Source organism: Zeugodacus cucurbitae, chromosome 2 (assembly GCF_028554725.1).
Source record: "Zeugodacus cucurbitae isolate PBARC_wt_2022May chromosome 2, idZeuCucr1.2, whole genome shotgun sequence".
Classification (NCBI taxonomy): Eukaryota; Metazoa; Arthropoda; class Insecta; order Diptera; family Tephritidae; genus Zeugodacus; species Zeugodacus cucurbitae.
In genome coordinates this window covers 45,764,501-45,908,679 of record NC_071667.1, presented here as the reverse complement: position 1 = coordinate 45,908,679, position 144,179 = coordinate 45,764,501, and the positions used below count along the sequence as shown (strand labels likewise).

At 35.9% G+C, this 144,179-nt stretch overlaps 7 protein-coding genes across 12 annotated transcripts; all 7 read left to right on the top strand.

The window, feature by feature from the left end:
* The first annotated feature begins 5,219 nt into the window (after positions 1 to 5,219).
* Positions 5,220 to 11,552, top strand: LOC105212398 (uncharacterized). The gene is made up of 2 exons (XM_011184340.3): positions 5,220 to 6,177; positions 9,837 to 11,552. The coding sequence occupies exons 1-2, from the start codon at positions 5,556 to 5,558 to the stop codon at positions 10,310 to 10,312; spliced, it is 1,098 nt and encodes a 365-aa protein (XP_011182642.1). The 5' UTR covers positions 5,220 to 5,555; the 3' UTR covers positions 10,313 to 11,552.
* Positions 11,553 to 17,496: 5,944 nt separating this feature from the next.
* On the top strand, positions 17,497 to 28,016 carry LOC105212399 (uncharacterized). The gene is made up of 3 exons (XM_011184341.3): positions 17,497 to 17,588; positions 20,871 to 22,174; positions 26,772 to 28,016. The coding sequence occupies exons 2-3, from the start codon at positions 21,199 to 21,201 to the stop codon at positions 27,359 to 27,361; spliced, it is 1,566 nt and encodes a 521-aa protein (XP_011182643.1). The 5' UTR covers positions 17,497 to 17,588; positions 20,871 to 21,198; the 3' UTR covers positions 27,362 to 28,016.
* Positions 28,017 to 33,071: 5,055 nt separating this feature from the next.
* Positions 33,072 to 35,285, top strand: LOC105212401 (uncharacterized). Its single transcript, XM_011184343.3, has 2 exons — positions 33,072 to 33,168; positions 34,482 to 35,285. The coding sequence occupies exons 1-2, from the start codon at positions 33,072 to 33,074 to the stop codon at positions 35,006 to 35,008; spliced, it is 624 nt and encodes a 207-aa protein (XP_011182645.2). The 3' UTR covers positions 35,009 to 35,285.
* A 17,562-nt stretch (positions 35,286 to 52,847) lies between these two features.
* On the top strand, positions 52,848 to 55,054 carry LOC105212402 (uncharacterized). The gene is made up of 3 exons (XM_011184344.3): positions 52,848 to 53,240; positions 54,053 to 54,258; positions 54,399 to 55,054. Exons 1-3 carry the CDS (start codon positions 52,990 to 52,992, stop codon positions 54,770 to 54,772), a joined length of 831 nt encoding a protein of 276 aa, XP_011182646.1. The 5' UTR covers positions 52,848 to 52,989; the 3' UTR covers positions 54,773 to 55,054.
* Positions 55,055 to 62,782: 7,728 nt separating this feature from the next.
* Positions 62,783 to 67,468, top strand: LOC105212403 (uncharacterized). Its single transcript, XM_011184345.3, has 3 exons — positions 62,783 to 63,187; positions 66,668 to 66,820; positions 66,903 to 67,468. Exons 1-3 carry the CDS (start codon positions 62,860 to 62,862, stop codon positions 67,073 to 67,075), a joined length of 654 nt encoding a protein of 217 aa, XP_011182647.1. The 5' UTR covers positions 62,783 to 62,859; the 3' UTR covers positions 67,076 to 67,468.
* Positions 67,469 to 71,389: 3,921 nt separating this feature from the next.
* LOC105212404 (uncharacterized) lies at positions 71,390 to 72,586 on the top strand. The gene is made up of 4 exons (XM_054230489.1): positions 71,390 to 71,521; positions 71,579 to 71,765; positions 72,009 to 72,227; positions 72,288 to 72,586. Exons 1-4 carry the CDS (start codon positions 71,390 to 71,392, stop codon positions 72,584 to 72,586), a joined length of 837 nt encoding a protein of 278 aa, XP_054086464.1.
* A 2,490-nt stretch (positions 72,587 to 75,076) lies between these two features.
* LOC105212406 (uncharacterized) lies at positions 75,077 to 134,162 on the top strand. 6 transcript variants are annotated; one of them, XM_011184349.3, is made up of 10 exons: positions 75,077 to 75,315; positions 96,414 to 97,686; positions 104,765 to 105,004; positions 107,110 to 107,363; positions 109,597 to 109,778; positions 111,099 to 111,476; positions 112,129 to 112,378; positions 130,175 to 130,285; positions 130,346 to 130,524; positions 133,579 to 134,162. In XM_011184349.3, the coding sequence occupies exons 2-10, from the start codon at positions 96,612 to 96,614 to the stop codon at positions 133,718 to 133,720; spliced, it is 2,811 nt and encodes a 936-aa protein (XP_011182651.2). In that variant the 5' UTR covers positions 75,077 to 75,315; positions 96,414 to 96,611; the 3' UTR covers positions 133,721 to 134,162. The 6 variants fall into 6 exon arrangements, with proteins under 6 accessions (XP_011182651.2, XP_054090185.1, XP_011182652.2 ...); XM_054234210.1 differs by lacking the exon at positions 75,077 to 75,315 and adding an exon at positions 94,251 to 94,655; XM_011184350.3 differs by lacking the exon at positions 75,077 to 75,315 and adding an exon at positions 94,251 to 94,798.
* The last annotated feature ends 10,017 nt before the right edge of the window (positions 134,163 to 144,179 follow it).

Here is a 144,179-nt window from a genome sequence, read left to right as displayed (position 1 = left end):
TGCCTGTAAAAGTAATTGCAATCGCTTACGGATTGGCTGGTGGCAATTTTTGCTTTATTACCTTTGCTTACTCTTCTTTCAGTGTCACTTTACTCTCAACAGAAGAAACACATGCACGGCGGACTCGAATTCGCCCGTTTACCTAGCTTACATTTTTCACACATTCAAACTTTTCATGTGTACACGTACATACTTACATCGATATATGAATTCATTGATGTCCGTTGTATGCACTCACACCCGTTACTATAAATCTTTCACGCCACCGCTGTAATATGTAGTAAAAGAATTTGAACAATATTTTCAAGCCAAGTCAACGGCGTTGTATCCAGCTTATTCATAGGACTTAGCTTAGTGAGAAATCAGGTCCGGAGAATTATGTTCTGGCAGTTGTTTTAAAATAAATTCTAATCAAATAAAAGTGTATTCAAAAAATTACAAGAATCTTCAAATTTCAAATTGTATTTTATTATGTTAATATATGTACATATCCCTGATAAAAGGCTATCGCAAAATCAAGTTTGAAAAGTGTTTCGATGGTTGGAAGAAGCCCTGTCTTAAGTACATATGTAGTATCAAATGGGCACTACTCTGAAGGCGATGTAAACAATGATACTCAAAAATTCATTAAAAATATTTCGGCAAAAAATCAAACATTTTTGGAATCGGATACTTCTGGTATCACAAAAGTTTAGTATTCTAAATATTTATTTTGGTATATTTTATAATGGCAATGGACGTGGAGAAATTTCCCACTATGATCTATCCCATATCGAATTCTCTAATTTTCAAAAAATCTGCGAATTTGTTTTGTTCTATGAACATAATTCATATAGCATTTGAAATCCAAAGGTTTATCACTTTTTCCTATTTATATTTTATCAATTGTTTGACTTGTTCCCCACAATATCTGCCTATGGTAGTTGAGAAGTAACGATTAAATCATTTTTGGACACATGCGGCCATATATAAAGCTGGTTGACAGAGAAAGTAAAATTAAAACATTTCGCTGCGGCAATCATAAGGGCCCGGCCACAATCTTTATTACCCTTCTTAGCGTGAAAATTAATTTGTGTTTGTGTTTTTATGGGCACATTCTCAACAACTCCAACTATAATAAAAGGTAATAAAAACTCTTGAAATTACCTGACTTTCTGTATTTCCCGCCATTTCCATTGTTAAGTCTCACATTGTCACCAAAATTTGCTCTAGAATATGGCAATTATTAAGGTATGCGTTTGTTAACATTTCAACTTATACGTGTAATGACGTTCGGCATATGCATATTTGTGAAGAGATGTGCGCGCATATGCAAAATGAACACATTTAAGTATGCTTTTCTGCTGAGAATATGCAGAGGGTTACGCGTATTCTTCGTACATTGAGGCTACTTTCTTTTGCTGTTAACATGCTCACGATTCTTGAGTTGTACATTTTATTTGCATTTTATATACAGTTTTTTCTGTTTTTTGGATGGGCACGACACACTACTTAAGCGTGACCGTATGACAGGTCAGCGGAGAACAACGATGATTAAATACATTTCAGTTATTAGCATATTACTTTTATTACTGTAGAAATTTAGTGAAGACTTAATATTTGAGAAAAACGGTGCTATTTTTGACTAGTGAGGTCTAACTTATTTATTTGCTATTATACATACTAGATTGGAATGTAAAATGATATTGATGATTGCTTCTCAATTCATATATTGTACTTACCATGCATACATTCATTATTTAATACATGGGAATGTGAACTAAACAAGTGTCCTAAGAAGCATGGTCTGAATAAAACTGAAATGATTGTGGTTAAGATAGCCTTGGTAAACTTTTAACATTTCATCTAATATACTAAATATAAATGTATACCGATACAATTATCCATTAATCATTCATGGTTTTAGCCTTTTAAAAACTGCAAATTTGTCTAATTTGAAATAAAATAAAGACGAGTTGGGGGTAGGCCATTTCATTGTTCTAGAGCACTGACTGTTTAGAGGACCGTTTAGTATTTAGAAAATGTTTGATTTTATATCAATTAAATACTGAAAAAATTCGAAAAATAATCTTAATTTTTGTGTATTTTGGATTGTCTTATTCAAAAAAATATGTACCTCATTAGGTTATCAAATATAAAAATTACTCTCTGTCTTCAAGTTGTTCAGTAATTACATATTATTAAGATAAATACGATTTTTACTTGTTCCATGATGTCGAACATACTAATTTTTAAAAGAAAAAAACACAGAAAGTTCAAATTTAATGGGGAATGTTTATTATCATTCGAAAGAACTGTCTTTGGCATTTATGTTTTAAAGATTATCTCGTGATGTTTTGCTCCAAGGTCTGAATCAAAGCGGGATTATAGACTTTAGACTTTTCTTATCACCATAGAAAAAAGTTTAACGATCTTGGTGGCCAATCGGCCGACTCAAAACGTGAAATCATCTGCTCACCGATGTGTTCTCTCAATAAATCCATTGATTGGTGCGATGTGTGGGAAGTGGCGCCGTCTTGTTGAAACCAAGATTAAATTTCAAGCATCAAATCAGTTTTCATGGCGCGATAACGGTCGCCATTGACGGTTACTTTCTCACCGGCATCATTTTTGAAGAAATATGGACCGATGATTCCACCGGCTCACAAACCACATCAAACCGGTTTTTTTCTGGATAAAATGGCAGCTCTTGAATATCTTTAGATTGCTCTTCGTCCCAAATGGGGCTATTTTGCTTATTTACATACCCACTGAGACAGAAATCATAGTACAGTAAACAACATATCAGTTTTGAAAGTTGTTTTAAAAGTTTCGGTAAAATCTAATTACTAATTACTCTTACCAAATAAAATACATATGTATATCATTGCTTCAGCATTGCGTGCCAATTAATATAAACTAGAAATCTGCAAATGAAGGCAATGAACTCAACTTTACTACGTACAAAAGTTTCAGAGCAAATGCGTGTATTGCTAAGTAAGCCCTCGGCTTTAATAAGTGCACCACACGCTCAGCTTGTTGTCAGTGTTATGGGTGCAGAGAGCTTTCCGCTTCAGTAAGTAATCAACATAACGTGAATCTGATTACACTCGTCTCTATGCATGTATTTTTTAATATTTAAGTATGTAAGCATATCATCTGTGATAACAATGATTTACTTTATAAAATAAAAGCATCATGAGAAAGAGCCACAATAAAGTAGCAAAGGACCACGACAAAAAGTGAAAATGAAAAACTAAAAATAAAAACAAAGCAAGTGGCAGTTGCCCAAATCTGAGACTGCACAAACACCTGTCGTACTTTAATACAAATCTCACCGTACTTAAGCGAACTTAACTTGGCTAACTGTAGGGGGAAAGTACGGGTAATCATTGTTCCACCAGTTTCTGGCTTGTACGCTGTTGGATTTTCAACGTTGTTGAACGTTTTGACCTTTGTCGAGCCCTAATGGACGCCACCATACAATCGAAAGGAACGGAAAATTGCTGTGAAAGTGAAAATAGTTATAAAGCCACTCCATACATGTATATATAAATATGTTTACATACTTATATTACAAACTTAAGCACACGTAAAATACATGTGAATTTTCAAAACTATTATATGAGTTTGTCTTTTCTTGATCTTCATAGCGTTTGGGGGTGTTGAAACGTTAACTTTGCTTCCTGTCACAATATTAAGCGTAATAATAAATAGAATGGTTAATGTTAGCATTATTTCATCTAATGAAAAATTATTGACGATGATATGACATCTTTTCATAAGAGCGTGGCGTGATATGGTATGATCTCTCACATACCGCTATGATAAATCGTATTTACTTATCTGCCGTAACTACCGCAATACGAATTTCACTACCACAATTTATCTAACAGTCTAGCAACATTATCTGTCTGTCCGTCCACCTTACGGTGCAAGTGATAATTCAAGGATACATTTAGATATATTGATTAACGTGGGCGAAGTATTGCTTGGTAACTTAAGGGGTCGAAACGAAGGGGTCTCTCAGAAAAAATGTTATAATGTATGAGGGAACGTATGGATCGATGATAATTGTATAATATTTCACATGTTAACCGATATATTAGGCACAATGTCAAAAAGGAAAGTACTGAACAGATTTTATTTCATTTCCAATGCCAACACACATTATATTATAATATCTCAAATTGTTCGAAATTTTAGGTATGAAGTCAGCAATATGTTCTGAGGTAATCATATCCGGAATATGTTGGCTAGGTATAGTAGTAGTATAGTAGAATCGGTCAAAAAATTTGCAATCATATACCATTTCACATCTTCTTTAGCATCCAATGATCGAACTTATTTATTTTTATACATAACATTTTCTAAACTAAAATATTGCTGTTTATAGAAATTACAAGAGTATCTAGAGTTTGGAAAACTGCAGTTTCGAGAAACTAAGTTGAATTACTGCACAAGTACTTGCACTTTTCATCAATGTCAACTCTGTCGCTGTCAACATGCAAACAAAGTCAATGCTGATCAAATCAAGTTGCTGCAGATTTGCCTTAAATCAAAAAGAAACCTGGCGTAGACAGCGAAACTAAAAGCAAACGCAAACAAATAAACAAATATTGTAAACAAAGCTACGACCACAATCTTAAATGGATTTTGTGGAGTACCAGCAACATTGTTGTCGCCTGTATATGATGACAACTATGGCATCAATGTCAGCGATTGCCAACTGGGTTAGACCGTCAGCACAACTGTCCCTACAGTGGGAGTGTGGGAGTATACTACATAGTAGACAAAAATGGGAATAAGTTTGGAAAATTGTTGCATGAAAAATGCAAATTCAGAAAATTGTATGCACAAGCAGAACAGCATAGATAGAGGGAATAACAAAACTAATGAAAGCAGCGGGAGTAGAAATTTGCCCAATACCCCAATAAACGAATATATTTGCACAAAGTCAAGCAAATCTCGATTTGTTTGCCAAATCTGTGTTTTATCAGTTGCTTAGCAACATTGTTGCAGACAGAAGTTGCTTAGCACAGGGCGCAACAATGTTGCTGGCGACTAAGAAGTAGCTGTGCAACCAAAACAGCAGCACAAGCAGCAACAAAGCGGCAAGCCAATGGTGGCCGTGGCCGCAATGAAAATGCAAAGAAATGTAAAAATCGAAAGAAAAGCAGCAAACAATTTCTTTGCTGGCTTTTAATGCGAATAAAAGAGGTGTCTATAAAAGAATAAAGCGCGCCTTACGGTGGCATCAGTGTGTTTTGAAGACTGTCAGAAGCCGCTTCAGCCGGTTAATCAGTTACGAAAGATATAAACAAAAGTAACTAACGTTACACGAAGTGTACTCAAACGCGACCAAAAGCCAATAGCCGTTTTAGTTGAATTGCTGTCGGTGCGATTGTGCGTGTGTGTGTGCATAATAAACAAGGATACTAAGGAAAAGTGCATTGAAGAGTGCTGAAATAGTACAAAATAGTGACGATAAACTGAAAACAGTGTGCAAATAAATAAATCTAAAAGTACAAAAATTGAAATACATAATTAAGCAACTCATAAGAACAGTGCCCAAAATGTTAGCCAAAAAGACATTTATGCATGCGAAACTAAAAAATCGCGCCATCTGCTGGAATTACCTGTTCGCGCTTTGTATTTGCCTGCTTGGTCACAGCTGCAATGCCGGCACAGAGAATCTCACCAATTTTCCTTATACGCAGCAAGGACTAGCAGCAGCATTATCAGCCGTATCTTCGAGTAAATCACCAGCAGCAGCAACATCATCATCCTTATCATCAACTTCTGGCGCGTCCGCAAACACAGCAAATGCCGGCACTCGCACCGTTCTACGCATCTACGATGAGTGCAGTCACTCGGTTGGCGGTTTTGTGCCATGCCTGAAAAAGAAGGCGATCTCCTTTATCGATCGTATATCGCATATTGACGCGATCACCGTAGCGGATGGCATTAAATTGGTGCGTCTGCCGAATAGTGCTGTAGCCGCAGCCCCGCTGCCACTCCAACCGCTCTATAGTGAGAACGAGTTGGAACCGTCTTTATCGCGCTCCAGCGATGATCGTGACACCAAGTTGACGAATATGCTTATTGAAAGGTTGAGCTATTTCTTCAACGGTCATACACTGCAAGTGAATTTTCCCAAATTGACAGCTGAAGAAATAGGACGGGGTCTTGAAGAAGGTGAGTGCAATAGCCACAGGTTTGAGCGCTTTTTCTAATTGATTGTAGGCATCTGATAAATAATATATATTAGCTTTTTCAAAGAGAAGCTATAAAAAATATTACCAGTAATTCGGGTTTTTTAGAGAGTCAGTGCTTACAAAAAAAAATAATTTTACTGAATTTCTCCGACCATTTCATTTGTGACTCAGTAATACATACTTCCCAGTTTTCCACAACAGCAAATGACATGTGGTTAGAACAGTTATCTTTCGAATAAGTAATAAAAGATTTCGTCTGTGTTCACGTAACATATTTTAGGCGTTCCTTTCCACTCATGATTATTCATTATAAGTGTATATAAATAAGTATTATTCTTTAAATGTGCTCCTTATAGGTAGTTAGTAATTTAATAGCATCAGCCACAAAAATAACCACAAGAAAATGGGCAATAATAAGAATCTCACAAGATCTTCCATAGATACACTGAAATCAATGTGTTGCGCCATTTATGTACATGAATTAAATTATAATGTTTTCTTTATTTATATCAGATACTGCTCATAGATTAACTAAACATAAGTGTTTATTATGCCTTTTAAAGCTAAACAAATATTATATGTATGGTATATCATACATTTTCATTCAAATTTTTGGAGAAACGTATACTATTTTAAGGCCTTATTTTCTCTAATTACTGTTTCTTCTTTGTGGTCTGAGAATGTTCTGATCAAGACACCAAGTCGAACTACTGAAAATCAATATCAACTTCTCTACACAGCAACAGTTCAGAGTAGGGATGGTGGAAGAATTTAATTCTAGGGTGGAGTTCACCATAATCGACAGATTTATATATTTATATTTTCAATAGTTCCTAGATGGAGCGTAGGGACTCAGAAGTTAAGTTGAGCAGAATAAAACTGTAAAGCGTTCATGGTGTTCGTTTCTTTTTTTCGAAGTAAACTTCAGCCCAACATATAAAAGATAGGAGAGACCTGGCATGCTCGTTGCTAAAAAATATGGTCACAATATTCAAATGTTTAATAAGGCGACAGCTTGAATCTCATGGTGAATATATTTCTGCAATTTGAATGGACTTATAACACAAATTAACGAGTAGGTTGAGGTTGTTACAGCCCGACTTTCCCATTCACTTCCTCACGCACTATTTTTTAATCTTTTGTGTCATCATAAAATATATTTAATAATTGTCCTCATAGTAGTATACTAAATAATTCAGCTGAATTAGTGTTCAGTGGAGTACTCTTCCAACGCAATTCAACGTAGAGATAATTTAATGTTTTTTACCATGTATCGCATGCCTACTTAACATTTTTACCTTACTAGTTGGAAAATGTGCCAATTTCACAATGTGCTACGAAAAATCAGTGCACTACATATTATGAGATGCTTGCACATAATTATCGAATCGCACAGATGGGTGAGCAAAAATGGAAAAGATGACGCGACTCAGCGCCATAACCTCTTTTCTTATTCCAACCAACTAATGTACTTGTGTATTTGAGACATATATTTAATAACTCTAAACAATGGTGTGTAAAATTAGTTTTTTCAGTTCTATGTGTGTATGAATATAAATCTGCTTCATTTATGCTTTGTTACAATTTTAAGGTCAACAGTGTACTTTGCGAATAACTTTCACATTAAGTGTGGGTGAAATCTAAGAATTTCAAACATATTCATTTTAAGTAAGCATAAGGGGACATCAAAACTCGTTTTCGTGTTGAACAGAAATTTTGCAAAATCCAATTAATGGAATTACAGAGGCATATACATACATATACTGCATATGAAAATCCATGGCCGTAAGAAATACCGATCAAGCTCGAATTTGAGAGAATTATACCGCAAATAATGACTTATTTAATTAGCAAACCAAATAAAAATGTTTTGTGATTGACTAGAAAGAGCTTATTTCCTTATGTTTTAATCTTTCCATTTCGATCCAAAAAGTTATTTCAAGGTAATATTGATTATCTCAAAATCAAATGAAGTTTCAGTCTCAATATAGCTTTTTAAAGATAATCACAATAATTGCTTGGCTCACTTAAATTAATTTAAAGAATTTTACTACAGAGGTAATAAAGGAGGAAAAATTTGTTCACCAAAGCAATTTGTATGGTAAAACAATATGTTTTTTTTTTTTGGTTAAAAGGATTTAAAAATAATAGCATAACAAATAAAATATCAATAAACAGGAGATAACGTACACTCTTTTAAAATGCACCTTAGCAATGAGGTATTCTTCCGACAGTTTGGTCGGCTTTCTGGAGACCGAAAGCATTCCAATATTATTTTTATGTGTAAACAAAGGGAGTATTAGTAAAAAGTACTTGTGTTATAAGTCCAATATATTTCGAATATTGTTAAAACTCAAAAAAGTTGATACAATAATCCCTTTTTTCATCTTCTTTGCAGTTTGTTTCACGAATATGTTTAAAAAGTGTTTCATACTCTGTATCATGGTACCATCTTAGACATCACAGTATTGTCTTTTTCTCTTTACTGGATAAACATCCTTAATAATATTTTTTCGCGCTTTTAAATTCTCCGCCATAAACAACAAAGCTGTTGAGTACGGTATAGCTTTGATGAGCTTATGTTATTTTTCCAAAGTCTGCTGGAAAGTTTTTCTGAAGCAAACTCTTTTAATAAAAACAAAAAAAAAATTCTGAAACTCGCATGCTCGCATTTGACTCTTATAGAGATCATTTTATAGGGATTTAAATGGAACGGAGAATTACAATTTGTAGGAAATAAATTAAAAATCTGTAAGAACATACTACAAAAGTTCCACTGATTAAAGATTAAATTGCTTGTCATATAGTAATTGAAATGAGATACTAACACCACTGACATTTACGGCAATACCTACTGTATTATGAATACTTTACGTTTCCGCACACAGTACATTAAGCACATGATTTAATAATACTTTTTTATAATTGGCTACACAACTTTTAATAAATATTTAAAATTTATAAAAAATTGAACTTCGACTTTGCGCATTCATAGTAAAACTTGTTTTAGTGGCCTTAATTGCCATACTATTCCATTGCTATGTCATATATCAGAAAATATTAGAAACTTTATGGCCTTTGACAAATGAAGATAAATGCAAGTGAAATCCTGTGCATGCCGGTATGTCTGCAAATGAGTCCCATTCATAGTCGCATCTCCTAATAGGAAAAGTCGTCAGTGTTGGAAAGTGAAATAAAAAATGAGCGTGAATGTGAATTGATTACTTCAATTATCCATTTAAATGTTATGATAACACATTCGTATTATTTTTGTTATTTTTAAATTTCCTTAAAAAGTAGTTAGTTGCACGTTGTTGGATAAACGAGTCGCCAGTTGACCGATGAGGTGTGTGCATGTCCCTGGGCGGTGTGATGAGCTGTCTGCTCGTAGTAGCTTATGTCAAAAGCAATTAATCAATGAAATCCAATAGTATTTCATTGAAAAGTAAAAGACAAGCTATTGAATAGTTTGTTTGTTATATTTTTTTTTGCAATTTGTATATTCAATCATAGCAAACCTAACACTGGGATAGCGACTGCCAAATTTAGACAAGCTTTCACTTTCTGAATACAATAATTCCCACAAGATTTTCTAAAATGTTTCTTTTATTTTTCTTCTTTTTTTTCTCCCGCATACAGGACGTGGCAAAATGAAGAAAATGATGAGCATGATGATGATGGGCGTGGCCATGAAAATGATCGGCATGCTGCCGGTTGCAATGGGTATGCTTTACATGATGGCTGGCAAGGCGCTGATTGTCTCCAAGATTGCCCTCTTGTTGGCGGGCATGATGGGTCTGAAGAAGTTGATGAACGGCCGGGGCGGCGGATCGGGTGGCAGTGCGGGATGGTCATCCGGCGGCGGCGGTGGTGGCGGCTGGTCTTCGGGTGGCGGTGGTGGTTACGATCGACGCTCTCTAAATGAAGCGCATGAACTGGCTTATCGAGGTTATAGTAATCGGCAACCAACTGGTGTCTACTCCAAGCAGAAGCAAGCACAACAACCAAATTTCCAACAACAACCACAACAGCAAGAGCAACACCAGCATCAACAGAAGCAACAACAACAACCGTTATCGCTGCAACAGCAGCAGCAACAAGTGCAAAAGTCATAAACAGTAGCCAGCAGCGAAGTAATTGTAATGGGGTAGAGGTGAGCTTAGCGACACCAATAAGACAACAACAACCAATAACTGTACAATCGACGTGCAATATTTTAATGCTAGCAGATACGTGCATGCACACACACACACAATAACACGAAAATTAATGCACTCAATCAGCATGCATTATCTCATAGATGATGTGCAGCTTCTAAACGCAAATCAACAGGCGTCATCATAAGAATCGCTAAATTGGCAACAAAAATTGCTACATATTTGTTGTGCAGCATTTGTAATTAGAGTTTCTGCTATTCTCTCTCACACATGGGACACACACGTCTTCAAATTTTCTTCTCTTTCGATATTCCTACTTTCAAGTACTCTTCTATCCCCCCCATTAGCCTCTTCGATAAGCTATTGGCGCCTTTACACGTTTCACGCTAGCTCCATAAATTCGCCAACATGCATGGCCAAGTCTGCAATTTTTTTCTGTTAAATATTTTCTATACTAATTCTTGTTGCTTCTTTCTATAATTCAAATTACAGTTATTAGTCTGAATACATTGCCGCGAACAGCAATCAAAATCGCGCTTTTTTTTCATGCTAGAAATTTTCTTCTTCCTTTTCTTCTTCGTCTAATTCTATTAGATGTGAACTATGGTGAACTCGTTATTGTACCATTCCATCTTCTTCAGCGTTTCTTACAACTCAAGAACACTAACTCTATGTTACAGTTATTTTTCAATTACCGGTAGTGTTTCAATTTCCTATTATTCAAGGCGTACTTCCGCATGTACAGACACATAGAAGTAAACACATGTGCGTATATATGTATGACAGTGCGTGTTCCCTCTAACACCTTCATTCCCTAGCTCTTTGACAGGCCATCAATTTCATAAAATTGTATAAACAGTATGGGACACAAATCGAATCCTTTAATGAAAATTCAGTGCAAATCAAACTAAATTAATTTTATTAATTATTTATTTAATTATTTATTTTCTCAATATATATCTTTATCTAACTTATTTATTAAACAATACTTTTTAGTTATTAGCCCTAAATATTTATTTAAGTTTTTCTAGTGCTATGCATTTAGAAAATAAAATTACAAAAACATAGAAAACATAGAAAACAAAAGAAGACAATTAAATGAATAATATTTTTATATTTAATATCGTATGTAAAAACAAATTGTTTACTGCATTTCTTATACATAGTTATATTAAATAAATTGCAATTTTAAATAAAATATTCCAGCCTTTTCTTCAAACCATTGATTGATTCCAGCAACAACTCTCCCTTTTTTAATAAAGATTGTTTTATAACACGCTGCTGGGTTTCGATCCTTGATATATGCGTATGTCCTCTTATCGAATTAGGAATTAATAAATAAATAAGTAAAACTCTGTGAATTAATATTTCACAGATAAAGTTTACATTGCGCCATCAGATGATAAAATAGGAACTATACAAGCGCATCGTGGCAATAATTGTTCCAGTCACTGATAATAATTGTACGCAGTCATCTGCACTGCGACTAAGGCGGAGCGTAGGCACACAAATAAATCACATTTGGCTCTATATATGTACATATGACAGATCAAGTGCGACAGCTATCGGTATTGGAAAGTGTCAATGATATTATTGCTCAATATTGGTAATAAATTAGTTTGCAATTGGTTTTTATGTATAAACAAGTAAGGAAGGACAAAGTCCGACCGAAATTACATCTTCCCAGAATGAAATCGGCTTTGTGACATTGCCTTAAGCAAATTTAAGTCGACTTTATATGTTGTTTTTTTTTTCGTCGACGCACGGTTTCGGTGCAACATACTTTCCCCAATTTGTTCTCAATCTCCATCATCAATTTTGGTGCCGTTATTTTCAGATTTTCCTTAATTTTACGAACTGTTTTCCTCTTGTCAACATGTGTGACAATTTTATTTGGTGCATTTCTGCCCTTATCCACCTCTCACACTCAAAACGCTGTATGATGTATTCAACTGCACTGATACTCAGTCCTCCCATCTCAGTTATTTTTTTTTGGCTTTTAGTGGCTTTACTGTTTTTTAAAAATAATCCAACTTTGAACAAGTAAGGAAAGGCTAATTTCGGGAGCGACCGAACATTTTATACTCTCGCAATTTATTGCTGTAATTTTATTAATATAATTATGCATACAATTTGACCCATATATTCGGTCCAATAGAATAACGAAAATCATGGGCTGATGTATTTTCTAAACCGATTTCACTATTTTTCCCTACCAAGCCACACTATATACAAGACTATATGCTTAATTTTGCTAAGATATCTCACAAATTAACCGATATATGCGGAATAAAACCCGCACATAATTTGGTATATGGGAGCTAGGGGAAGTTTATAAAAATTTTTGGAACAGAGACACACAATTAGGAGAAAAAAATTTCCTCTGAATTAAATTAAAATATCTTAAAGATTTGCCGATATTTTCGGTGAAAAATTACCCTTAGGCACTGAGTTATCCGTGGCCTTGAATTGTCATAGTCCGATTTTGAAAATTTTTACATAAGTGAAGCCACAAATGATATACAAGATTTGTGTAAAGTTTTATTCCGCTATCTTCATCGGTTCCTTATGTATATATTATAAAGTGAACGGATCAGATGGAATTTAAAATTGAGTTATATGGGAAGTTGACCTGCTTGTGAACTGATTTCGACCATTCCGTGTTGTCGGGATGTCAAGAAAATATTATATACCAAATTTCATTGAAATACTCGACCAGTAGTTCCTGAGATATGGTTTTTGACCCATAAGTGGGCGACGCCACGCCCATTTCCCATTTTGTAAAAAAAATATGAGTGCAGCTGCCATCTGCCATTTATTATGTAAAATTTAGTGTTTCTGACGTTTTCCGTTGGTGAGTTAACTCACTTTAGGCAGTTTTCAACATAACCTTTGTATGGGAGATGGGCGTTCAGTTTTAGACTGCAGAAAGTTTAGTTTATATAGCTTTATTGGTTATGCTCCTCTCTAATGCGATCCTTTGTACCAAATTTTACTTTCATAGCTTTATTTATGGCTTCGTTATGGCACTTTATGTATATTAATATAATATAATAATAATAATAATAATAATAATAATAATATAATATTTAACCTCCTCAGGGTGCCAAGGAAGATGTGTTTCAAGTTTCATTAAGATATCTCTATTTTTACTCAAGTTATCGCTTGCACGGACAAACGGACGGACAGACATATTAGTATGACTCAGTAGAAACTTCGGAAGCTTGTTTGGGAGGTTCTTTTCCATGCACCTTATTATAGTCCAGGCCAGCACCATGTGATTATTACGTGACCCTGTCTATGGCAAACTTTAAAAAATAAATTAACCTAGTTACGAATGCTTCTATAATAGTGACTTTATGACATTATCTTCAAAATCTCAACAACTTTAAACAAAACTGTACATATTTGACATAAATCGAATGTTTCTAGCAGTGCTAAAAAAAACCTTTCATTATACTTAGACTTAAATTATCACCATGATGAATTGTTAGTTCAGGAATTCAAATTTTATGCTCTAAAGAAATCAAAAAAGAAAAAAAATGTATTTTAGTATAATCCGAAAGAAGTAGAAAGAATCGGCTAAGAATCGGCCAAATATGGCCGATGCCGATGCTTAATTTTGTGGCCGATACTGGCCGATGCCGATACCAAGGTCGGTCTCTACCACGCCCACCTCCCATACAAAGGTTATGTTGAAAACTACTAAAAATGTTTTAATTCAGTAAGGAAAACCATCAGAAGCCTTAAATTACATTATAAAGATGGTACCGAAGTGCTGCACTCACAATGGTATACAAAATTTTAAATGGGCGTGGTTCCGCGCACTTATGGGTCAAAAACCATATCTCCGAAACTACTCGACCAATTTCAATGAAATTCGCTTCATAATATCTTCCTAGCTTCCAAATGATATGTTGTAAAAATAGTTCAAATCGGTTCATAACCACGCCTACTTCCCACGTACCAGAACTTAGAAGTCGGTCTGAATAGTTTACTTTACAATATATAAAGTTAGTACTAGTGAAGAACAGAACTTTGCTTAAACACTACATTTATAGTGTGGCACCGCACTTCTCAGAATCGTCCAAATCGGCCCATAAGTTTTCAAGACCCTATATGTCGAATATGAGGACCTCAGTACTTCTAACAAATTTTTTACCGAAAATATAGGTAAGTCTCTCAGATATTTTGAAGAAATTCAGAGGGAATATGTTTTTTCTAATAATATGTCTAAGTGCCTTCAATGAGTGAAATCGGGTCATAACTTCATCTATCTCCCATATACTTAATATAAGGATTTTCAAACTTTCAATGGACTTTATACCATATATGTATATGTGAGTCAAATTATTTGTTATATTAATAAAATTAAATTAATAAATTGCGAGAGTATAAAATGTTCGGTGACACCGGAACTTTGCCTTTCCTTTCTTGTTTTTTATAATATTTTGTGATTCTGGCTTTTGAATTAATGATTTAACGCATTTTTAGTATACTTGAACATAATATTTGTGTTATTATTATCCTCTATCAAACCGCATTTATACCCGAATTCGAATGTCTAAATCGCCAATTCGAAAAATTCGAAAGTGAAATGAATTTCTATCTATTACCTTATCAAGTTATAAAACTTAAGTATGATGTGAATTGTTTTTTGAACTAGAATTAAATACGCATATACGGTGAGTGTAAAGTAAAACAAAGTGAACGCCTGAATTTATGCTATGAAATTTTAACCACATGGGTTTTTTGGTACTTTTGGATATGCGGGTGTATTGAAACGCCTGTAACTAGACAATACTTGCGAAGGAAATGCTACTTTTTGTGGAACGTATTATTTTATTAAAAAACTCGAATTTTGATCAGAATATTCAAGTATGATCCAATATTTCAATGCAATGATTTATGAATAAGCTTCACATGTCGTACCCGACTGCAAATTATAGATTTTAATAATTAATGAAATGTACAACCGTTATTTCCGTCACTCTTGTATCCCTTCTACGAAATAAATTTCACTTCACGGACGATGTTTCTTGATTGTTATGTATATGTTGTGAGTTCATAAACATATGTACATAAATAACTGAGAAATCAGTTCCTAATAATATATAATTTCTAGTGCTCTCACTCAATCATACTTTACCAATTTATGCTATCAATAATTTATGTTTATAAAATCTGGTAATTATATTGTTTCTTCAAAGATGCAATCGGAATTAAAGACATAATACATATAAAGAGGATCCAGCAAATATCAGTGATGAGAAAAGAATGACATGTAGATCTGTGTAGCCAAACATTCGTTTTGACATCAGACGTCCAGCGATTTTTTGTTGTAAAAAATTTATAGTATAACTTGCATGATTATGAAATGGCGCTTAGTCTTGTTGAAACCAGTTTCCGTCAAGATCATCGAGATCGAGTATTTGAGGAAAGAATAATGAGCCAATATTAGTCGATTTGGAGTACCATTGAGTGATTCGCTTTATTTTCTTTTTTTGGCACAGTCTTGGTTTTGGACCAAAAGTTAGTCAATTTTTTGTCATAATTTACTGTATCAGAGTACGACAATTTAACGGTAACTGTTTATGTTGCCCGACAACTGGTTTTGTTCGTAAAAAACTATTTCAATTACAAAACTTCACTGACGCTTAAATAATTAATTTATTATACAACAACAACAACAACTGGTACTTAATTACTCACACCCAAACATTAATATTATATAATTCCAGCAAACCGTTAATGGTATTCACCAACGGAACTTAACAGCTACTTGTAATGAACATTAAATGCGTTGAATCGACCCAATTCGTCAAACTTCTTGAATTGACAGTACGAACCGGAAATCTGTAGTTGTGTGTGCGTAAATATTCATCTATTGAAATAGAAATTAAGTATGTGTATGTGTTCAGCTTTTGTTGTGTGCGGCAGGGCAAGTGCCTCTGCTAAGTGGGAAAGTGGAGATGGAAGCGTAAAAGTGAAAAATGCAAGTAAGCGTGAATACCGTTAGCACGAGCCAATCGTGAATGGTGTAAAATATCAGAGAACTGATTTCGATTTTCATGGTTACGTTGCGCTTCTAGTGTGTCTTTGATATTTGAAGCAATGTATTGCGAACTATTTATGCAAATCACTTCCCATTTTGTCATTTAAACATTTCAAAAGTGAATACCAATGTATCTGGAAAATTGTTTTTCACACTTTGTTAACTAAATTACTTTCTGGTATAATTTTTTTTAATTTAATTTCTTCTTATTTTCCACGTTCGATTCAGGCTATAAGAAATTTTCGCAATTTTCTACAAAATTGTGGCGATTTGAGAGTGGCAACAGCTCACAGGGTGCGTTCCAAAGCGAGCCAACACAGTTTTGCAAAAGTTGTGAGAGCACAGTGGGTGCTTAGAAAACACTTGTTTTCCGTGGAGATTTAATTCGTACAAGTGCACCCAAATAGTTGATTAAATGGGATTATACATATGTCATAGTCTAGACCTTGGCATACCTTAATATACGAACCATACGAATATTAGTATGTCTACCACTTTGCCCACAGCTCGATCCAGTAGAGAAAGTTCGTTCCTTAATTTAGCTGTAGGCTATAATCACTAAAAAATGTAAAACTCTTAAGGTTTAAGGCTAAGTAGCTAAATTATCGTTTATTCAAAGAATGCTATGTAGTTAAGCACAGTACAGTTTATCCGAAATATTACTACTGATCCAAGCATTTTTCCTCAATTAATGAATTCCATCCAACTTGCCTTGGAACTAACCTTTATTGGTTCCTGGAAATAACCAAATCGCAATTTGCATAGGTAACAAACCGCCACTTGCTTTCATTCGAGCCCACTGGGCAGCCAATTATTTGTGTAAATAAATAGGCGACACTTGCTGTGCGCCATGTTAAACAAGCTGTCAGCAGCAACAGCACTCAAGTGATAATAGGCACTTGCATTAGCAATCTTGTGGTCCAGCCTTGCGCCTTTGCATTTTGTTCAGCTTAATTATGCCAAATTGTTCCATAAACTAACCGTATACCTACCTGCCTACAAGCATGTACTTTTTTAACATTTTTCCACGCTTTTACTTTCATCTGGCAAATTGCATTTCCACATATAAAATGCAACAAAATATTCAAGTTCAAGTTAGTTGGGTATTAGACGTCACAAGGCAGTTAGTTGTGCGCTGAATTTACATCTAGTGAAATCCGATGTTCCTAATGGCAGCAAGTATTGAAATGGATTTGTTGATTTTGAAATCAAATTACTATTTTTAATATGTGCGAGTAAACTGTGTAGTGAATTGTGACAATTTTTGTTCGTGAAAACTAAAGAAATAACATTATACAAGACAACATTGTAGGAGATATGTGTCAAGTGAAATTTTAATTTTTACACATGGTTGAATCCGTTGATTTCTTTCTTTTCTGGAAAAGTTTTCACTTTGTTATAAACAAAGTTTATGTAAATGTGTTAAAGTGGAAATACATTTTAAATAACCCACTCGTATCGCATAAAGAAAACACATTATTGTACTGTCAATCTAAAATATTAATAACCATATTATATTGAGATTCCACTTAATTTTCAACCAACCACCAAGACAAAGTAGTGATAAAGTTAGTCGTGTTTATTTAAGAGCATATTTAAAGTCTTTGCACTTCCTGTATGATAGGGTATAGGGTGTGTAACTAACTGGGGTAAAAGAACAAAAAGAATTGAGTTATTGAATCAAATAATGTTCCTATTTCTAAATAATACCATCCTTCACCAAAGTTGTTGCCTTCCTTACATTAAGATATCCCAAAGGATAACATATATTTTAATGTGAAAAGATAACTGAAAGAACGCAATTATTATATATAGAGCATATATATAGTACTAGCAGACTGCTCCGGCTTCGCACCGGTTTAAACAAACATTTCAAAAGTTATAAGTTTTTACACACTTATACATACTCTCCCATACACATATATGTATGCACTTTCCCGTTTCTTGAGTGGGTCCATTTTAAAAAAGGAAAATGAAGAAAATTCGAACATGAAATTATACTTTCTTTACAATTAACTAAAACTGGATTACGACCTCTAGTATTTTGTATCCGTTGTCTTTCCCTCTGAATATAAGGGTTTGTTCTTCAACCCGTGCACATTCAATTGAAATTTAAATTTTGTTCAGCAAACAGCTTCGAGTGCTCGTTACTCGACTCTCTGGCACGCGATTGCGATGCGAAGAGAATGACTTACGAGACGATTTTCAGTTCAGATTAAGATTCTTCATCACGGAGTCTTTTTGATCACCTGATGGTCGGAAGAGAAGATCACAAAGAAAATAAATCTTTGTTCACTTGTCAGATGCAAAATTTCTAAAAGGTTGGTTTTAATAAATTCTTTACTGTTTGATTTATCAATTGAAAATTAAAATAATCTGAGGAAAGCTAATTATATTGTAAGGGAAATGAGATGCTTGTTATCCAATTTCGATAATTCTCACACTGTAGCATATAATGTTGTTATGACATGATAGATATGGAATTAATGTAGATTCCGAAAGTGAATCCACAATAAAATTGTGTCGAAAGTATTATAGTAACTTGAGTTCCATATACCTAATTTTCGTCAATTAATTGTCACCTTTTTTCTCATATATTAAACATGAGATCGATTCATAATTACCCGCATCGAAAACTGAATATAGTAATTTCTCTTAACTTGCTAGTTAAACATTAAACACTTTATTATGTTTTACTCACATTTACAATTCTGGCAACGACATGCAATATTTTGTCCCTTATATTCCGTATTTTGTTCTGAGCTCATTTTGTGGAAGCTACGGCATATCTCATGAACTTTTAAAGGAGATGCTTTTATCTGCTAATTCAGTAATCGCTACAATTATCTCCAATTCACCACAATCAGTCCACAAATAACCTATACATCTACGTATTTGTGTTACCACTGCCATAGAAAATTAGTGCGGTTTACCTGAAATTCACCCAACAACATCAACTTCAACGTCAGGCCAAATCATTATTAATTCATGTTTAATTTTCAAATGACCCAAGAGGCAATGAACCGTGCCCAAATAGAAATTTAAGGTTTTAGTACCAAAAAACGAGCTATTAGGGTCAGACGCTGAAATAAAAAGAATGAGGAAGAAACTAATAAACATTAAACCATCAAAATGAGAACAGTTATAATAAAAGTGATAAAGTAGAACAAAAAAGTAATGAAGAATCAAAAGGTGCATTCACGTATGCTCACTTTTTCAAAAAGATTTTAAATTTAGATTTTGATGAATCGATGTACATATATATAAAGTTTAAGACTCTGAAAATATAATTATATGCGGATAAAGTTGGGTTTAATGATTTCAGCGTTCATTGTTGAAATCTAGCACTGTTTGACGGAAACAGACCGGCAAAGTATTGAGAGTTTTAGCCAAATCAAACAAACAACTTTAGTATTCGTTTTAGCACGCATATACAGTTAGGGATAAAGTGGAGACAGACTCTGTAAAGACATGTATTTCTATATTTTGTTTTTTTTTTTTTTTGGAATATTGAAAAGAGTTGGTTATATAATTTATTGAAATAATTATAAGAATAGAGTCAAACAATCAAATCTCTAATGAATCTCGGAAAGAGTGTTAAAGGTTTAAGAAGAGGAATTTTCAACTAGGACCGTTGAAATACGTTACAGAGATAAGTTACTGTTCTGGACAGAAAACCTAAGTGAAAACCAATACAATTAAGATTACGTGACTCCAACCATTGTCAACGATATTTCCAATCTCACAGTATCAAAATCTCAACTTCTTAACCAAAATTTTGTAATCGGAAAAATAAATCGAAATACATCTATGGTGGCCCGGTCAAGAATAGCACTGGTAATAAACCTTGTCTGATCTTCCAATATCGTGCTACATTGTAATCAAACATAGAGAGCAATACAAATACATATCATAACTGTCTTTAAGACAATTCAATTGAAGTGTCTTCACTGTACTAACTAATACCACTAAATTTTCGTGAATGCCCTGCATCAAATATGCGCTACCAAAATAATTCTAGAAAAAATATATTCCGAACAATCAGCAACTGAAGTGTGTCTGATCTCAATTAATATCCATATGCATGTGTTTGTTTGAACTGGTGGCAATGATTGCGTGAGCGCGGCAACGAACAATAAATAAATAAAATGGTGACAACTGATCGTTCGATAATATGGATACTCTAAGACGTATAGATTGTTTATCATTTCTTCTTTATGGCCCTTTCAATTTACTCGTATTTGGTTTGTGCGCAGTGATGCATTGCGTATGAATTAATTGTGGCTATATTTACTTCGTTACCAATTTCCAGTGCGCTCGAAGCTAGGGCCTTTCTCTTCGACAAGCCAAAGTGTTGATGTTATTACTTAAGAAGCTTTGAGTTAAAAGTGAATTTCCTTTCTTTAAACTGTAATTTTCTGCTTTTCTATTTTTGTTTTGATTTCTCATTGTATTACACAGACGATGATGAGCAAGTGGTTGAATCAGCAAATGAATAGAAATCAACACCGACACGACAACAACACAATGTAATTATAAGTGTAATAAAAATAATAGAATCTTCGGGGCATGCGGTTGCAAGTTGATAAAATATCGAACTCGTCGCCAGTTAAGGTTATTTGTGAGTCAACTCTGAACGAATGATGAACTGCGTCGGTGGGCTGTTGCCAAAAGACTGTGACGGTTAGTGAAACGTCCATGGTGTAGAAATAATTAAAGCGAATTAAAGTCTGGAAAAGTGTCTGCCACAAAGAGTGAATAGTTTCGAAGTAAGAAAAAATAGTGAAAGATGTTGCTGCTCGTATTAATCTCGTTGGCACCACTTTTCACATTGCAAACTGAAGTGTTTTTAAACTACAACGGATTTAATCCGATCGCCACCGTGCCATCTGCATCAGCAGCTTACAACTCTGCCTCCTCCGGTTTAACGCCAACCACAAGGCGTTTATCAACAGCAGCAACAACAACAACATATGCACAGCAACAGTTGCAATGGCCACCGGCGATAGTGCACAACGATTGGTATATTCTGCAAGCAGCCGCAAACGCTGCGGTCGCAGCCGTGACCACCCAAGCAGATGCCACGCCCGGTAATAGACTGCAAAAGCCACACGAAGCAATCACGCAGGATAAACAGCCGTACAGCACACCACACAACAACTATGATACACCACATGCGGTACAGCAACAGCTGCTGCAACAAAATCAGCTAAATTATTATACTTACAACAGCAGCAACAGCGGAAATTACCGTTCGCCGGCACAGGATACGCGCTTCGTTGCGCCATATGTATTGACGGTAAGTAATCAACGACGCCCATCGATGCCTTCGGGCGAAATGAGTAGGCGGCGCGAGCACAGCAACAACACCGCTGACAATGCTGTCAATAACCTCAACAACCGAAGGTATATCAACAATTACTACAACAAAAGCGCAAGTCAACACAATAAGTATGGCGACAATGAGCAAACTGCAACAAATAAAGTCAACAATGCCGCCACCATTATTGCGCAACCACAGCATTCAGCGGTGCTTGGTTGGCAGGATATTGAAAGCAGAAACGTTGGAGAGGACAACAGCGATGGCAATGGCGACAGGAATGTCGTCGACATTGAAGAAAGCATGGAGGTTGGAAGTGTGGAAAATGATATAAATAGTCTTGAGGGAGCGCAGTTCGATGAAGTTTTTGTGCCACTAGGAAATGCCTTGGACAAAATACGAAACTTTTGCGAGGTTTTCAGACGTATCATAAGCGATGACGAAGGTAAATGAGAAAATTATTTAATACACAAATTTCGCTGATCTGAATGCAAAATTGTTTCAAAATGGACCATCTGCTTATAAAAATGCTAGATCGGCTTTATTTACCCTATAGGTTAGTTGTTTACATATATAGGTTCTTGCGTCATATTTGACACAAAATTTGTCAGCTAATTCTCATTTTGATAAATGCTCCAAAGTGCCAACATATTTCAAATGATTAATGGTTACAACCTAAAGCAATGAACCGTTGCAGCGGAATAAACCTTAAGGTATGGAAAAGTTTGTTTCGACACCCAAAACCACAGTTTGTAATTTATAAAACTTTCGGAAGGGGATATGCCTACAACGAAAGAAGGACCAATATGTGTAATTAGTAAGCAGGCATGTGCTAATAATTAGTAATGAAATGTGCTGCAAAATTAAGTGGTGTAAGGATGAAAAACAGGTTACATTATATACTGTAAAGTAAACGATTCAGATCATAGGAAGTAGGCGTGGTTGTGAAGCGATTTGGCCAATTTTATTTATTATTGGGATTTAAGGAAACTATTACAAACCAAGTTTCATTAAAATCGGTCGAGTAGTTCCTGAGATATGGTTTTTGACCCATAAGTGGGCGACGCCACGCCCATTTTCCATTTTGTAAAAAAATCTGAGAGCAGCTTCCATCTGTAATTTCTTATGTGAAATTTAGTGTTTCTGACGTTTTTCGTTAGTGAGTTAACCCACTTTTAGTAATTTTCAAGCTAACCTTTGTATGGGAGGTGGGCGTGTTTATTATCCTATTTCAACTATTTTTATGGTTTGTGGTGGGGTACGTAAGAAAATCGACTGCAGAAAGTTTGGTTTCTGCTTCACTGGTTTGCGAGATATATATGTACAAATAACCGATTGGGGGGCGGGGCCACGCCCACTTCCCCAAAAAAATTACATCCTAATATGCCTGTTCCTAGTGCGATCCTTTATTCCAAATTTTACTGTTATAACTTTATTTAAGGCTTAGTTATGACACTTTATTTGTTTTTGGTTTTCGCCATTTTGTGGGCGTGGCAGTGGACCGATTTTGCCCATTTTCGAAAGCAACCCTCTCACGGTCCCAAGGAATATGTGTTCCAAGTTTCATTACGATATCTCAATTTTTACTCAAGTTATCGCTTGCACGGCCGGGCGGACAGACGGACAGACGGAGGGATAGACATCCTAATTTCAACTCCACTCGTCATTCCGATCATTTATATATATATAACCCAATATCTAACTCTTATATTTCTTGGTGACACAAACAACCGTTATGTGAACAAAACTATAATACTCTGTGCAACAGGTTGCGAGAGTATAAAAACTAAGAGCTAATCTTAAGAATTACTTCGATTACACAATTAACAATATTTTTCTACTGCCTGAAGAATATGTTAAATTACTAGTTTTAGAACTTCTTAAATTCGTTAAAAAAAAATTCCATGAATTTCGGCATGTAACAAACTGAATTATCTTCCATTTATTTTCTCTCGCAACATGTTGCACAGAGTATAATAGTTTTGTTCACATAACGGTTGTATGTAACATCCAAAACTAAAAGAGTAAGATAGAAAGTATATACCAAAGTGATCAGGGCTGTCGACCATAACTTTTCGGTGCTTTTAATAAATTTTTAACCGAAAATATAGGTAAGTCTCTAAGATATTTTGAAGAAATTCTGAGGGAATATTATTCTTCTAAAATTATATCTCTGTGCCAAAAATAAGTGACATCGGGTCATAACTTCCCCTAGCTCCCATATATCTAATATTATGGTTCTCAAACCTTCAATAGACTTTGTAACATATATGTATGTATATGCCGAATATGTTAGTCAAATTGTGTGTTATATTAATAGAATTAAATAAATAAACTGCGAGAGCATAAAATGTTCGTTTGAACTCGAACAAAGCCCTTCCTTACTTGTTTCATTTGTGAAATTTCGTTATAATAGTTTCGTCCACCTAACTGTTGCTGGTAACACCTAAGAGTAAAACTAAGCGAGATAGATATAGAGAAGATATAGAGATATAGAAGAATTGCAATTGCGTTTCTACAAGATGTTTGTACATAACGCCCAGCAATATCCATTTAAAACTTCGGTGGTTTTGAAGACGATGAAACCATACGTTGAAGAAGAGACGTCAATAAAATGGGAGTTTATGTAGGACAAGGGCCACAAGCACTCTGCGAATCTCGTCAAGAATTGGTTATATTACGAATGCATTTCTGTTCTGGAGTACCTCTCTCATTCTTCTGTTTTTAAAACCAATGAGAACCTTTGGAGTGTTCTATAGCGATCTTTAGGAGCTTGCAAGTCTTCAAATGAGAACGAAATGTGGGAAAATATACAAGAATGGTATCCATACCCCAATGACGTCAGGTAGAGCTAAAATTGAAAGTATCTAACACAAAATATTAAAATTTAATTCATTAGCTGTATATATTGAATATCATAATCCTCGTCCCTATTTTGCTCGTAGCCGCTGTCTTTTCATTCGCTGAACTATGACAATGTCGTCGTATAACCCATACAGCTCAACGTTCCATCGAAAACCTTTAGAGTCGTCTCATCGGATGTTGACATCGTTCACGCTTCTGTACCATAAAGCAGGACGGGATAATAAGCGACTTGTAGAGTCTAGTTTTGGTGGTTAATGATATTTGGTATACTTGCGATTGTTAGTATTGCAGATAAATGAAATTGGAAATCGACCATTGCCACGACAACGAAAAACGACAAAAGCACTAAAAATGGTATGGAAGGCCTCCACTCGAATTTCATTGAAATTTGTTAAGTATTTTCGGAGACATTGTGTTTGACCCACCCCGAAATCACGCCCATTTAAAAATTCGTATAGCATTTTGAGTGAAGCTCTTCTGTACCTTCTTTATAATGAAATTTAACGTTTCTGGTGGTTTTCCTTACTGAGTTAAGGCATTTTTAGTAGTTTTCAACATAACCTATGTATGGGAGGTGGACGTGGTTATAATCCGATTTCCTCTATTTTTGGACTGTATGAGGAATAACGTAGAGAGTTTCCTTGATGTAGCTTTAGCAGTTTACGATATATGTACACAAAACTTAGTAGGGGCGGGGCCACGCCCACTTCGCCAAAAAAATTACATCCACATATGTCCCTTCATAGTGCGATCCTTCATACCAAATTTTACTTCCATAGCTTAATTTATGGCTTAGTTATAACTCTTTATATGTTTTCGGTTATTGCCATTTTGTCGGCGTGGCAGTGGTCCGATTACGCCCATCTATTAACGAAATTAACCTTCTTATGGTGCCAAGAAATACGTCTACCAAGTTTCATCAAGATATCTCAATTCTTACTCAAGTTACAGCTTGTACTGACGGACAGACGGACAGATGGACAGACGGACGGAAAGACATACATCCGAATTTGAACTTTACTCGTCACCCTGATCATTTTGATATATATAACCCTATATCTAACTACTTTAGTTTTAGGACTTACAACCAACCGTTATGTGAACAAAACTATAATACTCTCTTAGCAACTGTTGCGAGAGTATAAATATGGATACAAATGTATTATAATACCAATTCGTCATTCGTTAGTAAAAAACTAGAGCTATATGTACATGTGTCCCTTATCAAAAATATAATAAATTGTCCCAGATAGATTGGGTTTGAAATGAATAACGAACGTGAAGCATAATGTAGTAGTAATGAAGCTTACTCAATCTATGGCTAATTGTGAAAGTTAATATGATGCAAAATATTGTTTGCAAATTTTTTTATAATATAAATTACCAAACCATACAACTTGTCTAAGGTATAAGCATTTTGGTCTGTTCAGCATTCCAACAACCCCAAATAAGTTTGTATCTCTCTGAATTGAAAATGAGAAATTCATTCAAAATCTATGTAATATCTTTGCAACAAATCGCTAGTTAAAGCAAAAACGCCTTAAATTAAACCCAGAATATCCGCCCGAAAGCCAGAGTAGTAGGCAATTAGTATGTATAAAAAATTAAAAAATAATAATTTTTAATCAATTGCATCAACAAATGAATGATAAATTTACCAAACTAAGTTTTCCTGTAAAGTTAATCTAACTTGAGAGGGTGCTATATAATTATTGTTGAATATTTTTTTAATTTTCATACATTAGGCATAACTTTATTCTGTTATGTTTATAGATGGTCAATAGAGGTCTAATAAGCTATGAGTATAGGCGGCTCAACTCTACCAATATATTGTAATAGTAGTGTTTATACCCTATATAACTCTTTTATTTTTTCATTCAAATGATGATTTGGACAAACGTTATTTGTTATAATCCAATCTTTCGGTAATTATCAAATATATGTTAACTCAAGCTCAATCAGACGGTATATATAGAAATCTGTCATTTTAGAAACAATTTCACATTGATTTAATCCAAGTTGCAGCCGTTTACAACGGTTAACCAGATTAACTAATTAACTTCTGAATTAATAACATCTACATTGCATATTTCATGAATATAATTTTGCACAACCCTATGCCATGAAAATGTATAACTAATTTAAAACTTTTTCGCATGTTTCAACTTTATTTGCAGACTTTGAAAGCGACGACCTCGTTACATTGGGGAGCAGCGCTGAGGCATTCGCAAGCACAGCATCCGTCACGACAGCACAGTCAGCCGCTGTAGACACAGTCATTTCTGCTGGTGACAACGCACAGCTGTTGTTGGAAGTTCAAGGTCAACGAAGCCCTCCCACCGCTACCGCGACTACCGCTGCACATTTAAGCACGCAACAGTCCCAACCGACGGCTGCGGCGGCATTGGTGTGGCCAACAATGACGGCACCAGCTACGCCGCGGTCAACTGCGGTTACAGCATCTGCCTGGGCAACAACAAACGCAAGTTCAAACATACTGAACTCAGCTAAATCATTAACGTCCACGGCGCTGGCCATTGGTCGAGGGAAAAAGTTGAAAAAGAAATTGAAAAAACTGATGTTGCCATTGTTGTTGGCATACAAGCTGAAATTCATAGCATTAGTGCCGCTGCTAATTGGTGGCCTAACACTGTTGGTGGGCAGCACCGGCCTGGCCGGCTTCTTTTTTGCACTCTTCTTAACGGTGATGAGTCTGAAAGGTGGCGGCAGTGTTAACAAATCGATTGTAATTAAGAAAGTTTGGTAAATGCTCAACAGCCAGAGCAATTTTCGGCTACGTAATCAGAGCAGGGGCACGGCACATTATTAGCTAATCTTTTTTATCGGTCAACACGAATTGTCATGAATTACCGTTGCTCTTTGCACCTTGTAAGTGACATAGAAAATGGGCGAAGTGAATTGCACAATCGCTCACTTGAAATTGGGCGCTGTTATTGTTGTTGACCAAAAGCAAAGTCAAAGCCATTTTTATGTTGTAGTTATAAAACAATAGACAAACTGTATAACAGCTCGCATTATTTTTTTCTGTTTCTGTACAACTCTCGTGAGCATAAGTTTACATATAATTTTCCTCAATTCCCACTCGTGCCGCTGTTTATGCATGCAGTTGTTGCAGTGCGCGGCACGCAAAACCGGATACAACAACTACTCCCATTAACACCGCTAATTTAAGTCAATTACTTCAAAAAAAAAGAAATATATTTGCAATGAATAAATATATAGGCAAGCAGATTTGTTATTCAACCGTTTGAGTCCGTGTCGAGCTAGTTGGAATGCAAGCTACGTGGAAAGCTGGTCAACATTTTAGAGGTCACGCCGGTAACGGTTCAAATTTTGAATTTGAAACAACAATTTTTTTTGCAAATTTAAGCCCATTTATAAACATATTTTAATTAATTATATGCCTAATTTTTTATATTAAAAATATATTGCTAATAATATTTCTTTATTATTTATGGAAATAAATCGATAATTATTGAGTTTTTTTAATTATTCCGTCAACTTTTGTCACAAATGTATGACTTTGGGTTCCAATTTTCAAAATATACTGATCAAAAATGTCAAAAACATGTGTTTATACAACGATTTGACAGCAATATCTTCAGAAATATCTATATCTCTGGAAGAGACACCCTATATATATTATAAATAACCGTTGAGTACATACAAAATAAATTGAGACGCCAGTTTGTGTAATAAATTATACCTTTACAAGGATGGCTTGAAGATGCTCACACTAATGTGCCTGATCATATATCATATATCATATACTTTTCATTTACATATCTATGTATGTATTTGTATTGATACCATATAAACTTAAATCAGCAATAATTTACATCAATGGAAACCAATCAATTCCCTTTGTGTTGCTGCCTCCAAAACTGCAATCGAAGTGAAATGCAAATTACTGAACTTACAGGTGAAAAAATAAAATATTCAAAATAAAACTACAGTTTTGTGTGCCAAAACTACCAAACATTGTTGACATGATTTTGGCAGAAGCCATTTGCTAAACGGAGCAAACAAGCACGCATGAATGTAATGGGTGGCCTGAGTTCAACGCACAAACAAATATTCAAAAAAAAGATTTGCAAGTGTTGTCGAAACCCCAAATTACCATCACAAGTGATATAAACATATGCATTGAAATGTTTATTTCAAATAGACTAATTTAAGATGAGTTCAACTTCCTCTTTTGAGAAAAAACATAAACATCTGGTGGATAAAATGAAATAAATAATAAATATATGTACGAAAAACTAAGTAGGGGGCGGGGCCACGCCCACTTCCCCAAAAAAATTACATCCACATATGCCCCTTCATAGTGCTTCTTCTTTTATACCAAATTTTACTTCCATAGCTTTATTTATATCTTAGTTATGGCACTTTAAGTGTTTTCGGTTTTCGACGTTTTGTGGGCGTGGCAGTGGTCCGATTACGCTCATTTTCGAACTTAACCTTCTTATGGTGCCAAGAAATACGTCTTCCAAGTTTCATCAAGATATCTCAATTTTTACTCAAGTTACAGCTTCACGGACGGACGGACAGACTGACATCCGGAATTTAACTTTTCTCGTCACCCTGATCATTTTGATATATATAACCCTATATCTAACTCGATTAGTTTTAGGACTTACAACCAAACGTTATGTGGACAAATGGAGATGTGTATATATGGAGATGTTATGACCCGATTTTATTAAATTTTTGGAACAGAGACACACTATTAGAAGAAAACATTTTCCTCTGAATTACATTAAATTATCTGAGAGATTTACCCATATTTTCGGTTAAAATTTATCCTTAGGCGCTGAGTTCAACATATTCGATATCCGGGGCCTTGAAAGGTTATGGTCCGTTTTCGACAATTTTTTCACAAGTGAAGCCAGAGATGATATGCACTATTTGTGTAAAGTTTTATTCCGCTATCTTCATTGTTTCCTTATGTTTACATTATAAAGTGAAGGAATAAGACGGAATTCAAAATTGAGTTATAAGGAAAGTAGTCGTGGTTGTGAACCTATTTCGCCCATTTTTTATCCGTGTTACCAGGGTGTCAAGAAAATATTATAAACCGAATTTCATTCGAATCGGTCGAGTAGTTCCTGAGATATGGTTTTTGACCCACAAGTAGGCGATGCCACGCCCATTTTCCATTTTGTAAAAAAATCTGAGTACAGCTCCCTTCTGCTATTTCTTCTGTAAAATTTAGTGTTTCTGACGTTTTTCGTTAGTAGTTAACCCACTTTTACTAATTTTCAAACTAACCTTTGTATGGGAGGTGGGCGTGGTTATTATCCGATTTCAACTATTTTCATGGCGTGTGGTGGGGTACGTAAGAGAACCGACTGCAGAAAGTTTGGTTTATATAGCTTTATTGGTTTGCGAGTTAAATATAAATAACCGATTTGTGGGCCCACGCCCACTTCCCCAAAAAAATTACATCCAAATATGCCCCCTCCTAGTGCGATCCTTTATTCCAAATTTTACTTTTATAACTTCATTTATGGCGTACTTATGACACTATATGTGTTTTTGGTTTTCGCCATTTTGTGTGTGTGGCAATGGTCCGATTCCGCCCATTTTCGAACTTAACCTTCTTATGGTGCCAAGGAATATTTGTGCCAAGTTTCGTCAAGATATCTTAATTTTTACTCAAGTTACAACTTACACAGACGGACGGACGAACAGACATCCGGATTTCAAATCTACTCATCACCCTGATCACTTTGGTATATATGACTCTATATCTAACTCTTTTCACCACCAAGGTTAATGGGAATGGGGGCAACTTCGAGTAATCAATATCGTCGCGGAAGCCAAGATTGGACCAACTTAAGTTAATGTATACCTTAGCCACAACAACGTGAGGCCGGGTCTGCTAGTATACTATATAAAGAATGTTTCGCCAATCTAGTGAAATTCATGCTCACAAATGGGTGAAGTTGTGAGTTATTTGACTAAACTTTATTTCGTTTCATTCAACATTTCGAGCATAAAGTTAACAACAGCCGCTACATGGATCAGTAAGCGCTTCAGAAACGGCACACTAGCCAAGAAAATCATTTCGTGTATATGAAGTTAGAAGTACTTACATTCTGACATTAAACGCTTTTGAAAAGCAATTTTCATTCAAGCAAATTTTCAAACTGCCTAACTTGACATTTTGCTTGATTGATTGAGTAAGTGTTTGAGTGAGTGAGTAAATGACATTAATGACATCCTTAAGTGTGCAAGTGAATAACCGTGTGAGAGTGACGCATCGCAGCCAAGTGTTGAGCGACTGAATTCAATTTCACTTGCCTTTCTAACTTCACGACAAACAGTCAAAAATGTCCACAGTGTCCCACATAACTCAATTGTGGCGTAATTACCTAATTTCTTTAAGAAATAGTATATTTTTCGTTTGTTAAAGTGGTTATTGAAGGAAATCAGCGCAGTCACAGAGATAAAAGCTTAATAAATGAAATTATAAATCTTGCGAGCACTTTTCAGCACCAACAAAAGCCTTTTCTATTTCTTGTTTTTGAACGTTTTGAGGCAATTGTTCAAATGTATTTTTATGTTCGCCGTTATGTGTAGCTAAGAATGAAGGAATATATAAACAGGGTGCTCTTTACGCTTCACTTAGAATTTCTTTTTCAAACACATCAAAGCAGTTTCGTCTGAGGAAATTTCATTACTTTCTTAGGTAATATCTTAAGAATTTGTATTATTATCATCAATATATTCGTAAATATTATTCGATTACAACATCCAACTCTCCAAAGGTTGAAAAAACGAAGCAAACGTTGCTAACGACAAATCATCTTCGAGCTCGAATTCAGGTGTTAGATTGCTATTTTTGTCAAACCCAGGCCTTTTATAAAATGCATGACCTATAAAATAGCCAGTCTCTATTCCTACCAAGATATCTTTAACTTGAAAATTTTGATAATAAACTTAGACATTTTTATTAATTTTTTGATCTAAAGACCTAATAAAATTATCTTCACGGTTTTTAAACTTACCTCGCGAGAAGAAGTTCTCGACCGCTCAGTGAAGGTTTTTTGTCCAATGTTATAATAAATAATTGTCCGCTTCTGTCCAAGAGTTAAGATAGACGTATCCCTAAATTAATATATATCATAACAAGTAAGGAAAGGCTAAGTTCGTGTGCAACTGAACATTTTATACTCTCGCAATTTATTGAAGAAATTTTATTAAGATAACAAACAAATTTACCCATAAATTCGGCATAAAGTTTAATAGAATAACGAAAATCGTCATATATAGTATATGAGGGCTGAGGTAATTACTGAACCGATTTCATTCATTTGCACCTGCATGGTACACTATATCCAAGACTATACGCTCACTTAATTTTGCTAAGATATCTCACATATCAACCAATTCATATATGCGGAATAAAGCCCACCATATTTTGGAAAAACCTATAATTAGGTATCAATATGCGGGGCCTTGAAAAGTTATAGTCCGATTTCGACAAATTCTCCACAAGTGAAGTCATAGATGATATATAGTATTTGTGTAAAGTTTTATTCCACTATCTTCATCGGTTCCTTATGTTTACATTATAAAGTGAAGGAATAAGATGGAATTAAAAATTGAGTTATATGGGAAGTCACAACAAAACTATAATAGGCGGAAATTTATAAATGAAGTCCTCTCTTGACAAACTACTTGAGCTAGCTTTCTATTTCGCATAAAAAAATTAAATATATTGTTACAAAGAAGAGACTCATTGGAAAACTAACCCTGTATAGGTACGCTAGTACTCCATTTAACATTCATATACATATTTTCACGGTTATCTTAACAGCAAAAAATACAAAGAAGTTAATTTAATGGATATAAATATACATTCCACTTTAGTAGCAGCCATAGCTGTGGTGCAAATAAGCCAACAACAATCGCCTATCTCCAGACCGGCTATAGCAGTCCCCACATGCTAACAACCAGGCTGAAAACAGAATTTTCAACAATTTGCGGTACTTATGTTGCACGCAGCCAAGCGTTTGCTCGTACAAAAGCGCATTGATTACACGCGCCCTCCGCATCAGTGGCCTCCGTAAATTGGAGTGCAGCTGCCACACTGCAGCCGCAACACCTACGGCCAATGCTACTGCATATTCAGTTAAAATTGTGCCGATGTTCGCAACGGTTTGCAAATTTTAGTTCGAATATTTCGATTGAAGATTGCTGTACGCCTACAATTTGTATTTCAAAACAATTGGATCTAAATTGGTTCCGTTGCAATGCGCAGTTACGTTTTATTGGTTTACGGTTTATCCTGCGGGTTTGGATTGTTGCGACCCACAGCGACCGCAACTGCGAAATTTCCAGCCACAGAGTTAGATGGTTCGGCAGCGAACGCATTTGTGGTGGCGGGAAGAGCAGAGAAAGTGAATAAGGTGAATCTTCTGGGAAACGGTTCATTGCTGCAGGCAAATATGCTAACTTCCCAACATGGCATTGAAAAACGCAGCGATATTCAAAAAGATACGGATATCGCTGCATTGAAGAACTTTACAAATGAATTAAATGAAGGTGAATTTACATGGAAAACTTTGAGTGTAGTAAATATTTATTTGCCTGTGCTTGTGTGATTTATGATTCACTGTGGATCGGATATACATAATTGTAGTTGGTATATATTCCCTTAGCAAGTTCTTTTAGCATTATCTTCTGCAATATTCAAGTTCGTTAAAATGTTTTATGCACAATTAAAAACATGTGAAAACATTTAATTATCATTACATTTGACAAAATTATTAACCGATTGCCTTAATTTTTGTTCTGGTATCAATTTAAGCTTCAGGTATTGTGCTCACTTTATTCCGTTATAAAGTTTTTCGAGATATCTCTTTTCAAATAAGCTACGGATCAACGTCAATAATTTTTGAGATTTTAAAAATACTATGTTAAGCGAAATGTCCTTTTATCTTTCTCACAAACCTTTCAACGATGTAAAACAAACCAAGGAATGCCGAAAAGGTGTGGGCTAGGGAAAGATCTGGACTGTTTCCATTTATTATGGGCATTAAAGTAAATTATGCTCAAGAAAACTTTCTACCTCCAATTTAAATATCAATATATATCCAATAGATATAAATTATATAAATTTCGATGTATAGAATTAACTTTTAGAGTGGTCAACCCCGGCTTTAACACCGAGAGACGGATAATTTCGATCCCATTATATTTCACCGTTGCTTTCTGTAAATTTGTCAAATATTCCCACCATAAATAATGAATGCAGAAGATATTCAATCGTCGAGAACTCCTCCAAATTACTTCCCATGTGCTGGCTAATATGGTTGGCTACTCAGCGTATGATCGTGAAAGTAAAAGTGATCTCCCCTCTGTCTTTCCGGGGATATCAACATATTCTAAAACGTGATAAAAAATAATTTCAGCAAATTAATTTTGAAAAATTACTGCAAACTTTTTTCACGCTTTTTTTTATAAATACATGTATGTATGTATGTACACTTGTTATAGTCCATGAGATTGAACTCATCGATTTATTGTTTCCTCTTTCTGTGCATCGCGTAAATTATAATTTACGTCGAAATGTCCTTTTGTCACACCAGTGTCATCCCCACTTGTCCACAGGATATTTAAATTTCCTTTTAAATTATTCATGAAACCGGCGATATGGTCAAAGCTGTCATTCAGTCTTCGTGTATTTAAGTGGAAAAAGATTCGCGTGCGGAAAGTAATCTGAATTTTAATTTCCATGTGTGGCGTTTCGTAATTGTTCAATATTTTTACTTCATGCAATTTATAACGTTAACTATTTAATCAAGTAAACGCTTACTTACACTTAGCGCTTACTCTCCACCTCTCTCTCAATCCAGAACGTGGCAGACGTAAACGCAGGAAAATGCTCAAGTACTTACAGCCGCTGCTGATTGGTTTTTTAATTGTGAAGTTCATCATTTTCCCGCTCGTTTTAAAAACACTAACGGCACTCTCGACATCCTCATTTGTAATGAGTAAAATTGCGTTGGCACTCGCCGGACTTCTTGTGCTTAAATGGCTGCTCTCAGGTTCCGGGGATGGGGGCGGCTACGATGGTGGCACCAAAGAGCGAACACATTTGGAAATCGTCCATTTACCAATCCCATTAACGAAAGCATATCAAAGGGGCAATATAGTCGTGGGTGGTGTTGGCAACGGAGGATGGGATGATTTATCTTTAAGTGGCAGCAGCAGTGTGTTCGCTATAAAGCATCCGAACAAACCGCACAAGTATATACCGGTGGGCAATATGAAGGAAATTGCGCATGTTGTGGCAGCAGCAGCGGCGGCAGATGCAGCGGATATTGGTAGCGGTGGCTATCGAAATACACGTCCAGTGTTTGACGCCAAGCCGTTCTTGTAATAAGCGAAATAAACAACAACTGTGGCACAACAGGAATTTCCCAACGAGTATACTGGTCCACGCACAACTTACAAACATACGCATTATTGCCACTGCACAAATAATTTATGCTTACATAACGATGTTTATTTGTATAAGCCGCGAGTTTATTTAATTATTAACTGTAATTCCGAATGGGTGGAAATGTTCTCGCACTCAATATTTTTTTTATCAGTAATGATGGCGATTTAATGCAAATATTTAATCAATCGTAAATAAAACCATAAAGTTTATTTAAGTATTGTATTGATTTATTTAAAATTTGAGAAAATAAAAAGATATTCAACAACTATGAAACTTAACCAGTAATATTCATGACACATTACTATAATTCGGCTCAACTCGAAGACCAATCAATCCATTAACGTACAGGATTGTGTGTAGTGATTGTTTTACCAAGTTCAGGTAGCCGTTAAAAGCAACTCCATATGAAAGTCAATAAAATACCTTGTCGCCCGACTTTATCTATTATCGGGTGCTTTGGACGAATTACTCTGGGTATAAACCATTTAGTGGACTGCCAATTGGCCTCAGGTACGTGGTCTGTTCAAAAAAAAGGAATTAAGAAATATATATATATATATTTACTTAGTACACTTTATTATTGTTTCCTTTAAAATAGTCATCATTTGATATTATGCACTTATGGGGTTAGGGGTAGTCAGAGACACGAAAAAATGGAAATTTTCAGTATTTTTTTGCTATTAAATCATGTTATTTTACAAAAGTAATAATATGGCATTATTATACAATGTTTTGACTTAAAGTCACGAAAGTTAAAAAAACAAAATTTATAATTTCCAAAGTTATAGCTGTCTGTGTTGACCCAGTTTCAAAAAAAAGGTCCTTGCGGTGACAATCATAAATCCTAGAAAAAAATCCTTCGATCAGCCCAGAGTTTATTATGTTTTCCAGAAGCTGTTTAAATTTCATTAAAATCTACTGAGCGGTTTTCGAGTTACAGTTGTCACCAGTTCAAAAAACATAGTTTTGAGAAAAACGCATTTAAGGTTTCACACTAGCGTGTTGGATTGCCCGAGCACTCTTTGTTATTTGTTGAATAACTCGAAAAGTAATTATCGGATCATTTTCAAATTTTCAGAGAATATTTTTAAGATATTACACTTAACGAAAATGCAAAAAAAAATTGATTTTTTGAAAATCCTGACTACCCCTAACCCCTTATGCCAGCCGTCGAAACACTTGTCAAACTCGATTTTTGGGATAACATTTGTCTCTTTCAGCGGTTTCGCGTATGCTTGTATTTACGGTCATTTAAGGTTCTCTTGGCCAATATGGAGACCGGGGCATCTTTACAGTAATATTTATGGCTAAGAGCAACGAAGGAGTCGAAGCGAATGGTCTGGAGGTGAATAAGGACAAGACGAAATATCTCCCGTCATCAAGCAAACAGTCGGCGCATTCGCGGCTTGGCTCCCACGTCACTGTTGACAGTCATAACTTCGAAGCCGTAGATAATTTCGTATACCTGGTAACCAGCATCAGCAACACCAACAATGTCAGCCTCGAAACTCTTGCCAACAGGTGCTACTTTGGACTGAGTAGCCAATTGAAAAGTAAAGTCCTCTCTCGACGAACCAAAATCAAACTCTACAAGTCGCTTATCATTCCCGTCCTGCTTTATGGTGCAGAAGCTTGGACGATGTCAGCATCCGATGAGGCGACACTAGGAGTTTTCGAGAGGAAAATTTTGCGCAAGATTTATGGTCCTCAGAACATTGTCTACGGCGAATACCGCAGACGATGGAACGATGAGCTGTACGAGTTATACGACGACATTGACATAGTTCAGCGAATAAAAAGACAGCGGCTACGCTGGCTAGGTCATGTTGTCCGAATGGACGAAAACACTCCAGCTCTGAAAGTGTTCGATGCAGTACACACCGGAGGAAGCCGAGGAAGGGGAAGGCCTCCACTCCCTTGGAGGGACCAGGTGGAGAGCACTTACACTTGGAATCTCCAACTGGCGCCGAACAGCGAAGAAAAGAGAGTAGTGGCGCTATAACCGGCTAAACGGTTCAACGCCAATTACATACATACAAGCCTGCTCCCGTATAAGCCTGCTTTCAGCAGTTAAATTCATCCGACGGAATAAAACTTAACAACGAATTGGTGAAAGAACCACGAATATTTTAAAGCAGCCAAAACCGCGAAAACAGCCACAAAGGTTGTTGAATAATTAAATTTGTTTGGGCGAAATTCGTGAAGTTGCATTATAGGGACGGTAAGGCCGCAGCGCTGCGGTAAACCTCAGCGGTTATATTTCGGTAATACGGTAATAATTTTCCTTTAGACGTGTGGTTAAAAATATCGCAATGTAAATAGCTTAGTATTACAAAGCTTACGCTATACGCACAAATTGTAGGCATTGTTGTTGGGTGATTACCATACAAGATGCGATGAACGGACCAAATTGATGAGTCTGCATTATTACGTTGATGCTGCCCCGCAACCATCACACCATCATCAAATAATCAAATAATTGCAAATCATGCATTCGCACGTGTAGATTTATGTAAATGTTGGATGTATATGTATATTTAAATAATGGTTGTATGTGTCAGCGGAGTTTTCAATAATATTTATCGTTAAAAACACCAAAATGGATATACATTATAAACTGAAGTAAGTTCAATGAGTAAGTCCTAGATCTATTATTATCTGGGGAAAAGCATGGACCCAAACCACCCATTTTTTACAAAGTACAAAATGACACATATTGGAAAAAAAGGTAAGAGCGGAAACATTCATTTTGGGTATCAAATCCCTTCAGTATATGTGGTCTGTCTTAAAAATAAAGGGGATTATCCTTACTTTGTCTGTAGCAGTCGCTAAAGTTAGCTCCGTATTCTATAATCAAAAATAAATGTCATTAAAAGGACGTTGTTTTACGAGAAATCGATGAAAGAGCCAAAGGCTACCCCAAAAAAACAAATTTGAGAAGTGTTTCCACGATCGGAAGAAGCGCAGACATAAGTTTATTATATCAATGAGTACTATTTTAAAGGCGACGACAATAATATGAACTTATATAAATAAATAATTTTTAAGAAAAGGAAGCTTAATTTATTTAACTGACCAATATAAAATGAACAAGTAGGGAAGGACTAAGTTCGGGTGCAAGCGAACATTTTATACTCTCGCAAGTTATTTATTTAATTTTATTAATTTGTATAATATAACACACAAAAAAACGAGGAGAAGCACTGAGGTACTCATGTACGATAAACGGGGCCTTGAAAACCTATGTTCCATTTTCGTCGCTTTTTACAAAGGCGATGCCATACTATAAATGCAGTATTTATGCAAAGTTCTGTTTTGATATCCTCACTAGTGATTACTTTATATGTATATTACAAAGTAAACGATTCAGATCGACTTCATAGTTGTGGCATGCCTGTGATCCGATCAGGCCTATTTTCATAACATATCATTGGGAAGCTTGGAATGAATTATGAACCGAATTTCATTGAAATTGGTCGAGTAGTTGCGGAGCTACGCGTTTTGACCAATAAGTGGGCGGAGCCACACCCATTTAAAATTTTGTATACCAATTTGAGTGAAGCCCTTCTTTGTATTGAAATTTAGGGCTTTGGTGTTTTTTCTTACTGAGTTAAAGCATTTTTGGTAGTTTTCAACATAACCTTTGTATAGGAGGTGGGCGTGGTTATAATCCCGAGTTCCTCCATTTTCGGACTGTATAAGGTAGTACTAAAAAAAAAGTTTGGTTGATATTGCTTCAGTAGTTCCCAGTGCGATCTTTGTACCAAATTTTACTTTTATAACTTTATTTATGATTCCCTTGCGTTATTTGTAAAAATGTATTCAAAAAGTTCTATTAGTTGCTTAAATTGCAGTCGGTCTCGTAATTAGTAACGCAGTGTTTTAATACTTTTTTAATATAGGTAGGTCCAAACCTGAACCCCATTGCGAATCTCTGTGAGCAATTGAAAACGAAGTTTCGATTGCATAAAGTCGGAAATTTTACCGAACTATTCGAAAAGATAAAGATGGATTGCCAATTTCTAAAAATATATGTGAGAAGTTAATTGAAGCAATGCCTCGCAGATGTAAAGCAGTTATTCAAATAAAGGGTTTTCCACAAAATATTGGCTTTCAATTAAAAACAAAAACAATTTTAAACAAAATATCAAGCGTTGTTAATTATGTGACCGAGAGGTTTTGATAGAAATTTTCCAAATAAAAAAAAAACGTAGTGCATAATAAAATTAAATTAACAAAATAAATATTATTTAAGAATCAATTAAATGTTGTTTAATTAAATACCAAAAGTTTAAATTTTTCTAGTCAACTTTTCGACTTACCAACGGTAACATGGTTCGAACAGTAGAGTTGCTTATTAGTTGACCGTAACTGTATATGTATATAAAAAATCGATCCGGCGGTTATAGATTGGAAAATAATCCAATTACATATATCAGACTCCATTTATGTCGGAGGCTTATATAGATTGAGCTTATATAAAAATCAGTGTATGACAGAGAAAGGAGTCAGAAATATTTTTTTTAAATTGAATTTTCTGTTGTTTTCTTTCAGACCAATTCCTTGTCATATTATATTCGATGTTTCCCACATTCAAGGGTCCATCCTTTCCACTGCAGTACCAAATTTTTTAGCAATTAAGTAAACAAGTTCAAAGCACAACAAAAACATACTTGTAATCATATGTTTTCAGGTACGAGTATGAATGGTTAAGAGGTACGCCGCTGAGATAAGGAGCAGTGATCAGCAAAAAACAGCAGCAAGCACACTAAGTAACCCTATCAATGTTGGCAATTAACAATGCGGCCGTTACGAATCGCTTCCCGAATTTTAGCGTATTTCATTGCCAGTGAAAGTTGGCGGCCAGTCGACTGCCATAATAAGTGTGCAGTGTGCGCACATTACACATTATTGATGCGTAGCGGAAGCGCGTAAATGCGTCCCAATTACTCAACGCATGCGCACAAGTATATACGACACAGCAATGCTTGCGGTGGATCCTCAAGTAAACAAGACTCGACTTTTCGACTTTTTTTGTAGTTTGTTTTTGGCAACGGGCACCGCCACCTGATTTGTTGGCTTTGAAATGCGTAGGAAAAATATGTTGTTGCGCGTTATTTAGCTTTGCCTTTTCTATTGTTTGGCCGCGGCTGACGAAATCGAAATTGTCATGCATTAGCAATTAACATGTAGTCAGACAAGCGCATGGTTGTTACGAGCAAAAGTGCATAAAATAGCAACTATCGCGCGTTGACCATCGCACCCAGCTACACTTTTCTACTGTCTCTTCCCTATCGCCCTGCGCGATTTTGTATCTGCGCCAGCGCGCAGATTACCTAACTTTGCGCAATCGCTTTTGCTGGCATTCATCGCTGGCGCAGCGGTCAGCGCGAGTCGCGAACATCGGCCGCGGCGCATCTGTTCCTTTCGTCGTTGGCCGACTTTGTAATTTACTTTTCTTATTACTTCACCGCGATACGATTTTCGTCATCTTCCTCTTCTGTTGACTTTTGCTTACTTTTTTGTGTCATCAATTTCACTTTCAGCCGAAAAATGCCGCTGCATACGGGAGTGACGCCGCGACAAGTCGGTGTGCTTATAGGTGTGCGTTGAAACTGTGCCGCCGCGCAGGCGTGTCGCACTTGTTAAAATTGCCCAACCAAGCGCTCCGCACAAAAGATGCTATTTAAAGACAACAAAAATATATAATAACGGGTACAAAAGTTTCCGGGCTTACCAACCGATAAATTGGCATTCTTTCGTTTGGTTTTTTCACTTCATTCTGTTGTGTACGCATGTTGAGGCACACATGCGCTCGATTGTTTTCTTTCTTTCACTGCCATAATTGTTCATTTTTTTTTAGTTATTGTTGCTACTTTTTTGTTTTTGTGATTACTCAACCTTTAAATACAGAGTATGTAGTTATGCCTCCGCCGCAGCGTGAGAGCATCCAGTATTGTCAAGTCTCCGTAATTGCCAAACTGGCTAAGGGAAAGTGATTTCAGGCTCACATACAAGCATACGATGTGTACTTGCATGTGGATGGCTGTCGAAATTTTATTGAATCTGAAATTCCAAAGCGTTTAATAAACTCATAAATGTAAAACGCTTTAATGAATAAAAATTTAAAGGCATAACCGAAGCGGTTCTAGCAAACAATGAGCCGAATTGTTCCACTTTTTACGCAACCAAATCTATGAAAAGCTTAAAAATGAAGTCTAAAGTTTAATGTTGAATTTCATTGATGGAAGGCAGGTCAGTCCATCATGTGTGACGCTCATTTCATATGTTTTATGATCTCGCACACACTCTTTAAATAATGCGATTTACTATCGTAAAAGCACTAAGCTTGTTGGGCATATGAATAAATAATTTACTCCCCAAATGTTTCCCGAATAGTTTATAATAATGTTTTAGAATAAGTTCACTTGCGAACTTGGGGAGCTCATATTTCGATTTTTCATGCTGTTATCGATAAAATTTAAATATATGTTGTAGTTAAAAGCTCAAACAATAATTCATTAAAATATAAATATGTATTTATTTATATACAAATATTTTTTAACAAGTGCCCTAATTTGTATCATCATCGTAGATTAAAACAAAGTAATATAGATTACTTTTGTCTGAAATGGTGGTTGAGTTTACAGTAACATCATTGCCATTAAGCATAAAGTATAGGACCAGGTGGAGAAGGACCTGGCTTCACTTGATGTTACCAATTGGCGCCAAACTGCCAAAAGGAGAGATGCGTTGCGCGCTACGCCAGTCAAGAAGAAGAAGAAGTTCCGAAAAAATATATTTTTAAATTACAAAAGTTTTTCTCTTTTTTTGTTTGGTTTATATAGGTCAATTATGAAGAATTATTAGTGGCTATATTTTACATAAATGAGAAACGTACATATGATGAAACAAATTTTCTTTGCTCACACCAATCAAACAAGTCCTTAAGTGAAAATAGTGTATATTCTTTCTCCTAAAATGGAGTAGATAAATGAAATAGCCATTAACTTTTCACGAAAGGAAAAAATCAATATCCAATAGCAGGCGTCGAATATGGTTGCTACTATATACGATATTTCACTACAGGTGATTTTTTCACTTTGATTGAAAAATTGCATGTAGCAACTGTGATCACAATTTTGTAAATATCAGTGAATTACAATCACAATGGCAGTTCAATACTTTGAGTTCGTTCACAGTGCCTGTAGCAGTTCCGTAAGTCTAGTTCGAACACAGTAGTTTAACACTTTGAATTCGAACACAGAGCTATAGAAGTTCAGTGCTTTTGTTCAATCACAGGAGTTCAGTAATTGTAATTTGATCACAGTACCTACAGCAGTGATTCTTGTTGGATCACAACAGCAATAGCAGTTCAGTGATTGACAATAGGAATTATAGTTGCGATTTCTATAATTTTGGGTACGGTGATTACGAAAAGTAACACACATTGATTTTTTTATCAGAGAATCATCATTATAATTCACCGAAATATATAACTTCGAGTTTTGAGAGCAGAGAAGTGTTTTTTAAAACAATATTTGAATACTTGATTATTCGAATTCCAGCTGATGGTCACTAATTAAGTTAAATTTAACATTAAATATATTTACCATATAATTCAAACAGTACAATATTTCACCATACTTCAATCATTCGCCAGAGATTTAATTTAATTTAATTTTTTAAATTTAAATGATTAATTTCGGTAATGAGTTGATTCATTTTTTGTAAGAAGATTTGGATGACCCCATATGGAACATTTTCCGACATGGTAAAATCCGTAAAGCCGATTTCCTTCAAATATTTCAGAATTCCACCATTAAATATACCAAAATAATTTGCTTGACTGCTCTTTAAATAATGATTAGTCTTAATTATTCATAAAAGTAAATACAAACTTGTGTGCATATACATACATATAAATGAATTTTGCAATTTAATTGAAAAATATTTTTGTTTATTAAGACGGTGACAATGACGGTAAACAAAGTGAAAAAGTGGTTGTCCCCCCAATTAAGTAATTGAGTAATCCATTTTTTGAGTATCTTAAACATTGTTTGAGCTTCTCATAATTATATATAAGTGTATGAGTATATACCAAATAACATAAACCGATCTAACAACAAAGTGGCAAAAGTAAAACCAACAGAAACGGTTTGGCCTTACGTATTTAGGTTGAATGCTAAAATTCCGACAGGTGAAGTGAAATTGATTTCCTTTTCATTTGTGCAAATATGAAATGTCAATATTGACAGACTGAGAAAGTGCCAAGCGATGGGGAAATGACAACGGTTAGGAATGCATGAATGAATGAATGAGTATGCTGAGTATGCAGAGTGCGGGGCATAGTGTGACAACTCAACAATCGTATGAAAATTTGAACAGCTTAGATACGCCCAGTTGACGACGGCAAAACAAACAGTTCAGCAGGCGGTTTGTTACTTTTTTGAATCAACAAATTGTGAAAAAATAAATAAAATGAATCTACTTAAATATTTTGACATAATTGGCATCTATTTATGGCCACTCGTATTTCACCACAAATGAGGCTAATGGTTACGAATAGCTTTATCCTTCACACAGTCGATATTCGGGAAATATGTATAAAATAGACGCCAGCGTACAAAAGTACGAATACGTATTACAGGATACCCAATGAAGTATAGCAAAGTAAAAGATGAGTGTATAAAAACGATTTAACTTTGTTACTTGTGAAGAACTAAACAGGCCTTGGCTTTCGTCGTAACCAATTTTTAAAGCACTTAATTCTATCGGATCGAGACAATTATATTTTTATTTTTGGAAATACTTTTTAAAGTACCTAACACAACCCACACTAAAACGTTCTGATTGAAATAGTCAGATTGTACTTAACAAGAACTTCGAAAAGTCATACGCCTGACAAATGACACATATTATATATTTACAAATTTACATCATATATATCAGATACGAAGAAATAATGTTCAGTTATTTTCAACGGTAACAGACATTCGCTCGAAGTAAGCCCGCCTTATTTGGTATCTTTTTTTTCGTGTCCATCATTTATGAATCAAACGCAGCGTAAACTATTTGCCAAATTAACCCTCTTAAACTGTCAAATATGAAATAAATACACAAAAAATACACCATATATACCACGATATATATATATATATTTACATACAAAAAGAGAAATTATGCGTCGTATATAAATACCACACTTAGGTTGACATACAAAAGACTCAAGGCACAAACGGGCGAGGAAGAGAGAAAGCCGCGTTGACAAGCAATCGCACTCCAAAAATAATAAATACCAATGTATGTATGATGGTCAGTGAATGAATAAATTTGACAAAACAAAAACAGCACGTGAAAATTAAAATCATATACGGCAGCAGCGTATTTGAGCGACGTAAAAAATTTAATGAAAATTTCGCCAATTTGCTGGCATTTATTGATGTTGCCAAGGGCAATAAGTACAGAGTGTTTGCAGCAGTCGTGGTTAAATAAATTAATTGATAAAAAATGGTTGTATAGTACTCTGTTTCTTTACGGTTGAAAGCCTCAACAAAGCCAATATATTGACAACTACTTTACGTCGAATAATTAGCTATTGAAGTTCGCCTAAGAAAGCAATTGACGTAGGCATATCTCATGAACCCAGTAGGAAAATTTTTTAACGTTGAAGTAAATTATCCGGAACCCCAGCAAGTGGTGCCCAATGCATATATGGAGGCTAGCTAAAAAAAATAATGAAGAGCTAAGTTTACAGCTGGTCACTTTATTATCTCAAAACTTACAAGAATCATGCATCATTCAATCCGTAGCAATCAATATGTATCACCTGACTTCTTGATTTTTTAGCATTATTTCTAACGCAAGTATTTTCGACAACAGAAGTTAAAAGAGCTTCATGGGAATTAACCAAGGTCTGGACCGATTTCATTATTTTTATACGCCAAACTACATTATGGTCAAAAAACGGTGCATTTAACTTAATTACAATACTACACAAATTGATCGTTACCATTAGCGAAAATATAAAATTATATCGTCTTTTTTATTTATTTTTATTGGTTTATGAATATCCCTACATGGTTCTAATATATATTAGAGTATCATAGTAACAGTTATTAAACGAATACATTCATGAATGCAATGTTACTATTAGTATTGAGGTTGTTGTTAGGTGGGCTATATTGAATGCTGATACCACATAGGCGGACTATCACTTACGTACTCTCAATGCATCAAATTAGATATAGACCTCAACTTAACGACCCTCAACATACAACAAGTAGAAATCAACCAATGGTTAGAGCACCGAAAATAAAGATCCCAGGGAACGTCCGAAATAGGAAGTTACGGATGCAGTGGGTTCTGGATAATCTAACAATTAAGACGATTAAATATGTATTAAAATGTATACACATTGCTTCCCTGTCCACCTTTAAATCTGACCACTGAGACCTTTACTATAATTGGTTTATCGTCTTTAATAGCAACAACAAAATCGAAAAAAATAAAATTGTTTCTTTCAAAACGTCAAACCTCCACCTTTTGGATTACCTAATACGCCAGATAAGGCCCTTGTAGAGCAAAGCTATTTTTCTGCCGAGGGCCAATTGATATTAGAGAACTGTAATGGTGAACGTACAGTGTACCTAAAATATATGTACATAATTGAGCAAGTAATTTATATATATTTGTATGTAATTAATGTTTTGTTTCAGCTTTGAAGCCGTTTACTATTATCATTTTTTTTTCATTTATAACTTCACAGAATTATGAATGATACTATATTTCATAGTTGAGTGATCACATGTTAATGTTTTCATTCAAAATTATCATATAATTTTAGTTAGTTGTAAGTTTTATGAAATGAAGCCTGAGCCTAAAACTAAAGATTTTTTATAATTTTGAAAATTATATCAAAATTTTTTCATTGAAAATTAAGTTCCATTTAATTTTAATTTTTATATAACTTTGGACTGAAGTTTCATCGTTTCACCATTATTCACATTTAGCATCCAAAAAATTAAAAAGCAGCAGTATACAAATAAATTGAATTTAATTGTCAAAATGGGGAAAAAATTGGAAATCAGTTGATAGAACAACGTAAACATAGTTGCATAAAGGTTTTGGATTGGATTTAACGATTATTTGTTGTATATATGTATATTAAACGTGAAAATATTTGTAATAAGTAATTATTACAATAATGTAATGTAAATACTTTTTTGTTGTAATTTTTACATTTAACAGTCTTTACTAGATCTCGTTCTTGCTCCCATTCTCGCAATGAATCAATAAATAACAAATTTTTCCAAACACAAGGTATGATTATTAACAGGTTAAAATGTTCACATTATTCTTTACAAATTTGTTATTAAATAAACATTAAATTTAAATTTGCATTTTGGAAAATTTCTGATTCGTACGAAATTTGAGTAAAGGTAAATTAAACAGTTGCAATATAAATATATATCGCACCATATTTACATGAAACTTATAATTTAAGTGCGACTTTCCGAGTGATGTTGTACTAAAAAACCATGCACAACGCCTTATAACACTCTTTGTTCACATAACATTGTTAGGTCGTCTATTTTTGGATATGTTACATATACTCCACTATCTGCCAGCGCCATTATTTCAAACACTTTAAATGCACACCTGGTTCCAGCCATCAACATCGCTGAACGCGTTGCAAATAATAAACTGGCACTCTATGTAACTGATGTGGCCATTGGGCATTAGTACCTTACTACTGCCGTTATTACCATAGAAAATGCAAAGAAAAATACGCGTGAAAATCCCAAAACAAAAACTAGAAAAAGTGTCCAAAATACAACAATAAGCACGCTACACACTCAGACCTGAATAATTACCATTATTCACTGCTCTCCAATTTTGCATACATACCATGTGTTAATACGTATAACACAGCGATCCACATTACCCAAGGCATTATACCTTTGTCCAAAAGCTAGCCGTCTGAATTTATTCTACTGAGTCCAAATCTATAACGCGTCAGATACTTCGTATCAGATATTTTCTAACTGATATCCAACCATAGGATAAATATGGAAATACGCTAATTATCGCACTAATAAGAGGCATCTCTAAAATAATCCGAATATATACGTATTGTATATTACATATCTCGTATTGCAATAGATTTCAAAATTTTGATTTTCAAAATCGAATTTTAATAAAACCTAATCAATCGGGTCTACATAAAAATTGTATCAAACATTTTCGTTCGTTTTATTTTACAACGAAATATCTCTGAAAACAGTCATTGATAATCTTGTAAAATATGTTGACATTTATCAATATTTTGACATTTTTTGGTAGTTTTCTAAAACTCGCAAAGCCAACTTTAAATGTTTATTTCCGCCCAGACTTAACTCACCTTACTCATTTGTATATGGTTTCTTTTGGTTTATTTTGTGACAACACGAAACCCCTTCAAAGTAGGTTTTAGTGGTTTAGTGTCGTTAAAGCAACAAATTTAAAAAAATGAGGAAGTATACTACAAGAAAATGAGTACTGCCATCGTCGGTGGCGGAAATAACAATGAAACTTGAAATGTATAGCTGCGCTGAACCGTTAAAGCTAACCGTCGATCATGATGTAAATGCTCTTAGCAGGTGTCTGGAGTTAGCTGGTCCGCGTATGGCTTATGTGACTATCACGATTGACTTTTGTTGTCACTAACTTCGCTAACTTCTTAGAAACTGCCGCTGAGTCAGTGGTACAATTTACGAGTGCAAACAGAAGAGAAAATGCACTTGGAGTATATGCAAACATACACATACACACAAAATGCATATATCTGCATGTACTTAAACATGCGTTAGTATGTATACAATGTGCTGTAGTGGGAAAGCATAATTACTTATTTCGTAATTGTGTAATCTTTGAGAAAGTTCAGATGTGTTTGCCTCGAAATCGAAAGTGGAAATTGAGTCGAACTGATCAAAGAATAAACACGAGAGTTTGAAGGAAATTTTAAAAAATATGCATGTGAGTATTTTAAATTAGTACACAGAGGGATTATGAAGTAAGTGTAACCGAACATTTTATTCTCTCGCAATTTATTTACTTAACACACATATATTTAGATAACACAGAATTTTACCCATATATTCGGCATAAAGCCACAAAACACATTTCTTTGAAATTTCTTTAAAATATCTGAGAGATTTATCGATGTTTCGGTGAAAAATTATACACAAGGAGGTCCTCATGTTCGAAATATGTGGTCTTGAGAAGTATAAAATCTATCTCTTTAAATCAAATTATAATTCCAATTAATTTATGCGGACAGCTTTGTGTGAACTCTTTGTAACTAATAATGTGTTAATAAAAAAGGCATAAAATATAATGTAAGTCAACCCAAATCATTTATAAAAACTAAGGAGCCGTAAGTTTTTCGACATGATCTCTGTTAAAGTATGTTCACACTATATAAAATACTTATCTTTAGATATAAAATTATTCTGTATTTGTGTATTTCACTGAACTCCTCCTAAACGGATAGACCGATTTATTAATTGGTGTACCAAATCCAATTATGAGTGCTAAATTTAATAAATCTCAGTCCGACCGTTCCTTTGTCCATGAAATCGATAACTTTTTAAAAATTGCGCTCGTAATTATACCAAGTACTCCTATAAGAAACAAAAAGTAACATAACATAAACTGTAAAAATGATTAACTGAAAATGATTTAGAAAAATTATTTTCGAGTGCACAATTAAATATGGCAGGAGGCACACGAATGATTAAATTTAGAAACTTTTATCAATATCGGCATAAGTTCAAATCTGGATAAGATTCTGCTTTTTATGCAATTGTTCTTCCAATATTATCTTCAAATATTACAATTGCATTTTATATTTTTCCTCTCCGTTATGCCTTTTTATACTCTTGCAACAAAGTTGCTAAGGACGATACGAATATATCGCAAACCAATAAAGCTATATAAACCAAACTTTCTGCAGTCACCTCTCTTACATACCACATTCTTCTTCTTCTTGCCTGGCGTAGACACCGCTTACGCGGTTATAGCCGAGTCCATAACAGCGCGCCACGCATCTCTCCTTTTGGCAGTTTGGCGCCAATTGGTTATACCAAGCGAAGCTTCCTCGACTTCCAGCAGCGGGTACTGCAACGAAAACTTTCAGAGCTGGGACACTTTCGTCCATTCGAACAACATGACCTAGCCAGCGTAGCCGCTGTTCTGACATTATTATCGGTATACGAAATTATCTACAACTTCAAGGTTATGACCAGTGATGTGGGAGCCAAGACGCGAATGCGCTGACTGTTTGTTTGATGACAGGAGATATTTCGTCTTGTACTCGTTCACCACCAGACCCATTCGCTTCGTGGGAAAAAACAGAACTAACGGCGCGGGTGTTGTTTCCAATGATATCGATATCATCGGCGTACGCCAGTAGAAATACACTCCTATAAAAATTGTACCTTCTCTGTTTAGCTCTGCGACTCGAACTTTTTTTTCCAGCATCAGGTTAAAGAAGTCACACGATAGCGAATCACCTTGACTGAAACCTCGTTTGGTGTGGAACGGCTCGGAGAGGTCCTTCCCGATCCTGACGGAGCTTTTGGTGTTGCTCATCGTCAGCTTACACAGCCGTATTAGTTTTGCGGGGATACCAAATTCAGACATCGCGGCATAAAGGCAGCTCCTTTTCGTGCTGTCGAAAGCAGCTTTAAAGTCGACAAAGAGATGGTGTGTGTCGATCCTCTTTTCACGGGTCTTCTCCAAGATTTGGCACATGGTGAATATCTGGTCAGTTGTTGATTTTCCAGGTCTAAAGCCACACTGATAAGGTCCAATCAGTTTCTTGAAGGTGGGCTTTAGTCTTTCACACAGTACGCTCGACAGAACCTTATACGCGATGTTGAGGAGGCTTATCCCACGGTAATTGGCGCAAATTGTGGGGTATCCCTTTTTGTGTATTGGGCAGAGTACACTGAGATTCCAATCGTCGGGCACGCTTTCTTCCGACCATATTCCGCAAAGAAGCTGATGCATGCACCTTATCAGCTCTTCGCCGTCGTATTTGAATAGCTCGGCCGACAATCCATCGGACCCCGCCGCCTTGTTGTTCTTCAAGCGGGTAATTGCTATTCTAATTTCTTCACGGTCGGGCAATGGAACATCTGTTCCATCATGGTCGATTGGGGAATCGGGTTCGCCATCTCCTGGTGTTGTACTTTCACTGCCATTCAGCAGGCTGGAGAAGTGCTCCTTCCACAAACACAGTATACTCTGGTCATCAACAACTAGATCACCTCGGGGGGTCCTACAGGAGCGTGCTCCGGTCTTGAAACCTTCAGTTAGTCGCCGGATATTTTCATAAAATTTTCGAGCATTACCCCTGTCGGCCAGCTTGTCAAGCTCTTCATACTCACGCATTTCGGCCTCTTTCTTTTTTTGTCTGCAAATGCATCTCGCTTCCCTCTTCAGCTCTCGGTATCTTTCCCATCCCGCTCGTGTTGCGGTCGATCGCAACATTGCGAGGTAGGCAGTATGTTTTCTCTCCACTGCGAGACGACAATCCTCATCATACCAGCTGTTTTTTTGACTTTTCCGAAAACCAATGGTTTCGGTTGCAGCTGTAACGTAAGGAGTTTGATATGCCATCCCACAGTTCCCTTATACCGAGATGCTGATGAGTGCTCTCAGAGAGCTCGAGTAGAAAATCGTTCGGCTGTCGGTTGTGATTGCAGCTTCTCGATGTCGAACCGTCCTTGTGTTTGTTGACTTGTGCGCTTTTCTACACAGAGGCGGGTGCATATCTTAGCTGCTACAAGATAGTGGTCCGAGTCGATGTTGGGACCACGAAGCGTACGCACATCAAAAACACTGGAAACAGTTGATCGATGAAAAATGTGAGAAGTCGGTTCACAACTACGCCTTCTTCCCACATAACTCAAGTTTGAATTCCATCTTATTCCTTCACTTTATGACCTATACATTAGGAACAAATGAAAATAGCAGAATAAAGCTTAACAACAAATATTTTATTTATATATTTTCAAGTTCCCTGATATCGAATATAAAGAACTCAGCTTAACCCTTTATCTAATAATTCACCGAAAATTGCGGGGAATCTCTCAGATATGATAATGTAAATTAGAGGCAATCTTTTTTTCTAATAGTGTGTCTCAGTACCGAAAATGGTTACAATCGAAAATTTCCAAGAGTATAAAATGTTCGGTTGCACCCGAACATAGCCGTTATCTTATAAATTGAAATTGAAATTTGACATTACTAAATATAAGTAAGGCATCCGCAAATTAAAAACTGTAGTGTTTCATCGAAGTATTGGAATTTTAAAAGCCAAAACAACTATGAGGCATCTGCTGGGCTTGTAGCTCCTAACTGTCATTTGCGCGCATGTTCAATTTCTCTTATTTCGCTTTGCAAATGTCGCAAGCACACCGAAAAATCAAATGTGTGATTAATCAATTTTCTTATGAATCTGGGTCAAATTTTAACATCTAAATGGGTAGGTTCGGCTGAGCAAGTCATATTGAGCAAATAAAAAACAACAAAAAATTACGTAAAATCAATTGAAATTTTAGTAAATTGAGAAATTTCACACCCGACGCAATCTAGTATTTACCAAGCTATGGATATCGCCAATAACAATAGAGCTTATCTCCAAATGCGTCGTAATAGCAACGGCACACAACAAACAACAACACCCAAGCAAATATGCGAAATTGGCTTAGGCCTGGTCGAAAGTCATTTGCTCGTTTCTTGCGCATTTCAGACGCTCGAAATATTTACAACAAAAACAACGGAAGTTTTCTGAAATTGAGCCGAGAGGAAGCTGCGACGCGCAGGTAACCGCTGACTGCACATGTGACAGATGCTGCGCCCTGTGCGGCCGCCAACCAACGCAGTCGAGGCGGCGGCTCATTGAAGGCGTAAAAGCGAAATTTGTAGTCATTCGCGCTGATGCCAATTGGCGCACAACCACATCTGCACACACCATCATGCTTAAATGAATATATGTGTGTATGTATATATGTACAGCAATGCGCGCAGCGACAGTTCATGTGCGACGCATGCGCGTCGACTTTTTTGACAATTATTTGCTATTGCAGTGACCAACATTTAAGTTTTTACTTTTGATGAGAAACGCGTGATGGCGTCAGCCAAGAAACAAGGAAAACAAGTAGCATTGACTGCTATCATAATTGCCTCAAAATGTTTCTGCTTAACGCGGTCGTCGCTGACAGCAAGCGCTTTATGACAACTGCGGCTGCGCTCCATTGCGTCTTTTTGCTTTTATGGGCCATTTTTTCCATGTTTCGCTTTTCTTGCTGTTTTCGGCCTTTTCTCCGTTATAGACGCGTATACGGAGTTTTTATGTCCCTTCAGTTTATTTATTTTTCGCATTATTTCTGTTGTTGTTTTTGTTTTTGTATGATTTGTGTTTTGTTTTCGCGCCAGTTTACGAGCTGTGCGTGCGCGCGTTCAACACTTTTCAGCATTACTGTGGTCGCCGTCAGCGTGCGTCTTTGACGCTTCATTCACTAAATTTTTCTGGCGCGCTGCTACACTGTTACCGCTGCTGCTGTAGCGGCTGCTGCTGGTTTTATTTAATTTTTCGGTAAAAATGTTTTGTAATTGCTTTTTCGGCACTGCACCGCAGCAGAGCTGAGGCGTTGAAAGCGGCAGCGACGAACTCCAACTATCTCAGTACTTTTTAGGAACCAGTATAAAAGGGTGTCTTTCTCGAGACAAGTACATCAAATTCATCTTAACGCTCTCGAGCATTGCACGCACGCGCAACGCAACGAATTATTCAACTGAAAGTGACGCGCTAACGAATTCGAAACATATTTTTTCGGTGTGTTATCAAATAAGAAATTTTTGTGAAAATGAAAGTGTTCGCCATCTTCGCCACCACCGCCCTGCTCTTTGTCAGCTGCGCTTGGGCCGCGCCAAGTGTACAAGATAATCGTGTCGAAGGTGAAAATGGTAGCTCATTGGCGCTTGCCGCCCGCTACCTTGGCAGCTGTTTCGAAGCTGAGGATATGACCACTTGCTTCGCCGTTAAGGGTATTACGGCATTGAATCGCGCTGCTAGAAGTAACAACATCGAACTCGCCAATGGCATTTCATTCAAAAGGTGTGTCTGAGTGCATGTGATGTACATAAACACAAAATAAAACTATAAACTAATACATTGCCTAACGACAAGCAACGCAATAACTACGATTATATATTTGAACGCCGAATTATGCAAGTGATTACCTAACCCATAAAGGATGTGATAACAGTTTAGTGAAAATATTCGTATGAGTTGGTCGACTGAGTAACACTGAATTAAAAATCGAAAACAAGACATATCCAAAAAGATGGTGATACCGTTAAACTGCTGGAATTAGCACTTAATCGTGCTGTATATATTTCCCAGTTGAGGATAGTTTATATTATTGACATTATTGTCATTATCACATAAAAATAAACCCAAATTGTGATACAACGTGAAATCATTACCGATTTTTCTCTTTCCAATAGAAAGGTTCAATTTACATTTTTTTTTTGGTTACACGCCAAAGCCTCAACACAGTTATCCAATTAAATGTAATCAAAAATGTGTGGATATAATATTAAGGAAATAAAACCTCCAGTCAAACTGTCCGTATTTGTTTGCAACAGACCATTGCTCTTCGTTCGATTCACCACTCTCTTAGAATATCAAAAACAACTTATAGGAGCAAAGCTTCTAAATGTCTAAATAATTGATTTATTAATTAAAAGAGAAGTAGGATTAAAAGAGAAGGAGGATTTATAGTTTTCATAGTCTACGAATTATGGAATGCTCTTATATGCAAGTTGGCGGAGTCTTTGAATATTAATTTCATCCATTGTTTTTTATAATTTTAATTTTTTGCATTTATTTTAATGTTGACCACATTATCAACTTTGTTTTCGCAGAGATTCTGGTTCGTCCGTGGCACGCAGCGGTAAAGCTTTAAGTGAAAACGAAATATACGCACAATTACCTGAAAATGCTGATGAACGCAGCGGACGCTTGGTCGACATCGCAATGCAGAACGTTGCTGATTTCTTGGTCTCCCACAGTTTGGAGATGAAAATTCCCGCTGAAGCTACACAAGAAATGGCACGCGCACTCGATGAAGGTGAGACTCATCAAAAACATAGTAGTTAGCAAGAGAAATCCCAGATTTTGCTTTTACACAAATTCAATGGGTTCATACATTTAAAATATGATTCCCTTAAATTAATTGGTTTGATATGATATCATCTGCCTTTGTTGTAGGTCGCGGCAAATTGAAGAAGATGATGGGTCCTATTGCTATCGCTATTGGTGCCAAACTCTTCGCTGTCGTACCCATTGTGCTCGGTGCTTTGGCACTGCTCACCACCAAGGCTGTGATTGTAGCCAAGATCGCTTTGTTGTTAGCACTCATTGTCAGTGGCTCTCGTCTGTTCGGCGGTTTGGGCAATAAGTTCGGTGGTGCTCTTGGCAGTGGCTACAATGCGGCCGGTTGGTCAGGTGGCAACTCAGCTGGTTGGTCTTCGGGCGCTGCATCATCATATCCATATGCACGCAGCTTGGATGCCCAACAGTTGGCTTACAGTGAACAAGCTCCCGCAGTCAACGACGAAGAAGCCGAAGAGGAGCAGCTCTAAATGCTTATTGTAGGGGTGTTCACCATCGCATGGGAAATGCCAAAAATGTGCCTTCATTAAAATTTACATTATACTAAATATTTCAATGTATACTTTGTAGTTCGTAGTAATTTATTAAAGTTGAAGATACTTATTTAAAAACATTACTTAAACGATTTGAAAACTAACTGCTAATGAGTACTAGGTACTTAGACCGATATGTATTAATATTTGTTAGTATTCAGTTATTCAGCATGTACAAAGAATAGCGAATAAAGTTCGAAATTATAAATCATAAACAAATTGTTTGGATTTCAAACCTCATGGTGGTAAAAATTTAATGATAAGAATGTAATTTTATGCATAGGATAAATTAATAAATTATAATTATAGATAAATTAAATTAAGCATAAACCAAGTTATTTTAGAATCCGTAAATAAATTATGGTTAAACTAATTAGTTTATCATAAATTATGAAGATATCAAGTGTTCATTTTAGCGCAATCTGTTTGTCATCAGCATAACTTATGAGACAACACTGTCCAATTTGAAGAGCATATTTTACCACATTGTCATTTCAACAAAACCAAAAATTTTGGCCTATATATTCAGCATACAATCCTCTAGAAAATTAATAAATATAGTATATGGAAGTTGGCAGGAATTAGGTCGGATTTTAACTATTTTTGCCACTAAGCAACACTAAATCAAATATCTAACGTTCACTTTTTTTGCTAAGATATATTATATATTAACCGATATATACGGTATAAAGTCCATCGGAAGTTTGAAAACATTATATAATGTATATAGGGGCTAGAGGAAATATTGACCCGATTTTGCTCATTTTCGGCACATAGGCACACTATTAGAAAGAATACATATCCTTTGAATTTTTTCAAATACCTTCGAATATTTGCATATATATTGTAAAGAGGACGAATGAAATTTGAATTTGAGGTATATGGATAGGCTTGATTGTGAACCGATTTCGCTAATTTTCAAACTATATCATTCGGATGCCAAAAAACTGTTATGAGCCGAATTTCGTTGGCATTGGTCGAGTAATAAAACAACTCTAATGTAGGTACTCAAGAGTATACTCTACTTAATACAACTTGTTAGTGACACAGAGCTCCCACAAAGCTTTCAAAATAATTTTAGAATTGCGTATTAAAAGTTTATACTAAGGTTTTATTAAAAGTTTAAATAAATCATGAAGTTTGTTTGCTTTTGGACATACATTTGAACTTCCCTAACTCGAATCACCATAATTCTCAAAAAAACTTCGAGTTACAGAGACTTCAAATTATAGAAGTTTTCATTAAAACAGACAATTTTTCAAAAAGCTGTAACAAATAGATCTATACACAGTTTTATTGATTTATTCCGCATAAAGTTTTATGTACATATGTATGTTAAAACATTTATCCATAAGATATAGAGGGACGCTTTTAAAATTCTACCTCGATAGTAAAATTTTAAATATTTTATTATTATGCCCTGGTCGAAAAGTTCGATTTATAGAAGGAATTTTTTATGAAATTTGACTTATATAGCCAATTCAAGAGTGCGAGTTATGGAGATCTTTGAGTTATAGAAGTTCAACCGAACCAGGATAGATAGAAGGCCTTCCTCTCCGAATATCTAAGGAACTTATACCCTTAATTTACATTAGTATGTATTTGACTCAGAGTGCCTCTCTCCTAAAGTTTTGATGAAATTCGTCGCTTAAAGGGATATGATAAATTGTGGTCCTGTAGTACTGCAGTTCGGTTACCTGTAATAATATCGCCATTTCGGTATAAACCGCAAGTATACAAGTGGGATATTTCATTCAGAATCATAACATGGAAATGGAAATGCTATACACATTCTTACATTCACTCATGTGTCATCGTCAGAGGTAAGCAAGATTTTGAGCCTGACGGGTGTACCCAGTCGGGTATGTATGTGATTGGCGTTGCAACCGTTTAGCCGGTTATAGCCGAATCGACGATAGTGCGCCACCTGTCTCTCTCCTTCGCAGTTCGGCGCCAGTTGGAGATCCCAAGTGTAACCAGGTCGCTCTCCACCTGGTCCCTCCAACGGAGTGGAGGCCTTCCCCTTCCTCGGCTTCCTCCGGCGGGTACTGCATCGAACACTTTCAGGGCTGGAGTGTTTTCGTCCATTCGGACAACATGACCTAGCCAGCGTAGCCGCTGTCTTTTTATTCGCTGAACTATGTCAATGTCGTCGTATAACTCGTACAGCTCATCGTTCCATCGTCTGCGGTATTCGCCGTTGCCAATGTTCTGAGGACCATAAATCTTGCGCAAAATTTTCCTCTCGAAAACTCCTAGTGTCGTCTCATCTGATGTTGACATCGTCCAAGCTTCTGCACCGTAAAGCAGGACGGGAATGATAAGCGACTTGTAGAGCTTGATTTTGGTTCGTCGAGAGAGGACTTTACTGTTCAATTGCCTACTCAGTCCAAAGTAGCACCTGTTGGCAAGAGTTATTCTGCGCAAGATTTCGAGGCTGACATTGTTCGTGTTGTTGATGCTGGTTCCCAGGTATACGAAATTATCTACGACCTCGAAGTTATGACTGTCAACAGTAACGTGGGAGCCAAGACGCGAATGCGCCGACTGTTTGTTTGATGACAGGAGATATTTCGTCTTGTCCTCATTCACCTCCAGACCCATTCGCTTCGCCTCCTTATCCATGCGGGAAAAAGCAGAACAAACGGCGCAGTCGGGTATACCCAGCAGTAAATCGGTCTAGGTCAAAACTACCGCATGACTATCTCATTGGTGGATTTAAATCTAAACCTCTCAAGGTCCGCCGATGTGACGCTTAGTCATCTTCTATCGAACGCATTCGTAGCTGATTCCATGTGGCACAACATTGGATATCCATATATGTAGTGGAAATAAGAAACATAGAGTATCAATTGACCCACTCCGTTTTGCACCCGCTCGGAGCCTGTCATAAAATCTTCAGCACTGCTTTGGCGCTTGGCCTTTGTTGTGTTTTGTGTGTAATATATTCTGACAACGCAAAATGAGTGCGTATAGCAAGTGCAACGTACGTACATATATTTGTACTTAAACCGTAAACACATCCGTGCAAATAATGTTTGGTATGTGTACTTGTCATATGTACAAGTACGTACATGAGCATAATATAGCTGCATATGTGTATGTATTGCAGAAAATAAAGTATTTTTGGTTGGTAGAGTTGATGGCAAGACACCTGAATGAGCGAATGAGTCTAAAGTACTTGATGGTACCGTAAAACGAGCAAAGCCTCAAAACGAGAACTGTGTGTGCGCAGTGAATCGCAAATTACCGAAATTGTGGAATGCTAAGTATGTTGTTGAACTTACATAGTTGCTTGAGACTGCTATGGTATTACCGTTTACTGCTCATTTTCCAATTTCGTTTATTGTGCGATACCTCTATCTGACTGATTTCAAGTTCCTTGCTTAATGGATTTCAAAATTATAGACCTTTTGTATTTTTTGGAAGCGCAAATACCAAAATGTAGCCAATTGCAACAGAAACCTATATTTGCCAAAGTTTATCATTTCCGAAAGCCACGGGAAACTTTACAAATGGAATGTGGAATTTTAAAATTATGATTAATGAATTAATTGAAATTTATATTCAATAACGAAAAATAAATATTTTAAAATTAGATATAAATTACGTTTTTAAACTAACTTCTTCGATGTTGTAATAAAATACATATAAGAGAATAATACGAGTCCATGATTTTTTTTTTTTAATTTTAGTATTTTGTTTGGTGACATAAATACCACTAGTAAATTTTCCATTGATTTAAGCCATAACATCTCGTGAATGGTTATTTGACTTAATCAGACAAATTTAAATTATTTTATTTAAAAGTTTCGCTCCATAATTTCTGATTGGTGCGCTGCCTGAATAGTACACAGAACCTAAAACCGCGTTATTTTAACTCCTTATTACACGTCATCTGCCTCACTTTCGTCAAGAGGAGAACTCGACTTGGACATTATTATAGAAATATGACTGATCGCATTCTTTGCTCGACCTTAGTACCCCTGTATGTAAGGATCGCTTGTAGCTTGCACATAGTTTTCCAAGGTTGTACAGTTTGCTACAAAATAACTTGAGTAAAAATTGAGATATCTTAACGAAACTTGGAACAACGAAGATGGACAAAATTGAACCATTGCCACGCCAACAAAATGGCGAAAACCAAAAACCTATAAAGTGTCATAACTAAGCCATAAATAAAGTTATAAAAGTAAAATTTGGAATAAAGGATCTCACTAGGAAGGGGCATGTTTGGATGCAAATCGGTTATTTGTATATATCTCGCAAATCAATGAAACTATATAAACCAAACTTTGTGCAGTCGGTTCTCTTACGTACCCCAACACACCCAGGCCCATCTCCCATACGAAGGTTGGTTTGAAAATTACTAAAAGTGGGTTAACTCACTAACGAAAAACGTCAGAAACACTAAATTTTACAGAAGAAATAGCAGAAGGAAGCTGCACTCAATTTTTTTTACAAAATGAAAAATGGGCGTGGCATCGCCCACTTATGGGTCCAAAACCATATCTCAGGAACCACTCAACAGATTTCAATGAAATTCGGTTTGTAATATTTTCTTGACACCCTGGTAACACGGATAAAAAATGGACGAAATAGGTTCACAACCACGACTACTTTCCTTATAACTCAATTTTGAATTCCGTCTTATTCCTTCACTTTATAATGTAAACATAAGGAAACAAATAGTGCATATTATTTCTGGCTTCACTTGTGAAAAAATTGTCGAAAATGCACTATAACTTTTCAAGGCCTCAGATATCGAACATGTTGAACTCAGCGCCTAAGGGTAAATTTTAACCGAAAATATGAGTAAATCTCTCAGATAATTTAATTTAATTCAGAGGAAATTGTTTTCTTCTAATAGTGTGTCTCTGTTCCAAAAATCATTAAAATCGGCTCTCCTAGCTCCCATATACCTAATTATAGGTTTTTCAAAAATACGGTGAGCTTTATTCCGCATATATGTATTGGTGAATATGTGAGATATCTTAGCAAAATTAAGTGAGCGTATAGTCTTGGATGTTGTGTACCTTGCTGGTGAAAATTAATGAAATCGGTTCAGGAATTACCTCAGCCCTCATATACTATATATGACGATTTTCGTTATTCTATTAACTTTACACAAATACTACATTTATAGTGTGGCATCACCTTCTTTTTTATATCGAATATGAGGAACTCAGCGCTTCTAATTTTTTTTTACCGAAAATATAGGTAAGTCTCACAGATATTTTGAATGAATTCAGAGGGAATATGTTTCTTCTAATAATATGTCTCCGTGCCAAAAATGAGTGATATCGGGTCATAACTTCTTCTATCTCCCATTTACTTAATATTACGGTTTTCAAACCTTCAATGGACTTTATACCATATATGTGTAAGTGAGTCAAATTGTTTGTTATATTAATAAAATTAAATTAATAAATTCCAAAAGTATAAAATGTTAGCCCTTCCTTACTTGTTAACCTAACCTTTGTAAGGGAGGTGGGCGTGGCTATTATCCCATTATATAAATTTTTATGTTGTGTAATGGGACACGTAATAGAAATGGCTGCAGAAAGTTTGGTTGATATATAATAGGTTGATAAAAAAATTACATCCGGATACGCCCCTTCCTAGTGCGATCCTTTATACCAAATTTTACTTTTATAGCTTTAGTTATGACACTATATAGGTTTTTCGGACTGACAGACATCCTGATCATTTTTGTATATATAACCCTATATCTAACTCGTTTAGACTTACAAACCGTTATGTGAACAAAACTATAATACTCTCTTAGCAACTTTTGTTGAGATGTGAAAACATTTAGAAGGAGATATAGAAAAACCAATGGATATATTAGTCATATCATCAAACAAGTCGGCTTGTGTACAAGTATACTTCAAGAGAAATGAAGATAATTCTACATAAAATTTCAATACATTACTGCTTTGTTGATTGAAGATTCGCTGACCATTCCAAAATACCACAATTTAACGGCTCCTTCAAGAGGAAAACTGCTGACTTCCAATAATCTTAAATTATTGTATTTTATATATTTATTGCAAAAAGTTAGAAGTGGAAACAAAGTCTGGAGAATTAAGTGCTTAAGCAATCATCGCATAAAGCAGATGAGTCCATAACCAAAACACAGGTGAATAACTACATATATGTACATATTTATATACTTGGTAGCCTTGGCACAGAATAACCGACATGACCATTCAAGAGCACTTCACTTGTAACTGTGTGTGTCAACAATGAATTGACCAAAAATAGCAAGAAGAAGAAACGAACAAAACGAACGAAAAAGAAATTTTATTGAAATCGAAAGCACTAGAATGCGAGGAAAGGAAAAGAATCTGGGCCATTGAGACACAATGAACGGGCACAAAATCACATAAAGCCAAATGCAGTAGAATGTCAATTACCCAAAGCGCTTTTGTGAGCGGGGGTGTGCTGTGCGCGCTGGTCAACTGCCAACTGGCTGAGCAGAGGAATGGTAAAAGACCAGCTTATGCTATGGAAGACGAAGTGGTTTGCAAGTACCGTTTAACAACGGCTAATAGAATAATTTGTGCGTAACTACACATGTGCAAACACACTCATTTGCGCTTGTATTTACAATTGCCATTAAGGGACACCGGCAAAATATTAATAAACTGCTGACTTTCATAGAAACGAATGATGAAATTAATTCAGTCACTCGTCCGACTGTATGTGTGTATATGTGTGTGTGTGTTGTGTTTGCGCTGGGTGGGTGATAGGCGACGCATAAATTTATGAAAAAGAACTTGGAACAGATAATCCACTGCGGCTTCGGTGACTGTATGCGCACGAGTTCATATTTGTGGCTAGCGGCTAGTGGCTAGCGCCCAGTGGCCAGCAGTCATAATTGAATAAAATCACGTACATGGGCTTGCAGCGCAATATGCGCGTGTGTGCGTGTGACACATATACGCCCAGGCATCCGTGACGCATATTAATGATTATGAAAATGCAACAACAATTCCACTGAAATAGGACAATTGCTAACGAAATATAGTTTTACAAATTATTTTCGTTTTTTTTTTTTGTTTTTGTTGGTTTGTCCACATTTATTTTCTAACTTTTCGATGTTAACTTAGCACTGTCACGGCTAAGCACTGTGCGTTGGCGACTTCCCTTTCGTTTGGGTGGCAGGTGTAGCAACAACAATAAACCGCCAGAAGCGTGACAAATTGCCAAAAGAAGTTGCCGAGGTGGCGAAAGAAAGGAAAATAAGGCAAGCTAGACGCCGAATTTGGCGCTTGCAGGCAGCAAACCTAACACTCAAAGTGCTGATGTTACTGTTGCTGTTGCTTTTGCTGGCAGCCATGCCGTTATGGACAAGAAATTCATTCGCTTTGGATATGTGTGTCGAAAAAATCGGAATCCAAAAATCAAAAGCGAACGGTTAGCGTACGGCGCGCTGGTGAGCGCGGACAGCGGGCTGCGGCGGGCGGTTAAGCCAGCAGCATTGCGTATTGGTCAGCAAAGTGATAGCACTAACACTGGTCGTATAGTACTAATGGCAATTTGTATTTTGCTTATTTGAAATGCAACGTCGCGTACCTGACGCTTCGCTGTGACACCCCACCACCGCTCTCCAGCCTTTTGATTCCTCTAATTCACTTAGCATGCACTAATATGCGTGTGTTCGTACGTATGTACGTGATATTATTGGTTGCGTATTTTGGCGTTTGCATATTTTCTTTCTTTCCGATTTCTAGTTGACAAAATAGGAATTGGAAAAAGTTGGAACTTTTTCGGCCACGAATTGCCTAAGCGCGTCGAGCTAACTGCGACACTTCATTACGCGACAACTCAATACACCGCTATACGATTAGCTGCATTTCGATTTGATAGATTCCCCTCGTATAAATACTCGTGCTTGGCACTTAATCAATCACAAAACAATTTCAACCTTCAAACGGTGTGTGCTGTGTGATCAACCCACAATAAAACGGATTAATTAGTTAAATTAATTAACAAAAATTAAAAAAACTCAAAACAAAATGTGTTCGAAATTCGTTTGTGCCGTACTCATCGCGTCCTTCGTCTGCAGCGCTGCCGCTTTGCCCTCACTGCAACAGCTGGATAACAGCGAAAAGGATGTCATTGGTTTGATCAATAGAATCGACAGTGCCGACTCGCTCCCACTGTTCGGTGGTATGCGTGTAGAACGCACTGAAACTGGTCGCTCATTCGGAGCCTCCGCCAAGGGTGTTGAATCGGTTGATGAGCGCGTCGAACGTTATCTGGCTACACACGAATTGAACTTCGCTCTGCCCGGTGATGAGGATGAGGAAAGCGAAAACGAATATGCTGGCCGTGCTATGGAGGGTAAGAAGAAGAAAAAAACAAACGAAAATTAAACAATTGAAAATGAAGAAGTTGTGTAGTGCAAATCAGAACAAGTGAAATTACAAAATATAATTTCGTGATGAAATTAAATATCAGTTAATTAAATATCAATAACAGTTAAAGAGTCCAGCAGTTGATTCATAATTTATTCAAATGAAAAGAGCAAACGGTTTATTGCTCATTGATATTAATTTATAATAATTATTATTAAAATTAACGGAATAATATTAATTTTTTAAATATTTTTTAAAGAATTATGGTGAAAAAATTTGAGTATACTATTAACATTTAATTAGCAAATATTAAAATTGATTTCAAACCATTAGCTAAATTCAAGTTAAAGTAAAATTAATTAAAAAAAAACATCTTTTTTATAATCCTTTTTCAAATTTTAATTATTTTTTAGAAAACACTATAATAATTTTGTACTTTGCTTCTCTTAAACATTCTATATCAATTATATACAGCTGGCAATATTACGCAGCCTTCCCAATCATTAATACATACTACACACGCATTAATGCAGCCGAGACTCATAGCAACGATAATATGTTCACTGAAACTCGGTTGCATATTGCCGCTGCTGTGACATAAATCAATGGCAGCAAACCGCTATAAATGTCGCCTACTAGTCGCGCCACCGCCTGCTGCAATATCAACAGGTTCATTCACCATTGTGGCACCATTTCCAATACAAAACTTTGTACAATAACTTTTATACGCTGAACTTCGACATTAACTTAATTGAGTAATAATCGTAACGGTAATTACGGCCTTCTGGCCACTAGCATGTACGGCTTGACGTTACTGCAGTCCCGGGTGCCAATGCTGTTCTATATGCACAGCGACATGCAGCTAGAAAATGGAGCGAATGCAATAGCTGAGCAAAGAACAACAGAACAGTTGCTGGTCGAATACACTTCCACCAGCAGTTGGCAGTTGAAGACAGTGTGTTCAAAATGCAATTTATTGTTGCACAAATGGCATTAACCTGCACACGCATACACTCTCTGCTTGCAAATTCTTTTACACATTTGCATTCTCAAATGCATACATATATGTATGAGTGTGTGTTCGTGGTTTGCATTGGCAATTTAAATGAGCACAAAGGCCTGTGTAATCTTCGTGCTGAGCAAATAATGATAAAATGAAAAACCGTTACACAGCGCATATTGCTCGTTGATTATACTCTCCCTACTATTAGAAGGCAACAGCACTAAGCAAAACAATTTCAGCACAGAAGCGTGCATTCTGCATATAGTCGCTTCTTTTTTGTGCTTACTCTACACTGAGTCTCGTTATGGATTAGCTGGGGATTTCGACATTTATTAACCCGCCTTAAAGCCATATGTACATAACACATGTGTGGGAGTTAACCATAAGTTTGCCTTCAGCCCCAACAGTGCTTTGAGGCTTATTTATAGCGTTACTCAATAGCCATTCACTTAACCCTACAAAACTTGATACTCTACTGAAAAGCTGTCAAACTGTCACATATAACTATTAATACACACGACGCGTTCGTATGCAATGTTTGGGTGTGCGCCTTTGCGGCTTGCCACAAAAGCTTCGTACATTTATTTAATGTGCTAGTAAGCCAAGCCTGCTTTCAACTCTTCAACAGCGAGTTCTTTGACAGCTGGATTCAACCCAATGTACTTGTCTAATCCCCATACAACACTTTCAAACTTTTGCTTCAACACTTTGCCTTGTACCACTAACTTTTCCCTCCCTCAGCTCTCCAGGCAACCTCAAACATTCCCCACACTAAATAACTAGTTGGCCCCAAGGGAGTTGCTGACTTTGGCGCAACACGCGCAACTTTAGTGGTTTGTGGTTTGCAATCCTTTTCGTATCTAAGGCAACGCGTTGCTGCGTCAATATCACCAAGCTGTAGTGCGCTTCAAGGCACATGAACTTCAATTGCCTGGCAACGCAAAATCCTTAAAGGAATGATTTAATTTATTAAAACCTTTAGAATTTATGTAAACCGTACATGTTTAGTGTGGTTAATGTACATAACTAATCCGTTGAATTCCCGATGCTATGGTTATCGCAGCTCCAGTAAGTCAAACTGTATTTCATTACATTTAATGCTACAAATTTGTGCATAATTCTGCACACAAATTGACTATTTCTAATGGAATGGAAAAATAAAAAATAAAATTTCCAGCGAAATTTTTTGTGCCGCGCCACAACCAAACTTCAGCACTAAGCAGCTATTTCCAGCTAAAAGCACGATTTCAAGTCGTATAAAAGTTTTGTGCATTACGCATCGAGCAAAGGTGAAGCTAAAGTCATAAAGCACACAACACGCAGTGCTGACTTGCAACATTTTGTGGCAACAAAGTAGCACATTAGATGCGCGCCGCGAGAGCGTTAAAGTCATTAAAAAGATAGCTTTTGATAATTAGCGAAGGCTATATTACCATCACGATGGAAGCAACAAACATCTTTCAAACTGCACTTCTATTCTTAGATGAATACAGAATATGCCTATCGCTGTTAAAAGAATTATACCAACTCACTTTAAGCTTCCGCAGATTGTATCGACCTTCAAGCAGCTTATTGCCACAGCAAAACCACAAAGTAATCCGAACGAAAGCTTTAAAGTCGCGCTTAGCCAACTTAAATTGTTGAAATTTTCGCAAACTTGCTGCCATTTTCTTATCTCACTCGGCAAGCACTTCACCTTGCAACACTGTCTCAACAAAACAAGCTCAGCCTTTCGCGCATTACGTCACTTCAACCAACTGCCGCACCAACGTACAACAGTCGGTAAGGCAGCAAAAAAGTTGCTTCGATATTAAGTGCTAATGATGTAGAAAGTCATTGCCGCCGCTTTTTACACCGCATTCATGCTGCCAGCACTGTTGCTGCCGCGTTTTAAAACTTTCGCCGCTTTCTTGCTGCAAAAGTTGCATGCGTCGCGGTTGTTTGTGCTCTGGCGCATTAGCTGTTTGCATACTTTTAGGATACTTTTGGGAACCTCGTGTTTATCTTCAGCAGCCATGGTTGCCACACACTTATCGGTTGCTCTCTACGCTGTTGAAACTGAATAAGTTTGCGTTTGCGAGAATGGCAATTCCTTAAGTGTTGCACAAATTCAACTTTAATGACATCACGCAACTTTCCGCATAATATGGCTACGTGAGCATAGAAATCTTTGTATTTGCTTTTTATTTAATTTCTCACCTTTATGGTTGTTCATTGAAATGAATATGCATGTATAGTATATATGAATTGACAACTCTATAACAGCAGTTAACTAGCGCTCATATTTTGCACCAACAATTAAAAATTTAGCATAGCTTCAGACGTCCGCAACTTGGCGCTTTTGAATTGTTTCTTGAAACAATTAACTTTTGTTGCAGACCCATTAGCACTTCATTTACGAAAATTAGTGTGACTAAGTTTGAACACGCCGCAACATTTGCTAACCACAACTTTTCATTGCAGAATCCCGCAGCAAGAAAATGAAGAAGATGCTCCTGCCCCTGCTCCTGATCTTGAAGCTGAAGAAGGCTGTGCTCTGCAAGATTGCTTTCAGCATCGTGAAATTCATCTCCCTCAAGAGTTTGGCCATCTCCATTCTGGCTCTGATCCTTGCTGGTGCGTAAAGTTTTTAAATGCGAATGCTTCAACTGTTCATTATCCACTAAACCTTTGTATTTGTATTTTTCACACATTTTAGGCGCCACTTTCTTCAAGGACTTGTTGGGCAAGAAGAAGGAACACATCACCACCGCTTACATCACCGGCAGCCCATTGAACGCTGAGATCGTGCACTCCGACTGGAACCGCAACGGTCAGGCTGCTGCCTCTGACTTGGCCTACAACCAATATGGTTTGGCTCAACCCTTCTAAATGTCTACAACACAAAACAAGCGAATCGACAACGGCACAACCCGCCGCTAGACTACTTTTAGCTAGCTTTACACATCACTTCTCCCGCCTATCCTATCTCCTTCCTTCCTATATTATTGAATGCTATGAAAGTTGATCATTTTTCATATTTCCATAATTTTCTATTGATCAACATAAGAATGACTAAATTTTAGTTAATTTATAAAACTTAATATTTATAAATATTTATTTGTAGTCGAGTACTTAGTTTTTAGTTAGTGAAAACTATGCGATACCAAAAACCAAACAAATCAAAAGCAAACGCAAATGCAAATGCAAAAATGCAAAACATAAAAAATTACAAAAAAAAAAATAATAAAGAAAATCGAATAATATTTATTTCATAAAAATACATATATAAATAATTTTATTTATTTAAACACTTTGCACGAAAAAAGGAGTGGCGTCCTCCATGAACTTTGTCAATCAATCAGCAATATTGCAGTCACCGCTTAAAAGTCGATTACTGCTATTATTAACCCATTAGACTGCTATTAATTTACATTAATCATTATGTGCAACTTACAGTTAAGTGTTTGCTATGCATAATTAAGTTAAGCTCAGGTTTCGTTCACGTTAAATATTTCCGAATAAAACTTTTGTGGCTTTGCTGCTCACAGTTTTCATTGTGGAATATTTGCAGCAAGTTGACTTTGTGTCAACACAGCTACCCAGGACAATATCATTAAATGACCATTATTTGCAGATTCATGTACATAAGCAGACAATAAACTTAAACTTAACAATAACATGGATTTAATTCTTAAGTAATTCAATTTTAAATGCAACAAAATCAATAAAATACATTGAATAAGTAATGGAATGTTTTTAATTTCGGTTAATATTGTTAAACTTTTCGTCAGCCGAGGCCACTCGAATATCCGTTGTTGCTGGATGGCGAGAAATCTTTACTTTCTCACAGAAAGTACAAATCAGAAGTACTGGAGTTCTAATAAGCAATGGTAGTAAGAGCTAGTAAATAAAGAACTTCGCCGTTAGCGTCTAATACTAACTGCAGTATTGTCAAATTCCACTGACAATGAAGATTGGCAAATCTAGGCATGGAACAAAGCGTACTCACTCTATTTGCTAAATAGGTACAATAGGTCTATTGATTTTAGTCTATTATCTATTTATACTCGCATTTAGTAGTAAACTATTAAAATATTCTCACAATTTTGGACCATAAAAGTGTGTGAAGTATTTCCAGTTTTCTCCAAAACTAAGTCATACCAAATATCCAGACCAACAACATCCATTCCTGATTGAATATTGATCTGACTAACGTCGAAATCATGTGTAACATTCGCATCTTATTGTCGAGATACCTGGCAAACTAAACGATATGTATGTAAGTTAACCGGATCAAAGATAACATTCAAAATGGTTTTATGAGCTAAAGAAACTAACCACATTACGCCGAAAAAGACGTAACTTCTTTTTAGATGATTAATATGATAAAAATTATTGTGGAAAATTCGATTTCCTGTGCCTTATTCATAGTTGACTTGATGTTGGATCTCATATTTTCGAACACCCAGAATGTCAATCAAATGTGGAGACTATGTTAGTTTGCAAATTTTTCTCTCTTATTCTCTCTCGATTTTTGCTTCGAATAATTATGTTAATAGTACCAGAAGTTGTTACGAATATTTAATTTTGAGGTAACAAATATAAATTTTTTCGGTAATTGAACTATGTATTAATGAAATCCAAATAGCTAATTCCTAACGACAAGACCACACCATTACATGCCCAACACCATTTACGAGAGTCGCGGTGCTACCCAAATTTGCGTTAGGTTACGTTAGATGACCTAAACATTGTGCAATATGTATCAAGAGTACAAAAATATAAACATAGAACAGGCTCATGAGTGAAAAGTTTCTCATTTAAGTATAATTAAAGTGATATTTTTTTCTTTTTAATATCTTTATTTCGCAGGGTTACTATTTAGGAAAAAAGTTTGTGTAGCTTTTCTTTCGCTTTGACTTTGCCTAATGACGATGAAAGAGAAATTCATTTACCAGAACAAAATATGAAACGTACTTTGTTGACTATTAATATAATTGTAAGATTAATACGGCTTTACAGGCCATACTTCCACACTTTTCATATACTAAAGTTTCCAAATTATAATGCATTTATGAAAATATCAGCATACATTTCACTGGTAATCGCTAATAAAACAACCTTCACTTCTAATTATTGCATAATTTAGCGAATCTAATAAAAACTGTAAAGAAAAGCATTTATTCTTATCTACGATACACAATTTATAGTCTTCTTTCATTGGCGTTTTGAACTTCAATTCGTAGCATGCACTGCTTCTCACAGCTTTGCGGGTGATTAAGCGTACTAAAGTGATTACATAACTAATTGTTACTTTCATAGAGATTCATGCTTTCACTAGTATTGTAATGTATCTTCACTTCCTTTAATTTTCTTATGTGAGAGACGTACTTTCAAATATAATATATAATGCAGTTTTTATCGTCTTTTTGTTTATGTATTAAATAAATTTAATGATAAGGATAATCGAAAAGGTCCCAATCTTTTCCAAGTCGACCTCTGGAAATATATCGAATTTGTGAAAAATAAGCAGTAATTTTTATGAATTATGAATGAAACCGCTGAAGAGCTTACCATACTCCGAATACACCCAATAAAATGATTTGCAACATTCCATAGGACTATATTTTATATTGTGGTCAACATTTGAGGAATCTTAATGGAATAAAGTGGAATTACTTTCTTGAGTATATCGAAAGAGATGGATGAAATCGGTTAAGATATTTCCATAGCCCTGGAATATCCATTATAATTATTTCTGTTTCTTCTGTGGCTTAATATCATACATGTGAGGTTAGTGAGAGAGATATATCAATTAACATTATACGAAGATATTACATTTCGCACAATGATAAATATAGTGGTTTCAGTTACTTATGTTGGTTCTAAAATTTATATTTTTATAATGATTATACGCTATAAACTTTGTTTAATGTAAGCTGGGTATATTAGTTTATGTAGCTAATACAACTGATTTTTGATTCCCTACGCAGATAGTAGTTGATTATAAAATCCACTGTTTTTAGTATATCATCGAACTATATTTTTATACAAAAGTAACCACTGTGTAACGTTTTCGATGACATCGTTGACAATTGCGGCGTCCACCTATTAATCAACGAGGCACGCGACAATTGTTGCTACCACATTAATTACAGATGTATACATAACAACTTAGACACCCGCACACCCTTCAACTTACGCTAAGCATACAAACATTTTCGTTGAACTGCTTTACGATTGTTGCTGTTGTAAATTTCTTTGAGTTTTATAATTAGTTGGGCATAATTCCATCTTTTTCACTTTTCATACAGTTTTCTTTTTTATATTTAACACATATGTTTTGACCTTAGTCTACATTTTGTCCAAATCACACGCCGAATAGGAATGGTTTAAGGGAAAAAGCCAGCAGGGCGTAACAAACCAACCTTCCGTTCCCGCTTCTGCTCTGCAGTAAAACTTTCATTTTCAAAACGGCAATAGCAGATAAATAAGTCCAGCTCTACATTGATGAGTTTGGGGGGTTTGTGGTTTGGATTGACCACCCAACGGTGTGTATACACTTCACTGACTTTCTGAATTTCTACTAGTGCGACTGTCACTTCTTTGGTTAATGATTTTTAATAGCTGTTGAGAGTTTTCCATTTTCTTTTACACTCCGTTGCTGATTGAGAGTTTCAATTATTCTGAATACCAAGCAACTGACTGCAAATTTGTCTGCGAAGAGAACATTATGTGAAGAAAATAAAATAAAATTTTTATTTGAACCTAATTAGGTTGCTATAACGAAAACAGCTTCAGTTTGCTTCCCTCTCACCTCTCTCTCAGAGCCTATTAAGCTGTTTTCCACTGGGCCACAGCTTGGTCTCTCGAGTTCCTTTCTTTTGCTGCAGTTCCGCTATGCTGCCACAGTGAAAGGGAAACAACGCTGCTGCCGTCGCTATCTTCAAGTTTATTACCGCTACAATTATTATTGTTTTACCGCAGCATTTTTTCTGCCCAATTCCGTTTACAACTTTTCGCCGCAACTTCTGCATTGCTTTATTATCGTATAAAATTCAGATCACTCTAATGTCGATCAACAGTCGGTATTGAGTGATAGTGTGGCATACAACTCCCAGCAGCATTCGCCTCGCCAGTCCTTCTCAGTCAAATCAAAAGGATATAAACCCGCACCAACACATACTTAAACACATCCTCGCAATGCTGCCACAAAGGACAATGGAATACTTATTTTATTTGGCATTCTTCATTCTACTACTAAGATTCGCCGATGCCGCCACAGTGCGCACTTCCGAAGATGCGCCCAGCGAGAACAGTCTTAAAGCGCCACCCGCATCGAACCCAACGCCCACCGAGACCAACGGAACAAACAATATCAATGGCAATAAGAAACGTGACGTCATGAGACGTGCTTTCGAAGAGTGCAGAACACAGCTGAGTTGGATGTGTTTGAAAATTGAATTTGTGAAAATTATGGAGCGTTTGATGGACAAGGACGAACTGAGTCTGGTGCCTGGCGTTAGTATAGTGCGGAATGTCAATGCCACGAAAGTGAAGAGCAACGATTTAATGGCAGGTGGGTGAGAAGTTTCATGTAACTAGGGGAGTAAAAAATTGTGGAAAATTGACCTGCACTTTTTACAGTAAAAATATATATGAATATATGTCTTCGATGTAAAGAAAAGAACGTTTAATTGCCAAGATCTACCGAAGTATCTGTGGAAAGCTAATATATAACAGTATAACCATTCTGTTATGAAAGTTCCAAGTTTCAGATGTATAATTTGTATTTGTATTTCCTCTCATTCTTTTACAATAGAAGTGGCACGAAGCTACCCGAATGACCCCAACTCAAGACTCAATGGATACATTGTGAACAAATTGAGTAGTTTTCTGCAAACACATTTCCTGCGCTTCAAATTGATCGATAGTGAAACTATGACGGAAGCGCGTTCAGCTGCGGAGACAGGGCGTAAAGGCAAATTTGGCAAAAAGGGTGGCATGGAGGCTCTCATCGCCGCTGGTCTTATGATGAAGGGTTAGCACTATTTCCTTTCAAGTTAGAACTTCTTATTTAAAACACCTATTTTTAACTTAGGCACTCTTATGGCCATTGGTATGGGCGCTGTTGCATTGATGGCTGGCAAAGCACTCATGACGGCGCTAATGGCCTTAACACTATCCAGCGTATTGGGTTTGAAGAGTTTGGCCTCCGGCGGTGGTAAGTCGACTACATACGAAATTGTTTCAAAACCCGTATACACTTCAAGTCATTCGCACTCCTATGATGAAGGACACGGGGGCGGACACGGTCATATGGCAGGTGGACACAGCGGAAGCGGTTATGGGGGTTATGCGCGAAAACTGAATTTGGAGTCACCAAATGAGCTGCAGTGAAGTGGAGTGGGAAGTATTTAAATCAATCTAAGTTTTAATCTAGTTTGTAATAAATTATTGAACGTTTAATAAATTTATCAAAAAAGTATTTATTATGAAAAAATAACAAATTGAGATCGCTTATTGAGCCACAAAATCAAACCCTCGAACTATTTACTTGAAGCAAACAAAGGAACAATAATAATACAGGTACACAAAAAAAAAATTTGTTATGACCAGGGGGTCTCACTATGTGTGCCTTATATTTTAGGGGTCGCTGAATCCGAGGTGAATTCAACCTCATCAAATCAGGGTTTTGACATAATTTGGATTTGCTTGAATCTCGTTATTAGGGAGTTTTCGGGGTCGCTGATTACTAATCCTGTGTCGGTTTTTCAGGATTCAAAATCTCAACTGTGTTCGAAATAATAGCAGTGCTATAACCAGAAATTTATTCCACCTAATAAAAGAGGAATATAACCGACCTATACCCTAACAAGAGAAGCACTCCAATACGTTGATTTTAGCACCTCCAAATCTAGGATAACATAAAGCTTTTTCTGGCCTTCCAACATACTATTGATGTTCTCGAGAACAAAACAAAACAATGTTGGTTTCGTCGTACTACCATATCTTGCGCCATGTTTTGACTGACCAATACAGGTGCTCTTCAGCAATTTGCCGCGGTTCTAGTAACAGCACTTTTCTTGGGTTCCTGGCGAAAACTATTACCTGCTTTCAACTCTTTTCTTATTATAAGACTTAAATAGTATTTAGTTTTTTGTGTATAAATTCGGAAACTCACAAACTGTCCTCAACCGTGGCCACGAAGAAGCCCCATTTCGTCCCTTTGTTTCAGAATTTGAATTACCAATATTTAGGCGTATGTTCTTGCATAAAAAAAATAAATGACTAGAAGTTTTTAAGATTAATATTTTCATTTATTTCTAATACAGTTGTATATGGGGGCTATAAGAAGTATTGACTTGATTAAACACATCTCCTTTGAATTTCTTCAAAATATCTGAGAGACTTACCGGTATATTCGGTAAAAAATTATCAAAAGCACTAAGGTCCTTGTGTTCGATATCTGGGACCTTGAAAAGTTATAGTCCAATTTAGGCGCACGATATCACACACAAAAATCAGTATTTGTGCAAAGTTTAAATACAAGAATAATGCCTTCACTATGTCAAGAATAGAATCAGTTGGCTTCAACATATGCATTACTGTCAACGGTTTTGTATATCTCAAAGAATTGACGTTCTATATTTTTGTAATTTTCAAGAATTATTTTGTGCTGCCATTTAGCAACATGACAGTAGATTCAAAGATTATATCGTTTGGAATATTTTGTGGCAGCACTGTAAGCCATAGCACTGTGCACACACACAACAAGCAAGCAAATAAAGAGAAAGCGAAATATACTTTTAGGCGTTGCATATTAACATTTTCAACATGCTTGAACTGCTATCACAAAAACCAATTAAACCAAGCAAACCAAACTGTAGTAAAATAACAAAACGCTAATGTTAGGTCTGTTATTGAGGTATCTTGTAGAGGACTAACTAATTAATATTTCCTTTGTTTTTCACTCGATTATAGCGGTATCATGCGAAAACACGAAGTGTAATAATGCAAAAGTAATTCTGTGATTTATTCCTTTTGGTACACAAGCAGCACATTTTACCAAGTATAATGTACTAATATTGCTATAGAGACAGTATAAGTGGTTATATAGAAAAAGACATAAGCGCTAAATGTAGTAGGAAAGATTTTATTCTAATTGAACAAAATAACAACTGATTATAATTTTCAACAAACTTAAACGTGGCATCTGCTTCTTATATTTAAATCGTCGTTTCTTCTGCGTGAATGTGATTATTTTTCTATTAATGCATATGTAAATATATATATCCAATTTTACAATTAAACTACAGCTGAAACCTCAATGGGATGCATTAAACAGTACTTGACGCCACGAGGAGCAAACTCGCCTATAGAGAAGAGCTTATTACAATAAAATATTGATACTAGTTGAGCGTGCTGATTACAACTAGACTTGAAACATTTTAGCGTGTCGATAACCAGTTGCGCAAAACCGTTATAACTATTTCACTTATATGAACGCAACGTAGCAACTGGATCTGAGCATATGTAACGCATAACTGTCATCCTTGCGATAAACACTCGCATGACTCCATAACATAGACTATTCTCACAATGTCTCTCTATTCTTCTATTTTCAGTATGCCATTAAGCGAGCCAAAACCACCTAAACTTCTTGGATTTCAGGTATACTTATCCAAATATATGTGTGTGTGTTTGTGTACGCTAGTGCCATTAGCAGCTTCTTCGTCAACTTTTACAATCGCAGCGCGCTCAGTAGAATAAACATGAAGAACCACCAACAGCTGGTTGTCAGCGCAGCAACCACTTCAAGTTCAAAACTGCAGGCCGAAAAAAGAGTTCTCGACTTTAACAAAATAACGTGTTGCAAGCGAATTGTGCTCAGTCTGACAGTTACTGGCAAAAGCGACGTGAACGCGCCAACGCGAGCTGCCAGTTTAAGAAATTTCAAGTAAAAGTGTTTCTAAGATATCCAATGTCAAGTGGTCTTTCTTTAGCTATAGCTGTGAGCCAACAACAAAAAGTAAATGTATAAGCAACGGGAAGAGTGTGCGCAAAAATCTTTAAGAAAAAGAATGTAAAAAGTGCTAATTAAAGTTTTTCTAAGCTGTAAGCTGTTGGTGAGTGCTTAGCTGAGTTTAGCGAGTGTTAGCAGCAATTTGCAGAATCAAGGCAGTTAAGCTGTCAAAGTCAATCCAGCGAACGAAAATATTTAATAATGAAGTGTGAGAATGTGTGCGCTGCAATAAGTGAAAAGTTTTTCTGATTTTGGAAAGGAGAATTTTTCCAAATACCAAAAATAAAAAAAAAAAACAAAAAACAAAATGCACAGAAACAGCAAGTAGAAGTAAATAAAGCACATATTCATACAAATATATGTTTGCACCATATCATAACATCATTCTATTGGAATGTGCTCGAAATTGTATTCTCACAATATTTACATACAGCAAAATAAATACGAAATTAGTGAAAGTGTGTAATTTGAGTAATAACTGACCTGATTATTAAAAGAGCTGACTGCAAAGTGTTAACCAACAAATTTCGGTTGCAACCAATTTTGGTTTTTTTTGTAGTTTCAAAGTTTACCTTCAGTTGGCCGACTATGCTTAAGTAAATGCATGTTAAAGCAGAAACATACAAACATTTACGCGTTTATGTACAAATAAATGCGTGTTCGGTGTACGCACATCTGCTTGATATGGTAAAAGTAACTGCAAATCACCGGGTCATTTGAACGCGCAGGAAATTTTCAATTTGTGTTGCATGCCAAAAACCGGTATGTGGCGGCTGGTGTGCACTTTGCAACAGCGCAAAAAGCTTGCACAAAAGTGAAATTCGGCGAATGTGTTTATTTTGTGCAGTTTCTGCTTTGGAGTGCAAAATACAACAACCCAATAACTAAACCAAACAAGGGAAAGCTCTATAAATTGCTCATATGAAATGCAATAAAATAATCCATAATAATAAGAAATCATAAAAGAAAAGTAAAGAACAAGTGGCTTACATAAAAAAAGCGCCAGCCACTTTCTTTTAATTACCGGAACACACATGCATGCGTATGTGGATGAGCAGGTGTACGTGGCACCTTGAGATTATTAAAATTGTTTATTTTATGTATATTTCGATTCTCTTTATTTTCACCCATTTTCCGTTTTTTGGTTTTTGTTTTGACTTATGCGTAATTAGCGCAAGCAAACCAACGCTGCACAGTGGCGCCAGTCGATAAATCTACTGACAAAAAAAATAGAAAACCGATATGTGGTAAATATTGAACTTCGATTTTAAGGAAATGTAATAAATGATTGTGTTATTCCATAAAATAAATAATGAAATTCAGTAGAGATGCGAAACTTAACTGACATAGACTGCGCTTAAGCGGTTATAACCTTACTCTGCATCTGCTTCCACCAGCGTGTACTGCATCAAACACTTTCAAAGCTGGAGAGTTTCCCACCATTTGGACGGCTGGGTCATCCGCGCAGCTGATGTTTTTTTATTCGCTGAACTATATCTATGTCGTCGAATAACTCATACAGCTCATCGTTTCATCGTCTTCCGCCTAACCTTTCTCTCGAAAACTCATCCACCTCCTGCACCATAAAGCAGGACGGAAATGATGAGTGATTTGAAGAGTTTATTTTTTGTTCGTCGAGAGAGGACTTAATTTTCAATTACTTGACATTGTTTACCAAAATTATTTTCGGTAAAAAAATATACATCTCTGCAGTGTTTTGAATTTATCAGCATTTTAATTTTCATAAAAATTTCATTTTTTGCTCCTAGTGGCTAGCAGTGGCTGTTTATGAGTTTTGCATAAGCTCGATAAGCGCAATTTGAGGTATGTTGTGTGTAGCTTCTAGATTTATATCTCATTGCGCTCTAATACACAAATTCTGTGTGTCATATATGCTAATGTAGACGATATTATGTGCTTCAGTTTAATATGTTTCAGTTTAATATTTCTAACTAAGCATTGTGTATTTTGCAAATTTTTGGTAACTTTTAACTTGACTTAACTTCACTATTACTGGAATGTCTTTAAGTAAAGTAAACACATTCTAATTAATCTAAGCAATTATTATTGGGCTTGATTGACCTTACGACCTACAATGGAAAGGCGCCTATAGAATTATAAATTTGTTTGTATTCTGAAAGTAAATTTCATTGGATTGTATATAATGATTTGATTTATGCACTTCACAATATACAGAGGTAGTCAAAATTATTTACACATCGGACGTTTTTTTTTACAAATTTCACACAAAAATCTTTCGTTTGTTGTTGCTGTTGTCGCAGGGTAACAAAATGATATGTTGTTGTAAACCTTGATCTTTTCCTGAGCGAATGAAGTCAGTTTAGCTAGAATTACTAGAACTGTGGCGGAGAAATAAGCAAATGAACTGAAGACTCGGAGTAGTCAAAAGTATTTACACACAACATGAACTCTATTATCCTGTTCTTATTTAATGATAACTATAAAATTTTAATGTTCAGTATAAATTCCTATTCTAAGGCGATAAATTCATAATTGGTTACATACCATTGGCATCAATACCGGCCTGCTATATGGTCCGAATTGATTCAATACAATTGTGCGCTAAGTTAACAGTTAATTTAGACCAAATGTCGGTAATTTCGGCGTTTTCGGTTATTATATCAATTGTCCTCTGATATTTAACGAAAGACCAAACATTTTGACTAATGTTTCGGTCAGAGCTGTGCGGAGGTCAACTTGATTTGCTTCATTTAAAACTTTTGAAGGTAAAGATCCTTCATGAAAAGGAGCATTATCCTGTTGTAAAATATATTCAATAGTTGGAAAAGGCCGACGGACCATGACAATGGCATTGTCATGTGAATTCTGATATATCCGGAATCCAGAAGTAAGGAATTTTTCCCCAAATAATCAAAAAATGTCACTCCCGTCTCTATTTAGCGTCTAAACTGCATTATTCTTCTTCTCACGTGGTAATTGCATAAAGCGTTTACTAAAGAAGCCCTGGAACTAAAATTCAGCTTTATCTGCCCACGACAGGCTTTAGGATGCAATCAATGGCAAATGAGAGGCATATCGCTTTTTTGGTTTCGAAAATAAAACTTTCATGGTTTCGGAAGTGGTCAACTTAATACACAACGTAGGCATTTATGTTAAATTTTTTTAAGGTCCTGAGCAGTGTAGCATCATTGACTGTTCATGCAATATGCTGATTCGATGCTGCTGCAATATTAACAGGACTAATTGTGGGATTTTGTATGCCAGTTCCTACTAATATTCTGCATTCTCTTTGAGTTATCATAGGTTTCCTCCCAGTTATCTTTAAATTGCCCTTGTAATAATCCAATAATCCAAATCCAAGGATAAAGGCTAAGTCGCCGTGTGTAAATACTTTTGGCTACTGCGAGTCTTCAGTTCATTTGCTTATTTCTCCGCCATAGTTCTAGTAATTCTAGCCAAACTGACTTCATTCGCTCAGGAAAAGATCAAGGTTTACAACAACATATCATTTTGTTACTCTGCGACAACAACAACAACAACAAACGAAAGATTTTTGTGTGAAACTTGTAAAAAAACGTCCGATATGTAAATAATTTTGACTACCTCTGTATCTTTACTCCGTGACTATTGGCCAATATCATTTAGAAAAGAGTCTAATAGCAGTTCCTATCGCCAAGGGTATTAGGAGAGATACTTTTGAGAGTTAATCTACCATCACTTAAATACAGAACATTATTATTGTACCGATCTTTTGAAAGATATCCTATTATATATAACATACACTATTCGAAATGTAATTTCACCAAAATTTAAGTCTTACTTGAATAAAAGTAACAGTGGTTCAGCAAATATTCTTTTTGTCGCGTGGATAACATACAAACATGGGTATGTAAAGGTATTCCTCTTGTAATGGATATACTTTTCATTTTTCAGCAATTATGAATTTTGAACATTCTAAAGATCTCAACTAGGAAGTTTTTTCTGTGACAAAAAAAAAAATAAAATAGATCAGTTAATATAATAAAGGTTTGATAATGAATCTGCAAATGTATTTGGGAATGGATGGTCTTTACCAATATTATCCTAATGCCTTCATTAACTGTTAGTCAATAGGATTGATTGTGGCTTCCCAAATGTATTATATTTTTTAGGTACGAAAGTAGTTTGCAAAAGGTTATACTTACATGTACAGCACAGATATTTAATTAAGAGCATAGCTTCATGTCACTGAGATGCCATGAATCAAAAAATAATCAACACAGTCATACCGAAACTATAAAGATCAAGCAACAAAAAATAAATTAGCACTCATCCATCAACCACAAATGCAGTTGACCCAGAAACCATAATAATGAAGAAAGTGCCATGACACCACCCCAAATTAAACACCAGCTCTGTTCATTTGATTGGGTAAGCAATGCAAATCCTGGGTAATTAGAAATTAGGTATATTCGCACACTGAGGTGCATAATAAATTACATTTCCGAAAGTATTTTCCACAACATATAAAAAACATCCACTATTGATGATGGAAAACCTAGTGTAGTATTAATTTAATGCCATTCTATTAAGTGAGATTAGATGAACGTTGTTGGTTTTTTGGTTTGTGTATTACTTTAGTTTAGTAGTCTATTGAAAGCGCTTCATACTAATGCAACTAAATGCCTAATTTAAATACGTAGATCCATTTGATGTTCAAATGAAAGTGCAAGCAAAGAACTCAAATAACTTGGCATTCAATTAACATCTTGAAGACTTACTCACTTCATTTTTGTCGTGAAAGGTAAGTGTTGAAGTAAGCATTTAATCTAGAGATAGAGCTAAACTAATTGATCGGCTCTGTGAAGGAGAAAATATGTACATATGTACATATAAGCAAGCTCACAATAAAACCGGTGTGGCACATATATTAACCACTAAAAGCAAAAATAAAAAAGGAAAATGAAAGAAATGAGAAACCAGTTAAATAAGCAAATTCCGCTATTTTTACAACAAATTGAAGGTAAATAAACCGTATTGTTAGATCCAAACAAATCGAAGACTCTAAACACATAACACTCAAGTAAATCGCACAGCATTACTGAATTACGATACGGATATTTGTAAATAAAGTGTTTATGTAGAATTCAGTGCTCATTTTAGTGCTCATTCCTCAAATTCTTTGAGATAACCATGCTTTCTAATTGCTTAAATTATTGGCGAAAATCGAAATAAAAGAAACTGTGTGAATTGTTGGTAACAGGTTCACTAACATATTTTTGTATGCTATCATATTTTATTTTAACACACAAATTTTACTTTTTAGGAAGAGATATTATATTTACATCAGCAATAAAAGATAAGTTGAAAAGCTTGAAGCGAATGAAGAGTAGCAATAATAAATGAATTTTAATTAAGTTTTTATGGATTCCAGCTTGAAAGCTTTAACTTTAAATCCACAGATGATAAGCTCAGCAAACATCATCTAATTTCATTAATTATTCATTCATTTATATTTTTTTCAATATTTTTACAGCTACTGACTTTAACGGATAAGACATCCACGGGTGGGGTGGTGATATCAGTTTAAATATTCATGTCGAATCGTCATAAAGATTTCCATAAAAGCTCTGGTTTTATTCTGCTTTCATTTGACAAAGCAATATAAAACTACTGAGAAATTTGTACGTATTTATTCACGAAAACGCTGCATACCATTTAAACAATCGCATGACTGAGAAGAAAGTGAAAACCGTGAGCGGATTTACGTGCGGCGCATATAAGAGATCGTACATATAGAGCTTTTTGTTTATTTTTCTTCTTGGTCATTGGCCGCTGCCGCATCATATGTATTACTCACGCTACAGTCGAACTTCTGTCGAACAACTAACGTCTGGCGTCAGTGCAACGAAGTGCTTTCCTCTCCGCATAATCGAACCGCACCTATGAAGTTGAGCTGCGCCGCATCCCGCATTTCAAATGCTCAACGAAGCGTTCACAGTTTTTTGATTGTCTAACAAAAAGTGCCAGTAAATTACATCGTCATGTCGGTTGTTTATCCCATCATCCGTTTTATTCATCAGTTAATGGTAATTAAGTATGAATTGGCAAAAAATCATCACATCATTTCGTGTACTAATAACGGGTGATTTTTTTGAGGTTAGGATTTTCATGCATTAGTATTTGACAGATCACGTGGTTTCAGACATGGTGTCAAAGAGAAAGATGCTCAGTATGCTTTGACATTTCATCATGAATAGACTTACTAACGAGCAACGCTTGCAAATCATTGAATTTTATTACCAAAATCAGTGTTCGGTTCGAAATGTGTTTCGCGCTTTACGTCCGATTTATGGTCTACATAATCGACCAAGTGAGCAAACAATTAATGCGATTGTGACCAAGTTTCGCACTCAGTTTACTTTATTGGACATTAAACCAACCACACGAATGCGTACAGTGCGTACAGAAGAGAATATTGCGTCTGTTTCTGAGAGTGTGGCTGAAGACCGTGAAATGTCGATTCGTCGCCGTTCGCAGCAATTGGGTTTGTGTTATTCGACCACATGGAAGATTTTACGCAAAGATCTTGGTGTAAAACCGTATAAAATACAGCTCGTGCAAGAACTGAAGCCGAACGATCTGCCACAACGTCGAATTTTCAGTGAATGGGCCCTAGAAAAGTTGGCAGAAAATCCGCTTTTTTATCGACAAATTTTGTTCAGCGATGAGGCTCATTTCTGGTTGAATGGCTACGTAAATAAGCAAAATTGCCGCATTTGGGGTGAAGAGCAACCAGAAGCCGTTCAAGAACTGCCCATGCATCCCGAAAAATGCACTGTTTGGTGTGGTTTGTACGCTGGTGGAATCATTGGACCGTATTTTTTCAAAGATGCTGTTGGACGCAACGTTACGGTGAATGGCGATCGCTATCGTTCGATGCTAACAAACTTTTTGTTGCCAAAAATGGAAGAACTGAACTTGGTTGACATGTGGTTTCAACAAGATGGCGCTACATGCCACACAGCTCGCGATTCTATGGCCATTTTGAGGGAAAACTTCGGAGAACAATTCATCTCAAGAAATGGACCCGTAAGTTGGCCACCAAGATCATGCGATTTAACGCCTTTAGACTATTTTTTGTGGGGCTACGTCAAGTCTAAAGTCTACAGAAATAAGCCAGCAACTATTCCAGCTTTGGAAGACAACATTTCCGAAGAAATTCGGGCTATTCCGGCCGAAATGCTCGAAAAAGTTGCCCAAAATTGGACTTTCCGAATGGACCACCTAAGACGCAGCCGCGGTCAACATTTAAATGAAATTATCTTCAAAAAGTAAATGTCATGAACCAATCTAACGTTTCAAATAAAGAACCGATGAGATTTTGCAAATTTTATGCGTTTTTTTTTTAAAAAAAGTTATCAAGCTCTTAAAAAATCACCCTTTAAATGCACTTGCACTTGCAAATTCTGTCGATGCATGCACTTTTTCAGAAAGCTGAACTGCCTTAGTGAATATATCATTGACACTGCAAGCTGAAATTATATTAATTGGTTGTTTTCGGTTGTTTCGTGACAACTTAGCATCCGTTTCAATGTGGACTTGGAAACATCTTGCCACAATTCTGTTACAGACGCAATGCAAATTCGCAGAAAAAAGCCGTTTTTATATGGAGTGCCTTCTGTTATACTTATAATAACCAATTCAGTGTTTGCTTTCGCTTATTTATTAACAATAGGGAGCTACAGAAACTCGTATTACGACAAATTCTTTAAATAAGTGTGGACATTTATGAGCTTTTCACAAAACTCAGTAATTCGAAAATATTTGTTTACCGCACTATTGACCGTTTTTCAGAAACGTCTACAGTTAACAGTTGTTGACAGAAAAAGAAGTGGTTCGAACTAATTCAGCCATAAGAACTTTCCCAGAAAACGCATTTGCAGAAATCCAGAAATAAAATACAGAGAGTATATCAAGGCCATCTTCTTTAAGGTGTTGCACCCCTTCACTTCTATGAAAAGGGGATTAAAACTGCAGCAAAATTAAAGACCACCCAACAGCCCAGATTTGTTTCCTATGGGCTACAGTTTGTTTGTGATTAATCATAGCTTCAATTGTGGCTATTAAAGCATAAAGCAAGGGGAGAATGAAATAGCGGTCGAGTTGAACCACTTGCTTGCTAGGTTACCAATAAGAGGTTTAAGACCGTTCCGCTCTTTCAAAGGCCACAAAATTACGTTTGTGTAGTATGGGCATTGAACAGACCAAATACTTCTACTTTTATGAAAGAGGGAATTGAGTAATATCATCACATACAACTTAACTCTGAGAACTGTGTTTCAAAAGCTTTGTATACTGGAATCGGTATAAAACAAATAAGGAAGGGCTAAGTTCGGGTGTAACCGAACATTTTATACTCTCGCACTTTATTGATGTAATTTTATAAAGACCCATATATTCGACCCATATATTCGTCATATATAGTATATGGTATAAAGTCCATTGAAAGTTGGGAACCCTAATATTAGGTATATGGGAACTTAGTGAAGTTATGACCAGAATTCACTCATTTTTGACACGGAGACATACTATTAGAAAAAAATATTTTCTATGAATTTCTTCAAAATATCTGAGTGACTTACCTATATTTTGGGTAAAATTTTTTTAGAAACTCTGAGGTCCTCATGTTCGATATACGAAGCCTTCAAAACTTATAGTCCGCTTTCGGTAATTTTTAGAATGGCGATGCCACACTATAAATGCAGTAATTGTTCTAGTATATAGGAAATAGACATGGTTGTGAACCGATTTGGCCTTTTTTCACAACAGGGAGATGTAAGGAAAATATTACAGACCGAATTTCATTGAAATTGGTCGAGTAGTTTCGGAGATATGGTTTTTGACCCATAAGTGGGCGGAGCCACGCTCATTTAAAATTTTGTATAACAATTTTTGTGGAGCCCTTCTGTACCTTCTTTATAATGAAATTTAAGGTATATGAATATTTCCTCCATTTTTGGACTGAATAAGGTAGTACTTAAAAGAAACGACTCTGGAGAGTTTCCTTGATATAGCTTTAGTAGTTTACGAGATATGTATAAAAAACTTAATAGGGGGCAGAGTCACGCCCATTTCCCCGAAAAAATTACAGGTGTTATAAACAACCGTTATCTGAACAAATTTATTATACTCTGTGCAACATGTTGCAAGAGCATAATAAATTGGGTAGCTATGATGAAAAACTTAACCACCCAGTTTTTGAATGGGTCTTGGTTTGGACTCACTTCAGAGCAAAACGAACAAAATCTTCTTCTTATTGACTGGCGTAGACACCACTTACGCGGTTATAGCCGAGTCCAAAACAGCGCGCCACGTATCCCTCCTTCTGGCAGTTTGGCGCCAATTGGTTATTCCAAGCGAAGCCAGGTCCCTCTCCACCTGGTCCTTCCATTGGAGTGAAGGTCTCCCTCTTCCTCGGCTTCCACCAGCGGGTACTGCATCGAATACTTTCAGAGCTGGAGCACTTTCATCCATTCGAACAACATGACCTAGCTAGCGTAGCCGCTGTTTTTTTATTCGCTGGACTATATCTATGTCGTCGAATAACACATACAGCTCATCGTTCCATCGTCTGCGGTATTCGCCGTTGCCAATTCTTAAGGGACCATAAATCTTCCGCAAAACCTTTCTCTCGAAAACTCCTAGTGCCGTCTCATCGGATATTGACATCGTCCACGCTTCTGCAACGTAAAGTAGGACGGGAATGATGAGAGACTTGTAGAGTTTGGTTTTTGTTCGTCCAGAGAGGACTTTACTTTGGTGTAAAGAACCTACGACTTCAAAGTTATGACTGTCAACAGTGACGTGTGAGCCAAGACACGAGTGCGCTGACTGTTTGTTTGATGACAGGAGATATTTCGTCTTGTCCTCATTCACCTCCAGACCCATTCGCTTCGCTTCCTTATCCAGACTTAAAAAAGCAGAACAAACCGTGCGGTTGTTGCTTCCGATGATATCAATATCATCGGCGTACGGCAGCAGCTATACACTCTTATAGAAGATTGTACCTTCTCTATTTAGCTCTGCAGCTTTAGTGAGTCATCCTGTCTGAAGCATCGTTTGGTATCGAACATGCTCTATATATATACATTAAATATATGTATGGTCTAGCCAAGGAACGGTCAGATTTTAAGCATTAAGTGCAAGGTAAACCGTAACTGTGCCCTTCCTACCTCAGCATACCTAATGGATCTTCTCCTTGATCTGATAAGAATAATTATGTTTACTATTTAGGACTTTATAATTACTGAAAAACTAATTGGTTATATGGTATACAGATAATTGGTATAGGCAATGGGCATGCTCATCTAAATTAAAGTCCTGTCAAAAGAAATTTTGTATGTATTTTGTTAAATGAAAGAAACAAATTAAAATAAAGTATGTATAAAGTAAAAAAATTTAAGTAGCATTGAACTATTAGATAGAAAATGTGCTTAAAGAAGTCGAACCATGACTGCGGTAGTTGGTAGACCTCAGTTCAGGCCACATTGTGAGATTGTGGCCAATAACCATTTTTAAAGCTATATCATTGCTATAAAAAAAATTTCATATAACAGTCAAATTAAATATTTACATAAGCGTTGTGTTTTGATATGCTTTTACATAACAAACAAATTTGAAAAGCGTCATCACTAAAATACTTAATTACACTAATCCACATAAACAGCAAGGAACGGGTTGATGGGGCACAAAGACAGCAAAAGCAAGAGAGGAAATGCAGCAAATTACATTGCGATCCCTCAAAGAAATGTAAAATTAAATATAAATAAAGAAGTGCGTAAACTTTTAATGAACTCGCGAGACAAGAAAAGATAAAATGTTTAACACGCGAGTACACGCTATAAAAATATGTATGTATGTAAAATAATAAAAGCACGCATATGCCAGCAAATGAGTACATTTAGGTATACAACGCGCACATACACACGTACCTAAAAACAAATTATACATACATTTGTTGTTATGAATGCATGAACATCTGTTCCAAAGCAAGTACACAAGTTGTCGGTGTGACTTTGATATGCATTTTAAATTAAAACTCATGCAAGCCTATGTACACACACACAGCTGTAATTAAAATACACACATATACTGAAAGCGATTCAAAGCTAAATTGGCTTTCCCTCTTTATTTCGGTGACAGCCTGATTAAGGACTCCCTCCGCTTGCCGCGGCTTTGTCATTGATGCTGCTCAACACACACACACTTGCAGAGACCAAGCCGCGCTGCGTTTGCTATGCCAGCGTCTCACTTATAAAATGTATAATAATTAAATGTCGTTAGCACGACTTTGAATTATTTATTTGACATTCAGAGCAACGAATATGCTATCAGCCGTAATGACAATCGCGTTTATTACTGTTACATAAATTGTTTTCACTCGTAATGATTTTGATTGTCTTCGTGTACTTGCAGACTTGTTAAAGGGAAATTTATGTAAAGAGTTTGGGATCAGCAGACGTTTAAAATAATTATTTTACAGATGTTTTAATTAGACTTTCAGAGAAAAATACATGAAATGCAGAGCATACCAGGGAGGCTGAGAAGTTCCCTTATTTCAAACGAAAAACAGACTCTTTGCATAATCAACTATTTTATTGTTCATTAAATTGGAAGGCAGTTTCGGTGACCTTGTGTCTTTACACGTTTCAGATTCGGTGCAAACTCGCATAAATATCGAGTAAAATGGTGGAACACCTTTTATTCTAAAAGTTCTTAAGTAATTGAATTATTATGTATAAAAAATTAACTACCACCTTCACTGATCCCTGTTTCATATCAAAATGTTCTCTACATAATCACATCCCAGTTTTCACTTTACTCTCTTAAGGCAATTTTTCTTACTAGTCTCAGAGGAGAATCATATTCCTTTGTTTGTTTTTCGAGAACACTCATAGTTGCAGTTTAAAATCATTGCATTTCCTAATAGGACACAACATAGACACAACAACATAAAGTACCTACTGACGATTACATAACAGAGCGATTCCATGCAATAACACCGTAGTTGTAAGGCAACCTGGCTGCCAAGCAGCCAACGATGTGTGAAATTATGATAACTGACCTACACGCTAACACCAACAAATAGCCGACATATGACTGACACTTGAAGCCGCGACTAGAAAAGTATTAAAAAATAAACGAGACTGTCCACTATAGAATAACAAGTGGACGCAAAAGCAATTAAAAATGAATTAAAAAGTTTATGCTAGAATTTGTCCAACATATGCCATGACAACGCGATTAGACAGCAAAAGAGGTGAGTGTAGTAAAAAGTTTACATAATAATTATATGAAAGAAATCTTGCTTTTGTTGAGCCAATGGCCTCAAAGTGTTATATAATAATTAGTAGCATTTAGTTAGGTAATAAACCTGAATGCCGACAACGTATAAAAAACAGGAAATATTGCGTGGAACATATCTTTACATTTGTTCATAAACTACATAAATTTATAAATTAGCTGTGCTTCATATGACACGCCAGTTGCTTAGAATCCCAATTGAATAGGTTGCTTTACGCGATTGAGGATCGTTACTATTTCGAGTTAAAGATTTTAATTACAGTTCTAACATTCTAAACGCTTCAAATTCTTTATTTAATACGTAGTTTGTAAATCCATTAGGAGGAATAATTATAGGTTTTATATATACAAACAAGTAAGGAAAGGCTAAGTTCGGGTGCAACCGAACATTTTATACTCTCGCAATTTATTGATATAGTTTTATTAAGTTAACACAGAATTTTTATTTATTTTATTTATTCGGCATAAAGTCCAATAGAATAAAAAAATTATCATATAGTTTATGAGGGCTGAAGTAATTCCTGAACCGATTTCATTCATTTCCACCACCTATATACTGTTCACTACGCTATCTTACTTTTGCTAAGATATTTCATATATTAACCAATATATGCGGAATACAGCCCATCGTATTTTCTAAAAACTTGTAATTAGTTATATGAGAGCTAGGAGAAGTTATGACCCGATTTTAATAATTTTTGGAACAGACACACACTCTTAGAAGAAAAAGATTTCCTCTGAATTACATTAAATTATCAGAGAGATTTACCCACATTTTCGGTTAAAAATTGCCCTTATTCGCTGAGTTCATCATGTTCGATATCCGGGGCCTTGAAATGTTATAGTCAGATTATGCAGTATTTGTGTAAAGTTTTATTCCGCTATCTTCATAGGTTCTTTATGTATACATTATAAAGTGAAGGAATCAGATGGAATTCAAAATTGAGTTATATGAGAAGTAGGTGTGGTTGTGAACCGATTTCGCCCATTTTTCATCCGCGTTATCAGGGTGTCAATAAAGTATTATGTACCGAATTTAATTGAAATCTGTCGAGTAGTTCCTGAGATGTGGATTTTGACCCATAAGTGGGCGATGTCACTCCCATTTTCCATTTTGTAAATAAATCTGAGTGCAACTTCTTTCTGTTATTTCTTCTGTAAAATTTAGAGCTTCTAACATTTTCCGTTACTGAGTTATCGCACTTTAATTTTCAACCTAACCTTTGTATGGGATGTGGGCGTGGCTATTATCCCTTTATATCAATTTTTATGGTGTGTAATGTAATGAGATATTCACATAAAACTTAATTTGGGGCGGATCCACGCCCACTTAAAAAAAAATTACATCCAGATATGCCACTTCCTAGTGCGATCCTTTATACCAAATTTTACTTTTCTAGCTTTATTTATGGCTTAGTTATTACACTTTATAGGTTTTTGGTTTTCGCCACTTTGTGGGTGTGGCAATGGTCCGATTTAGCCCATTTTCAATACCAACCTACTCACGGTCCCAAGGAACACGTGTACCAAATTTCGTCAAGATATCTTAATTTTTACGCACGTTATCCATTGCATTTTGTTATACCCTATATCTAACTCGTTTAGTTTTATGACTTACAAACAACCGTTATGTGAACAAAACTATAATTCTCTCTTAGCAACTTTTGTTGCGAGAGTATAAAACGCAATAGAGTCTACATAATCCCGGACATTTTTCCGGCCTCTCCTATAGGTAGCATTCCTCCAAATTATGTATATGGATATAACATTTCGTCTTCGCTAAGCTGTATAAAATAAAAGAAAATTGGAAAGAGTGGTAACATTGCAAAATGCCACGAGCTGCCAATATTTACCATCTATCTGGAAACGACAGCTAAAAAGACACAGGTGTGGAATATTGGTATAAAACGCGAAATATGAACTTAGTTTTATATTTACTGTACCTTCAATTTCTACAGTACAGTTTGTTACTACACTGAACGTATACATGGGCGGCCCCACCCCCTGCAGTAAAGGTGATTTCAGCATGCTGAGTGTACCTGCTGTGACAACTGACTATGCACCACACATATGTATTTGCACTGCCACTATTCCTCCATTCGATTCATATATCTTCTGTTTTGGCAATTCATTTTCGATTAGGGATGCAAACGATGTATCGATGTTTTTGAAACATCGATGTTTTCGTCAAAAAGCATCGATGTTAGCCATCGATGTCTCGAATCTAAAAACATGATGCATCGATGTCACATTGAACGATGTTTTATGTCGATGTTTTATATAAAAAAATGACTTCACACCTTCACACTTTTTCGGGTATTAACTCGAAACCCTCTATTTGGATACGCTTTATTACATTGGAATTCGATTTTTGTAAAATACGGAGAATTCTTTGAGGGAATGTGCGCTTGGACAATACTGCTGTTACTTTTATGATTTATTTATACAATTTAATTCTGGCGTAGGCTACTGCGTTAGATCAGAGATTCAAATTACTGCATTTTAAAGATGGTATGGCTAAAATAAATATTTTTTTGTTTCATAAAAAATTCAAAGAATCGCGCTGATACAACGGAATCTTCGGATGAGTGTGAAACAGAATACTCGTTTGATATTTGGAACCAGAATAAACATTTGGTCCACCAAAAGGTGAAATGTAAGCTGTCAAATTTATCTACAATTACAGGGAAGGAAGGTTGAAGAGAAAATAAATAGGCTTATAATATTTACACATTGTGGCCACTTCAGTGCCGAGTAAACGACTGTATTATAAACCCAGGGCAACTATCACGCAGAAGTAAAATCGAAAAGAAATGGCAGTGAAAAAACATTCCATGTCGTTGTTTTGAAATTCTGTTATGTATTGAGACAAAACTTTAACAGACATATAATGACTATAATGCATATAATAGAAGGTATCAACTTAAGATGTTCTACATTTCATTTATTTATGATTCTGCTTCTGTATCCTTTAGCTTTTCACACTAAATTTAAAATAAGTTAAAAAAGTTCAAAAATACATCGATGTTTCGATGTATCGATGTTTTAATGGTCGATGTTTTTGATTTCGATGGGTTTTGAAGAAACATCGATACATCGAACTATCGATGTTTCATTTCACGATGTTTGCATCCCTATTTTGATGTGTGCGCTATTCTTCTTCAAAGAAGCTCCTTTCTTTATTTTCCTTTATTATATAGACTAGAATAACTTCCCAATCTTTCACCTCCCCCACCCTGCTGCGCTAACTCAAACTTTTGCAAATATGCTCTCAACTAGAGTTGGGGTGTGGAGGTAGCTGTGCTGGTCGACTTGTTGGCGACGTTGGATGACAGCTTTGTCTAGCGGTTGCCAACTTACAACGCAGTCAACTTAATAAGCACGCACACACCTACTCATATTTACGCACATTAGACACTTGTTTGTTCTCTAAACGTCAATTTGCGCAGGAAATAACTCAATAAATCATTTTCTTACTATTCTCTCTACGGCATTATTGGAAATCAATTTACGCAACTAATTTGATAGCAAAATAAATGAATGTTAAATGATGGAGAGATATTGAACTTCCGAAAATAACAATTCGCTTAAATATCAGCAAAAATGTATTACTATGTAACTATCTACAAGTACTTGAAGTATCTGCAGTTCATTCGATTTTCCATTCAAGTATTTGGAAAATTTTTTGAAGCGTTCATTAAAATGTTTAAGCCTACAAATATATACTACTTAATATGTATATATATTTGGACATATACATTCACATTCACGTTTATATTTTGTCTTTGCCGTTCAAATATTTGCGCGAGCCAGCGAAACTCGCTTGCGTCAAGTGGATTATGTGTTCACCACGAACTGGTTACTCCAGTTTAAGCGCTTTTCGCGCTGGCAGTTGACCTCTTTTTCACTGCAACTGCATCTTCATCTCTGGCATTTTTATCACAGCTTTACTGGATATTGTGTAGCCTTGGCCATGGTCAAAACCGTCATCTACCTATTAAAACTAGTATTTTCAGCGTACACTATTTTCGTGTCTTTGGATTTTTCCTCGCATGTTTTCCAAGACTTGTTTTATAAAGCATTAAATTTGTAGACTTCACAGTTTACTTCCCCTATATAACTGTTAAAGTCCAATCAATAACTTAACAGCGAGTCGAATTCAATTCAAATAAATTCATCGCCTTTTGCATATTATTCATCACTAGCCGTTTTATAGGTTAGAGAAGTAATCTCTACATGAATTGATTAAGTTTGTCATTACTCTAGTTACCAAGGCGATGTCTTTAATATTCGTTCCTATAGCTCTACTTCAGTTTTTAAATTATGTTCGACCGAAGTTCTCGCAACATGTTACCCAGTTGATTAGTACAGCAGACTTACAGATAGATCAGTTCGAAAAATACTCTACGCACATTTCACATGTTGCACAGAGTATTACAGCTTTGCTCATATAACGGCTGTTGGTATCACCCAGAAATAAGAGAGTTACACATGTGGTTATATATATATATGTATATGTATATATAAATGACCAGGATGACGAGTATAGTTGAAATCCGGATGTCTATCCGTGCAAGCGATAACTTGAGTAAAAATTTAGATATCTTAATGAAACTTGGAACACATATTCTTTGGCACCCTGAGGAGGTTGGTATTGAAAATGTGACCATTGTCGAAAACCGAAAACCTATAAAGTGTCATAACTAAGCCATAAATAAAGTTATGAAAGTAAAATTTGGCATTAGGGAGGAGCACATTTGGATGTATTTTTTTACAGTGGACGTGGCCCCCACCAAAAACCAATAAAGCTATATAAACCAAACTTTCTGCAGTAATTTTTTTTACCCACTTCCTTATACAGTCCAAAAGAGAAAGAAAGTGAAAGAAAACGGATAATAAACACGCCCACCACCCATACAAAGGTTATGTTGAAAATTACTAAAAGTAAGTTGACTCACTAACGAAAAACGTCGAAAACTCTAAATTTAGCAGAAGCAGAAGAAATGGCAGAAATGGGAAGCTGCACTCAGAATAAAAAAAAAATAAAAATGGACCTGGCGTCGCCCACTTATGCGCCAAAAACCATATCTGAGGAACTATTCGACCGGTATCAATGAAATTCGATACATAATATATTCTTGACACCCTGATAACACGCAGTATAAAAAAGGGCGAAATCGGTTCACAAGCACCCATATAACTCAACTTTGAACATGAAGAACTCAGTGCCTAAGTGAATTTTTTCACCTAAAATATTGGTAAATCCCTCAGATACTTTAATGTAATTCAGAGGGAATATTTTTCTTATAAAAGTTTGTCACTCTAATAAAAATGGTTAAAATCGGGGCATAACTTCCCCTTGATCCCAATTACAGGTTTTTCAAATATACGGTGGGCTTTATAAATCGGTTAATATGCGATATATCTTAGTTAAGTGAGCGTATAGTCTTCGACATATTGTATCTTGGTGGTGAAATCGGTTCAGGAATTACCTCAGCCCCCATATACTATTTATGATGATTTTCGTTATTCTATTCGACATTTTACCGAATATATGGGTCGAATTGTGTTATCTTTATAAAATTACATCAATAAATTGCGTGAGTATAAAATGTTCGGTTGCACCCGAACTTAGCATTTCTTTAAGCTTTTAAAAGTAAGTAAAAAAGTTTGGCCGTTTCGACGGCGGAAGTCTGAAACGGGGCATTGTCATGGCGGGATTCTGACATTCGAATTGGCCTAATAATACACAGTAATCGTCATCTTTTCGTCCGTTAGGATACTCGCCCCTTTTTTTTGTAAACATTAGTTATCTAGTGTTGATACCTTTATATAGGTGCTTCAACGCGCTTTGATTCAGATTTTACATGTAATGAAATGCTTAATAGTGTTACAATGCTGTAACCCCAAGGCATTATTTGTTCGAACTTCTCCTTCTACAAGTTTTAAGCCGACAACAAATGGATTTTTATGAGAAGTTTTATTATGACATAAATTGTGTAGCATTTGGCCTCAGTAGAGACTGCCACATAAAAATGTGTTTAGTGCTGATTGAATCAGGAATTGTGTCGAGGTTCTGCGTAGACACAAGGACCGCTTTTATATATGTTCATATAGCAATCCAATCATATGCAAATCAAAAAGAGTCAATAATATAATTTGTTTGGTAAAAATGTATTCTGAAGCGTGGGAGGTCTTGTTAGATATAATATCATTTCATAACTTTAGTACAATTACCGCTGACACAAGCTAAGCAATGCACCGCAAGCAAATATGGCCGACTTACTCAGCTTATCCGCCTAATCCGCAACACACACTCGCCTTAAATAACTTGAAGACTACCGGTAAGGTGAGTTTAATGGTTACCGCGGAATGTAAACACGAAATAGACAGAATTCCTGTGAAGTCAATTCCGTTCACAACAAACAGACGTCTACGCTCAATATGGCAGAAGTCTGACAACACAGCTGTTGCCCCAAGGCATACCATATATGCAAAACACACAAAGTCAAGGCACATTCGAAAAGTCAAGGCAATATACAGCAAGTACCGCTTTCGTTCAACGTGCAACTTCTGGAGAAAACTTAACGAAGTCAAGTGGCTAATAAAGAGAGCGCAAAAATCAGTGAGAAAAAGAGCGCTAATGAAATAGTAAAACTAGAGAGAGAGAGCGATAGAGAGAAATATAAACAAGTTAGTGGTTAGTTGGACGAAGAATAGCTTGCAGAAAGCAGTCGAGTCAAGCTGAGTTGCAATTTTGACAACATCGCGTTGTGGGCAACAACAAATACCTATGATTTCTATTCACAGCTTCATAGCAGCTGATGCAGCAACAACAACTAATAGCAACAGCCTGCAAAAATATTAAAACCAGTCTTAAGTCTTCGAACGGCAGCTATTAACTTGCCACAATCTACTCGAATCACATCATAATTGCCTCAGCTGAGCGATTGTTATTTTCGTATGACTGGCGCTGCTTTTAGGCCACATAGCGTACCACCGCAAGAAGAAAAATGCGCGCCATGATCTCTATACGTTCAGTTGCCGAATGACAACGCATGCGCACGCACACGCCAACGCTTCCAAACAGATTGTACAAACTGCATATATGAATTTGTATGTAAGGAATTTGAAAGTTCCAAGTGAATAATAAAAATAAAAAAAACAACAACAAACGCACAGCGGTGACACTCTTACGCGCTGCTATGTTAATGTGTAAAACGAAATGTGTTAAATTGTGAAAGTCAAACGACGCAAAGGTGACAAAAAGCAGTGAAGCTAAAACTATATAATAATAACAACAACAATAATATACAACAACAAAAATACTGAAATAAATGAATGACGAGCGCCCACTTTATTAGCGTCAAACGTAACAGCAAGTGTTTGAGAAAATGGTAATTGTTGTGCTCACTTTAGGCTCACCTAGAAAGAGTGCGATATACCAAATCTGCTATAAAAAAAACGTAAAAAAATTTTATAAAAATTACAATAAACAAGAATGTGCTAATTGGCAGTTTTCAAGCCGTTCACGATTTCTGCGCAAAATAATCAATTTGTAAAAGTGTAAACGCCAAAAGAAAGTAAAACACACAGTGCGGCGTTTCCCCAAAGTGCTCCAAAGTGACAATTGATTGGCCATTGTGTGGATGGCATATGGCATAGAAAAGTGAGCACAACAATAAGTATTGGGTCTCGCATACAATAGCTCAAATAGGCGGCTTAAGCGCGCACGTAGCACGTAGTGAAATTGTTCGAAAAGTGGGCAACATTTTGACATACTCACCCACAATCGCCGGGCGCGCCTTTGTGTCTTGTTTGTTTACATTTTTTAGTGATTTGTTTTTTTCATAAAATCTGTTTAAGCTGCTGATTTCTAAGGGTCTTTATTCATATATTTTAGTGCAAGGGTGTACAATGGAATTAGTTGTTAAACAAATGAAGAAAATATTTGTAATTGAATAGAGTGTTTTCGAATAGTTATGCCATTATGGGTAAAAAATTATCTTAAACGGTGTCAAATAACACTTTGTTCGGCCAACATAGGTACAAATGTACGTGTATGTATAGTGCCAAACAAAAGACTTAAGCAACGAACCCCAAGTCGAATGAACGAAACAAAAGATCAAAAGATTTTAATGCTTATGTTCTTTTAGATAGCTGCAAGTTCCAATCTAAATGACGCAGGAGACATGAATGAAATGTATAAAGAATAAGACTCTCAAAGGACATTATGACTGGAAGACCAATATCACAGTCACAGAACTCTTAAAATCACTCATTGATGGAAACAACCTTAAATATAGTAAATTATGTGCTGATCTTTTAAAATTTATTTTAAAAAAGTGGAATTATATAGTTATGAGCATTATGAATCGCCTTTGTGTATGAGCTTGGTATTTTAAAGTTAGAGAGGATCATGAAAATATACGCTTGTCGCTGTAGGTTTTTTTCTGACTTACCCAATCTCTTTGAGATGAAATATTGATATTATACATGTTTTCTATAAATAGTAAAATTGTTAATCATAAAAAAATTCTCAGCAATACAGCATAAAATTTGTCCCAAAATGCTACTAGATAATAACGTTGCTCTTACAAACATTGCTCAGTAATCTATTACGACACTTAGACTTGGCTTTATTTTCCTCATGAAGCATTCTGAAATTCTTACGATTTTATTTCAAAAGCTGATGCTCAGATTCTAATCAGGGGACGCTTCCAAAATGTACCTTAGACACTAAGAGTAAATCAAACTAGAATTCTTATTGATGAAATAAAGTAGGTCTGTACTTCTCCTTCCCTAACAACAAATTTCCAAAACATATTCGAACACCGTACAAAAATAGTACTACTAATCTAATTGAATATGCAGCTTCAGTGACTAGTGCAACAAGTTCAGCCGGATACTTGAGAAAAAAGTGACTTCGATAATGGAAGAATTACGAAGAAGTAGAAAGTAGTTAAATGTTACAGTTAAACCAGCATTAAATGTTGTGAAAGAAGAAGTTCTAAAAACCATAACTAAAACAAAAAGTGAATATAATTGAATAAACAATAACAGTAACAACAAATGCAACAAAGCCACAACCAACTACAGAAGTGGACGCATCCACAACAACAACAGCAGAAGAAACTGCTAAACGATTACCACCAAGAAGGTTTGTTAGCAAGCACAATGGTGAGAACCACCGATTTGAAAGCAGAAACTAAAGCAACAACAACAAACGACAACACATACCATAGATCAATCATATTGCCAAATTGGTTGAAACAACCACAAGGCAGCAACAACATGGCCAACAGCCACAACAGCAAACATAGTCACACAGCCGCTGCGGACGAGATCAACCACAAGCACTGCGTGCGAAATCGGCACAGTAGGGCAACGCCAGCAAATAACTCATCTTTCCAAAGACCATCTTCAGCAGCATCAGTCACGCCACAGAATTCGTCGCGTATGCGAACGATGTGTCTGCTGCAAGGCTACCACTTGTCCGACAGACTTCGTCCATTTGTGCTGCTCGTCGTCATCCTGTTATCGGTGACATGTGTGACGCCAACCAAAGTGGTGGACATGTATGAGAGTACGACACCAATGCAATCCACTACGTATGGCAATCACACACTGCATGCGGCCAGCGACGAGGTTAGCAGCGCGCCAGCAGCAATTAACACAAGCAATTGGCAAGAACTGGATGCAACAGCCAGCCACGGCTATAGCTGGAGCAATCAAAGCCAAATCAATGTTGACAGTGACGGTAGTGACAATGCTGGCCGTAATACTAATGGCGGCGACTCGATTTTCATGCGTTTCGCAAGGCGTTTCTCCACTGGCAATGAATTGTGGGATGACATTATACGTGATTGCTACCAACAACCAACCGTTAGTTGTTTCCAGAAGAACGTCTTCTCCTACTTGAATGGTGCGCTCGACGCACACGATGTAAATGTGACGCATCGTTTGAAATTCTACCGCAATCAAGTGGACTATACGGATATGCAACATGAGCCAACGGAAGCCGCTGCCGCAAGGAATAGCATGGATGGTTCTTCGGACGAGCAGAATTCAATCAAAATGCCACTAGCCGACGAGGAGCAAGTGCTCACCAACGAGATACCCCATGAAGAAGGACGCGGCACGAAAGGTAAGTAAAACCCAAAGTTATCAATTTTCATTACATTTGAAGGATAGTAAAAGGAAGAACAAATATACTATATACATATTTACACAAGATGCTCATTACAAATTACGACACAATCTGAAAAGTTATTTATACTAAAAGGGTATTCAATAAAAGCGCTACAAAAGTTTTAATATAACAAAAACGGTTTGGAATATCAATGAAATATTATTATTACTTTATTCCTGTGAAAGTACATTCGATGCCATTATGTATGGAACTCGATTTCTTTTGCATGCCCAACACGGGCACTCTTGCAGAAGTCCAGACGCTGAACGCAATTTTCCAATTTTCGGGAGGCAATGGTGACTCATGGATTACATGAAGATTGCTGCCTGACCAATAACGCATATTTTGCGTAGCCATTCAGCCAGAAATGAACCTAATCGCTGATGATGATTTTTCAATGAAAATCCGGATAATTTTCAAATTGTTGCACAGTCCAATTTACGTTTCTGGTTTCGACTCGTTATTGGATTATGAAATGCAAACCTTACGAAAGAGAAATGTCAAAAGAGCGGGAAAAATATGGCGTCGTTTGCTGTCCCTATCGGTCTACGTTTGTAGCGTCCTATTGAAAAACCCTTTAATTTGGAGATATTTATTTTTTAGTCTCAGTTTTAAAGATGTAGGTCGTAAAAGATATATATTATAAATCTTTAAAGATTTTTGATACAATTACACTATACGACAATATCGATTTTTTTCTGGGTATTGGACCGAACTAAATTTTGTCATAAGTGAAAAAATTGTATTCTCCGATTTTCAAAGTTAGTCTACAAAAATGAAATATTCGATTTCGCAGTTCGAAAAAATTGATTTTTTTAAAAAATTACAATTACAGAATATTTGTCATTGAAAAATCTAAAATATGGATATTATCTAATTTTTTGTTATTAATTCAATGCCCAGTTGTCTGGCTTTGTATAGTGTTATAAATATTATTCTTATGTATACACTATAAAAATATAATAAATTTCAAGAATGTTAAACCCATGAGGTTTGAAAATTAAGTCATTAAATTAATTAAGTCTAGTCCGATGGCTTATGTAGTAGACAGGTGGCTTTAACAATTTGCACAATTTTCATTTACTTACTTCTTGAATGATATTTAGTTTTTCATAGTCGAACCTTTAGCTGTCATCGATTGGCTAACTGCTATAGACAAGCCAATCGAACAAATTTTCCAAAATTTCATACGAACTGCCAGCACTGAAATCGAATTGTCTATACTTGGTCGCACTGAACTCTACTATTAAAGATTTTTATTCAATAAATTCAATACAAAAATACTTACGATTTATCTTCGCCAATTTTTATTGTTTTGACAGTAATTTGTCCTTTGAGCCGTTAACAATAGTAAAATTGTTCTAAAATGTGTAAAACAAAACTTGGTTGCACTCAGCAAGCGGCGAAAGAATTTTTAATGAGGTATTCGCATACTCTCCTGCACGAATTCAACTCGATAACTTTGTTGTTGCTTTCACATGTAAAATTTTTGACAGGCGAGCAGAGGAGTGACCAATCGATGGCAGCTTTTTTAAAGGTTTTACCAAGACCACTCTTACTCTTTTTTGATAATAACTCAACTAATTCTTATAATAATTACCAGAGTTCATATTAGCATTATGGCGAAATATCATTTTATTCTAATATTTTTTGGGTGAACTTTATATAAATATATATGCGGTCAAGGAATCGACTCTATTAATAAAAAGTTTCAAAAAATTTCGAAATTGTCACTATATTTTTTGAATTGGAATTATAGATAGCTTCAAGTAAAATGAGTGAAATATGCAACAACTAACTGCAAATGTTCCAATTATGAAGCGCAGAAGCATTTAACAAACACGCATTACCATTAATACCACTAATTATATAATACATAATATTATGCTTGACATTTTTATAGACAACTAGAGAGTATTTCTGCCATTATCATATTATTGTCGCACAATTATTTTTTATTTACATAATAAATACGAATGTAGGACTTCAAGTAGCAGATAATTAAACGGTAGAAACTTAATTGCGTAAATTATCTTTGACAATTAACTGCACTGTTACATCAATGACAACAATTACATAATATTAAGATCAGATGAGGCATGCTACCATGTACGAGCCCTCTCTTTCAATTACCTCAAAGCACTTAAATTAACTAATTTTGTTGCAAACAAACTGCTGCGTGTACAACTGTTTAATGAAAGTTTCGACGTGCAAAATAAACAATATCATAGACTCACACACATACACACTCTCACAAAATAAATGCGAAAAGAATGACTCAACAATCACTGGACTTTACGTGAACCGCAACGAATGTTGAGCCGGCTTTTTTCACCAAGATTACATTTAGAAGCGCAACGAAATCAGAGATTGGCTACATTTGTGCATGTGGAGTTGGAATTTTCACATAAATTCGGTTGCGTGCTGACCAAACGCGTTTAATGTACATACATACATACATATGCATGCACTTATTTACTCGGATCGACTGTGATATTCACATATCCATACATATACACACACAAACACATCTACTTAAATATGTAACTGCGTGCATACTCTGATTAGTGAAAGTTTTTCCAGCAAAAGTGAATTTTTGTTAAGAAGCCAGCAACAGCAACAAGCAACAGTTAATATCAATGATCAGAGCGAACGGAGAAGAAGCTGATAAAAGAAACGTGTTAAATAAAAACGTTAACACGAACAAGAAATATTGCGTTACAGTGAAGAAAGAAGTAAAAAAGATCAGCGTCGATCAGCACGTAAAAGTCTGCGCTCAGACACATTCAAGCTTAGCGGTCATCCATTCACACTGCCATTAACAAGCCCTGGCGAGAGTTGCAATCAAAATGGTCGAAAGTGTTTATTCTTTGGTAACTGGAACTGTTTTGAAAAATATGGTTAATGTGCGGAATCACCAAGAAGCAAAAAAGTATATGTACAAAAACTATACAAAATGTATTAAACACAGTTTGCATTCGAATTATTTCACTTCAGAGCAGTTTCCTTTAACAGTAAAACCCATATATTGTCTATATTATAATTCACAATAACTTTGCTATATCTTCGAATATTTTGAAAAGAGATAATCCATGCTTTTCTGAATATAAAAAGAGATGTCAAAGAGAGATCTTTAAAAATAGAATGGAATAATAACTTAACTTGTAATTGGTTTAGAATATACAATATCCAAAAAAAAAAAATTGTATTGTTCTGATTAATATTTGTACCGTTTTTTACCCTGACTCAGTTAAATTTATTTGAGATCTTACTAACAGCTTCCATAATAGCTTTCATAAAATTAATCTGAATTGAAAATGGAAGGGAGTTGTGCTTTTCCTACAGGGTGTATACATACAGATACATTTATGTGAATGATAATGAAATCATTTGTATATGAAATCGACAAAAGCAAGTAATATAAAAGAATTAGCATAAATTACCATAAGAAATAAAGTATAATAAACATAAATATGAGATGAAAATGAAAATGAAAGTGCATTTGTAGTCTGAAACGAGTAGTATCATTTCCGATTATATAAACTGATTCGGTAATATGGGAAGCAAATGTATTGCGTGACAGGTGGTAACTTCTTAAGAACTATATTTGTCTTTGCATAATAAATGTTATTACTATTACTCTATTTCATAGAAAATAAAACGAATATATTAAATGAATATATTAACTAATTAAAATATATTGTTGTAAATTGTACTTTAGAAACACTAAAAATCAGCTAAATTGTATTCCCTAAATGGTTCCCTAAGTATATATCTGCAAAACATACTTAAAAATACAATTCAACTTCCCAAATCACCATAATCCACAAAAAAAACTTGGAGTTAGAGAGACCTCCGAGTTACGGGAGGTAATTTGTATGAAATTTGAATTCAAGAGTTCGAGTTGGAATGTCAACTGTATTATTTACATGATCAACATGAAATTAGGAAGCATATTGCTAAAATCTCTGGCTCTAGTAACGAAGTTACTGGAATGGTCCAGATTCGTTTACTTTCCCCAAAAATTAAACCTGTCTTGTACATTGAAATAAAGGGTGATTTTTTAAGAGCTTGATAACTTTTTTTAAAAAAAAAACGCATAAAATTTGCAAAATCTCATCGGTTCTTTATTTGAAACGTTAGATTGGTTCATGACATTTACTTTTTGAAGATAATTTCATTTAAATGTTGACCGCGGCTGCGTCTTAGGTGGTCCATTCGGAAAGTCCAATTTTGGGCAACTTTTTCGAGCATTTCGGCCGGAATAGCCCGAATTTCTTCGGAAATGTTGTCTTCCAAAGCTGGAATAGTTGCTGGCTTATTTCTGTAGACTTTAGACTTGACGTAGCCCCACAAAAAATAGTCTAAAGGCGTTAAATCGCATGATCTTGGTGGCCAACTTACGGGTCCATTTCTTGAGATGAATTGTTCTCCGAAGTTTTCCCTCAAAATGGCCATAGAATCGCGAGCTGTGTGGCATGTAGCGCCATCTTGTTGAAACCACATGTCAACCAAGTTCAGTTCTTCCATTTTTGGCAACAAAAAGTTTGTTAGCATCGAACGATAGCGATCGCCATTCACCGTAACGTTGCGTCCAACAGCATCTTTGAAAAAATACGGTCCAATGATTCCACCAGCGTACAAACCACACCAAACAGTGCATTTTTCGGGATGCATGGGCAGTTCTTGAACGGCTTCTGGTTGCTCTTCACCCCAAATGCGGCAATTTTGCTTATTTACGTAGCCATTCAACCAGAAATGAGCCTCATCGCTGAACAAAATTTGTCGATAAAAAAGCGGATTTTCTGCCAACTTTTCTAGGGCCCATTCACTGAAAATTCGACGTTGTGGCAGATCGTTCGGCTTCAGTTCTTGCACGAGCTGTATTTTATACGGTTTTACACCAAGATCTTTGCGTAAAATCTTCCATGTGGTCGAATAACACAAACCCAATTGCTGCGAACGGCGACGAATCGACATTTCACGGTCTTCAGCCACACTCTCAGAAACAGACGCAATATTCTCTTCTGTACGCACTGTACGCATTCGTGTGGTTGGTTTAATGTCCAATAAAGTAAACTGAGTGCGAAACTTGGTCACAATCGCATTAATTGTTTGCTCACTTGGTCGATTATGTAGACCATAAATCGGACGTAAAGCGCGAAACACATTTCGAACCGAACACTGATTTTGGTAATAAAATTCAATGATTTGCAAGCGTTGCTCGTTAGTAAGTCTATTCATGATGAAATGTCAAAGCATACTGAGCATCTTTCTCTTTGACACCATGTCTGAAATCCCACGTGATCTGTCAAATACTAATGCATGAAAATCCTAACCTCAAAAAAATCACCCGTTATAATAAAACAATAAAGTTTCATGGAAGAAAGTGTGCATTGCTTTAACGTGAAAACTAACTGTGTTAATATGAATGAAGCGAAGTACAGACATGTTTCTTTCTTTGTTTCGTATATTTGTTTAATAATAAAAATCAATAAATTATTCGGAACTGTTTGTGTCAAAGCTATTAACATTACCCTTTTAGTTGCTGTATAACTGTATATGTATTTAATTAATTTTTTAGTTGTGATGATGCCTCAAATTTATTCAGCGTTACCGCTTGTCCCCTGTATATATTTGAACGCGTTTATAAACCTACACTTTACAACAACTTATTGTTGTTTCCGTCTACTACAAGCGCCCTCAACTCAGAGTTTACCAGAATCCCTAAATTCCCATGATTTGTCAATGTCTTAAAGACGACGTGTATATCCGCTGTAACAGTTCCCCTAAAAAGCGCAAATTTCCTCTAATACATACTAACCCAGCAGACTTTTATGAAATTAAATGATTTACTTTTACTTTAATCTCGGTTATTTGAGTCCAAGTCAGCGTGGATGTGCACAGACGCCATCCATTAGACTTCCTGAATTGTGCAGCTTTTGTTGACGTCAGTCCGTGTACTACCGGCAAAGTTTTGCTTTTACTTTTCGCCTTCCGTGTGACTTACATTCGCCAATTTGTGCTAAGACACACACACACACACAAATATACCATATATGGAGACTCACTCTTTCGTACTAGCCTTTGTTTACTGCCTTAAATTACATTTTCAAGTGCAAATGAAGACTACAACAACAACAGCGTCCATTTGGAACTTTTGGCCCAAAGCGAATTAACTCGATTGTGGCTGTAGCTTTTACCCCGACACCAAATCGAATTTCATAGTTGAGCCGCCCGTGCCCAGACCGAATTTGCCAACAAATTAATTGCCACTCTGCCGTAGTGTTTAGTTGGCCAACTTAATAGCTGCTGCCCAAAATAAATACAAATACTAAATACTCAAAATGCAGGGAACATTAAATAGAAAGGTTTGCTGCCAAGTAAAAGTATTTTAGTGCTTTCAGCTAAGAGAGCAAATAGTAAATGAAAGTTGAAAGGCTAAGGAGATAGCAAAGCGGGAAGGGTAAGACCAAATTATCCACTACAGTGCGAGCAACGCAAAATATTCGCAGTTAAATGAAAATAAACAAATCTAAAGAGGAGCAAATTTGTAGCTTATCTCGACCGGGTCTACAGTGATCTTTAAATGAAATAATAGGAAAAATAAAAATAAAAATTATTTGAATTAAAGCAACAATTTATACCACGTCTTTTTGGTGTTGGGCCATATAGAAAGATGGGTCTGACGCAATTTCAAGAGTAATTAAGGTTTTCTCTAGTAACTACAACGACTGGTTACTAATTTTTAAATAATTTGCATTTGTATTATCGATATTCGTTAGAACTTTCAATGTAATGTTTTTGATAAATCAAAAACTCTAATGAATGGTTGGTAGCAATATACTTTGCTTTGGTTAAAAAAGCAAAATACTTCGAGGGACAGTATGCAGATATATTATTCATTTTTAAGATATATAGGTTCACTTAAGGAGATTTGCATTACTTTTTCACAAAAATAATTAAAACACATATTTTAAAGTATCTTTATAATTCATTTTAATGAATTTTCATTTTATTTTGTTTTCTGCAGACAGCGACAACCCTGAAACGCCAATTGAGGAAGTAACCAACGCGCTCTATGGCAAAAGCGTAAAATTCGCCATAACACACGATTTGGAAATTAAATTACCAGAAATGATGTTCGACGGCGCCACATTTCGTATTTCTCCACGTTCATTCGAGGGCAATGGTATAATTGCAAAACTGGAAATGATACCGAAACAAGAAGTGGAAGCCCGTTTGGCTGGCAAAGTAATCATGAAGAAGATACGTAAGTTCTTAAAACACAAAATTATCATTATTATACCTAAAAGTTTGCCAATCTCCCGAGAGATGTAGTCCTCATGTCGTACGAAATTTGTTTATATGAAAATATTCAACTATTCAATTCATTACATTAAATTATGTAATTTAATATTAATATAAACTGTCATAAGTCATTATTTTAACATCATTATGATCAGAGACATTACATACATCATCCGCGTAAAAAAAATAGTATGTAGTGAAATAACGAAAGGATGTGATCTTTGAGGGCAAATTAAAGAATGATGTTAAAAGCTTTCCGAGGTTATTAGGACAATACTGAAGAAAACTCGAAGAGTTCAGTTCTGTATGAAGGAATGTTAAGGAATGACTTCAGATAAGTAAACATAAACAGAGAAATTGTCATCAATATATATTAAGTAAACCAAACTTCATTTCAAGATGTGAAATTATATGAGCGGTTTTAGAAGTTGTTGTATAATTACGCAAACCGTTGAATTGAGATTTCATTTATGAAGGAAGTCATCATTGATTTTCATTTAGTATACATTTTGCATTAAATAATATTTAAGCTACAAGTTGGTATCATATTTGAAATTAAAAAAAATAAAAATAACAAGTAAGGAAGGGCTAAGTTCGGGTGTAACCGAACATTTTATACTCTCGCAATTTATTTATTTAACTTTATTCATATTATATAATACACAATTTGACCCACATATTCGTCATATATATTGTATAAAGTCCATTGAAAGTTGGAAACCATAATATTAGGTTAGAAGCACCGAGGTCCTCGTGTTCGATATATGGCCTTAAAAACCTATGGTCCGATTTCGGCGATTTTTAGAATGGGGCTGCCACACTATTCTTCACTAGTGCTTATTTTATACATTGTCTTCAAAGTTCTGGTATATAGGAAGTAGGCGTGGTTGTGAAGCGATTTGGCCTATTTTCACAACATATCATTGGGATGTAAGTAAACTGTTACGAACCAAGTTTCATTGAAATCGGTCGAGTAGTTCCTGAGATATGGTTTTTGACCCTTAAGTGGGCGACGCCACGCCCATTTTCCATTTTGTAAAAAAATCTGAGTGTAGCTTCCATCTGCCAATTCTTATGTGAAATTTAGTGTTTCTGGCGTTTTTCCTTAGTGAGTTAACCCACTTTTAGTAATTTTCAACCTAACCTTTGTATGGAAGGTGGGCGTGGTTATTATCCGATTTCTTTCATTTTTGGAATGTATTAAGAAGTGGCTAAAAAAAACGACTGCAGAAAGTTTGGTTTATATAGCTCTATTGGTTTGCGAAATATATACAAAAACCGATTTGGGGGCGTGGCCACGCCCCCTTCCCCAAAAAAATTACATCCAAATATACCCCCTCCTAGTGCGATCCTTCATACCAAATTTTATTTCCATAGCTTTATTTATGGCACTTTATGTGTTTTCGGTTTTCGCCATTTTGTGGGCGTGGCAGTGGTCCGATTTTGCTCATTTTCGAAAGCAACCTTCCTATGGTGCCAAGAAATAAGTGTGCCAAGTTTCATCAAGATATTTTAATTTTTACTCAAGTTACAGCTTGCACAGACGGACGAACGGACAGACAGACATTCGGATTTGAACTCCACTCTTCACCCTGATCACTTTGGTATATATAACCCTATATCTAACTCGTTTAGTTTTGGGTGTTACAAACAGCCGTTATGTGAACAAAACTATAATACTCTCTTTAGCAACTTTGTTGCTAGCAACTTTGTTGCGAGAGTATAAAAATTCTCAGTCAATACCTATTTAAATTAATCATTTAATTATAATACAAATACCACAATTGTGTGTAAGTGGTCCTGTAATAATAATACCCAGTTCAATTGCATATTTCAATTCAAATGCCTATTTATTTTTGGTTATTGTACGATTTTTATATTTATATAATTAAATTTCCCTTAATTCCTATTTACACACATCAGAGCTATTAATATTTGAATTGAATGAATTTCCCCATTGTTAAACAATTTAAAGCCCTTGTATTGTCATTCAAACGCACCAAGTATATACTTGAAATTTTCAATGAAATCCAACCAATTATGCTACAACAAAACAACTTATTTCAGAGAAATTCTTACGCAGCAAGTTATTGCTATCATTTTTGGCGTTGGTGCTCATTATAAAAATCATCAAAATCAAATTGTTCTGGCTGTTGCCGTTGGTGATTGGTGTCGGCGCTGCCAAGAAGTTGCTGCTCAAATTCCTGCTCTTCCTCTTCCCCGCGCTGTCGCACCTCTTCAAGTTGTGTTCCTACTATCAACAGACATATCACTCGACCAAATATCATCACCACCATCATCTAATCGACCACCATCACACGGTAAGTAACTGTTTGCCAGAAAACGGAAAACGGCATGAGAAAGTAAGTGATAGAAGGCGGCGAATTGAATTGAAATGGCGAAAATAAAATGGTAAATGAAAAGCAGTAGGTGTAAAATTGTTCGTGGGCATGCGACTTAGCATACCTGTAGGAAAAGCTTTAGCTATTGGGTAAACAGCTGGCGCAGATAAAGTAAGGTCATGACATAATTACTTTTAGACGTTAATAGATCGATATTAACTAAACTCAGCTATGTTAAGAAAGCAAATATACTTCTCCTTGAAAAGTGATTATATAAATTTAGCATTTTAATAGATATCATTTAAATACTTATTTCTGTAGAACATAACTTTTATATATCATATACATTGTGTTTGTTAAATGAGAGGAAAGACATAATGGCTAGATTTTTTAGGCAGCTACATATTTCTGAGAGTTTTAGAATATTTTTTAAATTTTTTTACTTGAAAGTAATTCGTAAGCATTACAATTGACTTTGATTTGCAATTTCGTTAGCAACCAGTTATACTACGCCTTTAGATTTCTTTGCGTGACACTCTGTGTATCTTTTATATATCTGTATCTATCAAATTACGGTGAAATTCAGTGACAACAAATGCTTTTAATTGAAATACGTGCGAATGAGCTGAGCTTATTACTATATTATACCATGACGAGTGGCAAAAAACCCTACTTGCTTCCTTGTATAAACATATAATTTTCATGCACGTATGCTTCACAGCCTAATTTAATTGTTTATTTTACTTTTAATATCAGCCACTAATGAAGGCAGAAATTTTACATTCTGTAATTAGTAGTCAACTGTTACATATTTATATAGCCGAATATTCACGCGCTTTAATTAATTAATATTTATTTTTACGCAAACAAATGAGATTCATAAATCTAGTTTTACTCCGACAACACCTACGCCAACAAAGCTCAAACCGCATCCTGCACAAATGTCACCAATTGCTTTAATTCAACAAATCCACAAATGCATACGTACATACCCAGAAGCCCGTGCGTCATCAGCAATCCATACAAAAAAGATGTTTAATAAGTACAAAACAGCGAATTTCATGATTGAATTTTCACATTAATAAGCCACTCTTCTTTCTCAAGTGTCACAACATACATATATTAGGCAAAACCGACAGATTCTTCAATATCTATGGTATACCGTATGTATGTATTTACAATTATAAAGAAAGGACGGCTTGAGTTCGAGCCGTAACATATATACATATACATCATCACATACCGAATAAGTTTGGTACATCGTATAAGAAAACTAATAAAATATTTGGCCTGATTTGACCACTTTTCTACCAATTTTTCTTGATATCAAAGATTTACCTGGGGCCAAACCTTTTGTACCATATCCATGTTATTAGAAAACACTATATTTCCCCATTGGTGTATATCTTCGGATAAGAACTACTAAAGAGGCGTGTATATAAATTCAAAAGGTATAAATTTCAATCCTGCGCAAAAAATAGCAAGCAATCGCACTTTCATTGAAAGGTCTAATCGGTTGTGTATATGACAGCCCGTAAAAGTTTAGAAATGTAAATTAACATGACGATGACATTGGAAATGCAAAAGTACTTTGCGAATTGAGGTACATACAAACAAATGTATTGAAAATTTACATAATTATCTTCGAGTGGCAATTTGGTAATCTTCAGGCATAGCTCTTGAATTGACATGTGTGCGTCGCAGTGTGGCACCCTGTTGGGAGTACAACAAATTATATCTTAGAAGTGTCACATTGTTTTCACTATTTGTTGCAAACAAAGGACAAAATTTTATCGCACGGTTCGTTAGTAAAAGCTACAATATATAAATGGTATATATAAGTACATATATTTATATATTTCTATGATCAGCTATCTCGACAGGGAGACATACTCATGTGAATATTTTCATGCATACATATACAAATTAAAAACTCTGCGATTGAAAACAAATTTTTTATCATCGTGAGTGTGTTTCGATGTAATAAGAAGATTTTGAAATAGGCAATTTTTAATTAATTTCCCAAAGCAAGTTTCGAAAGTACTCGAATTAAAATTTCTTTTATTACTTATTTTTGCCCTTTAAGCGCTCAAATGCGCAAGTGTATAAATTTACTTACATATATATTATACGTACTTTACTAGCTTAGATACATATAAAGTATCTCTAGTGTACCAACTTTATTTCAATTTGTTTATTTTTCCTTCTGCAGGTCGTTCCCGCTTGGCATGCGACCGAACATCATTCAGTGCCGGAAATTATTTACACTCATCCTCCAAAGGGACATCCATCTACATATTTGCACGGCGCGCCAATTCACGAAACATACGGCCCGTACTCATTAGAACATAATGAGGGTAATTGGGAGAATTCTGGTCCGGGATTGGGTTCAGAGTGAGTACTATTTCGCACAAGAATAAAGAGGAAATAACGGAAGTTTTGCGTAAATATTTATTTATAAAAGATTTAATCCATTTTTTTGTGCAATTTTTTAAAAAATATGTGTCACAAAATAATCTATGGAAAAGTTTCTTATAAAACAGTTATAGGGAACTCTATACCTACTAGTATCCCCCATTGGTCGGATAACACTTTGTCCTTATATATCTCTGCTAACCGCGTGGAACTTTTTAAGAGGACCCTTAATGAAATTCATATACCGTGAACTTCCGATGTATTTATGTGATAATAGTCATGAAATTTTTGAGTGGAAGAATTTCTACCATTTTGATTTATTTTTTCGAAATCGAAATAAATGTAAAGCTGTTGAGCTTGTCATGAACAGGCAATAGCGTTTAGAAATCAAATTTCATACAAACTTCCTTCCATGACTCAAACACCCTTAACTCGAAGTTCTCCATAACTCGAACTCTTGAATTGGAAAATAGAAGCCCAATTTCATACCATGGCATAATACAATCAAACTGGGTATAAATCTATATTTTACAGCTTTTTGAAAAATTGTATGTTTTAATGAAAATTTCTATAACTCGAAGTCTCTCTAACTTGAAGTTATTTTGAGGATTATGGTGATTCGAGTTAGGGAAGTTCAACTGTATCATTAAACTTTGAACTTCAGTGTATTCCACCAAGAGTAGATCGCAAGAGGCTTATTGAACTATATATTTTCTCAGAAAGATTAATTTTGCTCTTTTTGTTGAGGTTCTAACCTGTTACTGTCCAACGTCGATTGGTTTCACCGATTTTTAGGCTGATGTAAGGCTTCATCCACGGAATTAGCTGAAATAGAATTTACGCATTAGGCTCAAATTAGTTTATCGATATTTAAGAGTTTCGTTTTGCCTATGTATATAACAAAAGACTGTTTTACAAGACTACAAAGAAGATCCTCTTGATCTGCGTAGCAGATAGCCTACTGAATACCTTACACAATCTAGTCTAAAATCATTTTGATGATTACTGAATATCTATAAGTTTGCATGTAGTTGCCTTACAGCATACACCTCAAACTCACGACAAAACTAAAAGCATTGAATCACCACCGGCAACAACACACAACTTTTACATAAAACCTCAACACTTCATTCCTAATATATTACAAAAAAAAAATTATTTTGGATTTCTTCCTGATTTTCTATTTACTTACACATATGTATTTATCTAACCTAACTCTCATTCTACTATTTGCTTACACCTTCAACACATTACATGAACCTTCTCTTTCGTTTTTCTCATTGCATGTTCATTTTGCAGTTATATTGGCGATATAAATCGATCGGCACAAGTTGATGAAAATTCTAATTATTTTAAACCAAATGCCAACAAGGATGCCAATGAGATACTTGTTTGGGGTTTGGGCACTACACAGCCAACTATTTCTCAAAAGCAACAACAACAACATCAACAACAAAGGTATCGACCGGTAACACAGCAACAACCACCTACACAACAACAACGACCACCATCACTTGTACAGCAACAAAAAATGCAATTACAACAGCAACAACAGCTCGTACAACAAAAACTGAAAACACAACAGAAACAACAACAAACACATAATCTACAGAAACCACACGCCACTAGTCATAGTTTCAATCCATTTTTGAATGGTGAAAATAATTTGAAACAAAGGTGAAACGCTTTATTTCAAATTAAAGTAGAAAAGAATGAAGGCGAAACAACCATTCTATACTTACAAAATTTCTTCCACATAATACAATAAAAACAAGAAGACAGCATACAAATCATACTCTTCGAATTGAAAAATTACCAAATTACCGAAATTTTTACTAATTGCAATTTCTACTACTATTTTGAATTTTTAAACTCAATGTTTTCAAAACCACATTTGAGTATCATAACCAATTAAATAATTGTTCCAGCCTTCAATTGACTTAAATTTGAGTATTTCTCTCAAATCTCCTCTTCTAATACCCTAAGAAAGCTTAACCGAAAATAAAAAAATTAAACTAACTCACCAATCTGACATAACACAGCAAATAACCGCACTTGTGTTTATTTCAAATCCGAAATTGACTAAATTACCTGCCCTCCTAACATAATGCCTCTTAGTTGGATCCACATATCCTATGTTTCGCTATCTTAAGTGCTCCATATATCAAGGTATAAACATTTCCAACGAAATATATGTAAACTCTTCCCCTCCATTAACATTGCATCCTTATATCACTCACGGCATTTTCCTCTGCGGGCTTCTCTCAAAATGAATTAAATTTGCAATTCATTACAACGGTTTTATTTATTACTTTTTTATTTTCCACAGCTTATTTACCACGAAATTAAAAACTCCAGCACAAGCACAATCCGCGCCAAATCCAGTTTATGCGCCCCCACCACCGCGGCCATCACATCCGCAGCAGCCATCGGCTGAGGCATTAACCGCAGCCGCACATATCGCGGCTCAATACGATCCGGCACGCAATAGTCTCGCACAACAACAACAAAAACAAGACCAACTTAAACAGCTACAGTTACAGCAATTACTAAAACAACAGCAACAGCAACAATTATCGGTAAGTGAACCAAGTAGAGAGTAATGCGAAAGCATCAGGCGAAGAACTGGTACGGTTTCTACCTACTGAGCGGTGAGGTCTTTTATATATGAAATCCACTCTTCCAATATTTTATGCCTCATTTAACTTTTGTGGACGCTGCAGTATAATGGTTAGATATAGAACTGTCAATCTTAGTTTCGCAAAAAAAATACGCAAACAATAGCAAACTTACAAGGGGTTTCCTGCGATAAAAAGGTGCTTCATAAAGAGGCATACCTCAAATGAGAAGAAAATCCCAGTCAAACATATAATATAACATAACTAATAGTGTTCAATGAGTAAAAATAATTTAGTATATTCTTGCGGAGTTTCAAGGCACGGTTTTAGTATTCTGAGAATGGCAGAATGAGTTATTACAAAATCTCTATCTACAAAATGTTTCATAAAATCGCATATGAATCAATTTCAATTGCCATAAGTAAATTTCTCTATGTGGTTAGCGAATGTCATATTGAGCCACAAGGCAATCTACATAAGCTGCAGGCAGGCAGACAAGCCCTCACCTCTAAAGGACTTTAACATAAATGTTTAGATTTATGAACGATAGTCTTTAACTTTCTCCCACTCCGCCAGAGGAAATTAAGTTGTTATTGTTGGTATTTGCCGCACATAAATCCAAATTCCCACGCTTACATCTTTAACAACTTTGAGAACAACAGGTTTTTCGAATTAATATAACCGCGACATTTCATTTGTGTTGCACACAATTCGCTTAGAAACCCCTAGATTAGTGAAGAAACATATACATACATTTATGGAAATACATAGAATACATTTTTGTATTTTTTAAGTAACGTATTTCTACAATGGTTTAGAAGATAAGCTTCGTTTGGAAACGGTTATTAATGTGTGTGGGCTTGCCAATCGCTAGTCAGTGGTTTATGGTTTCGAAACTGGCCCGCAGAATAACTGCCTTAGCTCCGCGGGAAAATTTATGAAAAGAGAATTTAATTACTCCTCTTACTTATATATATATATATATTTGGCGTAGGAACCGCTTTAAGCGATTATAGCCGAATCCACCAGAGCGCGCCACTCATTCCCCTTTTTGCTTTTTGGCGCCAACTGGAAACACCAAGTGAAGCCAGGTCACTTTGCACTTGGTCTTTCCACCGGAGTGGAGGTCGTCCTCTTCCGCGGCTTCCTCCATCGGGTACTGCATCGAATACTTTCAGAGCTGGAGTGTTTTCTTCCATCCGTACAACATGACCTAGCCAGCGTAGCCGCTGTCTTTTTATTCGCTGAACTATGTCAATGTCGTCGTATAACTCGTACAGCCCATCGTTCCATCGTCTGCGGTATTCGCCGTTGCCAATGTTTAGAGGACCATAAATCTTGCGCAAAACCTTTCTCCCCAAGCGTCGTCTCATCGGATGTTTGCATCGTCCACGCTTCAGCGCCATACATCAGGACGGGAATAATGAGCGACTTATAGAGTTTGATTTTGGTTCGTCGAGAGAGGACTTTACTTTTCAATTGCCTACTCAGTCCAAAGTAGCACCTGTTGGCAAGAGTGATTCTGCGTTGGATTTCAAGGCTGACATTGTTGGTGTTGTTAATGCTGGTTCCCAGATAAACGAAATTACCTACAACTTCAAAGTTATGACTGTCAACAGTGACGTGGGAGCCAAGACGCGAGTGCGCTGACTGTTTGTTTGATGACAGGAGATATTTCGTCTTGTCCTCATTCACCACCAGACCCATACGCTTCGCTTCTTTATCTAGTCTGGAAAACGCAGAACAAACGGCGCGGTTGTTGCTTCCGATGATATCAATATCATCGGCATCTGCAGCTCGTATTATTTTTTCCAGCAATAGATTGAAGAAGTCGCACGATAGTGAGTCACCCTGTCTGAAGCCTCGTTTGGTATCGAACGGCTCGGAGAGGTCCTTCCCGATCCTGATGGAGCTTTTGGTATCGCTCAACGTCAGCTTACATAGCCGTATTAGTTTTGCAGGGATACCAAATTCAGACATCGCGGCATAAAGGCAGCTCCTTTTCGTGCTATCGAAGGCAACTTTAAAATCGATAAAAATATGGTGAGTATCGATTCTTCTCTCTCGGGTCTTTTCCAAGATTTGGCGCATGGTGAATATCTGGTCCATTGTAGATTTTCCAGGTCTAAAGCCACACTGATAAGGTCCAATCAGTTCGTTGACGGTGGGCTTTAGTCTTTCACACAATACGCTCGACAAAACCTTATATGCGATATTGAGGAGACTTATACCACGGTATTTGGCGCAGATTGTGGGGTCTCCCTTCTTATGGATTGGGCAGAGCACACTAAGATTCCAATCGTCAGGCATGCTTTCTTCCGACCATATTCTACAAAGAAGCTGATGCATGCACCTTATCAGTTCTTCGCCGCCGTATTTGAATAGCTCGGCCGGTAATCCATCGGCCCCCGCCGCTTTGTTGTTCTTCAAGCGGGTAATTGCTATTCGAATTTCTTCATGGTCGGGTAATAGAACATCTATTCCATCATCATCGATTGGGGAATCGGGTTCGCCATCTCCTGGTGTTTCACTGTTGAGCAGGTCGGAGAAGTGTTCCCTCCATAATCCCAGTATGCTCTGGACATCCGTTACCAGATTACCTCCTCGGTCCCTACATGATAAAGCTCCGGTCTTGAAACCTTCTATAAATCGCCTCATCTTTTCATAAAATTTTCGTGCATTACCCATGTCGGCCAGCTTTTCAAGCTTTTCATACTCACGCATTTCGGCCTCTTTCTTTTTACGTCTGCAAATGCGTCTCGCTTCCCTTTTCAGTTCTCGATATCTATCCCACCCCGAACGTGTTGTGGTCGATCGCAACATTGCGAGGTAGGCAGTCTGTTTTCTCTACACTGCGGAACGACAATTCTCATCGTACCAACTGGTTTTTTGGCGTTGTCGGAGACCAATTGTTTCGGCTGCAGCGGTATGCAATGAGTTTGAGATGCCGTTCCACAGCTCCCTTATATCGAGATGCTGATGAGTGCTCTCAGAGAGCAGGAGTGCAAGTCGAGTAGAAAATCGTTCGGCTGTCGGTTGTGATTGCAGCTTTTCGACGTCGAACCTTCCTTGTGTTTGTTGACGGGCGTTCTTTGCTTTCACAGAGGCGAGTGCGTATCTTTACTGCTACTAGATAATGGTCCGAGTCAATGTTTGGTCCTCGGAGCGTACGCACGTCTAAAACACTGGAGACATGTCTTCCGTCTATCACAACGTGATCGATTTGATTGCGCGTGTTTCAATCTGGAATTCCTGGAATCTGGTACTACAGACAACCATATTTCGGGCCCCAGCGAAGTCGATCAGCCTCAGGCCGTTTGGCGATGTTTCGTCATGGAGGCTGAATTTTCCGACTGTTGTGCCAAAGACACCTTCTTTACCTACCCTGGCGTTAAAATCGCCAAGCACGATTTTGACATCGTGGCGGGGGCAGCGCTCATAGGTGCGTTCTAGGCGATCATAGAAGGTATCTTTGATCAGTTCGTCCTTCTCTTCCGTCGGGGCGTGGGCGCAAATCAGCGATATGTTGAAGAACCTCGCTTTGATGCGGATTGTGGCAAGACGTTCATCCACCGGGGTGAATGCCACGACTCGGCGACGTAGTCTCTCTCCCACCACAAATCCAACACCAAATTTGCGCTCCTTTATATGGCCGCTGTAGTAGATGTCACAAGGACCCACCTTCTTCCGTCCTTGTCCCGTCCATCGCACTTCTTGGACGGCGATGATGTCAGCCTTTAGTTGTATGAGGACATCAACCAGCTGGGCAGAGGCACCTTCTAAATTAAGAGTCCGGACATTCCAGGTGCATGCCCTCAAATCATGATCCTTAGTACGTTTGCAGGGGTCGTCATCAAAAGGGGGGTTTCTCATCCGACGCTGTTTCTTCCTTTTCATTGGGGAGATTTTTTTATGTGGTGGGTCCCAAGCCCTACGCACAACCGCAGCAGCGGGCTTCGCCTTCTCACTTTAGCTCGCCTCCAAACGGATGTCTGTTAGCTACCCAGGGGATACTTGGTCTAAAACCGGAAGTCGTGAGCTGCTTGAGTCATATGCAAAAGAATCGTTCCTGGCCACTCCCAAGTGAATGGCAATCAGAAACTTTCCTCACTTGCGTGAACTTCTACATATGACCCCATCCCCCCTCTTACTTACCAGCTTTGGAAAATTATGACCCAGAATAGCAGTACACAGTGTTTAGTCTCTAGTACTAAAAACATCTCAAAACGTTCCACAATAAAAAATGTTCTTACTTATTTGCTTTTAGAACAAAGCCAACCATACTAAATACCTTCCTTATTCATATTGTTCAGTGGACACTATTCAATTTAGGTTTTACCAATATATATAGTATTCAGTCTAATGAAATTGCTGGTGATATTAGTTTCAGTTATAAGATAACCTTCGGGTTAAGCCAAACCTATTTTGACCACTTTGCAGAAAATACTTTAGTAAAGCAGTTCGTATAAAATCGTTAAATGATAGCGAGTTACAGCAAAATGTCCCAAAAAGTACGTCGCATGCTTGCTATCGCATATAAAATGGTTTACTCGAAAAACTGAGGCACGAACCCTTGAACCCTCGAACCCAAATGTAAAAGTATGCTTCCAAGTGCCCAATCGAAAATCGTTAATAAATTTTTTTTTTATGAAAAAACATCGCTGGTGAATATACCCGATCTTCAAGCTAATGTTAGCATATACTTAAATGTACACACATAAGTAAGTATATTTTAAAGCAAATATTTGCACTATGCTTGATAGGGATTAGAGGCCTAATATATGTATGTAAATACATACCATATCGTGTATTTTCACTTTACCACACCTGCTCTCTGCAAAAGGTAAATTAAATGATAGTGAGATTGCTTGTGTGATGGCAATAAAATACCAAAAATAATACAAGTAAAGAGAGCAAAATGTCTTGATGTCTAGGCATAAATTGAAATGTGGTGAAAATGAATATACACAAATTTAATGGATGTAATATCATCGTCTATTTAATATTTTATTTGTTTTTACTTGCAATGAAATTTGCATACAGAGCCTGAAGCCTGAAAACATTGTGAACAAATGCAATTTACCGGCAATTCACATTTAACGTCTTCCATTTTCAAGTTTAATTTTTCATAGGAATACGTTGTGTATATTCTGAAGCAAATATTATTTCTACTTTCAAATAACTTTGGGCATGATTCTTCTGTAACTAGCGATTTGGTATTTTATACTCTCGCAACAAAGTTGCTACGAGAGTATTATAGTTTTGTCCACATAACGGTTGGTTGTAAGTCCTAAAACTAAACGAGTTAGATTAGGGTTATATATATCAAAATGATCAGGGTGACGAGAAAAGTTCAAATCCGGATGTCTGTCTGTCCGTCCGTCCGTGCAAGCTGTAACTTGAGTAAAAATTGAGATATCTTGATGAAACTTGGAAGACGTATTTCTTGGCACCATAAGAAGGTTCGAAAATGGGCGTAATCGGACCACTGCCACGCCCACAAAATGGCGAAAACCGAAAACACATAAAGTGCCATAACTAAGCTATAAATAAAGCTATGGAAGTAAATTTGGTATGAAGGATCGCACTATGAAGGGCCATATGTGAATGTAATTTTTTTGGGGAAGTGGGCGTGGCCCTGCTCCATACTAAGTTTTTTGTACATATCTCGCAAACCAATAGAGCTATATAAACCAAACTTTCTGCAGTCGTTTTTTTAGCTACTTCCTAATACAGTCCAAAAATGAAAGAAATCGGATAATAACCACGCCCACCTCCCATACAAAAGTTAGGTTGAAAACTACTAAAAGTGGGTTAACTCACTAATGAAAAACGTCAGAAACACTAAATTTCACATAAGAAATGGCAGATGGAAGCTACACTCAGATTTTTTTACAAAATGGAAAATGGGCGTGGCATCGCCCACTTATGAGTCAAAAACCATACTTCAAGAACTACTCGACCGATTTCAATGAAACTTGGTTTGTAATAGTTTCCTTACATCCCAATGATATGTTGTGAAAATTAGCCAAATCGCTTCACAACCACGCCTACTTCCTATATACCAGAACTTTGAAGACGATCTGAATCGTTTACTTTACAATATATAAAGTAAGCACTAGTGAAGATATCGATGCAGAACTTTGCACAAATACTACGTTTATAGTGTGGCAGCTTCTAAAAATCGCCGAAATCGGACCATAGGTTTTCAAGGCTGCATATATCGAACATTGGGACCTCGCTGCTTCTAACCTAATATTATGGTTTCCAACTTTTAATGGACTTTATACAATATATATGACGAATATATGGGTCAAATTGTGTACTATATAATATAAATAAAGTTAAATAAATAAATTGCGAAAGTATAAAATGTTCGGTTACACCCGAACTTAGCCCTTCCTTACTTGTTGTAGAATAAAATTAGTCTGAATTTAAGTCAAAACAAACACTTGAAACTTTATTAGCGTTTAATTTAGGATAAATTCCCCAGTCTTTGCTTGGTATTGTACAATTCTGGCGCTTACAGCCGATATTTCAAAACGTCAATTGAACTATTGATAGACAGAAGGACAAAAATAAGATTGCGACGGGTAATTCTTCTCTATATGGAGAAAATTAATAGAGCCACTTTACAGACATACTAAATATTTGCAATATAAAATAAATATTTACCAACGAACTCATCCTCTTTGTGATAAACAAATATGCAGAAGTTTAACGAACTTTGGCCATAAGGTTATTGAAATAATAACAACAATAGATCAATACGTTTGTGCGACAAATAGTTTTCGAGCACAGCATCTTTCCGGTTATTGTCCGTCACAAACAAAAAAGAGGAAACAATATCTACGATGCAACAAAATCAACAACAGCAACAATAAAGGAAGCCCTAGAGCAAAATGTTATTTGGAAGAATCAATTTCTGCGACTGAAAGGAAGTAAAGATTAATGAACTCGAGAATGATACTTGTATGTATGTATATGCACTCAGATTAGAAAGTTTCGTTATTTTCTAAAACGAGGTACAAAAACAATTTTATACTTTGACACTTGGAAAATTCTTTACAAAAGTGTGTGCAGAAGACACGGACATGTACACAAAGCTAGACAGAAACAAGTAAGGAAGGGCTAAGTTCGGGTGTAACCGAACATTTTATACTCTCGCAATTTATTTATTTAACTTTATTTATATTATATAATACACAATTTGACCCACATATTCGTCATATATATTGTATAAAATCGATTGAAAGTTGGAAACCCTAATATTAGGTTAGAAGCACCGAGGTCCTCATGTTCTATATATGGGGCCTTGAATATGATCCGATTTCGGCGATTTTTCGAATGGGGCTGCCACACTATAAACGTAGTATTTATGTTCTGTTCTGTATATCTTCTGCACCGATATCTTCACTAGTGCTTACTTTATATATTGTAAAGTAAACGATTCAGATCGTCTTCAAAGTTCTGGTGTATATGATGTAGACGAGGTTGTGAAGCGATTTAGCCTATTTGCACAACATTATCCATCTGCCATTTCTTATGTGAAATTTAGTGTTTCTGACGTTTTTCATTAGTGAGATAACCCACTTTTAGTAATTTTCAACCTAACCTTTGTATGGAAGGTGGGCGGGGTTGTTATCCGATTTCAACTATTTTCATGGTGTACGGTGGGGTACGTAAGATAACCGACTGCAGAAAGTTTGGTTTATATAGCTTAATTGGTTTGCGAGATATATACAAATAACCGATTTGGGGGCGGGGCCACGCCCACTTCCCCAAAAAAATTACATCCAAATATACCCCTTCATAGTGCGATCCTTTGTACCAAATTTTATATCCATAGCTTTATTTATGGCTTAGGTATCACACTTTATGTGTTTTCGGTTTTCGTCATTTTGTGGGCGTGGTAGTGGTCCGATTACGCCCATTTTCAAACTTAACCTTCTTATGGTGCCAAGAAAAACGTCTTACAAGTTTCATGAAGATATCTCAATTTTTACTCAAGTTACAGCTTGCACGGACGGACGGACAGACGGACGAACAGACTGACATCCTGATTTGAACTTTTCTCGTCACCCTGATCATTTTGATATATATAACCCTATATCTAACTCGTTTAGTTTTAGGACTTACAACCAACCGTTATGTGGACAAAACTATAATACTCTCGTAGCAACTTTGTTGCGAGAGTATAAAAAAACCTTGGTCGAGTGAAATTTTATAATTGCTATCCATATTAAAATAGCTTAAGATTTAAGTTTCATCGTAAACGTATTTAAATTTTCCCATAGATCTTAGATGGAACATAAAGCTCTCGTTCCATCATATTGTTCCATAATTTCAACAGGATTAAAGTAAAACAAGTAAGGAAAGGCTAAGTTCGGGTGTAACCGAAAATTTTATACTCTCGCAATTTATTGAAGAAATTTTATTAAGATAACGCACAAATTTATCCATAAATTCGGCATAAAGTTTAATAGAATAACGAAAATCGTCATATATAGATATGAGGGCTGAGGTAATTCCTGAAGCGATTTCATTCAATTTCACCAGCAATGTACACTATATCCAATACTATACGCTCACTTAATTTTGCTAAGATATATCACATATTAACCAATACATATATTCGTAATAAAGCCCAACGAAATTTTTGAAAAACCTATAATTAGGTATATGGGAGCTAGGGGATGATATTTTTGAAAAACCTATAATTATATGGGAGCTAGGAGATGTCATGACCCGATTGTAATAATTTTTGGAATAGAAAAACACTATTGGAAGAAAACAATTTCCTCTGAATTATATTAAATTAGTTGAGAGATTTACCCATATTTTCTGTTAAAATTTAACCTTAGGCGCTGAGTTCAACATGTTCGATATTTGGGGCCTTGAAAAGTTATAGTCCGTTTTCGACAATTTTTTCACAAGTGATGCCACATATCATATACTGTATTTGTGTAAAGTTTTATTTCGCTAGCATCATTGGTTCCTAATGTATATATTATAAAGTGAAGGATTCAGATGGAATTCAAAATTGAATTATAAAGAAAGTAGTCGTAGTTGTGAACCGATTTCATCCATTTTCCACACGCCATGCCCATTTTCCATTTTGTAAAAAGATCTGAGTGCAGCTTCCTTCTGCTATCATTTCTGTGAAATTTTGTGTTTCTGACGTTTCTCGTTAGTGAGTTAACGCACTTTTAATAATTTTCAACCTAACCTTTGTATGGGAGGTGGGCGTGGTTATTATCCGATTTCTTTCATTTTTGGACTGTATAAGGAAACGGCTAGAAGAAACGACTGCAGAAAGTTTGGTTTATATAGCTTTATTGGTTTGCAAGATATATACAAAAAACATATTTGGGGGTGGGGTCACAAGTTACAGCTTGCACTGACGGACAGATGGACAGACGGACAGACAGACATCCGGATTTGAACTTTACCCATCACCCTGATCACTTTGGTATATATAACCCTATATCTAACTCGTTTAGTTTTAGGACTTACAAACAACCGTTATGTGGACAAAACTATAATACTCTCTTTAGCAACTTTTGTTGCGAGAGTATAACAAGTATAAATTAGATTCGTTTGCCGGATACAAATAAATGAAAATAAACCCAGTGGTTAAAGAAAATATTCCTGTTATATTCACAGCTTAATATTTCTAATTTCCAGGGGTTCTGAGATATATTATTCTTGGCGTTTGGTGCAGCTCAACTAGCTTTAAAATATTAATTTAAAGGCAACAATAAGTGACCAACAAGCAAAAAAGTTTTTAAATTTGAAAATTTGATTTAAATTATATAATAGGGGGATTCTCATGGCCTTGCAAAACCCTTTGCTAATATTTTGTTTCCTTCTATGAGGTGTTCTCGTGCTATTGTATATCATGGTGTAGTATTTTTGCATTCCGTGCAATCGTGCAAGCAAGAGAATCCCCCTAATGTGAATTAAGACTTACTGATTCTTTTCTACTCTAATTAGCAACGTTTGAACAAAGTACAATTATGAAACTAGTCGGCCAACGATAAGGTACTTAAATTTAAAATTCATTAAAGATAAACAACTTTATTCTCCGTCTCTGTTTACCATAAACAGCTGTTCTCAAAAGTATGCTATTAGTGTGTCCATTTCACCTGCTAATTGGCCGCTTTTTTCAACTTGATGAGGTTCTATTGGTGCAACCTTTATGAAAGTGGTAAAGAACATGCAACCGTACGAGTATGTCCCTCGAGTAGCCACTTGAAATAACACACTTGACACAGTTCCAGCAATCTCATTTCGGTGTGACATTCCCATCGCCAGCTCGTCCGCTAAATTGCGTTGTGCAGTCCTCACTCTTCCGCTCCATCACCTCGCTCCGGGCTGTTGACACTTCGTTCGTTTAAATGCATTTTCCATGTTATGCACCTAGATTTGTTGTTTACATTTCAACGGTCTGTCTGCCCGCATGTTTACCATATCTCTCTGCTTTTTCCATTTGAAAGTGTTTTCCTCAATTTGTAAATACAGTACTTTTACTATGTGCTACCGTACTGTAAATACTGTATGTATGGTATGTTTGATTCATACCTATCTAGGTACTAAAATTGGCATGCACTTATTTATTGGCCATGGTCGATTGGCTGCTGGTTGTTGGCTGTCATTTTTTTATGGTTTTCATATTTTGTTTACTGTGCACTCAGCTGACTGGACTATTTGCATTTTCACTTACATAAATAAAGTTCATATCACCATAAATGGTGGAAAATATCGATTTTGCATGTTTATGTGATAGAATCATAAATCTGGCCATCAACACGTAAACATTTGTAAATGTAGTATTTGTATCAGATGAACTTCAAAACTGTCGTGTAAAGGTTATAAACCGATTTCGCCTATTTTCAAACTGTAATAGTGGGATGCCAAACAAATGGATTTTCATTGGAAGCGTAATGTAGATTTTCTGTACCATTTTTACAACAAAATTTATGTTTCTGGTGTTTTTCCTTATTGAATTAAAGCATTTATAGTAGTTTATGCCTGAAAAATGTCATGTCAAATGACTGACTCAAAGGAAATGACTCCAGAAAATTTGGTTGATATAGCTTTAGCAGTTTATGAGATATGCACAAAAACTATTAAGCCCACTTTTAAAACTGTTTTACCATATAAAAGTTCGGTAATTTTAGAGACAATTCGTCTGTATTTTGACAAAATAATTTGTGATCGATTTGTTAATTTTTGGCCTATACACGCAACCACTGTGCAGTGGTGTCTCCTCGCACGAAACTAAATTTCTTAAAGTCATGATTTCATTCCTTCAATATCCTAACCATTGATAGGATGACTGCTATGTATGGCATTTCTTTAAGCTCGCTTCTATCCAAACACCTTCCAACTTGTAAGTCCTTCTTGCAATTTCGCCAAACCACGTGCGGAATGAGGGAAAGCAAACAGCATTAATGTTCAATGTGTAATTCGCAAATAAAAAATTGAAAAAAATCTACGACAAAGTAGAAATGTAAAAACAACAATTTGATTTAATTCCGTCCCGCTAATGACCGGAAGCCATTTAAGGAAGGAGTCTGGTTTAATGGCATTTTCACCAACGTCAATGGTAATGGTCGGCAGCGACTTGGGCGTGACTTGTATTAACTTGCCACACACTATTTAGGAGGTGTACGCCATTCTTCACATTAATCACTTGAGCTGTGGGTATAATAAACAATTAAAAAACGGCACAAAAGCATTCATTAGCCGCAGCCATAAATAAGCAAAGTACATATATCTGTATAAACATACTTATGGTAAGCAAATTAATGACATTTGGGTGAGCCAAAAATTACATACATACATATTATAGATAACTACTAGATACTACTCGTATACATATGTATGTAGATATTTATTAGTAAAAACGATAATGATCACATGAAAGCACACTTAATACACAAGTGAAATAAATAGCACGTGTCATAGTACTTCAGTGATATACGTAAATACATATGTACCCGCGTGCACATGAAGGTTCGCCATAACGCCGTATTTGACTACGGATGTGAGCCCTTGAGTGGCGTTTTAAGTGTTTCCGTCGCCTTGTCTGAAGTCAGTGGCATGCACATGCGGGTCAACAGCCACAAAGAAAAGAGCAACAACAATTGCATGCGATTTTTTGTTGTGCAACAATCATAGTGCGATGTGTGATTATCTGGTGCCATCCAGCTAGTGCAACAGACACTCTTCATCACTACTGTCGACTTTGATTTTGCTCTTGTTGCTTGTATTGTGTTTATCACTGCTCATTCGAGTGCACTTGGCGTCACTGAGGATAGCAGCAATTTCCCCGCTGCAATTGTGTTGGTGTATGTGTGCATTTGAATGGGTTTTATCTCGCCTGCCTTATTATTGCATGCGCTTTTCTTGTCACTCGACATTAGCGCTGCGGCAAGCGCAGCAACAATAACCGCGACGACAATTGGCATGGTCGAGCGTCAAACACGTAGCGAAAGTGTGTCACAGAGTGAAGGCAAACATGCCGGTAGCCGGTTTTTGCCGTAACGCTTTAAGCGTTATATACACAGTACCAATGTCAGTAGCTGAGGCAGCAACAGCAAATAACCGTTGCAATCATCCATGCTGCACCGCACGGCACGCGTCTGCCACTCAGCTGTGCAAGAGCGCATCGTCATTTTCGTTCGCATTCAAACGCATCCGCATATTCTTCGTCGCCCTCATCAACAACGTCTTAGAAATCTCTGACTTCATTACACGTAAATTCATAAATAATTTTAGTGATTTAAATGGCTTTATTCATTATCTGTCGCAGCAGTCTGCAAAAATGAATGACTTCATCTTCGTTTTGTCTATTCTACGTAAGTGTATCCATAGTGTTCTAACATCTTTCTTAGCGTAAATTAAAGCGTAATTGTCTACTAGTTACTTCGACTTTACTTTACTTGTTGCATGTCATTGAGATTTAGCTAAAATTGTTTGATGTATGGCACGTTTTGTTGTCAAAAGTAAATGGAAATGAAACTGTTGATTACAATTAATTCATTATAGATAGAATATGGAACATTAAACATTTCAATTGAAGTTACTGGTCAGTTTATAAGTTTCGAAATAAGAACGTCAAGCAAGCGTAATTTACAAGAATAGCCAAATAGGGCTGCAATTTTTACAATGATTAATGTAGCATTTTGAAATTATTATTATTATTAAACAAGTAAGGAAAGGCTAAGTTCGGGTGCAACCGAACATTTTATACTCACGCAATTTATTGATGTAATTTTATAAAGATAACACAATTCGACCCATATATTCGGCATAAAGTCCAATAGAATAACGAAAATCATCATAAATAGACTCGCTTTCACCACCAAGATACAATATATCGAAGAATATACGCTCACTTAATTTTATATTACCTACAATTAGGAATGTGGGATCTAGGGGAAGTTATGACCCGATTTCAACCATTTTTGGTACAGAGATAAACTGTTATAAGAAAAAAATTACCTCTCAATTATATTATAATATCTGAGAGAGTTACCTATATTTTCGGTGAAAAATTACCATTAGACACTGAGTTCTTCATGTTCGATATCAGGGGCCTTGAAAAGTAATGGTCCGATTTTGACAATTTTTCCACAAGTGATGTCACAGCTCAAATACAGTATTTGTGTAAAGTTTCCGCTATCTTCATTGGTTCCTAATGTGTGTATATATTACAATGTGAACGAATCAGATGGAATTCAAAATTGAGTTATATGGGAAGTAGGCGTGCTTGTGAATCGATTTCGCCCATATTCCATCCGGGTCATCAGGGTTTCAAGAAAGTGTTATATACCGAATTTTATTGTCGGTCGAGTAGTTCCTGAAATATGGTTTTTGAGCGATAAGTGGGCGACGCCGCGCCCATTTTCCATTTTGTAAAAAAAAAATCTGAGTGCAGCTTCCATCTGTCATTTCTTATGTAAAATTTAGTGTTTCTGACTTTTTCGTTAGTGAGTTAACTCACTTTTACTAATTTTCAACATAACCTTTGTATTTTTGGGTGGTAGGCGTGGTTATTTTCCGATTTTTTCATATTTGGACTGTATACGGATATGGCTAAAAGAAACGACTGCAGAAAGTTTGGTTTTACAGTTTTTCGGTTTGCAAGATATATACGAAAAACTTCTTTAGGGGCGAGGTCACGCCCACTTTTCAAAAAATTGTACACTATATAGGTTTTCGGTTTTCGCCATTTTGTGGCTAAAAGAAACGACTGCAGAAAGTTTGGTTTTACAGTTTTTCGGTTTACAAGATATATACGAAAAACTTCTTTAGAGGCGAGGTCACGCCCACTTTTCAAAAAATTGTACACTATATAGGTTTTCGGTTTTCGCCATTTTGTGGGCGTGGCAACGCTCCGATTTCGCCCCTTTTCAATACCAACCTCCTCAGGGTGCCAAGAAATATCTCAATTTTTACTCAACTTATCGCTGTCACGGACTGACGGACGGACAGAAATCCGGATTTCAACTCCACTACTCATCCTGATCATTTATATATATATAACCCCATATCTAACTCTTTTATTTCTTGGTGACACGAACAACCGTTATGTGAACAAAACTATAATACTCTCTTTAGCAACTTTGTTGCGAGAGTATAAAAACATCTGATGGAAACATGATCCGCCTTATTGTAAATTTCATATTAATAAAGCATTCTCATGATTTTTTATTTACACACGAAAGAAAAATTCATATTATGAATTTCGTGTGAATGAAATATTCGAATTTCAGCATTATGTCATACTCTCTTTACTCTTTACTCTCTCAATATTTTTCATCAAAACCTTCAACTGTGTTTTGTTAATAGACCTTAGGCCAGTTTTTATAGCTGTTCCTCACAAGAGGAGGAATACACTTAGACTATAAGGACAGTCCTTTGTGTAGTCTGAAAATCCCCTAATTAGATATATATACTCGACAAAGTGCAGTAAACTTGCTACAAATCTGGAATGAAGGAATTCTAGTCTCAATCTCGTATAGGTGGGCATTCCATAAGGAAGTGTTGATTTGATTCCACCTCGTATTCTTTCAATCAACTTCTACAGCTAGCTCCCCATATAATATTAATGGGACAATGACCCCTACAACCAAGGAAATATTACTGAGGGTGCAGCACTCCCTAGACTTCTTACGATTTTACTTGGGTTCGAAAAGTCATGCGATTGACCAGCGCTTGCCCAGCTCAGCTGAAGCCCAGCAGCCCAGTAGAAAATTACAAGACGATAGTTAGTACTCCTACATGTTCCCATTCTACTGTAGTTAAAATTAGGCACCCTTGACAGTTCGTCAGCTTTACATTTTTCTGGAATTCCGCTGTGGCCAGGCACTCAAACGTGTCTAATCGTTAACTTGCATCGACTGAAATTGAGGGTAAACAATCTCGAGTAGTCAGCGCTCATATTGCTAGATTGCTAGCATCGCCGTTTTGCTACCAGAGCACAGTGGTTCCGCCATAGGCCAAAAATCAAAAAATCCATCTCACGATTTTTTGTCAAAATGTATACAAATTTCTTCTAGATACTTCCTATTTGCAAACCGGGTTTTCCTAAAAATCTAACGGTACTTTCTAAAAATAGAGTTAAACGCATGAATATCTATATTTGATTTCAATTTGTTCTGGTAACTGATCAGGGTAACGAATCATGATTATTTTTAATGGATTTTGAAGGTAAAGGTATATATTTTAACTTGTAAAATTAATTAAGTCTAACGTGATTTGTGTTTTTAGTAAAATGAGTGTTTTATGGCAACTATTTTTTTACCATTTTTGTTGCGTCTTCTATTTGTTTCCATAAAGTTTTAATTGTGTTCCCCCGCGATCCCCCTTTAATTATATTTTATATAGTATTTAGCAGAGTCTTAAGGTAATAAAAGTGTTAAAGTTGGGTGCGCAAAGTTGCGGATGTATTTGCAATCGTCAAAATAATAATGCCCTTTGAATTAACTATTTTTAAGTTCAAACTCATTATAATTGGGCTAAAAAAGTATGGAAAGAAGGATAAATCGTCGTTATTTCAATCCGTGTACGGTTTACTAGAGGAGACATTTTAAGTTTTTGTTCTAATTATAATGGCTGTTGAATGGCTTTGAAAAAATTAACTGTTTTAAATTGGTTTATATTTTGCTTTTTTCTTACAAGGATGGGGGAAACTATAACGACAAATCATGTTCAGCTTGTGTATCGCTTTCTTAAATTTTTTTACAAAGCCTTACTGAAAGTTTTGACGCTCCAACTATGACCATCAGAAGTAGTTTTGCGCATCATTACCATATAATGCCAATTAGTGTTCTATGCGAGCTATAGGACCTAGTAGTGCGATGGAGCCAATTTTTTTAAGATATATTTCAAATACTTTTCTAGATTTTTGGTGATAATTTCATAGCGATATCTCAACGGTAAGTATTTATGACAGCGCCTTCATACAAGCCGAACCACTGTGCAGAGTGAATCTTATAGCAACCACTTGCGCTTTAAAAACTCTAAAATATTCGTGAAGCTTTTTGAAGCCTCCAACACAAAAGGATTTCATCGAATATTAATTTAACGATGGTTTCATTTAGCCAAAGAACTAATTAATATACATAGCCCTTAGTATATATTAAAAAAGTTGCTAAAACTAATTACATTGATACTTGTCCCCAACAATTGATTTTGTGAACAAACTTTATAGTTTCACATGAACAATATTACATTTACAATTGGGAAATTAATAATATGTGATATTTTCCCCAAGTGAAATTCGTAATACGCAAATGTGTGAGTTTTTCATTGGGAATGTCGTTCACATGACATGATCTTGACTTTATGAAAGAGGAGAACCAGATAATAACCACTTCCATAATAACAGTGATAGTCGCAACTGTTAATACAGTTAGATCGAAAGCTGAATAATTGTAGTGGCCTCACCCACTTTTAGATATAATTTGGTATCACAAACTGAATGTAATGATGGAGTTTTTTATCGTAGTTCTCCTCTTCGTCACTTAACTTAAAATATGCGAAAGGTTTTCGATTGGATTAAGATCGGTGCTATTGTCGGGCAGTCGGACTGCATTCGAGTTGTTTTCACTTTATTCAAATATGTTATTACCTATAAAAAATCATAAATATTTAAAAGCTTAAATATTTTTTTCAGAATAAAAAAGGTGAAATACCGTTTTGGTAAATCCTGAAATATGATATTATCGACATATGAAAATTACATAATGACGTCTACAGTTCCTTTTATTAATGCTAGATTTCCAACTTCATTATTATAAAAACATTATCAAGTCATATGAGTTCATCCTTACCTGACAGTAAGACGGTTTAGGCACTCGTTGCTCAACCATTCTCTGAAGTTATGGCAAAGGCCTATTTGTGGGTACAATACAAATGTATTGCCGCAGTAACGAGTTTCAGTTTCTTCAAAAATCTTTAAAAAGTCTCCGATAGCGCTTATATTATTATACAAAGCTTTAATTTCTAAGAACACAACACCATCTGCCTCAGTCATTTTTTTAATAAAATAAAATTAAACAATATCGAATATTCAACAGTGGATCGTATAAGTTTCATGACGGTTTTCCGCTTTTTTTATCCTCTTCCGTATTTTGGTCAAAATATTTGTCTTTTTTCGAGTAGCCCAGTGTGATTTACTGAATACTTGTGAACTTAAACACTTTCACATTTCTCATGCATATTTCACCATTTTCTTTTTAGCCCGAAATAGCAGCACAAATAAAAGAAGCCCTACGCATTCAGGCGGAACAGCGTATAATCTCTCAACAACAACAAATACTCGACAAGCAACCATTTGTACAGGACGGACAGGTATTTTCATTTGCCAGCGAGTCATGCATTTTTCATCAAATTATATTATAACTTTTTCAGCCAATCATGCCAAAGAACTATGACCCATTCTACAGTCCAATTCTTCTGAAAATTGATAAAATCATTGAACAACTCGGAGTTACTGATGATCTCTGCAAGGAGCGACTCATCTGCAGCATGTATAAGGATCCAACACGGTATAGTCCGCATAGTAATTTCGTATCTGCGGAACTGAGTCGGTAAGTAACCGATGACATTATAATGAATTGACCTTTCATGATTACCCAGAGACAATCATACTCAATTTAACTTTATTCTCCGGAATTCCATTGCGTTCATGTCAATCGTTCGTTTGATTTCAATAGTGCATTTGTGACATAAGTTTTTGTCTGAAAATTGTTACCTCTTATCAGATGTACTGATACTAATTATATCCAAATATCGTTATCTGGGAGAAATATTGTTACCAACAAATTAAGTTTACTTTTTGCTGAACGACAGCGAAATGGAGAAGAGAGAATGAAATGTTGAGGTGCCTTATTAGTAATTAAAAAGGCCATCACTTAGACTTCAAAGTCACCCAGAGCCTCTTGAGAACGTCCTCGTAAGTTTCTAATGAACAGAAGGTACATTCTATTTTTTCACTATTAATTTATTTATATCTCTCATCATGTGTACCGTATACGACATCATATAAATGTAGACGTATGTATTCACATGTATCGACTGTCATAAAAGAATTGTACATGCGTATAATAAAATTCATCGAAGCTTAAAGCTGTCAGAAAAATTAGAGCAAATTTGTCACCTTTTGTCATCATTTGTCAAAATGAACAAATTGCAAGACGGCATGTACGCGAACGAACACATGTGTTCGTAAACTCGATTCTTCTTCTCCCCAAATACATACACATGTATATATGTACATATGAAAAAAATGAAAGAGATTAATAAGTACATAGCTTTGCTCGTCAACGACTATTGAAACATCTGACATATTCGCTCCAATAATTTCAGATTCAACATAACAATAGTGAAATAGAAAAATATTTCAATTTACAAAAGTCGAAAGAAATATTTATAATAAAGCAGTAAGGAAGCAATGTAAAGTACTATAGAATATTCAAATTTTTATGTCAAACTGTCTTTTGTAATCAAATGTCATAATTACAATAGCGATGATGATGTATGTATACAATATAATCAGGATCAATTGCTAATGTAGATAACACTCTAAAAATAACAATGAAATTCTGTGAGTTCTGTTATAGACTTTTAAATGCTTTCTAATATAGCATCATAATACAACCAAATATATGCACCACAGTTTTATATGCTTAACATAAAATATTTAATAAATAGTTTCTAATGAGGTCATTTCTCTTCCACATTGGTAAATGACCACTGTTTTGCAAGTCATCGGCTATCACAAAAGTCAAACAATTGTAAGCCACACAAGCTCATTGAAACAGAGAAACGCAGAGGTGCAATAATTAGAGAGGATTTAAAAAAATACAGAGAAAAAAATTAGTATTAGCATTAAGATCTCATAAACCAAAGGTTAATAGAGATAATTGAAATCAATACTAGTAATTTCGGAGCTCGGTTTTCGAAAGTAAGAATACAATCACATGATATCATGTATTCAAATGACATTTTGCAAAATTACAATTTCTACTTTGATTTCAATTTATTCCCTCATTTTCGTTTTGATTAAAAACATCCTACAGATTCCATTAGTAATTTGATGTTTACAATATACAAAGTGAATGTTAAAGCAGTTTAGCAAATTGCGAAATCAAATGGGATTTTAATTTTCATTTGCACGCTTTACTTAACAGTCACTCATAAGAACACGCACTTTTATTGTGCTCAAGAGAAATGCAAAAGAAACACGAGTTCAGCAAGGCTGTGAAATTGTGAAATTCATATGAATGCATCATTAAAAACAAATCACTGTTTTCCTAATACATCTCTGAATTTTAATGAAAATACAATGAAATGATCTCATTAAATGTTAAAAAAAAAAATATTTGCTTCACTTGGCGAGACCTTGTCCCAATAGCATTCGCACATAAAGCGCATTCTCTTTGTACTGCCAAATTCGTTTTGGGAAGAGTTCATCAGCTATTTATAAAATCCACACATGGTCTTTGTGAAGCACGTACGCGCTTAGGAACATATGTCGCTTTATTGGAGCTTAAAAGCCTAAAAGCATCCAGTATACTAACTTTCAAAGCAAATGCATGTGACTCAATTATTCAGCGCGCGTATGTAGGCACTGCGTTGGAGAGTAAATTAAGTATTTACCTACTCGTACTAGTCATGTATGCGAGGAGCAAAACTTAAGTTGAGGCTGTGTACTGAACACATTGTCTTAACCAACAATTTCTATTGCTTAAATCCACTCATTCCTGCTTCAAGAAACTGAGCAAACTATTTTAGATGTACTACAGTTCAAAGCTCCTATGTAAATATTCAACAAGTTCGGTGCGAAATTTCCATATTGTTCAAGAAAAAGTAAAATAAAATAGAAATAAACTGTGGAAAGCGAAATAGTACTGGAAGCAGATGAGAACTTTCAGATGTTAGGAAGCTTGCTCCAATATTAGGAAGGTCGCATTTAATCAACGATTAATTAAATATTTCCGAATTGCCTTTACAAGTATCTCGATTAATTTTGACATAATTTTTTAGGTATTTAATATACTTTTGCTAAGTTCTGAATCATCTTAATAAACAGTGTAGGGTTTCCTTCATTTTCAATCGTTTTTAAGTTATTCAGACTACCTAACTAAAAATATACCTTTTTTCTAAACAAACAATGTATTTGTATTCAAACGAAAGAAGGCGAATAATAAATCTTTTCTATGATTATTATTTGGCATCAGATATAAAACTAAGCCAGACTGAAACTGAGTCGATAGCTCGACATTAGTCGATAATTGAAGCAGTGATAAAAAACTCGACTTCAAAAGAAAATTTAGAATAGTTTAAACGGGTTTCAGCTGGACAAAAGTTAATAAAACGGATTATTATAAACAAAATAAAGTATATATTTGATGAAAAAAATATTTTTGAAATATTAATTTATGTTCAAACCCCTTATTAATAACTAACAAAAATACTACGAGTATAAAAAGCTTTTCCTACAAGGCTTTTAAAATCTCCAATCAAAATTTCAAATTGAAAATTCCTTCCCATCATTAATCATTAATCTCTATCATTTCTATGTCTTTACATGCAACTCATCAACAACAATCTACAAAACGCTGACAATTGAATTTACACAGCGATACAAGTGAACTGCAACCCGTGTCGAATCCGAACGGTGCCGTTGTGCGATTCTACCGTTTCATACAGGCCGCCCGTGATGGACAGGATCAAAGAGATTGCCTACGCCTGTATCCGCAATGCAACATTAATACGGAATGAGTTGCGCCGTTTTGGCGGCGAAGCGGAAATGTGAATGACACAAAATCGATTGTGCGAGTGCCGAAGTGAAAGCTCCAAACCTACTGCTCAACAAGCCCGTTGGGCCCAACGCATTACAATTTGCAGCATTTAGGCGCAAAAATGCCAAAACAATAAATTGACTAATGCTGCCCGCAGCTAAATTCTTAGGCACACCGTATAACTAACCTACAAAAACAACATGTACAACAAATTATCCCGCAGCATTGAGCAGTCGATAAATTTTCAATTTCATACTCCCTTGTTTTCTACTCTCGCCTTCACTTTTGTAAATAGGATTAGTACATACATAAGTCGATTTATTTATTTGATCATTTAATTATTTTATATGTAGCTTGATTACTAGTATATTTTAAGATCTAACCGTTACTTGCTTTAACGTTGCTTCTTGTTCGATATTTATTTATTAAAAAATATGATTAGTTTTTCTAATTTCTTTAGTGAAACTAGTTTTAATACTGCTGTAATTATGCACGATTGACTATATATATGATCAGGCTTGAAGAAAGCTACACCGCTATTATTTTCAAGCAAGTTATTTGTTGCAATTAGTTCTTAGATTGAATATAAGCTTTCAGTCGTAACTTCGGCGTGCAACTAGTACATATAATTTTTAATGAGAGCTTATATTTGAAAACTTCAAATTAATTTTTCTGATGCGGATACTGCAGCGTTGCAGATGTTCACAGTAAGTCAGTTATCGTCATACGTATAGAGAAATTTAGTCAATTGTCAATTGTGAATTGTGAAAATTTTGTTAATCTTGCAAGCGATTGCAAGGTAAATGAATAAACATAACATTATTGTCTACGATAATTTTCAATAAGCATATTAAGCATTTTAGTTTAGATAGCAAAGCATATATATGTATATACATATATATATATGTATTTCAGTCGATAAATTATTTATTTTTAATTCGTTAATTTTTATAAATCTGTATTTTATTTAGCTATAATAAGATGTGAGGTCCTGTATTACAAATATATAAGTATGTCATTATTCAAATAAAAATCTTCTTTTAAATATATAAAAACAATAAATTATTATTTTAACTTATGGCGAATGACACTATAACAATTTTTAGATGCAAATCTTGCTCTAGCCCAACCTACTCAATATAGTTTGGTCCTATATATGTATGCATCTGTGTGAGCACGATATCTCTACAAAATTATGCAATTATATAATTTCTCTAGCACTAGCATTATGAAGATCATGTTATTTGTTTTATAATATAAAATTGATTCGGTAAATGTGTTGCTAAGCGCATAACTCGATTTCGCTAATTCTTTTTTAGAATATTCATTGAAGTACAAGGGTGGTTCTTATGGAGACAAAAATTTAAAATAATGTCTGAAAAAAAAATCTACACTTTTCTAATATACCATACAAACAATTTGTATTCTATAGATAAAAAATGAATTGATGTTCGTTAGTCTCGCAAAAAGTCGAGAACGGCCAAACCGATCTGGCCAATTTTAGTCTTGAAATATTCATGGAAGGCCGAAAGGATTAGAAAGTAAGTAAATATGGAAAATTGGCGAGGTAGATAATAATAAGAGATTTTTATGTGAGTTGACAATTAAAATATAAAACAAGTAAGGAAAGGCTAAGTTCGGGTGCAACCGAACATTTTATACTCTCGCAATTTATTGAAGAAATTTAATCAATATGCGAAATAAAGCTCACCGTATTTTTGAAAAACCTATAATTAGGTATATGGAAATGTTATGACCCGATTTTAACCCTGCATAACCAATCATATTTTTTATGCGTTATAACCAATGTAAGTCGATACGACTAATGTACCCTAAAAATCGATTCTATGGAACCGGTTCTTCATTAAATATTATAAAAGTTATCAAAAGAAGAAAATAATACAGTTTTTTTGTTTTTAAAAATAAAAAATCATTCATATTTAGTTTATTTTTGATTAATTTTGGTATAAAATTACTTGCTACTCTTATTCAGTCTTAGTAGTATCACATGGTACTAAGAAAAAAAAAATAGAACATAACTTAAAACCATAAAAGGCTTTCTGCCGTTATAAAATTAAAGCATTACTTTAAGTAACTAAACTAGAAAAAACCTTTTAAATCATTATTTTACACAGAAGGAACAAAGCTCAACTTTGTGCTCACCACAGGTACTTTTGCCGCATTTTGTGCATACTGTCTTCGTCATGCGGCGTTTTTGATATGGGCAGAAGGCGCAAATTTCGTCCATTTGTGTTTATTCTTCCCACGTAAAATGTGTTTTGAAAAAGGTATAATATTTTTGTGAGTCGGTTGAGTAGGACTATTACTGCTTTCTTCATCGCTGCCTTCCAGATTGTGATCACTGCCTTCATAACCATCACTATCTACTGCTTCGTCTGACGAACTTCCCTGCATCATTTCTTCGGATGGACTTGGTGCGTACTCGCTTTCGGAAGCACTAAAATCTTCTTCTTCTCATCGGAAAGATCCAAATTTCTAGTCGAAACGACTAACATTGGTTAGCCAGGGTTAATAATTTTTGGAACAGGGACACACTATTAGAAGAAAACAATTTCCTCTGAATTAAATTGAGATATCTGAGAAATTTACCCATATTTTCCGTTAAAATTTATCCTTAGGCGCTGAGTTCAATATGTTCGATATCTGGGGCCTTGAAAAGTTATGGTCCGTTTTCGACAATTTTTTCACAAGTGAAGCCAGAGATGATATGCACTAATTGTGTAAAGTTTTATTCCGTTATCTTCATTGGTTCCTTATGTTTACATTATAAAGTGAAGGAATAAGATGGATTTCAAAATTGAGTTACATGGGAAGTTGTCGTGGTTGTGAACCGATTTCATCTATTTTCCACAGTGTCATCATGATGTCAAGAAAATATTATATACCGAATTTCATTCCAATCGGTCGAGAAGTTCCTGAGATATGGTTTTTGACCCATAAGTGGGCGATGCCACGCCCATTTTCCATTTTGTAAAAAAATCTGAGTACAGCTCCCTTCTGCTATTTCTTCTGCAAAATTTAGTGTTTCTGACGTTTTTCGTTAGTTAGTTAACCCACTTTTAATAATTTTCAACCTAACCTTTGTATGGGAGGTGGGCGTGGTTATTATCCGATTTCAACTATTTTCATGGTGTGTGGTGGGGTATGTAAGAGAACCGACTGCAGAAAGTTTGGTTTATATAGCTTTATTAGTTTGCGAGTTAAATACAAATAACCGATTTGTGGGCGGGGCCACGCCCACTTCCCCAAAAAAATGACATCCAAATATGCCCCCTCCTAGTGCGATCCTTTATTCCAAATTTTACTTTTATATCTTCATTTATGGCTTAGTTATGACACTTTATGTGTTTTTGGTTTTCGCCATTTTGTGGGCGTGGCAATGGTCCGATTCCGCCCATTTTCGAACTTGATCTTCTTATGGTGCCAAGGAATATTTGTGCCAAGTTTCGTCAAGATATCTTAATTTTTACTCAAGTTACAGCTTGCACAGACGGACAGACGGACAGACATCCGGATTTCAAATCTACTCGTCACCCTGAACACTTTGGTATATATGACTCTATATCTAACTCATTTAGTTTTAGGTGTTACAAACAACCGTTAGGTGAACAAAACTATAATACTCTCTTTAGCAACTTTTGTTGCGAGAGTATAAAAAAGAAAACAAACAAGTAAGGAAGGGTTGTGGCCGAACATTTTATACTCTCACAATTTATTTATTTAATATTATATAATAGACAATTTGACCCACATATTCGTCATATATATGGTATAAAGTCCATTGAAAGTTGGAAACCCTAATATTAGATTAGAAGCACCGATGACCTCATGTTCGATGTATCTTCTTCTTAACTGGCGTAGAAACCGCTTACGCGGTTATAGCCGAGTCCACAACAGTGCGCCACGCATCTCTCCTTTTGGCGGTTTGGCGCCAATTGGTAATACCAAATGAAGACAGGTCCTTCTCCACCTGGTCCTTCCACCGGAGTGGAGGTCTCCCTCTTCCTCGGCTTCCACCAGCGGGTACTGCATCGAAAACTTTCAGAGCTGGGGCACTTTCATCCATTCGCACAACATGACCCAGCCAGCGTAGCCGCTGTCGTTTTATTCGCTGGACTATGTCTATGTCGTCGAACAACACATACAGCTCATCATTCCATCTTCTGCGGTATTCGCCGTTGCCAATGTTTAAGGGACCGTAAATCTTCCGCAAAATCTTTCTCTCGAAAACTCCTAGTGCCGTCTCATCGGATGTTGACACCGTCCACGCTTCTGCACTGTAAAGTAGGACGGGAATGATGAGGGACTTGTAGAGTTTAGTTTTTGTTCGTCGAGAGAGGACTTTACTTTTCAATTGCCTACTCAGTCCATAGTAGCACCTGTTGGCAAGAGTGATTCTGCGTTGGATTTCAAGGCTGACATTATTATCGGTGTTAATGTTGGTTCCTAGGTATACGAAATTATCTACAACTTCAAAGTTATGACTGTCAACAGTGACGTGGGAGCCAAGACGCGAATGCGCTGACTGTTTGTTTGATGACAGGAGATATTTCGTCTTGTCCTCGTTCACCACCAGACCCATTCGCTTCGCTTCCTTATCCAGGCGGGAAAAAGCAGAACTAACGGCGCGGGTGTTGTTTCCAATGATATCGATATCATCGGCGTACGCCAGTAGCTGTACACTCTTGTAGAAGATTGTACCTTCTCTATTTAGCTCTGCAGCTCTTATAATTTTCTCCAGCATCAAGTTAAAGAAGTCGCACGATAGCGAGTCACCTTGTCTGAAACCTCGTTTGGTATCGAACGGCTCGGAGAGGTCCTTCCCGATCCTGACGGAGCTTTTGGTGTTGCTCAACGTCAACTTACACAACCGTATTAGTTTTGCGGGGATACCAAATTCAGACATCGCGGCATAAAGGCAGCTCCTTTTCGTGCTGTCGAAAGCAGCTTTAAAGTCGACAAATAGATGGTGTGTGTCGATCCTTTTTTCACGGGTCTTCTCCAAGATTTGGCGCATGGTGAATATCTGGTCAGTTGTTGATTTTCCAGGTCTAAAGCCACACTGATAAGGTCCAATCAGTTTGTTGACGGTGGGCTTTAGTCTTTCACACAGTACGCTCGATAGAACCTTATAAGCGATGTTAAGGAGGCTTATCCCACGATAGTTGGCGCAGATTGTTCGATGTTCGATGTATGGGGCCTTGAAAACCTATGGTCCGATTTCGGCGATTTTTAGAAAGGGGCTGCCATACTGCCATAGTTGCAGTATTAATGCAAAGTTCTGTTCCGATATCACTAGTGAAGTGCTTACTTTACATATTGTAAAGTAAACTACTCAGATCGATTTCAAAGTTCTGGTATATAGGAAGTAGGCGTGGTTGTGAACCGATTTGGCCTATTTTCATAACATATCATTGGGATGCAAGGAAAATATTATAAACCAAATTCCATTGATATTGGTCGAGTAGTTTTGGAGATATGGTTTTTGACTTATAAGTGGGCGGAGCCACACCCACTTAAAATTGTGTATACCAATTTGTATACCCTTCTGTACCTTCTTTATAATGAAATTTAAGGATTCTGGTGTTTTCCCTTACTGAACTAAAGCATTTTTAGTATTTCTGTCATTTCACAAACTCGAAAGAGGAACTTATCCATTTTGTTTTTCCGGACATAAAACAATATTATAATAACCATAATTGGCTGAGTGAACGACCAATATTGGTGGCAAAAACACAAAGATGTTGTCGATGTCAATACGACAATTAAGAATTTGTTTTCAGGAGAGCTGACACAGCTACAAACCAGGATGACGTAGTCAATTATCCCAAATAATTTTTATAATCATTGGAATTGCCTGGACTATCACCACTCAATTTTGCATTTAAAAGTAGCATCAGTTGTCATCAAGCTGTGTAACATAAATCAATCTCGACTTTGAAATGGAACAAGACTGGCTGAGAAGAAGCTAATCAACATCGTCATTGAAGCCGAGACTGAGCCAAATTTATATTTACTCATTTGTTTCATACTTTAATATAAGATTAAATAAATATAGTTTAAAAAACTTAAAAACACGCTTTTAAAGCACATCACACTAAAAAGTTAAAAATAATTCTTTGTATAAACTAACAATAATAATGCACGAAAAACTATTGTATTACTGTGAGCCTGGAATGACACGTCAATGTTCGACCTTAACATCACTTTTGCTCCAACGAATATTTCCAATACATTAGGAAGACCTCCTGTTTTATTGATATCATTGGGTATTACAGTATTTAAGTTTTAAATTACGTGTAGCGTCAATTAGTTGGTCTTGTGCTTTAATCGTATAAACAACAGTCCCTTTATCTTGAAAACTCTTCTGAGGGTAAATTCTTAAAGCTTTCTCAATCGAGAATTCTTCAGTTGACACTTTTCCAAGAAGAACTTCAAGAGGCTTCGAAGTGAACTTTCCATTTCTTAAAGCATTAAGCACATGTATAAATGTCGTATATTCTTGTTAACGCATGTTTTGTTGGAGTTCAACCAGCCGGAATTGCCGCCACAGATGTGTAGCGGGTTTCATATGTTCTGGCTGTTGAAATACTTGATGTCCTCGGACAGGTGGTAATTGCATTAGATCACCAAAGGGTAAGACATTTATACCTCCAAAACAAGCGTCTGGTCTCTTTAGCAAAGAGTCTATCATGCAAAGCATCTCATAAGGCACCATAGAAATTTCGTCTATGAACAAAAACTCAACGTTTTGCCATAATTGGCGTATCACTCTCAAATAATTCCCGTAAGAAGTGTCATTATAATGATGACGCCATCTTTTTGTACTGGTAGTTTCAGCAGACTGTTCATCTCATTTCTGTGTCCGGTAATTCTTCTTCTATAATTTCAGGATTTATAATATCTGGCTGTTCTAAAATTTTAAATTCATATATTTGATTGAATGCATTTTCAAGCTGTTGGTCACGATCCCGAAATTGGAGCATATGCCTACTAATTTCTTTCAAACGATTCTCTCGATGTGAAAGGTCTATTTTGCATTATCGAAACCTTGAAGTAATTCAGTTTCCGAACGATAATAGCCTAGACAGACGGCAGAGTTAACCCCGATGAACTGCGCTTTTAATCAGTTCCAAATTTGTAGGTGACAGACGGCAGCAAAGCGAGTTATAAACTCCCATAAACAGCTGATTGGCAATAATATTTCCATTTTGGTATAATAAAATAGGATAGAAAGCAATTATTGCGGTTGTTAGCCGCACAATTACTACAAAATCACTAACTACTAAAAAAATATACATAAATATGTTATTATTAGAACTTCCAAATTAGCTATTTCATTGCATGCGTATGTTTTTTATACTCTCGCAACCTGTTGCACAGAATATAGAGAGTTTTGTTCACCTAACGGTTGTTTGTGTCACCAAGAAATATAAGAGTTAGATATGGGGTTATATATACATAAATGATCAGGATGACGAGTGGATTTGAAATCCGGATGTCTGTCCGTCCGTCTGTCCGTCTGTCCGTGCAAGCGATAACTTGAGTAAAAATTAAGATATCTTAATGAAACTTGGAATATATGTTCCTTGGCACCCTGAGGAGGTTGCTTTCGAAAATGGGCAAAATCGGTCCACTGCCACGCCCACAAAATGGCGGAGACCGAAAACCTATACAGTGTCATAACTAAGCCATAAATAAAGTTATGAAAATGAAATTTGGAACATATGACCCCATTAGGGAGGGGCACATTTGGATGTAATTTTTATGGAAAAGTGGGCGTGACCCCACCCCCAAATAGGTTTTTTGTATATAACTCGCAAACCAATAAAGCTATATAAACCAAACTTTCTGCAGTCGTTTATTTTAGCCATTTCCTTATACAGTCTAAAAACGAAAGAAATCGGATAATAACCACGCCCACCTCCCATACAAAGGTTAGTTTGAAAATTACTAAAAGTGCGTTAATTCACTAACGAAAAACGTCAGAAACACCAAATTTTACACAAGAAATGGCAGAAGGAAGCTGCACTGAGATTTTTATACACATTGGAAAATGGGCGTGGCGTCGCCCACTTATGGGTCAAAAACCATATCTCAGGAACTACTAGACAGATTTCAATGAAATTCGGTATATAATATTTTCTTGACACCCTGATGACACGTGTGAAAAATGGACGAAATTGGTTCACAACCACGACAACTTCCCATATAACTAATTTTTGAATTTCATCTTATTCTGTCACTTTATAATATATACATTAGGAACCAATGAAGATAGCGAAATAAAACTTTACACAAACACTGTCATATGTTGCATCACTTGTGAAAAAATTGTCAAAATCGAACAATGACTTTTCAAGGCCCCTGATATCGAACATGAAGAACTCAGTGCCTAAGGGTAATTTTTCCCCTAAAATATACTTAGGTAAATCCCTCAGATATCTTAATGTAATTCATTCCCTCTGATTTTTTTTCTTATAACAGTTTCTCTCTGTACCTGAAATGGTACAAATCGGGTCATAACTTCCCCCAGATCCCATACACCTAATTATAAGTAATATTAAATTAAGAGAGCGGATAATCTTCGATACATTGTATCTTGGTGGTGAAAACGAGTGAAATCGGTTTAGGAATTACCTCAGTCCCCATATACTATTTATGATGATTTTCGTTATTCTATTGAACTTTATACCCAATATGTGGGTCGAATTGTATTATCTTTATAAAATTACATCAATAAATTGCGAGAGTATAAAATGTTCGGTTACACCCGAACTTAGCCCTTCCTTACTTGTTTTTGTTTACATTTAATTGAAAAACTGCTATCAGTATTGCATATTTTCATTCACAATAGATTAAAAGCGGCCATGATTAAGAAATAGGCATCATGATTAACACTTTCCTCAGTTTCGCTTACTTTTTATACTCTCACAACAAAGTTGCTACGAGAGTATAATAGTTTTGTTCACATAACGGTTGTTTGTAACACCTAAAACTAGACGATTTAGATATAGAGTCATATATACCAAAGTGATCAGGGTGACGAGTAGATTAGAAATTCGGATGTCTGTCCGTCTGTCCGTGTTCCTTGGGGTAGTGAGAGGGTTGCTTTCGAAAATGGGCGAAATCGGACCATTGCCACGCCCACAAAATGGCGAAAACATATAAAGTGTCATAACTAAGCCATAAATAAAGTTATAAAAGTAAAATTTGGAATAAGGTATCTCACTAGGAAGGGGCATATTTGGGTGTAGTTTTTTTTTGAGGAATTAGGCGTGGCCCGCCCACAAATCGGTTATAACTCGCAAACCAATAAAGCTATATAAACCAAACTTTCTGCAATCGGTTCTCTTACGTACCCCACCACACACCATGAAAATAGTTAATAACCACGCCCACCTCCCATACAAATGTTAGGTTGAAAATTACTCTGCACTCAGATTTTTTTACAAAATGAAAAATGGGCGTGGCATCGTTTACTTATGGGTCAAAAACCATATCTCAGGAACTACTCGACAGATTTCAATGAAATTCGGTATATAATATTTCCTTTACACCCTGATAACACGGATAAAAAATGGGCGAAATCGGTTCACAACCACGACTACTTTCCTATAACTCAAATTTGAATTCCATCTGATTCCTTCACTTTATCATGTATACATAAGGAACCAATGAAGATAGTGGAATAAACCTTGACACAAATAGTACATATCATCTCTGACTTCACTTGTAAAAAAATTGTCGAAAACGGACTATAACTTTTCAAGCCCCAGACATCGAACATGTTGAACTCAGCGCCTAAGGGTAAATTTTAACCGAAAATTTAGGTAAATCTTTCAGAGGAATTTGTTTTCTTCTAATAGTGTTCTGTTAAAAACATTATTAAAATTGGGTCATAACATCTCCTAGCTCCGCATATATGTATTAGTTAATATGTGAGATATCTTAGCAAAATTAAGTGAGCGTATAGTCTTGGATATAGTGTACCCTGCTGGTGAAAATGAAAGAATTACCTTAGCCTTCATATAGTATATATTACGATTTTCGTTATTCTATTAAACTTTATGCCGAATTTATGGGTAAATTTTGTATGATTGTAAGTTTCTTCAATAAATTGCGAGAGTATAAAATGTTCGGTTGAACTTAGCCTTTCCTTACTTTTTTCGTATAGAATTCTTCAAACAGCATTGCAAACTCTGTAAGGCTCATGTTCGCATAATCGTAGTCGGGAGCTTGTAACGGACGTTTTTGATATCTTTCAAATATATTACTATAATAACCAGTTTATGTCGAATTGCAAAACTATGTAACGCTGTTCTGGCTTTCTTGTGTTCATAAAAATGCAGCTTCGAGAACTGTCCCGTAAGGGATATGACAAAGTCAGAATGTGCCTATACATTCTGCAGCAGATA

Coding starts and splice junctions, on each gene's coding strand:
- LOC105212406 (XM_011184349.3), top strand. CDS start 96,612: ATGCAACAAAGCCACAACCAACTACAGAAGTGGACGCATCCACAACAA. Junction 107,364..109,596: donor TAATCGACCACCATCACACG/GTAAGTAACTGT, acceptor TTCCTTCTGCAG/GTCGTTCCCGCTTGGCATGC. Junction 111,477..112,128: donor GAAAATAATTTGAAACAAAG/GTGAAACGCTTT, acceptor TATTTTCCACAG/CTTATTTACCACGAAATTAA.
- LOC105212403 (XM_011184345.3), top strand. CDS start 62,860: ATGTGTTCGAAATTCGTTTGTGCCGTACTCATCGCGTCCTTCGTCTGC. Junction 63,188..66,667: donor TGCTGGCCGTGCTATGGAGG/GTAAGAAGAAGA, acceptor TTTTCATTGCAG/AATCCCGCAGCAAGAAAATG. Junction 66,821..66,902: donor TCTGGCTCTGATCCTTGCTG/GTGCGTAAAGTT, acceptor CACACATTTTAG/GCGCCACTTTCTTCAAGGAC.
- LOC105212402 (XM_011184344.3), top strand. CDS start 52,990: ATGAAAGTGTTCGCCATCTTCGCCACCACCGCCCTGCTCTTTGTCAGC. Junction 53,241..54,052: donor AATGGCATTTCATTCAAAAG/GTGTGTCTGAGT, acceptor TTGTTTTCGCAG/AGATTCTGGTTCGTCCGTGG. Junction 54,259..54,398: donor GGCACGCGCACTCGATGAAG/GTGAGACTCATC, acceptor CCTTTGTTGTAG/GTCGCGGCAAATTGAAGAAG.
- LOC105212404 (XM_054230489.1), top strand. CDS start 71,390: ATGCTGCCACAAAGGACAATGGAATACTTATTTTATTTGGCATTCTTC. Junction 71,522..71,578: donor ACAGTCTTAAAGCGCCACCC/GCATCGAACCCA, acceptor AATGGCAATAAG/AAACGTGACGTCATGAGACG. Junction 71,766..72,008: donor GAGCAACGATTTAATGGCAG/GTGGGTGAGAAG, acceptor CTTTTACAATAG/AAGTGGCACGAAGCTACCCG.
- LOC105212399 (XM_011184341.3), top strand. CDS start 21,199: ATGTTGCTGCTCGTATTAATCTCGTTGGCACCACTTTTCACATTGCAA. Junction 22,175..26,771: donor TATCATAAGCGATGACGAAG/GTAAATGAGAAA, acceptor CTTTATTTGCAG/ACTTTGAAAGCGACGACCTC.
- LOC105212401 (XM_011184343.3), top strand. CDS start 33,072: ATGCTAACTTCCCAACATGGCATTGAAAAACGCAGCGATATTCAAAAA. Junction 33,169..34,481: donor TACAAATGAATTAAATGAAG/GTGAATTTACAT, acceptor CTCTCAATCCAG/AACGTGGCAGACGTAAACGC.
- LOC105212398 (XM_011184340.3), top strand. CDS start 5,556: ATGTTAGCCAAAAAGACATTTATGCATGCGAAACTAAAAAATCGCGCC. Junction 6,178..9,836: donor AGGACGGGGTCTTGAAGAAG/GTGAGTGCAATA, acceptor TCCCGCATACAG/GACGTGGCAAAATGAAGAAA.